General features: G+C 45.7%; 1 protein-coding gene and 1 pseudogene across 1 annotated transcript; both read left to right on the plus strand.

Annotated features, from left to right (window-relative positions):
- Positions 1-5981: 5981 nt before the first annotated feature.
- Positions 5982-16179, plus strand: LOC141270820 (gastrula zinc finger protein XlCGF66.1-like). The gene is made up of 5 exons (XM_073680925.1): positions 5982-7070; positions 15309-15458; positions 15588-15767; positions 15851-15974; positions 16058-16179. The coding sequence occupies exons 2-5, from the start codon at positions 15387-15389 to the stop codon at positions 16177-16179; spliced, it is 498 nt and encodes a 165-aa protein (XP_073537026.1). The 5' UTR covers positions 5982-7070; positions 15309-15386.
- A 103-nt stretch (positions 16180-16282) lies between these two features.
- On the plus strand, positions 16283-96874 carry LOC141270822 (uncharacterized; annotated as a pseudogene).
- The last annotated feature ends 37972 nt before the right edge of the window (positions 96875-134846 follow it).

The following is a 134846-nucleotide window of genomic DNA, read 5'->3' on the forward strand; positions in this document are numbered from 1 at the left end:
CACGACAGACCATGTCCCTGGCTGGAGTGGGGAGGGGGGAGGAAAACCCGGTGATGTAGGAGCAGAAGGGGATGGTTTCTGAGCATAGGTAGGAGCTCATTGGGTGCTGGTCACCTGAGCTCACACTCAGAGGGGAGGTATAAAAGGTGGGCACCATCTTAGGACAGCAGTCAGGCGGTCAGTTCAGAGTGAGAGGAGAAGACAGGGAGTGGAGGCTCTGTAGGAGCTTTGCTCAAAGGCAGGCCTAGGGTGAAGGCCAGAGCCTGGGAGGAGAAGGAGAAGTAGGCCTGGAGAAGAGGCCGAGGGAAGGAGGAGAAGAAGGAACAGGAAAGGAGAAGAAGTGACAAAGAAACAGAAGGGCTCACAAACAAGAAGGCAGAGGAGACCCTAAGGACCAACGTGAAATCGGTTGACGGGTCAGGCAAGAAAAGGGTACCGGATCCCAAATTGGTGGAGGTAAATTATCCCTCAGCTAAGAACAGGAGGTCGTGATCATTACTTGGTGCGACCCCATGCTAAACCTTGCTAGGAAGGCACCATATAGGATAGCGGGAAACGGGGCCCATGTTTACCCGCATAGATCCGCGGCAACTGGACAAAAGCTTGGGTCACTGGTGGGGCTCGAGCCAGAGGAAGGATAGAAGGGAGTCCTGTGCCATACTCCTGAATTGCCAGGGGGTTGACCGAGCCCCTCACCTGGTGGACGCAGCACGGCTTGGGCAGTCACTACCTGTACAGAAGTGACTTGGAGTATACGAACTGTGAGTAAAAGACCCTGGACTTCAACAAGTTGTCTTTGTGCTTCTTACTTCGCCAGCACTAACAGTACTGGGACTCCCTGCACCATCACCCCCACCATCTACACCTCGCTGCCCTGAGGCTACACTGGGGAGTCGTACTATTCCCTGCTGCATCCACAACACCAGCCTCAGCGGTCTGCACTGCAGCGGCGGTTAGCCCTGACCGCAATCCACGGGTGGCGTAGTCGGACATTACAAAGCACATAGTAGGCTACCACTGGTCTGACCACCCTGAGCCACGGGACCGGGTCGCCACTACTACTCCCAGCATTGCCCTGAAGGCCGGTCCCGAGTGCCCCACGGCCCAGGGGGCGAGTCATACACGCGTGGCTCCGCACGCCTCGTACATGCGCGGCTCCGCACGCCTCGTACACGCGCGGCTCCGCACGCCTCGCACACGCGCGGCTCCACTCCGTACGCATCGTACACGGGCGGCTCTGCTCCGTACGCCTCGTACACGGGCGGCTCTGCTCCGTACGCCTCGTACACGCGCGGCTCTGCTCCGTACGCCTCGTACACGCGCGGCTCTGCTCGGTAGTCCTCGTACGCGCGCGGCTCTGCTCCGTACGCCTCGTACACGCGCGGCTCTGCTCCGTACACCTCGTACACGCGCGGCTCTGCTCCGTACACCTCGTACACGCGCGGCTCTGCTCCGTACACCTCGTACACACGCGGCTCCGCTCCGTACACACGCGGCTCTGCTCCGTACACCTCGTACACATGCGGCTCTGCTCCGTACACCTCGTACACATGCGGCTCTGCTCCGTACACCTCGTACACACGCGGCTCCGCTCCGTACACCTCGTACACATGCGGCTCCGCTCCGTACACCTCGTACACACGCGGCTCTGCTCCGTACACCTCGTACACACGCGGCTCCGCTCCGTACAGCTCGTACATGCGCGGCTCTGCTCCGTACACCTCGTACACACGAGGCTCTGCTCCGTACACCTCGTACACACGCGGCTCCGCTCCGTACACCTGAGGCTCTGCTCCGTACACCTTGTACACACACGGCTCTGCTCCATACACCTTGTACACACACGGCTCTGCTCCGTACACCTTGTACACACACGGCTCTGCTCCGTACACCTCGTACACACGCGGCTCTGCTCCGTACGCCTCGTACACACACGGCTCTGCTCCGTACACCTCGTACACGCGCGGCTCTGCTCCGTACACCTCGTACACGCGCGGCTCTGCTCCGTACACCTCGTACACGCGCGGCTCTGCTCCGTACACCTCGTACACGCGCGGCTCTGCTCCGTACACCTCGTACACGCGCGGCTCTGCTCCGTACACCTCGTACACGCGCGGCTCCGCTCCGTACACCTCGTACACGCGCGGCTCCGCTCCGTACACCTCGTACACGCGCGGCTCCGCTCCGTACACCTCGTACACACGCGGCTCCGCTCCGTACACCTCGTACACACGGCTCTGCTCCGTACACCTCGTACACACGGCTCTGCTCCGTACACCTCGTACACACGGCTCCGCTCCGTACACCTCGTACACACGGCTCCGCTCCGTACACCTCGTACACACGGCTCTACTCCGTACACCTCGTACACACGGCTCTGCTCCGTACACCTCGTACACACGGCTCTGCTCCGTACACCTCGTACACACGGCTCTGCTCCGTACACCTCGTACACGCACGGCTCTGCTCCGTACACCTCGTACACACACGGCTCTACTCCGTACACCTCGTACACACGGCTCTGCTCCGTACACCTCGTACACACGGCTCCGCTCCGTACACCTCGTACACACACGGCTCTGCTCCGTACACCTCGTACACACGCGGCTCTGCTCCGTACACCTCGTACACACGCGGCTCTGCTCCGTACACCTCGTACACTCGCGGCTCTGCTACATCCACACTGTAAACCCCTCCTGACCCCACACATAAACTTCAGCTCATCCAGCACCATGACAACCAGCACAGCAGAGTCCTGCATCCACTGAGGCCCCTGATCATGTGACCCCTGACTCCTCCCCTCCTGTGACCTCATCACAGCTCCTGTGCGCACAGAGCAGCCATATATGTGGTGGCGGCTCTGCAGGTGGAGGTATGTGGAGACCCCATTACTGGGCGCAGGGGGCATTAACACCTTCAGCACGGGGACTCTTTGGGGGTCTTGTGTTGCCCCTTTATAAGAATCATAAGGTTTTTGTTCTGTTTCCTGTAATAGATACATACGACCCAACTATGGAGACAGGAAGGGGGGAAACGTATTGTTCTCATAGTACATGACCCCTTTACTGGCCCCACAGTGTAATGCCCCCATTATGCCCCTTATGCAGGATGTATGATGCCCCCACACAGTGTAATGCCCCCATTATGCCCCTTATGCAGGATGTATGATGCCCCCCACAGTGTAATGCCCCCATTATGCCCCTTATGCAGTATGTATGATGCCCCCCACACAGTGTAATGCCCCCATTATGCCCCTTATGCAGGATGTATGATGCCCCCACACAGTGTAATGCCCCCATTATGCCCCTTATCCCGGATGTATGATGCCCCCACACAGTGTAATGCCCCCATTATGCCCCTTATGTAGGATGTATGATGCCCCCACAGTGTGATGCCCCCCTTATGCAGTATGTATGATGCCCCCCACAGTGTAATGCCGCCATTATGCCCCTTATGCAGGATGTATGATGTCCCCACACAGTGTAATGCCCCCATTATACCCCTTATGCAGGATGTATGATGCCCCCCACACAGTGTAATGCCCCCATTATTCCCCTAATGCAGGATGTGTGATGCCCCCCACACAGTGTAATGCCCCCATTATTCCCCTAATGCAGGATGTGTGATGCCCCCCACACAGTGTAATGCCCCCATTATGCCCCTTATGCAGTATGTATGATGCCCCCCACACAGTGTAATGCCCCCATTATGCCCCTTATGCACTATGTATGAAGCCCCCACACAGTATAATGTTCCCCCAGTAGCGCCTGAGGTCCTGTAGTTGCAATAATCCCTCTGGAGTTGGTTTTTCCTTTGCCTGCTCCCCTACATGTATACCCTCGAGCATGTATACAGGCATGTAGGGGAGCAGGCCTTACTAGATATTGAGGTTTTGTACAGTAATATATCGCATGAGGACGGTATCAGAGGGGTAAGACATTTCTTGAAATAGAGATCAGTAGAGTGTAGCAGACATAATGACTTCATGGAGGATCTTCTAAAATTCACTCTTACTCATAACTTCTTTCTTTTTGACAGGAAGTACTTCCACCAGTTCAGGGGTACTGCGATGGGGAGCCTCTGTGCCCCTTTGTATGCTAACCTATTCTTGGGCTCATAGGAGGAAACCACAAAATTCAGGGATAATCATAAGCGGTGGCATCCATATATTGGAGTATGGTATAGATATATTGACAACATTTTTGTCATCTAGTCAGGGACGGCCAGGTGTTATCTGAGCACGCTCAGGTGCTAAGAGTATCTTCTGCGTGCTTGAAAAATATGTTTGCATCGTCAGTTGCATAAATTGCGGCTGCTAGGCATCTGCTACACATGCAGGGATTGTCTGTTATACTAGAGAGGAAGCTATAGTGTCACCAAACTGGGACACAAGTTCTCCTACACAGAGCTGAATATGCAGTGCCACAACCAGTAGTGTGTGGCCCTCATCGAATGGACTTTGAGAGTTGTACCGACAGCCTTGGACTGGCCAGGCGGGGTGCCAGGAAATTTCCCGTTGGGCCCCCTGCAGAGAAGACAGAGGAGAAATTTTTTTTTTGAAAAAAAAAAAAGTGGTCGCGGGCCCTTTAAGGGCGCGCGCACGCACTCTCACCGCCGCGATTCCAAGGACAGTAGCGGGAGGGGCCTGGGAGCAGGAGAGCCGAAGAGCAGAGCAGCGGCTGCACTGCTGCGTCACACTCGGCAGACAGGGCCGCATGTCTGCTAAAAGTGACGTCACAGCGCGCCCTGCCCTGCAGTCTCCCGCCTTAGGAGCGCGTCTGTACTGTACAGGTAGTGTAATATTTGTGTGTTTGTATGAATTTTTATGTATATGCCTGTGTGTGTGTGTGTGTGTATATGCCTGTGTATATGCCTGCCTGTGTGTGTGTGTAAATGCCTGCCTGCATGTGTGTACAGTGTGTGTGTATATTCCTGTGTGTGTGTGTGTGTATGTATATTCCTGTGTGTATGTGTAAATGCCTTCATGCCTGTGTGTGTACAGTGTGTGTGTATATGCCTGCCTGCGTGTGTGTATATGCCTGCATATGTGTGTGTATATGCCTGCATATGTGTGTGTGTGTATAGTGTGTGTATATATACCTGCTTGTGTGTGTGTGTGTGTGTGTGTGTATATATATATATTCCTGTGTGTGTGTATATGCCTGTATGTATTTGAGTGCCAGCATGTCTACGTGTGTATATGTGTCTTCACACATGTATGCGTTCTTCCCTGCGTGTCTGCATTTTTGTGTGTGATTGTCTGAGTGTGTCTGTGCATGACTGCCTGTGCATTTCTGCGTGTGCTTGCTGTGTATGTACGTGTCCCCATTTCTGTGAGTGTGTATCTGCGTGTGGATATTAGGGCTCTTTCACATGTCCTGATATTTACGGGACTGGAGATATCATTGTCCACCTGTGTGTCATCCGTGTGACACGTAGCAGCGCTTGGGAATCAGTGTACAGTTGGCGCTGTTCCCAAGAGCCGGGTGTTGAGCGCTGCCCTCATCATAGATCCCTGCCGGTGCTGCGATCAGCAGAAGCCGGGTCAATGATGAGAGTAGTAGTCTACTCATGCCGTGTCCAACTGTAAAAATAGGAATAAAATAAAAAAAATCCTTATACTCACCTCTCCTAAGTGTCACTCGCTGTAATCCGTGCGAGTGCTCACGCCGAGGGGAATGACTCCTGCAGCGAGCGGGCCCTGGAGCTGCGCTCAGTGATTGACAGGGCACCGCTTGTTGAGCACAGCTCCGGGGCCCACTCGCTGCAGGAGTCATTCCCCTCGGCGTGAGCGCTTGCACGGATTACACTGGGTGGCACTTAGGAGAGGTGAGAATAAGGATTTTTTTATTTTATTCCTATTTTTACAGTTGGACACAGCGGGAGTAGACTAAAATTCATCATTGACCCTGCTGCTGCTGATCGCAGGACCGGCAGGGATCTATGATGAGGGCAGCGTTCAGCACCCGGTGCTTGGGAAGAGCGCTAACTGTCATCAGTGTGCTTGACGTTTTGCTGAAGGTGCAGCAGGTAAAAAACAGACATGTCAGCGTGTTTTGCCCACGGACACCACATGGTCTGTGGAAAGTGGAAAGACACTAACCTGTGCACATTCATTTGAATGGGTCTACATGTACCAATGTCTCTGGTACGTGTGGAAACTGCCACCGCATGTACTGACGTGTGAAAGAGCCCTTAGTATTTGTCTGTGTGCGCTTGTGTTCGTGTGTGTAAGCGTGCTTCTGCATGTCTGTGTGCTCTTCCGAAGATTTATTATATTTAGGGAGAGATGGGAGAGAAATTTTAGGAGACCGAATGGGGAGATGTGTGAAGAAACAGTATGGTGAACTAGGGGAGGGGTGGGAATGAGTGCAGGAACAGAATACGGAAGGTGGATGTGTGAGGAAACAGTATGGAGAGTGGGGGAATAGTGTGAGGAGACAGTATGGAGGGAGAAAAGTGTGAGGTGACACAGCACAGAGACTAGGTAGTGTGGGGGAAGGTACAGAGATGCGGCAGTATGGGGGGAACAGTGTGAGGGCACAGCAAGGAGGGAACAGTATGCTGAGGATGGGGAGTGTGATGAAGGGGCACAGTATAGAGACTGGGCAGTATAGGAGGGACACAGTGTGAGAGAACAGTGTGAAGAGGGGGCCCAGTATGGTAAGGAGAGGACAGTGTGGAGAGGGGGCCCAGTATGGAAAGGAGAGGACAGTGTGGAGAGGGGGCCCAGTATGGTAAGGAGAGGACAGTGAGGAGAGGGGGACCAGTATGGTAAGGAGAGGACAGTGTGGAGAGCAGGTACCATAAGAGGGGTAGAGTGTATGTCATGTTTTGTGCAGGGAGCATTGTAAGAGTTAGGTTTATTCAGGGGCTCAGTGTAGATATTTTTATTCAGGAGCATTATAATGACTCTGCTATCTTTAAGGGCATCGTGTGGGGATGATCTGCAGAAGACCGGAGAAGATGGAAGTCTGCAGAGACGAGCTGTGGATGAGAAAAGTCATCATGGAGTCTGGACAAGAGGAAGAAAAGAAAGAGAACGACTCTAATCAGAGAAGACGTCTCTGGTAAGATACCTGGATGTAAATGTTCATTTGTGATCCTGCCTGTGTCTCATCAGTACTGTGGTTCCTGTATGGTCCGCAGTCTGATGATGACTGATAACTCCCAGTATCTCTATTGTTAATTACATACTGGGAGTTGTAGGTTTATGCGATACAAAGATATATGGGGCTGACCTGACATTACAAATGATGGTGGTTCAGATGATGTATTCATGTACTGATGTGTTTGTGCGCGTCTGCGTATCTGGAATAATATGTATTTTTGTAAGATGCGTGTATGTAACTGTGCATTGTGGTGTGTAATAACATTCATACGCTTGGGGCACCTTTACTAAATCTTTTAGGTCTCTTTCACATGTGTTAGGGAATTCCATTTGTCTTTTCACATTTAGGAACAGACAAGTGAAATTTGCTAACCTTGTCATAACTGTCACCATTGGGATGTGCTTGTATGGAGCGGGTTCAGGAGCTGAGCCTGCTCCATACCGGGCAGATGTCGGCTGTGTTACATAGCCGGCGTCTGCCTGTAACTACAAAGTGAGGGTGCTGCAATAACGTCCGGCACCTTGATTGTGACACTTCCATGGAGCCCAACCTCAGGCTGAGCTTCATTGAATGACTAACATAGCAGCAGCACCTGGCAACTAGTGCTGAGTGAGTATGGTCGGATAAGGTCCCCAGGGTAGCATGTTTTGCAGTGGTAGACAGACGCAACACATGCAGGAATTGCCTGTTTGTAGGTAATCCCTGCATGTGTTGCTTCTGTCTACCGCCGCAAAACATGCTACCCCGGGGACTCGAGCATATTAGCAGAGCACTACAAGATACTCAGATAACACCCAAGCATGCTGGAATCACACCTTATCCGACCACGCTCGCTCAGCACTAGTTGCCAGGTGTTGCTGCCATGTTAGTCATTCAATGTAGCTCAGCCTGAGGTTGGGCTCCATGGAAGTGTCACAATCAAGGTGCCGGACGTTATTGCAGCACCCTCACTTTGTAGTTTGTGGTGACTGTAATGTCTCCCTCCTTGCACCGACCCAATAACAGGAAGCGAGTGGCGACAGGGAGAATAAAATGTAATTTTCTCCCTGTAGCCAATGCTTTTCCATTAAGCCGTCTAACCAGGCTTTAAACCCTATTTACCTGCAGATTACCCCTATATCTGCAGATAAATATCATTTTTCAAGGTGACAAGTTACCATTAAAGGGACTCTGGCAGTGCGGAATGACTGTTCGAACAAAGTCCTGCCGCTTGGTGCTCCACATACAGCCAGTCATGTAATTATAGTAGATTATAGAAAAGCATAACAAGTAATAAAACAGTTTATGGTGGGCTGTAGTGTGGGCCCCTAGAGTCAGTTCCCCTGGTGGGCCCTAGGCACCCCAGTCCGACCCTGCGAACCGATGCACCTCAGCCAGTGAGGTCCTCACAAATGAACTGGGAGCTGAGAGTAGCTGTGAGGGACTGTAGCGACACATCTCAACCCATATGGTCCCCACAGGAGATTATAGGCCTTACCATAATGGTTTGTTGGACTGTTGTAGCTTGTAACAATAGTTATGTACTTCTACATATAACCAGAAAGTACTTGACTCTGCATAATGCAGAAGTACAGTGTCCATTTTTGACAAGTGATTCTGACAAGTGACTTTTACTACTGTAATAATAATAAAAAAATATTCACTGTTCACTTATGGGACTTGAACCCAAAACTCTACGTCTAGAAGAGTACCCCTGTAGTTTGTGTGCTAAATAGGCATAATTACAAAAAAACACAAAACATTCCTGTTGGGATTTGAAGCGAGCCATTGTAGTTTCAGAGGCTGATGCCTTCCCATTGAGCTATCCAGCCATGACATACTGCCTGGGAGCTTTTCTTGTCTTATGAGATCAACCATGAAAATACTCAGGATGACTAAAAGTTATTGTGATTCTGATGTTTGAAGAAAGTCACACATCAAAATCAAACATCATTTGAATTTGGCTTGGAGCAGGTATTTCTGAAAGTCCCAATCAGTTTCAGATACTGTAGGTTTGCACTGAAAATCATATAACCAAACCGAACGCTTAGCTTTCATCAGCTGAGTTTATAGCTCAGTGGTTAGTGTACTGACTTCTGAACAGAATTTTGGGTTCAAGTCCCATCAGCGAACAGTGACTTTCTTTTATTATTATTACAGTTGTAAAAGTTACTTGCCAGGATCAATTGTCAAAATCACTTGTCAGACAGGATATTTAGCCTCAGGCTGACATCATTCTGATGTTTGATTTTGATATCTGATTATGTCCTAAAATGGACACTCTACGGAAGAAGCATTCATAAAGTATTGTGCCTGCTATCTGATATATGTACTTATCGTCAAGTTCTTGTTAGGTAAGAAAAGTTTTTTTTGGACTCAGTGCGATCATAACACATACAGGCCTCTGATTGCTCCGGTGATGCACTGTACTACTGTAGTGCCATGTATTATCACTGCCTGTCAGTGTAATACTAAGGGCCCCATACACATGAGATAAATGTTGACTGATTGGTCATTAGGCAGATGACTATCTCTCCCGACTCTCCCATACACACAAATATTCCAGATTTCCTGTGGTGTGTATGAGAGTCTCCTCCAGACTCCTCTAGCGGAGGATTATCTACAGGAAGAACAAACTTATTAGCCTCTGAAATTCTCTGCCCTGAGATCATCTGACAGGAGATCCCCCAAATACATTATATAGTCAACCAAACCCCCAAAATCAGTGCTTTCATGCAACTTTAGTCTAATATTTATGGAGGCGTTAAAAAGGTAACTTATTGGACGCTGCCTTTGGCCCGTCCTAATAGACTTTCGTACATTGCAGGCCCAGACACCATTATTAGGCATTTAAGTATCATAGTAACTAGTCAGCCCCATACTATTGAGCACTTGGGGGAGGAGGGGCACTGAGCCGGACTCTGTCAAACCTTCTTAGATGCCATGTTTCCTTTGGACAACAAGTGGTTAAACTGCCAGGGTTTTTGTTGTAGCCGCACCTGTGCCATCCCTGCGGTGAACATCTATGTTCTGGTGCTCAAAAGTGTGAATTTTTTTTAAAACAAATGTTTAACGTGTTAAAAAATAACAAAATGTGTCTTATGCTTTTTTTTTTTTTCAAATATCTTTTTATTCAAGATTTTCAAACATTACAATACAGAAAAGATACAACTGAGTAAAACGTTTGACATTCCATGTCAGCATTACATGGTATACATTATAACTTGTATAAGGAAAGGAAAAGAAGAGAAAAAAAGGAGGGGAGAGAGGAGGTAAATGTATTTAGTGGGGAAGTGGTGGAAAGGGTAGAAAAGAGAATATCTCCCACTGCAAACATTTGTACACACTGTTAATATACTTAAACCTTCAACTGGAATATGGGACCTGAAGAATCCCCAGCGTAGCCCCCAGATCCTCCAAACAATACCACTCAGTACAGGGCCACCAACAGGGCATTACTGCCCTTACTGGCGTATGGGGCCCGGTGCTCACCCCCTGGGAACTGAACTTGTGTCCTCACTTGGACACAGGTTCACTTTAAAGCTATTGCCGTGCGGGAGTCTTCCCGCATGTCAATAGTTAAGGGCCACCAGCCAATCATAGGCCGCAGGCTGACGTCACGCGCACGTCGCTGGTGTATGACGTCAGTTCCGGCCTGTGACATGGCAATACTCGTTTTACAATATTACAGTAAGTCCCCCCCCCCCCCCATGGAGACCTTTCTTTCTTTTTTTTTAATTTTATCCCCCCCTTCTTTCCTTTCCTTTTCTTTCCTTCCCCTACTCCCTTTCCTTCTCTTCCCCTTTTCTTCTTTCCTTCTTCCCTCTCCACTCCACCATGCAGTTTTTTTACTCTACAGTAGTATATATAGGTGTTACTCTAATTGATCCTATCCAACCGTGGCTGCCATCATTTATGGAAGTATTCCTGCTTATTCTTCTTGGTGTAAATACTTTTTTCAGGTTGAATTATATAGTTCGTTTGGGCAATGAATTCGCGTCTGGACGGGGGCTCCTCTCTAATCCGATATTTTGCAATCAATTTTCTGGCAATAAACAATAATCTCGCAATTGCTATTTTGGTCATGTTGTCTGTTTTTATTTCTAAACAAAACGCTTTGGTAGATTAGGGACAAACTTTTAATACCCTTTCTTCATTTTAATGGAATAATTAAATAAAAGTGAAATTTTATAGCCTTATAGTGAGGGATATTATATGGGGTTTTCCCCATTTGGTTAATAATCGAGTGTACATCACTCTGGGCTATTGATAGTCCTATTTTGATTTTGGTAATTTTATTAATAGTTATTTTTATTTCTCAGTATAGTAGTGATAGGGAGGACCCAGGGTCAGCCCGCCAGAATGTTACAAGAGGGAAGGGGAGGGGGGGAAGACATCACTACATGGGGGAAACCCCAAACCCTTAACAATTAACCACTTAACTGTTTATGCTCTGCAGTAAGTTGCCCTGCTAATAGTATTTGCACCACTGACCACGCTGTGGACTTCTCTTTTTTTCTGGTGAGTTGGACCTCAGAATTTTAAGCTAAATTAAAAACTAAGAAAGGGAAAAGAAGAGACTCTTCCCGCACCTGGGTCAATCCGTTCACCAACAGGGTGCATGTAACTTCATAGCCTTAATCATTTATGTAGCATTAATGACTCTAAGAACTTTATATACTGTGTCTATAAATGCTACTGTGAATTATTTAGCAGCAATGTTCCTATGATAGAAAAGACAAAGAAAAAATATATAGCATCAACATTGAGACTGTTTTTCAAAGAGAACAATAAACAATATTGGTCCCTCTCATTAAAGTCAGGAAAAAAAATGTAAATCTCTACATGGAGAATTAATATGATGTAAACAAGCAATTCACTTCCTGACATGTAAACCTGTCGGAGACATAACTTTTTCAACATTTACGAATCTTTTGAATAGGCAGAAAAGAATGTCCCACTTGTGGAAAGTAATTACCATTCAAGTAGGTGATCTGCTCCGGTGTCTATGCTGTCCTTGGGCCTTTGGTGTTGAGTAGGGTCCGACTTCTTCTCATTCACTTCTTTCCTAACCTCCATGTCTCGATGATTTGGAGAGTGAAGTGTCCATGTCCCTTTCAGCCTCTTGAGGTGACTTAAAAGTAATAACCTTTCCTGGAAAATTCTTAGTACAGCAGGGTACTGGAGTGTGAACCTCCACTTTTACTGGAATAAAGTTGAACAGATTTTTTTTAAAGGACCTCTTGTGTTTGGTGACATCTTCCGAATAAAAAAGGGCTGGATGATTTCCTCACTACGCGTAACCTTGTGGGTTATAGTTAAATTAGTGACAAAATGTACAATTGGGGGAGGAAGGTTGAACTTCATGGACCTAGGTCTTTATTCTACCTATGTAACTATGTAATCTTCAAACAGTAAGAGCCTCATTACTTTCATTATCAAAGGGCGATAGTCATGTAAGATGTAAGAAAGACTTAGTGAAACTCAAAGGGAAGAGGAAACAGGAGCCCAGACTCTATGGAAAGGGGGAAGTGGAGACCTCCTAGGCTGATCTAGTATCACCCTGTCTCCACTAACATCCCTACATTTGTTCTTCACCAATTGCCGCACGCAAACCTCACCCTGTTTTTCCCTGGCGTTTGGCCCTGGCTAGGGAAGGGAGCGGGATGAGCGCTAGTCAATCCCCACTGACTACTAATGATAACAAGGGGTAACAAACAAGGGAAGATAGCTTAGCTTTTAGTCAACTTCAGAGAGATGAACACCCGTCCTCATAGCTCCAGAGAGGATGAAGTAATGCACTTTGCTCCGAGCCTTCACAAAGGGTAATGTGAGTGTTGCTGACACCTCCCTCTAGCAGACAGCAAGTATTTATACACCGAGGCCAGGGTGTTAATTAGCCAGAGGAAGATAGCCGCCGGGTCCTAGAGAGACAGCCTCTAAGAAGGTGTCTGTAATGCCAAACGTAGAGATCTCCTGCAACCAGCTGTAGGGCGACTGTCTGTCACTTCTGACACACCCGTGACAGTGATACCTTTTTATGTAAGCTCTCATAATGTCTGCTTTGTCGTTGTAATCTAAGAATGTCATTGTTGGTGAGAGCATATATCCAGTCCCACTCTCTGTGCTCTTTCAACTCTGCAGCTATGGCTGAGACCCAGTGATTGAGGCAGATCTCTCTCACAGAGTCGCTGTAATTCTGAGGCAGGAACCGACTCCATTAGCCTTACTAGTCTCAAGTTACTGCGTCTGTATCTATTCTCTAGATCTTACACCTTTTGGACTCGTTGTCACTTGTGATTAATTCGGACGAATGCAATCCAGTAAAACATTGGATTGCATTAGGTCCAGTGTTAATTTTTGAGTGTGTGCTCATATGCGTTTTTTTTTTCCAGCTCCGATCGGATTGCGATTGGACTAAAAAAAAAAAAAAAAAAAAAAAGCATGATGGTGCGATTGCATGCTGCATTCGGATCACACGCACCCATACAAGTCTATGGCTGCGTGTGAAACATCGCACTGCACTCTGATATCACCCTAATGCATTGCGTTTCCCGCCGACACCAGCAAAAGAGGAGATGGAGAAATTAATTTCTCCATCTTCTCCGCAACTGTGCTGCAATCCTCTAATGTGAGAGGATCGGAGCACAGAGCACTGACACATGGCTCTCGCTCTCAGCAGAGCAGGAGCCGAGTGTCATTCGCATATCGCTCTTGCATCGGATGCCACACGCTAATGGGACTCCGGCCTTTCACAGAGGCGGCTGGATTCTGTAGACATTTCTTTAACGCATCATAGTACATCGTAACATAGGTTGACTAAAGACCTAGGTCCATCAAGTTCAACCTTCTTTCCCCAATTGTACCCCCTACACTAACTTACTAACTAACTGGGACTAGGCCTCACAAATGTATTATTATTACCATTTTTATTATTGCTTCTCTTTTACAATTAAAAATAAACCCGTTTATAATTTTTTAATTAGTTTTATATTTTATGTTACTCTAGTGATTTAATAAAAGTATTAATAAAATCCCTAGGTAAGTTTTCATTTAACTATTTGCATCTTTCAAATGCAGGACCCGTTGTTCAAGCTCTGCGATTCTATCTTTGTGGCCACTTAGTTCTCACTGTAAGTGGTTGAGGGAGGTTTGGATGGTTGCTCCAGAATCTTTTGAATATCAGGAGCAATTCTGCTTTCCACAGCCAGTTATTTATAGTCCAGCAAATCGGAGGGTACCTTTGTTAATGATGCATCCTCAGTATATTCACTGTTAGACGGAGGTAAAGCTGTTTGCGTTGCTGAGACGCATTCTGGGGTCAGCGCCATATTGTCCCGCCATCCGTTCGGCAAAGCAGATACTGGTTAATGCAAGAGTAGGGCAGGTTTTTACCCATTGGTAGGCTTGTCTAGGCCATTTATTGGTGCTTATCTCTGGTTTTATTTGTCGGGTGCAGGAGCTTTTCACTTGCATCCTACTTGACTAGCGCCGTAACCTGAAATCCAACTTATGCTTTTTGCATGTTTTTTTTCTATTTACAAAAATTGTTGGTGCCAATTTTCTTTTGAAACATTTTAATATCTGCTTTTTTCTGGTGTTTTTCTTGTAATATGGGAAAGCCTAAGGCCAGAAACAAACCCCATAAAACACTGTACATGGAGATTTTGGTATCTAATAATTTCTGTGCACTGTGCTTGTACAAACAAAAAAGCTTTTAGAAATGCCTCAAACTTCTGTGTGTGAATCAGACATGAGATCTAATTAGATACAAGATAAGAGTCTGGGGAAGACGGGAAACATTTATATAGACGGCCGGTGATGATATAGTCAGTGAAAGACTGTGGCCAAATATGTTTCTAGAGCCGTAGTAGAAGATGAAGATGTCATCCTCATCATGAAGTAGTTATTTCTCATGTCACGTGTAATAAATATCTCCTGTAGTATTGCTAATGCCGATTCCAGTGTCGGTAAATGAGACGAGAATTAGAGTTATGGAAGATGAGTCTATGAGAAACGTATTCAGCTGCAGACTCCGAGGAAGAAACTGCTTGTTTTCTGTGGCCTAAAATATATAGGTTTTATTAGTAGATGTAAAGAAGAAAACTACTGTAAAATAATACATCTCCTCATATGTTTCCACTTATTGTCTCCAGTACTTGTATTATTACATAGGATTTTTATGATGTTACATCTGCTCATCTTTTTCCCATTCAGGTCTCTACAATATCGGACCCTCTCAGTGAAGATCTTCTATAGAAGAGAATTTTCCTCATTTACCGATCAAAGATAGATATGGACAGAGACAAGACGGCGGAGAGGATATTACACCTCACCCTAGAGATCCTCTTCCAGGTTACTGGAGAGGTGAGAGATTCTGATGACGTCACATTACATCATTCTTACCTATGGGAATAACAGATGGACAGAACTGGAGAGGTGAGGACTCTGGAAATGTCTGTAGTGAGATTTATTATTGTGTCTCTCCATAACCAGGATTATACAGTAGTGAAGAAGACCTCTAGTGAGTGCTGTCAGGACCCTGTGTCTGAGGGATGGGGAAGACCCCTGAGCCCAATCACAAGGCCTCCGTCTCACCCCCTAATACATGAGGACATCAGTGACCAGAAGATTCTAGAACTCACCTACAAGATGATTGAGCTGCTGACTGGAGAGGTGACACTGCTGGGAATGCTGGGACATTATACAGTAATGCTATGAAGGGATCAGGGGGATGACTGTATCATTGTATGTGTCAGGTTCCTATAAGGTGTCAGGATCTCGCTGTCTATTTCTCCATGGAGGAGTGGGAGTATTTAAAAGGACACAAAGATCTGTACAAAGACGTCATGATGGAGGTTCCTCAGCCCCTCACATCACCAGGTAATAGACAGGAGTAAATACACACAGCCTATAATTATCTGTATGTAAAGAATGAATTCAGTCCCTGTATGTGTTTTCTCCAGATCTATCCAGTAAGAGGACAACACCAGAGAGATGTCCCCGTCCTCTTCTTCCACATGACTGTAAACAAGAAGACCCCAATGTACCACCGGATCATCAGGTAGATGGAGAGAAGGTGTCATGAGATCTCCCCTATGATGTGTAGACGGCTGTGAAGGTCTTGTGCTCAGTCTTGTTTTATCCACCAGTATTATATATTTTATACTTGTGTAATAAGAACAGTGGAGATGGCAGGATTAGAGCTGATCATAGATGTGACTTCTCCATCTGTCTGTGACTTTTACAATATTTGTTTCAGGGTGAAGATCTGACCCATATTAATACTACAGAGACATATGTGAGGGGTGATGAACGGTGTAAAGAGGAGATTCCTACATATGACTACCCAGGTGAGTACTGAACACTAAATGTAGAGAAGTCACAGATTCTTCTCAATCACCAACTATGGCTGTTTTATCGGTGGTGTAGTCCAGCCGTATCACAATCGTGTGATCACCATTTTGCTTCTAGATCACAACATTCTCCTACTGACCGTTACCTGTCCAGATCTGTAAACTATAAAGCCAAATGACAGTGTACATAGAATGTGCTGACAAGTTAGAAAATCACTTGAAGAATAATATTATGATGGGCCTGTAAGAGAAACAGAGGGTAGTGATGCAGTTGGCTTCCTAGATCCCTGATATCTTATTGGATGAATCTTCCTTCTCTCCCTTCTGTGCTGCTGAATGTGCTCATATGGTCCCTACTAGTGTTGAGCAAGCACAAAAATGCTCGGGTGCTCGAAGCTCGGGCCGAGCTCACCCTGATACTCGGGTGCTCGACCCGATCAACGAGCCCAATGTTAGTCTATGGGAGACCCGAGCATTTTTGCGGCGGCACCCCCGGGAGTCTGTAGAAAGCCTAAAAAGTGGCCAAAACGATAGTGACAGTGCTCAAAAGACATGGGGACAGCATGGGCATCGCACCAGGAAGCATTTCTGACCCCCAGGTCACTGCCTAAAAGTGTGCCCATCAGAAGTGATCCTTGCCGCATCAGAAGATGCACGCTTGCAACTATCCCTGTGCAAGTCCTTGTCCCAGGGCAGTGTTCAATTGTATCTCCCCATTCCTTGCAATGCAAGCGCAAGTATGCAGCCTGCCACCCACCCACCCCCAGGCTGCAATACCATACTGCTAGCTTGCTTGCACTTGAAATTGGGCCTTTTAGGCATGTGGAGGCAGACGCCGGCCACCATGTCATGGCTGCGTCGGCGGCCTGGTATCCATACTCAGTCCCCAGCCGCCCGGTGGCCGGGTGTCCACGCTCGGTCCCCAGCCGCCCCTATTTCTCCTGGGAACTTCCCCCACACTTTTCTTAGCCTGGCCTGCTTTAGGGCAGCATTGGACGAGCCCACCAGAGAACCAGACTTCTCCGGTGGGCCCTGGCTTCTCCATCAGGGGAGTTGAGAGTGCCAAGGTGAGGAGCATGATGATGATGATAGAAGTTAGCATCTGCTTTGTTTTCTTGGAATGCAAGCGTAAGTGTGCAACCTGCCACCCACCCACCCCCAGGCTGCAATACCATACTGCTAGCTTGCTTGCACTTGAAATTGGGCCTTTTAGGCATGTGGAGGCAGACGCCGGCCACCATGTCATGGCTGGGTCGGTGGCCGGGTGTCCACGCTCAGTCCCCAGCCGCCCGGCGGCCGGGTGTCCACGCTCAGTCCCCAGCCGCCAGGGGGCGGCCTGGTGTCCATACTCGGTCCCCAGCGGCCCGGTGTCCACGCTCGGTCTCCAGCCGCAAGGGGGCGGCCGGGTGTCCATACTCGGTCCCCAGCTGCCCTTATTTGAAGGACAGCCTAACCACAAACACGTGGACAAGTGAATGTGGCCAGGGATGGTCCATCTGACTGACGCCTTCACACTGGGTTAATATTGTGGAAGCCGGGACACAGTTGGACACTGGGATGCAACACGTCCTCCAGACATAGAGGATTGCGGGTCCTGGGTCAATCAGGCTTCAACACAAAGTTCAGAAGGTAGACAGAAGCAGTGGTCGGCCTCCTACACAACGAGAAAATTATTCATGATCATGAGGCCATCCATCTCCTTAGCTTTCTGTTCCTTGGAATGCAAGCGCATGTATGTAGTAGCGGCTAGGCCTGAGGTGGTCAGCGTTTTGGCGCATATCCTACCTCCTCCGAGGATTGCTGGATGTTTTCCTGCTACTATCCCAGTTCTATGACTCCCGTTAAAACAAAGCTTCAGGTGATGAATGATGGATGAGGTGGTGGCAAAGGAAAAAGAGCAGGAGGAACAGGGACAATTCACATCAATATCAGGCCAGTCAATCACACATGTCTTGTAGGATATGTTTCTGTACCAAAAGGAGCGGTTCGGCTAAACAGTTATAGGGCATACAGTGAGTGCAATGCCTACCAAAAATTTCGAGGCACTCCAATGCCCCTTGGAAGTGACATGGAGGTCAGAGCGCCTTAACTAAACCGTTTTTTCCATTTATAGCAACTGGGTCTCCTGTACACTGTTGGCCTAAACAGTGAATGGAAGGCTTTCCAAAAATTATGAGGAACTGCAATGCCCCTTGAAACAGACGTGGATTACAGCATACTAAAAACTTTCTACCCATTATTGGGGAGGGGGGTCTCCCTTACTGTTCGCCTATGCATTGAAAAGCAAAAGCTGACTAAAATTAGGAGGAAATGCAATGCCCGTTGGAAGAGTCATGGAGGTTAGGGTTAATTAAAAACAACATTTCAATGCCCCTTGGAAGAGCTGTGGAGTTCAGAGTGTTTTAACTAGACTATTTTAATGCCCCTTGGAAGAGACGTGGAGGTCACAGTAGCTTAGCAAGACGGTTTTAATGCCCCTTGGAAGAATGGTGAAGGTCGCAGTGGAATAAAAAGACAATATCAATGCCCCTTGGAAGAGTGGTGGAGGTCGCAGTAGCTTAACAAGACGGTTTTAATGCCCCTTGGAAAAGTGGTGTAGGTCGCAGTAGCCTACCAAGACGGTTTAAATGCCCCTTGGAAGAGACGTGGAGGTCAAAGTGGAATAGAAAGACAATATCAATGCCCCTTGGAAGAGTGGTGGAGGTCGCAGTAGCTTAACAAGACGGTTTTAATGCCCCTTGGAAGAGTGGCGGAGATCACAGTAGCTTAACAAGACGGTTTTAATGCCCCTTGGAAGAGCCATGCAGTACAGCATATTAAAAACATTATTCCCATTATTGGGGAGTGGGTCTCCCATAGTCTTTGCCTATACTTTCCAAGCAAAAGCTGCCAAAAATTAGGACGAAGGAACTTGCAATGCTGGCAACACGGACCACGGTCACCATGGTGGTATAGTGGTGGTGGAGGCTGAGGATAAGGAGAAGAGCAAAAAACTGCCGAAATGAGGAAGCGTATACCCATGTGTGGGTGTGAAGCGGTGCATGGGAATACACCTCCCGAAATAACACAGTGGATTTGACTTTGATACTCTGCTGTCATTTGATGGTGATGAGAAGTCTGGCCCAATCCAGCCCTTGTTCATTTTGATAAGGGTCAGCTTGTCAGCATTGTCAGTTAATAGGCGAGTGCGCTTATCCGTTATAATTCCCCCAGTGGCACTAAAAACACACTCAGATAACACGCTAGCGGCAGGGCAGGCCAGGACCTCCAAGGCGTACAGAGCGAGTTCATTCCAAGTGTCCAGCTTGGATACCCAATAATTAAAAGGCACAGAGGAATCATGGGGGACTCTGGTACGGTCGGCAAGGTACTCCCTCACCATCTTTTGAAACTTTCCACTCCTTGCGAGAGTACCCCGCGCCTCAGGGCCTGTAAGCTGGGTGGGTCTCAAAAAACTGTCCCAGAACGTTGACAGTGTTCCCCTACCTCTGCTGCATTGGAGTTGCGTCTCTCTCGCCTGTACACCTTGGTTGGTCAACTTGGTTGGTCAACGAACTGTGACCTCTGCCGCTAGCGTGTTCAGATGGGAATTTTTTTAACAGTTCTGCAGCAAGGGCCTTCTGGTACTTCCACATTTTTGTAGACCTCTCCTCCTCAGGAATAAGAGAGTGAAAGTTCTCCTTGTAGCGGGGGTCTAAAAGTGTCACCAACCAGTAATCGCTGTTACCCAACATTTTGACAACACGAGGGTCACGGTTAAGGCAGCGTAACATAAAGTCAGCCATGCGTGCCAGACTGGTAACGGGCAAGACTTCCGTGTCCTCACCAAGATGACGACTGACCATGCTCTCCTCTTCCTCCTCCCCCCTGTCCTCAGGCCACCCACGCTGAACCGACTGTATGACAGTTGTACAGGTACTACCGTCTACAGCGCATGATACCAGCTCCTGTTCCTCCTCCTCCTCTCCCTCATTGTTCCCCAATGCACGTTGGGATGAGATGAGGCTGGGCTGTGTGTAATCGCCCGCTACGGCTTCTTGATCCATCTCATCATACTCTGGCTGCAATGCCTCCTCTTTAATTCTCTTCAGAGAGCGTTGCAAAAGACAGACAAGTGGGATGCTGACGCTAATGATGGCGTCATCGCCACTCACCATCTTGGTGGACTCCTCAAAGTTTGTCAGGATGGTACATATGTCAGACATCCAGGTCCACTCCTGAGGTCTTGTGTGTGGAGTCTGACCTGAATATCGACGGCCTTGTTGCAGCTGGTACTCCACAACTGCTCTCTTCTGCTCACAAATCCTTTGCAACATGTGGAGGGTAGAGTTCCAACGTGTGGGGACATCACACACCAGTCGGTGTGCCGGAAGCTGCAAACGCTGCTGCAACACAGCAAGGGCGGACGAAACTGTAGCCGACTTCCGAAAATGAGCTGACAGGCGGCGTACTTTGACGAGCAGATCTGGCAACTCGGGGTACGTTTTAAGAAACCGCTGAACCACGAGGTTAAGCACATGAGCCAGGCATGGTACGTGTGTGATCTCGCCTCGCCTCAGAGCCGCCACTAGGTTACAGCCATTGTCACACACGACCATGCCTGGATGTAGGTTCAGCGGTCTCAGCCACAGATCTGCCTGCTCTTTCACAGCTGTCCACAACTCACAAGCAGTGTGAGGTTTATCACCTAAGCTTATGAGTTTCAGCACAGCCTGTTGCCGCTTGGCTGAGGCAGTACTGCAGTGCTTCCAGCTTGTAACTGATGTGGTGATATCTGAGATGGAGGCTGAACATGAGGAGGAGGATGATGCGCAGGAGCTGTACACTGTAGGGGGCAACTCTGACTAACATAGGGCCCGCAATCCTTGGTGTGGGGAGGATGGGTTCCGTCCCAAGGTCCGACTGGGTCCCAGCTTCCACTATGTTTACCCAGTGTGCCGTCAGGGAGATGTACCGTCCCTGGCCACAAGCACTTGTCCACGTGTCCATTGTCAGGTGGACTCTCCCAGTAACTGCGTTGTTGAGGGCACGGCAGATGTTTTGGGACACGTCCTTGTGTAGTGCGGGGATGGCACACCGGGCAAAATAGTGTCGGCTAGGGACCGAGTACCGAGGGACAGCCACCGCCATAAGGTTGCGGAAGGATTCCATCTCCACCAGCCTAAAAGGCAGCATTTCCAACGCAAGCAGTCGTGAAATGTGCATATTTAGGACTGTGGCCTGTGGGGCGTTGGCTACGAATTTGCACTTTCGTTCAAAGCTCTGCGATATGGACAATTGAACGCTGCGGTGGGACGTGGACGTTGATGCTGTTTCTTGAGAAACTGCCATAACAAGTGAAGACTGAGAGGAGGGGGCATCTTTACATGCAGTATGGACAGGGGATTGCCTTGCACGCACAACAGGGGGTTCTATTACACGCACAACAGCGGTAGAAGCAGTGGTGACACCTGCTAACGCTGGTTGTGGACCCTAGGGTTCGCCCCACAAAGTCGGGTGCTTTGCTGCCATGTGCCTGATCATGCTGGTGGTGGTCAGGCTGGTAGTTTTGTCACCCCTGCTGATGCTGGCATGGCAGGTGGTACAAATGGCCTTTTTGGGGTTATCAGCAGAGTCTTTAAAAAAATTCCAGACTCTGGAAGACCTACCGCTTGTACTGGCAACGTCCCTCATGTTGGTGTTACGGAGAACTGTTGTTCGCCTTCTTTCTGCGGCCACCACACTGCTTCTTCCTGCCTGTTGGGGTACTCTGCCTCCCCCCCTGTGTGCTGCTGGCCTCGCTCTGCGTGTCCTCCTGCCACGTTGGGTCAGTTACTAGATCATCCATCACCTCCTCCTCTTCCACTTGCGCACCACGACCCTCCTCCTCACTTCATGGCAATTGTGTCTCGTCATCGTCCACCTCTTGTGACAAATTGCCAGCGTCGACTTTCTCTGGCCGTGCCTGTTTAAATATTTGGGCATTGCTACATGGGATCTCCTCTTCCACCACTTCTTCAAGCGGAGCAGGCAAGGGGCACAAATATGGAAATGGACCAGTGAACAGCTCTTCAGAGTGTCCAAGTGTGGGATCAGTTGCTGTCTGACGACACTCTGCATGGTGGGAGGAAGGAACATCAGGGTGAGGAGGAGTATGTGGTCGAGACTACTAAAACTTGACCGTGTGGAAGACAGACCGGAGGTGGTGGTGCCCAGGTAACTGGAAGTATTATCTGCTATCCAATTAATAACCTGTTCACACTGATCAGTTCGCAATACTGGTGTTGTAGTCTGCTTCCCTAGTAATTCGGTCAAGAAGTGGGAGGAGAAGATGTGGCTGTTGGTTGTGGCACATTTTCACCTTGGCCACAGCCCCGTCCTCTACACGCACCATCACCAGAACGTCCAGTTCCACGTCCCTTGCCACGCGCCTTGCCCATTGTAAAGAAAGTAAAATAGCTTACACTTGCACTATCAATGGAAAAAGGGTAACAAAAAGGAGATTAGAACCGTGGAAGAGGAAAACCACAGTCCTATTTCTCTTGCCTACACCAGAATCTTTTAAACAGATATATTTGTGTCTGAACACTGAGCGAGACACTCAATTTTTTTATTTTTTTATGTAAAAAAGGCAAAAAGGTGGATAATACAGAAATTTGAACCGTGGAACTGCGAAACCACTGTTCTAGTTATCTGTCCTACACCAGACTCTTTTAAACAGATACAGTATATTGGTGTCTGAACACTCACAGACACACTCAATTTTTTTTTTTTTGGGGGGGGGGGGGGGGGATACCAAAATGTTAATAAGACGGGTATTTGTACAGTCTGACTGAGGAAAAAAAAATACAGGATTTAGATGAAAAAAGAAAAAAGGATTTTTCCTGGCCCCTGAGACCGGGGGATAAGTCTCGCAATTTGACCACAGGAGCACACAGGACTGTAATGCAGCGTTTGCTGGTATAACCACTGCGTCTCCTATACAGCCTGCCTGCCTGCCTGATATCTGGGATGGATATTAGTCCTGAGAAGGACCGTTTGTTTGATTTGGCAGGCTTTAGAGACACTACATTAACTATTTCGCAGTATAAATCTCTCCCTAGCTCAGCAGCACTCTCCCTACACTGTCTGATCCGGAGCGACTGTGTCCAAGATGGCGGCGCCCAGTTTTAAATACTCGAGGTGACGCTGTGTGGCCAGCCAATCACTGTAATGCCCACAAAGAACATGGCGGCGGCATTACAGTGACTGGCTGGCAATCCCTGCATGTTCATTGGCTCTGTGAAGAGTTCCAAACGTGCAGGGCGGAGACCCGAGCTCCCGCCCGAGTAACCCGGAAATACTCGGTGCTCGTCGAACATCCCGAGTAGTGAGATGCTCGGGTGAGTACCGAGCAGTGTCGAGCATGCTCGCTCAACGCTAGTCCCTACAAGACCAGGTCCAGTCTTTCTGGCCAAACTTCACTTTTATGATCGACATTAAATGTGCAGTGAGGGCCAAGTGTGAATTTCTCTACAATAACAACAGAGTCTCCCTTTATCCTGACTTTTCAATTTCTTTTAAAATGAACTAACTTCAAACAAGATTGCGATAAACTACATAAAAAAACTTTACACCTGTGCCATGATATATCTCTAAGCTGTGTGTGGCTGATGGCTGTAATATACATTTATTCACACCTGCAGGAGATGTGGTGGCATGGCTCCAGCCCTGGTTTCATGGATTCACTCCACATCATAAATTCCATTATGTTTTCATTCCTAAGGAATTTGGATTACTGCACAATCTCTCCTGAAATGGGGGCGCTAATACTTTCTCTACTCTCCTGGTCAGGACTCATAGTAGCTCCAATGGTCCACCATAAATGAGTGCAACTCCATTTAGAAGTGGAAAATGAACTTCGGGACTTCAATAAATGAAATTTTCAAATGCTTTATTGAATAAGAAATATACCCCTCTTGTAAACAGAGCATAAGCCCAGAGCATGGGCCAACGTTTCCACCGTTTTACCGATCTTTTTCAAGGCAAATCCATCACTAAACAAAACAAACCAAAATTAATACAGGTATAACAGATATGGCAGGTTCTGCCTATTATAGGCTACAGAATATTATAGTGACAATTCCTAGAACCCCACCAAAAAGATAAATATAGAGGTAGAGGAGTGGTGTCAGAAGGATAAGCCAGGTGGACAATAGATCCTAGATAAGGTCCAACAGGGCCGCGTGATATAGACAGAAACTATTAGAGTTATATATTGAGTTAATATTACCTATTATGGCCACAAGAAATCCTGAATAAAGCAGGGTTGAAATCAGTGTTCGTGAAGGGAGCTCTGTTGCGTCCTAATTTAGCAAGCATGTATAAATAAGTACAGTGAGAGACTCAAAGCAACATCATCATAATATAATAAAATTCTATAATCGCCAATGGCAAAACTGGAACAATAAACCCCATGTATAATGGAGATCTCATACCTGTGCAGAGTGATAGTGGAAAGACCGTTCTGGTAAGTGGTATAAGGGGGTTGGAGGAGTCCCCTCCTTAAATACCGCGCTGTGCGCTACCTCATTGGTAATTTTAGTGTGGGCGCGCTCCCCAGCATGAGAGTGTAGCCGATTACTGTGTGAAGGACCTGCGGGTCACATGTGCGGGAACTTCCTGTCACATGGTACGGAGCTTCCGATTCGGTGGAACGCATTGTGGTTCACAGCTCTCCAGAAAGGAAGTGTTGTATTAGTATCAAGCTATGAGATGGAGAATGTGTGTTCAGTCACCATTAGGTCCAACAAGGATTATAGGAGAGCGTACTATATTCCCCCAGATGGTAGATATTTCAAATGGAGATAAATAACTATATCATAATCCAATTGTGATAGGGTAGTGATGTTCCATAGGTGAACTACGTTCCTAGAGCACGGTAAAAGAGGATGGTGCTAATGGGTGACCTAAAATAAAAAGGAGAAATAATAAGTGGCACTTCAGAACATGAGAATCAACAAGTAATCTGGACAATGTACCAATAAATAGCTTAATAGACATGGAATATCATATGATCATATGGAATACCTTTGTGGAAAGCTTATAGAAAACAAAACACCAAGGGAGAATTGCTCTAAAACTGTATTTCATACTCCCTGTTAATAAGACCTTTGGGATGTAGGGTCTGAAGCGTGTGTATCCAGAAGGATTCACATTCCTTCAACCTTTTAATGCGATTACCCCCTCTACTGTTTAACGGTACATGGTCTGTGACCTCATACCTCAATTCTGCGACTGTATGGGACATGGCACTGAAATGGGCTTGTATGGGCAACATGGTACTTCCACACCTAATGGTCAATTTATGTTGTGAAATGCGGTCTCTGATATGTTGGGTAGTCTCACCAACATATCAGAGACCGCAAGGACACTTAATCAGGTACACTACATATGTAGAATCGCAAGTGAAATATTCCCGAATGGGGTATCTCTTCCCTGATAGGGGATGTGTAAATGAGTCGCCCTTCATTACATTAGAGCACTGAAGACATCCTTGACATGGGAAGGTACCCCGACGTGGTGTCATCAAAGTGTGTTGTACCAGTCCTCTTTTAGTAGAGCCCACATCGGCTCTAACAAGATGGTCACGAATATTATGTGGGCGTTTGTTGCACAGTAAGGGTTTGTTGGCAAATTCCGGTATAGAGGGATACGATTGCATTAATAGTGACCAGTGTCGTTGAATACATTGGTAGATCGCCCCTCCAAAGGGGTGATGGGTGTTTACGAATGCTATTCTTTTAGTCTGTTCGTGAGATGGGGAACGTGGGGTATTAGATTTCAGAATATGATCAGGATAACCACGCTGAAGAAACTTCTGGTCCATTTCCCTATGTCTGATACTCCTAATCTCGCTATTTGAAACGATACGTTCGACCCTACAGTGTTGTGATTTGGGGAGAGCTCTTTTTATATGACGTGGGTGACAACTGGAATACAACAGCAAGCTGTTTTTGTCAGTGGGCTTGACATAGAGGTCACTCTCGAGTGAGCCAGTCTCGGTCAGGGTGATCAGGGTATTTAGGAAATGGATTGAACATGGATTATGAAGTATTGTGAATGTTAGATTGGGGACACAAGTGTTGAGGTATCCTAAAAAAGTGAAAAGCTCACTGTCAGTGTCTGTCCAAATGAAGAAAATATCGTAGATAAAACGTTTCCAATATTTCTGAAAAAAATCATGTGTGTAGACATAGACATCCTCAAAGTCTGCCATGAAGATGTTAGCATAAGGGGGCGCTGCGTTTGAGCCCATTGCTGTCCCCCTCTTTTGAAAATAAAATTGATCCTCAAAGAGGAAATCATTTTTTGCCAGGATCAGCATAAGAATGTCAACTTAGAAGTGAATTTCTGCCAATGTTAGTTGAGTACGAGTAATAAGAAAATTGGAAGTGGCTGTGATGCCGTCGTGATGGTCAATACTCTTATACAAACCATTTACATCCATGATTACTAGAAAAATACTTCTGGGGATGTGGTCCAATTCCCTAGAGATGTAAGAAAATTACTTGTATCTTTAATATACGAAGGAATTTTTGGGATGTGTGGTGTCAGAATTTTCTTGAGCGTAATGACAAGTGGTGATAAAATAGTCAGTAGAGGCAACGATAGGCCTACCAGGTGGTGTGAGTAAATTCTTATGTATCTTAGGCAACGTATAAAAAAACTGGTGTAGTTGGATGATTGTTGACCAAAAATTCAGAGTTTAGGGGCAATAGTGCCTTTCTTTGCATGGTAGGAAAACAGTCTAGTAATTAGATCTGCTATCTGTGATGTGGGATTGAAAGGAATTGCAGAGTAGGTCTCATTGTCCGTCAACTGGGATTTGATCTCCGAAATATAATAGGCTCGGTCCATAACGACCACTGCGCCCCCTTTGTTGCCCATACCAGCCCATTTCAGTGCCATGTCCCATACAGTCGCACAATTGAGATATCCAATCATAGACCATGTACCGTTAAACCGTAGAGGGGGTAATCGCATTAAAAGGTTGAAGGAGTGTGAATCTCCGATTTAGTTTGTAGTTCTCCCCTCATACATACATTGTTGTTGGGGATGTAGCATAGAATAAAAAAATAAGTTGTTTTTTTTTATAGGTTCATTCTGTATGATGGTTTCATTGTGGTGGGATCGGCCTGTAACTGGCTGGTAGTGTTTTAAAAAAAAAAAAAAAAAAGGTCTCCATTGACTCTCCCAGAAGCCTGGGATATAAATTTAAGACACCTCAGCTCTGCAGTATTATAAATAGTTCTCTTTAAAAATTTATTTTTTCTTGAAACTCCATGTGATAGAAAATATTGGCCCTTACGACAATTTAGATGGCCAAGAGCCACCGAGCCGCATATTCTAATTACTCCAGAGAGGTTTCACCACTAGTTACTCATTTTTTTACTGATGAAGACTGTTGAGTTTCATTATTTCTGTAGATGTGTTATTGTCTTTAGTCACAGTTTTGCTCATCACCATTTATCCCTTCTACATGGATCTGGACTTACACAGAGACCCCTAGGCTTGGGCCACGGTGTTACCTGGTGTTCTGTGGAGTGAGATGAGAAGAAGAATAGTCAGGTATCCGGGTCAGAACCAAGAGGATAGAGAAAATACAAAATCAGAAGACACAAGAGTAGTCAGTAAACGGGCCGGGATCACAACAGAAACAAATACACAAGCCGGGAGCTGAGCACAGAGGACTGAACCAGAGGAGAACAAGGCTGTATATGGCAGCTTCCAGCAATATGCTTCCAGCTTTAGTAGGGTGCAGATTACTCCAGCTGGACAGCACACACCCATACTGCTAGACTGGATAGTACTACTGGTCCCAGCAACCCTAATCTTAGTGGCTGGACAGAGCCTGCGCCACTCAGAGCTTCTGGTTCCGACGTCTTCTCCATCACCAGCGCCGCCTGCAGAATGAATAATTAACAGATAAAGTAGCACTCTGTAACGCCAAGCATGCAAACATGAAATATATGAAATATGAATAGCATTACTGCTGTAGAAAATAAAAATAAATGAGAAATCTTAGGGCATAAATAGGCCAATTCATGTGTACCTGGTAGCTGCAATAAGGCGTTTCTCAAAAATAAGTGGTGGTGCCGTCCGGACCGGAAGATTCCAAATAATCAAATAAGAGATAATCAGCCGCACTCATGGAGATATCCCTGCAAATAGATTTATTGTGACAGTCATTCATCACAGTGTTTGGAAATATAATACTTGATGATGAAAAAAGGGATAGGGTTGGTAACGTAACCCAGCATATCAGGGTCTTTCTCAAACATCGCTAGAAGAAGAGAGAGATACAAAATTAGCCGTGCTGTACAAATATACCTGTGGTCCTAAAAATTGGCTATACAGGAATAATATGTACAGAAATCATGGGGAACAAAAACAAAAACCATATTGCCCAAACATATATTCTATGCAACTACATGACACGAAGACAACAAAACAACCAAAAAGAAAACAAAAAAATGAAGTAATAATAGATTCATATAGGGGTAAGAACAATAGGAAGACTAAAAGCAAGAATTTGAGGGCTAAGGACTAGAGCCAAACATATGTGCACATATATATGTACCCAGGGAGGGTTTAGTTAATAGGTGAGACGGATATGTTCTGGAAGGGGGAGGGGGAAAGAAGACATTGAAATGGTACAAACCTAGGTATGGTAATGTCCGAAGTATAAGGAAGTTGTATGCTTGTTAGCAAAAATGTACTGTCCAACCGTGGTACGGTGGAGGCTGTTGGAAAAGACATAAAAGTAGCTGAGATGTAATCAGTAGTATAAAGGAAAAGTGGACACCGGGAGTAATACTGACCATATGGAGCATTGTCCAGGGGAGTTGGTGTGGAGCGCTGTGTGCACTTGCGGTGGTGCTCTGGCGCCATTGGTGTCAGTGGGAACGTGTATATACGCGCTTAGCTCGGTACTTCCGGTGTCAAAGCACCGGAAGTGACCCAGGACTGAGAGCCAGAGCGAGGCTTCAGACGCAGTGTGTACCGAGCTAAGCGCATATATACACTCCCCCACTGACACCAATGGCACCACAGCAAACGCACACAGCGCTCCACACTAACTCCCCTGGACAACGCTCCATATGGTCAGTATTATTATACAATATGGTTTTTGTTTTGTTTTTGTTCCCCATGATTTCCGTATATATCATTCATGTATAGTCAGTTTTTAGGACCTCGTGTATATTTGTACAGCACAGCTAATTTTGTATATATCTCTTATTCTAGCGATGTTTCAGAAAGACCCTGATAGGGCTGAAACGTAACCCAGCATATGGCTTTCTTCTGTCACAATAAATCTATTACCAAGGCTATCTCCATGAGTGCGCCTGATTATCTCTTATTTGGTGACTGAAGCAGACATCGCAGGTGCAGATCCCAGAGGAGATGGGACACAATATTTGTAGAAGCCCTAATATAATAAAACTAGATGGTGGCCCGATTCTAACGCATCGGGTATTCTAGAATATGTATGCGGCCGACCGGGCGCAATTAGCAGAGCGTTGTTTAAATTTGGCGCCAAAATCGCTGATTGGTCGCGTTCGGCAACCGCGACCAATCAGCAAAGCGGTGTTTAAATTTGGCGGCAATATCAGTGATTGGTCGCGGGCAGGGGCCACGACCAATCAGCGAACCGTGTTAGTGAGGAGTGGAGAGTGTGTTTAAATTTGGCAACAAAATCGCTGATTAGTCGCGACCAATCAGCAGAACGGTGTTTAAATTGCGATTTAAACGGTGTTTAAATCGCTCTGCTGATTGGTCGCAGCCGCGACCAATCAGCAGAGCGATGCAGAGCGGGGTTTAAATTTGGCGCAAAATTTAAACAACGCTCTGCTGATTGGTCGCGGCCGTCAGCCGCGACTAATCAGCGATTTTGGGGCCAAATTTAAACATCGCTCTGCTGATTGGTCGCGGCCTCGACCAATCAGCAGAGCGGTGTTTAAATTTGGCGCCAATCTCGGTGATTGGTCGCGGGCGGCGGCCGCGACCAATCAGCAAACCGTGTTAGTGAGGACTGGAGAGCGTGTTTAAATTTGGCACCAAAATCGTTGATTAGTCTCGACCGCGACCAATCAGCAAAGAGGTGTTTAAATTTGGCGACAATACTGCTGATTGGTCGCGGCCGGCGACCGCGACCAATCAGCAGAGCGATGCAGAGCGGGGTTTAAATTTGGCGCCAAAATCGCTGATTGGTCGCGGCCGGCGGCCTCAACCAATCAGCAAAGCGGTGTTTAAATTTGTCGCCAATCTCGCTGATTGTTCGCAGCTGGCGGCTGCGACCAATCAGCAGAGCGGGGTTTAAATTTGGCGCCAATAATGCTGATGGGTCGCGACCGCGACCAATCAGCAGAGCGGGGTTTAAATTTGGCGCCAATAATGCTGATGGGTCGCGACCGCGACCAATCAGCAGAGCGGGGTTTAAATTTGGCGCCAATAATGCTGATGGGTCGAGGCCGGCGACCGCGACCAATCAGCAGAGCGGTGTTTAAATTTGGCGCCAATCTCGCTGATTGGTCGCGGCTGGCGGCCGCGACAAATCAGCAAAGCGGTGTTTGAATTTTGCGCCAAAATCGCTGATTGGTCGCGGGCGGCGGCCGCGACCAATCAGCAAACCGTGTTAGTGAGGAATGGAGAGCGTGTTTAAATTTGGCACAAAAAACGCAGATTGGTTGCGGCCGGTGGTTGCGACCAATCAGCAGAGTGAGGTTTAAATTTTGCGCCAATACTGCTGATTGATCTCGGCCTGCGACCGCGATCAATCAGCAGAGCGGTGTTTAAATTTGGCGCCAAAATCGCTGATTGGTCGCAGCTGGAGTCCGCGACCAATCAGCAGAGCGTTGTTTAAATTTGGCGCCAATCTCGCTGATTGGACGCATCTGGCGTCCGCAACCAATTAGCGGAGCGTTGTTTAAATTTGGCGCCAAGCTCGCTGATTGGTCGCGGCTGGCATCCGCGACCAATTAGCACAGCAGTGTTTAAATGTGGCGGTAAGATCGGTGATTGGTATTGGCCGCTATTTAAATGTGGCGCCCAAATTGGTGTTTAACTTTAGCACCAAGATCACTGATTGGTCGCGCTCTCCGCACTCGACCAATCAGCGAATCGTATTGGTGAGGAGCGGGGAGCGGAATCGTATTAGTGAGGACCGGGGTGCGCCGCTGCCTGTGCAGGTACTTCCGCTGCGAGAACCCGGGACATGAGCGGGCGCTCGCAGCAGAAGTATCCCCTCCCGCAGCGCCGCTCCCCGGTCCTCCCTTCACACCCTAGACACTGATGTCCCCACAGTATCCGCATGGTGTTACAAAGGTCCGGACATTTGTGTTAAAAATCGCTGATTGTTCGCTGACGCTGCCAGCGACCAATCACCGATTTGGGCGCCAAATTTAAATATCGGCCACGACCAATCACCGATCTTGGCTCCACATTTAAACACCGCTGTGCTGATTGGTCGCCGACGCTATGCGCGACCAATCACCGATTTTGGCGGCACATTTAAATAGCGTCCGCGACCAATCAGTACAGCGGTGTTTAAATGTGGAGCCAAGATCGGTGATTGGTCGCGGCCGATATTTAAATTTGGCGCCCAAATCGGTGATTGGTCGCGGGCAGCGCCTGCGACCAATCAGCGATTTTTAACACAAATGTCCGGACCTTTGTAACACCATGCGGATACTGTGGGGACATCAGCGTCTAGGGTATGAAGGGAGGACCGGGGAGCGGCGCTGCGGGTCGGGATACTTCTGCTGCGAGCGCCCGCTCATGTCCCGGGTTCTCAGAGCGGAAGTATCCGCACAGGCAGTTCCGCTGACATCCATGTGGCTAGGATGTGAAGGGAGGACCGGGGAGCGGCGCTGACATCCAATTGGTCACGGCAGCTATTTAAATCTGCCGCACAAATCGGTGATTGGTCGCGGTCTTGGCCCACGACCAATCACTGATCTTGCGGCCAAAGTTAAACACTACTGTGCTGATTGGTCACGGGCGCTGCCTGCGACCAATCACCGATTTGGGCGCCAAATTTAAATATCGGCCGCGACCAATCACCAATCTTGGCTCCACATTTAAACACCGCTGTGCTGATTGGTCGCGGACGATATTTAAATTTGGCACCCAAATCGGTGATTGGTCGCGGGCAGCGCCAGCGACCAATCAGCGATTTTTAACACAAATGTCCGGACCTTTGTAACACCAGGCGGATACTGTGGGGACATCAGCGGCTAGGGAGTCAAGGGAGGACCGGGGAGCGGCGCTGCGGGTCGGGATACTTCTGCTGCGAGCGCCCGCTCATGTCCCTGGTTCTCGCAGTAGAAGTATCCGCACAGGCAGCGCCGCTGACATCCATGAGGCTAGGGTGTAAAGGGGGAACCGGGGAGCGGCGCTGACATCCATGCGGCTAGGGTGTGAAGGGAGGACCGGGGAGCGGCGCTGACATCCAATTGGTCGCGGCCGCTATTTAAATCTGCCGCACAAATCGGTGATTGGTCGCTGTCTTGGCCCGCGACCAATCACTGATCTTGTCGCCAAAGTTAAACACTACTGTGCTGATTGCTCGCGGTCAGCGTCCGCGACCAATCACCGATTTGGGCGCCAAATTTAAATATTGGCCGCGACCAATCACCGATCTTGGCTCCACATTTAAACACCGCTGTGCTGATTGGTCGCGGCCGATATTTAAATGTGGCGCCCAAATCGGTGATTGGTCACGGGCAGCGTCCGCGACCAATCAGCACAGCGGTGTTTAACTTTTGCGGTAAGATGAGTGATTGGTCGGGTCCGAAGACCGCAACCAATCATCGAATCGTCTTGGTGAGGACCGAGGAGCGGCGCTGCCTGTGCGGGTACTTCCGCTGCGAGAACCCGGGACATGAGCGGGCGCTCGCAGCAGAAGTATCCCCACCCGCAGCACCGGTCCTCCCTTCCGCATGGAGGTCAGCGGCGCCGGCGGTCCTTCCGCTGCTACCGGCCGGGAGATGAGCACCTCGCGCCGCTCATCTTCCGGCTGCATCTCCGTCCCGCAGATGGGTCCGGCGGTCGAGGTCCTTCTGCTGCTAGCGGCCGGGAGATGAGCGCCTCGCGCCGGTCATCTCCCGGCTGCATCGCCGCTGAGCTCCGTCCCGCAGATGAGCCGCTAACGGCCGCCATCTTTTTTCAGAAATCCCGCGGCTCTGATTGGCCGCTGCCGGACCAATGAGCGACGCGGGATTTCCTGGACAGATAGACAGACAGACAGACAGACAGACGGGATAAGTCAATTATATATATAGATGTCAGAAAATCAGCAGTAGAAATCCCCATATAATGACTACATTTTGGAAATGATAACCCTCATTGAATCAATCTTTAGAAGTTGTTACTATTTTGACTCCACAGGCGCTTTCCAGAAATTAACACTCAGTGGATGTTGGAGAGTGAAAATTGCAAATATACCATTTTATTACCCAACACATAGTGCCCAGATTGTGCTCCAGGAGACACACACCGTAAATTAAGTGGGTTCTTCTCACTATAGTAATGCCAAATACATGGATGGTACATGTGGTTTGGACACACACAAGGCTCAGAAGCAAGGGGGAGATTTGACTTTGGGAGAGTGGATATTGCTGGATTAGTTTATGGAAGCCATGTTGCTTTTCAAGAGCCTTTGAGCCACTAGTGATGTGGAAACCCCTGTTTTTTTCCATTAACAGATGATGGATTTGAGTGGTATTATTTTCGCCTACATAACATTGGTGGCTTTTTATTGCATATTTGGGAGGCAGACTGAACAAAAAGTTGCACACCGTGCTCTACTGGGTCATCCTATGAGGTTTTCTTGGTGAATAATTCAATATGTTTTCATAACTTACCATTTTAAAGTTTAAGTAGAAATGTTAAAAAATATAAAATTCAAATATATTTTATTCTAAAATAATAATTGGTTTTATTCTTGGCAGATGTCTGTACCAGGAGATCAGAGGGACAGCTGACATCTTCAATTTTTAAATCTGATAATCGTGTGATCCCACAACAGACAACTGAAGTGAATGCCATTACTCCAGATATACCATCATCCCGTCACAGCAAAGATCTGTCATCTGATCCTTTGAAACAGGTCCTGTCTTCTGATTCATTACCGACCACTAAGGAAAATCAAAGTCGCAAAATAAGCATTAAAAAACGAACTGCTCCTAATTCAAAGAAGCCATTTTCACGTTCAGAATATGGAAATGGTTTTCTCCTCGAAAAGTCTTCTCTTAAACATCAAAAAATTCATGCAGAGAACAGATTTTCTTGTCACAAGTATGGGAAATGTTTTAACCAGAAATCAGATCTTGTTAGACACCAGAGAACTCACACAGGGGAGAAGCCTTTTTCATGTTCAGAATGTGGGAAATGTTTTACACAGAAATCAGATTTGGTTAAGCACCAGAGAATTCACACAGGGGAGAAACCTTTTTCATGTTCAGAATGTGGGAAAAGTTTTAACCGGAAAGCTCATCTTGAAAGACACCAGAGAACCCACACAGGAGAGAAGCCTTTTTCCTGTTCAGAATGTGGGAAATGTTTTACACTGAAAGGGAATCTTGTTATACACCAAAGAACTCACACAGGAGAGAAGCCTTTTTCATGTTCAGAATGTGGGAAATGTTTTAACCTGAAATCAGATTTGGTTAGGCACCAAAAAATTCACACAGGGGAGAAGCCTTTTTCCTGTTCAGAATGTGGGAAATGTTTTAACCGGAAAGCGCATCTTGAAATACACCAGAGAATCCACACAGGAGAGAAGCCTTTTTCATGTTCAGAATGTGAGAAATGTTGTAACCTGAAATCAGATTTGGTTAAGCACCAGAGAATTCACACAGGGGAGAAACCTTTTTCCTGTTCAGAATGTGGGAAATGTTTTAACCGTAAATGCAGTCTTTTTATACACCAGGGAACTCACACAGGAGAGAAGCCCTTTTCATGTTCAGAATGTGGGAAAAGTTTTAACCGGAAAGCGCATCTTGAAATACACCAGAGAACGCACACAGGAGAGAAGCCTTTTTCATGTTCAGAATGTGGGAAATGTTGTAACCTGAAATCAGATTTGGTTAAGCACCAGAGAATTCACACAGGGGAGAAACCTTTTTCCTGTTCAGAATGTGGGAAATGTTTTAACCGTAAATGCAGTCTTTTTATACACCAGGGAACTCACACAGGAGAGAAGCCTTTTTCATGTTCAGAATGTGGGAAATTTTTTATAAGAAAATCAATTTTTCTTAATCACCAGAGAACTCACACTGGGGAGAAGCCTTTTTCCTGTTCAGAATGTGGGAAATGATTTACACTGAAAGGGAATCTTGTTATACACCAGGGAACTCACACAGGAGAGAAGCCTTTTTCATGTTCAGAATGTGGGAAATGTTTTAGCCATCAATCAGCTTTTGTTAAGCACCAGAGAACCCACACAGGGGTTGTCCACTAGTAAGGCAACCCCTTCTCATTCCTCATGTTTGGTCCTGTTAAAATAAAAACACTTAAACAAACCTCCCATGACGGCACCATTCCAGCGGTGTCAGGATTCGCATTCCCGAGGCTCATGTGAGGTTGTTACATCACATGGGCCCTGTGCCCAATCAGCCCTGGCTTCACTGTCCCCGCCTTCAGACGTATTGAACATCAACAGGAAGCCAGGGCTGCAGCTTCTCTCTGACTTCGGCTCATTGTTCGCCTAAACATTGGAGCTCCCCCACTTCTGACCCCATTTTGGAAACTAGACCCTCAAAGGCACCTATCTAGATGCATAGTGAGCACTTGGAACCCCCAGGTGCTTCACAAATTGATTCGTAAAAATGAAAAAGTGGAAAAGGAAATACTTTTTCATTTTTACGGATTAGTTTGTGAAGCACCTGGGGGTTCAAAATGCTCACCACCCATCTAGATAAGTTCCCAAGGGGGTCTAGTTTCCAAAATGGGGTCACTTGTGTGGGGTTTCCACTGTTTAGGCACATCAGGAGCTCTCCAAACGCAACATTTCGTCCGCTAATTATTCAAGCAAATTTTACAATCGAAAATTCAAATGGCGCTCCTTCCCTTCCGAGTTCTGCCGTGCGCCCAAACAGTGGTTTTTCCCCACATATGGGGTATCTGCGTGCCCAGGGTGAAATTGCACAACAAATTTTGGGGTCCATTTCTTCCTGTTACCCCTGCGAAAATAAAAAAAATTGGGTCTAAAGTAACATTTTTGTGAAAAAAAGTTAAATGTTCATTTTTTTTCTTCCACATTCCAAAAATTCCTGTGAAGCACCTGAAGGGTTAATTAAGTTCTTGAATGTGGGTTTGAGCACCTTGAGGGGTGCAGTTTTTAGAATGGTGTCACTTTTGGGTATTTTCTGTCATAAAGACCTCTCAAAGTGACTTCAAATGGGATGTGGTCCCTAGAAAAATGGTTTTGTAAATTTTGTTGGAAAAATGAGAAATCACTGGTCAACTTTTAACCCTTATAGCTCCATAAAACAAAAAAATTTTGGTTCCAAAATTGTGCTGATGTAAAGTAGACATGTGGGAAATGTTATTTATTAACTCTTTTGTGTGACATATCTCTCTGATTTAAGGGCATAAAAATGAAAATTTTGAAAATTGCAAAATTTTCAAAATTTTCGCCAAATTTCCGTTTTTTTCACAAATAAACGCAAGTGATATAGAAGAAATTGTACCACAAACATGAAGTACAATATGTCATGGAAAAACAGTCTCAGAATCAGGGGGATCCGTTGAAGCGTTCCAGAGTAATTACCTCATAAAGTGACAGTGGTCAGAATTGTAAAAATTGGCCTGGTCATTAACGTGCAAACCACCTTGGGTTGTAAAGGGGTTAAAGTACACTCTGCCCCCCATCTTGACTGAAAAAAACAGAAATGTAGAAATTTTTGAAAATTTATTAAAAAAGAAAAACTGAAATATCACATGGTCATACAGTACAGACCAAAAGTTTGGACACACTTTCTCATTTAAAGATTTTTCTGTATTTTCATGACTATGAAAATTGTACATTCACACTGAAGGCATCAAAACTATGAATTAACACATGTGGAATTATATACTTAACAAAAAAGTGTGAAACAACTGAAAATATGTCTTATATTCTAGGTTCTTCAAAGTAGCCACCTTTAGCTTTGATGACTGCTTTGCACACTCTTGGCATTCTCTTGATGAGCTTCAAGAGGTAGTCACCGGAAATGGTTTTCACTTCACAGGTGTGCCCTGTCAGGTTTAATAAGTGGGATATCTTGCCTTATAAATGGGGTTGGGACCATCAGTTGTGTTGTGCAGAAGTCAGGTGGATACACAGCTGATAGTCCTACTAAATAGACTGTTAGAATTTGTATTATGGCAAGAAAAAAGCAGCTAAGTAAAGAAAAACGAGTGGCCATCATTACCTTAAGAAAAAATTGGGCAAACTTTGAATGTTTCCCCAAGTGCAGTTGCAAAAACCATCAAGCGCTACAAAGAAACTGGCCCTTTGCTCAGTATTGAGTAGAAGCCCCCTTTTGAGCTAGTACAGCCATGAGTTTTCTTGGGAATGATGCAACAAGTTTTTCACACCTGGATTTGGGGATCCTCTGCCATTCTCCCTTGCAGAACCTCTCCAGTTCCGTCAGGTTGGATGGTGAACGTTGGTGGACAGCCATTTTCAGGTCTCTCCAGAGATGCTCAATTGGGTCTAGGTCAGGGCTCTGGCTGGGCCAGTCAAAAATGGTCGCAGATTTGTTCTGAAGCCACTCCTTTGTTATTTTAACTGTGTGCTTAGGGTCATTGTCTTGTTGGAAGGTGAACCTTAGGCCAAGTCTGAGGTCCAGAGCACTCTGGAAGAAGTTTTCATCCAGGATATCTCTGTACTTGGCCGCATTCGTGTTTCCTTCAATTGCAACCAGTCGTCCTGTCCCTGCAGTTGAAAAGCACCCCCATAGCATGATGCTGTCACCACCATGTTTCCCTGTTGGGATTGTATTGGGCAGGTGATGAGCAGTGCCTGGTTTTATCCACACATACCGCTTAGGATGATCATAAAAAAGTTCTATCTTCGTCTCATCAGACCAGAGAATCTTATTTCTCTTAGTCTGGGAGTCCTTCATGTGTTTTTGAGCAAACTCTATGTGGGCTTTCATATGTCTTGCACTGAGGAGAAGCTTCCGTCGGGCCACTCTGCCATAAAGGCCCGACTGGTGGAGGGCTGCAGTGATAGTTGACTTTGTGGAACTTTCTCCCATCTCCCTACTGCATCTCTGGAGCTCAGCCACAGTGATCCTGTGGTTCTTCTTTACCTCTCTCAATAAGGCTCTTTTCCCACAATTGCACAGTTTGGCTGGATGGCCAGGTCTAGGAAAGCTTCTGGTGGTCCCAAACTTTTTCCATTTAAGGATTATGGAGGCCACTGTGCTCTTAGGAACCTTGAGTAATGCAGAAATTCTTTTGTAACCTTGGTCAGGTCTGTGCCTTGCCACAATTCTGTCTCTGAGCTCCTTGGGCAGTTCCTTTGAGCTCATGATTCTCATCTGGTCTGACATGCACTGTGAGCTGTGAGGTCTTATATAGACAGGTGTGTGCCTTTCCAAATCAAGTCCTATCAGTTTAATTAAACACAGCTGGACCCAATGAAGGAGTAGAACCATCTCAAGGAGGATCACAAGGAAATGGACAGCATGTGACTTAAATATGAGTGTCTGAGCAAAGGGTCTGAATACTTATGACCATGTGATATTTCAGTTTTCCTTTTTTAATACATTTTCAAAAATGTCTACATTTCTGTTTTTTTTTCAGTCAAGATGGGGGTGCAGATTGTACTTTAACCCCTTAACAACATCTGACGTACTAATACGCGTCTGTGCCCTGGGACTTAACACCCAGACCCGTATTAGTACGTCATCGCGATCGCGCCCGCACACAGGCTGTGCGGGCGCGATCGCCGCCGGGTGTCAGCTGATTGTCACAGCTGACACCCGGTACTATGTGGAGGGAGCGGTCCTGCACTGCTCCCAGCACATTAACCCCCGCTATGCTGCGATCGAAGTCGATCGAAATCGATCGCGGCATTGCGGGGGCAAGGGGAGGTGATCGGCGATACTCACCTCCTCTTCCGGCTTCCAGCGCAGTCTGCAGCGGCTTCCCGGGTGTTGCCATGACGACCCGATGTCGTCATGACAACATCCGGGTCACCAGAGAGCAGGAAGATTGCTTGGACATGCGCAGTGCATCTCCAAGCAATCTTCACACTGTGCACTTCTGACAGCCTTCATGGCATAGGGATGGTGCTCCATTCCTGTGCCATGCAGGCGATCAGAAAAAAAAAAGTAAAAGTCCCAGAGTGGGACAAAGTAATAAAGTGTACAAACTGTCTGAAAGTGGAAAGAAAAAAAAAAATGTGCAAAAATATTATAAAAAAATTAAAAAAATAATACACCAAAAATAAAAATATAATGTACCCATCAATAAATATTATTATAAAAAAAATTTAAAAAAAACAATAAAAGTACACATATTTGGTATCGCCGCGTCCGGAACAACCTGACCTATAAAACTGTCCCACTAGTTAACCCCTTCAGTGAACACGGTAAAAAAAAAAACAAAAAAAAAAAAACAATGCTTTATCACCATACCGCCAAACAAAAAGTGGAATAACACGCGATCAAAAAGACGCATATAAATAAAAATGATACCACTGAAAACGTCATCTCGTCCCGCAAAAAACAAGCCGCCATACAGCTCCATCAGCCGAAAAATAAAAAAGTTATAGCTCTCAGAATAAAGCAATGGTAAAAAATATTTTTTTCTATAAAATAGCTTTTATTGTGTATAAGCGCCAAAACATAGAAAAATTATACAAATGTGGTACCGCTGTAAACGTACTGACCCGAAGAATAAAGCTACCTCATCAATTTTACCACACGCGGAACAGAATAATAAAAAAAAAAAAAACAATTCCTGAATTGTTGGTTTTTGTTTATTCTGCCTCCCAAAAATCGGAATAGAAAGCGATCAAAAAATGTCACGTGCCTGAAAATGGCACCAATAACAACGTCAAGTCATCCCGCAAAAAACGAGCCGTCACATGACTGTCTGCCAAAATCTGGAAAAATTATAGCTCTCAAAATATGGCGATGCAAAAACTAGATTTTACAAAAAATGCGTCTTTTAGTGTGTGACAGCTGTCAGTCATAAAAACCCCATATGATTCTGGCATTGCTGTAATCACACCGACCCGAAGAATAAAGTCGTCTAATCACTTATACCGCACAAGGAACGGCGTCAAAAATAAACTCTTGGGTTAGGATTGGGCTAGGGTTAGGGCTGGTTTTGGGGCTAGGGTTGTGCTGGGGCTAGGGTTGTGCTGGGGCTAGGGTTGTGCTAGGGCTAGGCTTGTGCTAGGGTTAGGGCTGGGGTTGGGATTTTTTTCAAAAGTAAGAAAAAAAGATGACGATATGGCGACTAGTGTTGAGAGCAAGTGCTCGCTACTTGAGTTTGCATCGGGTGCTCTGGTATGCATTGAGTATCGTGGGTATTTGTGTGACATGCTCGAGTCTCTGCCCCATATGCTTCGCGGCCAAAAAACTTTACGGGGATTGCCTGCCATGCACGAGCGATCCCCGCATGTTTTTTTTTGGGTGTCTAATAACCGTGAAACATGCGGAGCAGGGACTCAAGCATGTCACTCGAGCACATGCTGTACATGGTGCATACCTGAGTACCCGATGCAAACTCAAGTAGCGAGCACTTGCGCTCAAGAATAATGACAACTTATTCAATATGATGACCTAATGTAAACAAATTCTGTGCCGTACCTCTGGGTTCAAAATGTTCAATATACACCTTAATAAAATCCTTGAGGGGTATAGTTTCCAAAATGGGGACACTTGTGGGGGAGCTCCACTGTTTAGGCACATCACGGGCTCTCCAAACGCGACATGGTGTCCGCTAACAAATTGAATGGAAAATCGGCTCAATTTGTTAGCGGATATCATGTTGCATTTGGAGAGTCCCTGTGTGCCCAAACATTGGAGCTCCCCCACAAGTGACCCCATTTTGGAAACTAGACCCCCCAAGGCACCTATCTAGATTCATAGTGAGCACTTAGAACCCCAGGTGCTTCACAAATTGATTCATAAAGATGAAAAAGTGTTTTTTTTTTCACTTTTTCATTTTTACGAATCAATTTGTGAAGCACCTGGGGGTTCCAAGTGCTCACTATGCATCTAGAAAGATGTCTTGGGGGGTCTAGTTTCCAAAATGGGGTCACTTGTGGGGGAGCTCCAATGTTTGGGCACACAGGGACTCTCTAAATGCAACATGGTATCCGCTAACAAATTAAATGGAAAATCGGCTCAAATTGTTAGTGGACACCACATTGCGTTTGGAGAGCCCCTCTGTGCCCAAACTTTGGAGCTCCCCCACAAGTGACCCCATTTTGGAAACTAGACCCCCCAAGGCACCTATCTAGATTCATAGTGAGCACTTGGAACCCCAGGTGCTTCACAAATTGATTCATAAAAATTAAAAAGTGTTTTTTTTTTCACTTTTTCATTTTTACGAATCAATTTGTGAAGCACCTGGGGGTTCCAAGTGCTCACTATGCATCTAGAAAGGTGCCTTGGGGGGTCTAGTTTCCAAAATGGGGTCACTTGTGGGGGAGCTCCAATGTTTGGGCACACAGGGACTCTCCAAATGCAACATGATATCCGCTAACAAATTGTCGGCTCAAATTGTTAGCGGATATCATGTTGCATTTGGAGAGTCCCTGTGTGCCCAAACATTGGAGCTCCCCCACAAGAGACCCCATTTTGGAAACTAGACCACCCAAGGCACCTATCTAGATGCATAGTGAGCACTTGGAACCCCAGGTGCTTCACAAATTGATTCATAAAAATGAAAAAGTGTTTTTTTTTTTCACTTTTTCATTATTACGAATCAGTTTGTGAAGCACCTGGGGGTTCCAAGTGCTCACTATGCATCTAGAAAGGTGCCTTGGGGGGTCTAGTTTCCAAAATGGGGTCACTTATGGGGGAGCTCCAATGTTTGGGCACATAGGGACTCTCTAAATGCAACATGGTATCCGCTAACAAATTAAATGGAAAATCGGCTCAAATTGTTAGCGGACACCACATTGCGTTTGGAGAGCCCCTCTGTGCCCAAACTTTGGAGCTCCCCCACAAGTGACCCCATTTTGGAAACTAGACCCCCCAAGGCACCTTTCTAGATGCATAGTGAGCACTTGGAACCCCCAGGTGCTTCACAAATTGATTCGTAATAATGAAAAAGTGAAAAAAAAAACACTTTTTCATTTTTATGAATCAATTTGTGAAGCACCTGGGGGTTCCAAGTGCTCACTATGCATCTAGAAAGGTGCCTTGGGGGGTCTAGTTTCCAAAATGGGGTCACTTGTGGGGGAGCTCCAAAGTTTGGGCACAGAGGGGCTCTCCAAACGCAATGTGGTGTCCGCTAACAATTTGAGCCGATTTTCCATTCAATTTGTTAGCGGATACCATGTTGCATTTAGAGAGTCCCTGTGTGCCCAAACATTGGAGCTCCCCCACAAGTGACCCCATTTTGGAAACGAGACCCCCCAAGGCACCTATCTAGATGCATAGTGAGCACTTGGAACCCCTAGGTGCTTCACAAATTGATTCGTAAAAATGAAAAAGTGTTTTTTTTTTCACTTTTTCATTTTTACGAATCAATTTGTGAAGCACCTGGGGGTTCCAAGTGCTCACTATGCATCTATAAAGGTGCCTTGGGGGGTCTAGTTTCCATAATGGGGTCACTTGTGGGGGAGCTCCAAAGTTTGGGCACACAGGGGCTCTCCAAACACAACATGGCATCCGCTAATTATTCAAGCAAATTTTACAATCAAAAAGTCAAATGGCGCTCCTTCCCTTCCGAGCCCTGCCGTGCGCCCAAACAGTGTTTCTTCCCCAAATATTGGGTATCTGCGTGCCCAGGGGAAATTGCACAACAAATTTTGGGGTCCATTTTTTCTTGTTACCCCTGTGAAAATAAAAAAAATTGGGTCTAAAGTAACATTTTTGTGAAAAAAGTTAAAAAAGTTAAATGTTCATTTTTTTCTTCCACATTCAAAAAATTCCTGTGAAGCACCTGAAGGGTTAATAAAGTTCTTGAATGTGGTTTTGAGCACCTTGAGGGGTGCAGTTTTTAGAATGGTGTCACTTTTGGGTATTTTCTGTCATAAAGACCTCTCCAAGTGACTTCAAATGTGATGTGGTCCCTAAAAAAATGGTTTTATAAATTTTGTTGGAAAAATGAGAAATCGCTGGTCAACTTTTAACCCTTATAGCTCCCTAACAAAAAAAAATTTTGGTTCCAAAATTGTGCTGATGTAAAGTAGACATGTGGGAAATGTTATTTATTAACTCTTTTGTGTGACATATCGCTCTGATTTCAGGGCTTAAAAATTCAAATTTTCAAAATTTTCGCCAAATTTCCGTTTTTTTCACAAATAAACGCAAGTGCTATCGAAGAAATTTTTCCACAATCATGAAGTACAATATGCCACGAAAAAACAGTCTCAGAATCAGGGGGATCCGTTGAAGCGTTTCAGAGTAATTACCTCATAAAGTGACAGTGGTCAGAATTGTAAAAATTGGCCCGGTTATTAACGTGCAAACCACCCGCGGGGCTTAAGGGGTTAATGAGAAAAAAAATGAACTTTTTAGAATTTGCCAAATGGCTGCAATGAAACAGAGTGAAAAATGTAAAGGGGTCTGAATACTTTCCGTACCCACTGTATATATCAAATTCTTCTCTCAGACTTTTGACAAAGTCTAACAAAGACTGAAGTAAAACTACAGCAGTATTTACATGCCTCTTGAAGGGACAGATTGGTTTTATGAAACCGATCCAAAATCTCATGCCACACTAGAAGAATGAAGGGAGAATCAGGTTCAGTGAATTTCTCACCCAAAGCCTCAGACTTTACATGAACTGAAGTCAGGGTCTGTAGCCATGCTGTCTATAAGATTACATATTGGCTGTATCCTTTGTACAAAGCTAAACCTGCTTCATATCTTGCTGACCACCTTGTGGTAGAAAGCGATTTCACGACTGGTAACCAGAGGGGGTTTCGTTTTTCTACCAGCAGATGTTGAAAAAACTACGGATTTTTTAACACTTTGGAACAACTTTATGTCTCTTGAATAGTTTCATCACTATTTTTTCCTGCCAGGTTAAGGGAATGGACCGCACAGGGAATGAATTCCTAACATGTGCTTGGACCCCATTGTACTTCCCACTCATATTGGCAGCATTATCATAAGACTGACCCCTACAATCTTTAATATTAATACCATTTTTACAAGGCATACCACCAATCACCTCGGCTGTTGGTTTGCCAGCGTGACCAATAACAGGAATGAATTGTAGAAATCTTTCAAGGAGTCCAGTGGGCAAAACATATCGGACAATAAATGTTAGCTGGTCACAGCTGGAAACATCTGGTGTAGAGGGATCTTTTTAAGACTTCTCGCCAATATAATTTTTCACTTTCCATTTGCACAGCCCAATATCTGATGGAAACTCTGAAGCAGCTTCCACCCCTTCCCGAGCACCCGCCATTTCGTCAGTGACATTTTCTGGCTCTGCGTCAGATGTTTGGGGCACTACAATGAAATAATCCGCGTGCTCAGAGCAGTGAGATGGAGATGGACATTTTCTGGCTCTGCGTCAGATGTTTGGGGCACTACAATGAAATAATCCGCGTGCTCAGAGCAGTGAGATGGAGATGGACATTTTCTGGCTCTGCGTCAGATGTTTGGGGCGCTACAATGAAATAATCCGCGTGCTCAGAGCAGTGAGATGGAGATGGACATTTTCTGGCTCTGCGTCAGATGTTTGGGGCACTACAATGAAATAATCCGCGTGCTCAGAGCAGTGAGATGGAGATGGACATTTTCTGGCTCTGCGTCAGATGTTTGGGGCACTACAATGAAATAATCCGCGTGTTCGGAGCAGTGAGATGGAGATGGACATTTTCTGGCTCTGCGTCAGATGTTTGGGGCACTACAATGAAATAATCCGCGTGCTCAGAGCAGTGAGATGGAGATGAACATTTTCTGGCTCTGCGTCAGATGTTTGGGGCACTACAATGAAATAATCCGCGTGCTCAGAGCAGTGAGATGGAGATGGACATTTTCTGGCTCTGCGTCAGATGTTTGGGGCACTACAATGAAATAATCCGCGTGCTCAGAGCAGTCAGATGGAGATGGACATTTTCTGGCTCTGCGTCAGATGTTTGGTGCACTACAATGAAATAATCCGCGTGCTCGGAGCAGTGAGATGGAGATGGACATTTTCACAGCTGTTGTTATTGACCTCACATTCAGTCGGTCGATCAGATTCTGTAGATTTTCTTTTAAAGAAAGTCTAACTTTAGGCATTTTACAAATCTCTTCATTTATTTGTGGAGCTTTCTGTCGCTGTTCTCTTCTTTTCTGAGCACCCGATTTTAGTGACGAATGCATCTACAGACATAGGATGATAAAGTATAAGACTAGTTATAACAACTAAATATGGCTGCCGTCAGTCCGTGGGTTTTGTGAGTAACTTACATTTTGTCTGGTACTTTGAGGATGAAGAGGATAAAAGATATGATGCAAAAATTAAGTTTTCTATAACATCATCAGCTTACACCTAGTGAACCTGATGGTGCGTCGTGTGTGTACTTGTGAAACACTTACTAGAAAGTCACTGGGTCTCTGTTCCTCTCTAGTTTTGTCTTTCTCCGAGCTTCTTGCTCCTGACACCTGTTCCATTGGTCAAAGCATGAGAGAAGTTCCTGTAGACCAGGGGTCTCAAACTCAGCTGGGCATATGGGCCGCACACGGAAAAACATTTAATTTGGGGGCTGTATTATTTGCATGACAAAGTGACATTTTTAGTGATACCATTTTAATTTCTATACACCTTTTGAACTGGTCCTCATCTTGCAGACATGGTCTCCCATCCAGGTTCCCCATATTGCAGACATGGTCTCCCATCCAGGTCCTTCATATTGCAGACATGGTCCCCCATCCAGGTCCTTCATATTGCAGACATGGTCTCCCATCCAGGTCCTCCATATTGCAGACATGGTCTCCCATCCAGGTCCCCCATATTGGAGACATGGTTCCCCATATTGCAGAAATGTCCCCCATATTGCAGACATGGTCCCCCATCCAGGTCCCCCATATTGCAGACATGGTCCACCATCCTGGTCCTTATCTTGTAGACATGTCCCCCATCCAGATCTCCCCCATACTGCGCACAGGGTCCGCCCCCCCCATAATTTGTGACATGTACCGGCACCTGGGAATCAGCGGTACAGTTAATGCTGTTCCCAAGTGCCGGGTGCTGAAGGAATCACTCATCATTGTCCCATGCTTGCACTGCGATCAGCTCTAGTAAGGGACAATGGGCAGAGTAGTATTCACCTCCCAATGTCTCCAAAACCTGTAATAATAAGAATAAAATGTAAAAAATCATTATACTTACCTGGCCTGAGGAGACTGCACATGCTGAGGAGCAGAGAAGAATGACTAACTCCAGCGAGCGGGCCTCTGACCTGCACTGAGCTCAGTGAGAGGTGTCCTATCTCTCAGTGAGCTCAGCGCAGTTCAGGGGCATTCTCTTCTGCTCCGCAGCGTGTGCGGTCACTTCAAGCCAGGTGAGTATAATGATTTTTTTTTATTTTATTCTTATTTTTACAGGTTTTGGAGACATTGGGAGCTGAATACTACTCTCAACATTGTCCCTTGCTAGCACTGATAATACGCAAGCAGGGGACAATGATGACAGATGTCTTCAGCACCTGGCACTTGGGAACAGCGCTAACTGTACCGCTGATCCCCAGGCGCCGGTACGTGTGATCTTGATGCGGCACACATTTGCCACACAGGTACATGGATATCTCTGGCATTGGTTTTTGCACGTAATATCCAGACGTGTGAAAGAGCCCTTAGTGCCAGCTTTAAGTCAGTGTAGGGGCGAAGTTACAGCTGCCGCTCACTATACACTGAGCGGTTACTGAAGCCTCACAGCAGCACCTCTATGACTGAAATCTTGAGGCTACTGGGAGGATTAAAGTTCATTTCCTCCTGGTAGCGGGGCTCTATGTGTGGTGGTTGCATGGCTTCAGAACGCTATTAGCCTGCAGATTAACCCTGTATCTGCAGGTTAAATAGTGTTTATTTTACTAGACAGGCTCCCTTTAATGGGCTTGTCTGGGTCCTAACATTAGTCTGCAGTCACTCTATGTCACTGGAGACCGTGAAATAATGACAGTAGTATAAGGCTGCGTGCACACGACCAGGAATAGTCGCGTTCTGGAGGTAGCTCACCTCCAAAACGCTGCATTCTACATTATAAGCATAGTGGATGGATTTATAGAAATCCCATGCCACTATGCTTCTATTTGGCACTGTTGTCACGGTTGTGCCAGGTGTGACAGACAGTCGCCCTGCATTTGGTTGCAGAAGATCTCTTCGTTTGGCATTACAGACACCTTCTTAGGTGTTTCACTCTAGGACCTAGCGGCTACCTCCTTCCTGCTAATTGACACCCTGGCCTGGGTGTTTAAATAGTTTAACTTTGCAGCAGGAAGGTACCAGTGATATTCAAATGGTACCTTGAGAAAGCTTGGAGCTCTCAGACTGCTATCTTCCTCTGTGGTGCTAGGAGGATGCTTGGAGTTCTCTCTGAAGTCGGCTAAGGCTAAGCTACTTTCCCCCATGTTTGTCTACCTTTTTGTGTTTAGTCGTTAGTGGGGATTGACTAGTGCTCTTCCCCCCGTTCCCTATACAGGGCTAAGCGCTAGAGAAATAAAGAGTTTAGGTGCGCGTGCGGCAATTGGTGAGGAATAGTGTTGAGCGAGTATGTTCTATCAACCCTTTCGGCGAGTATGCTCGGTCCGAGCTCCGAGTATTTATAGCTGCTCGGTGGTATGTTTGAATCTCTCCCGTGTGCATGATTTGCAACTGTTTGACAGTTTTATTACATGTGAGGAATGTCTATTTCTTACACATTCCTCACATGTAATAAAGCTGTCAAACAGTTGCAAATCATGCACACGGGAGCGATTCAAGCATATCACCGAGCAGCTGTAAATACTCGGAGCTCGGCCCGAACATACTCTGAACAGAACATACTCGCTCAACACTAGTGAGGAACCAATATAGGGTCTATAGGGGGACAGGGTGATTGTAGATCAGCCTAGGAGGTCTCCACCCCCCTTTTGGCTCCCTTCTCCCATCCCTTCATGTTACATTAGTCTTTCCCACACCTTGCGTGACAGCTGTGTAATCTCACTTGTGGTGCGGGGTTACGAGCTGCAGCATGTCAATTTCTGTACCGGAGGCGCAAGTCTTGATGTGGAAACCTGGATAGAAAGTTTTAGGAGAAACACAAAGGGTTTCCCACGTTTGCCAGTTTTGATCAAATCAAGGAGTCGGAGACAAGAGAAACACGACCAAATCTGTCTGTGTCTCAGGCTCATCTGCTCTCAGATGCCTGGTCACATATCTTTAGTACAAGCAAAGAGATAAGGAAAAAGGGGAAGGTGTTTACAGGCTTTACCTAAAAAGGAATATTTAAGTTTGGGAAAAACAAGGTCGTAAATCATGGAAACTGTTAAATTCCTAGAAAACTGGTTCTACGCAGCTTTCTATGCCTTCTGTAACAAAGAAACTTAATACAAAGACATCTCTATATCAGAGACAACACCCTTTTATTTATGAATAATACTTATAAAGCTAATATTAAAATACAAAATTATCAAAGATATATGAATTGTCTAAATAATAAAACTAAGCATAAATATTTACCATAACAGTCTTCACTCGTATTGTGACCAATAGCATTTCATTAGATGCGGTAAATCCGCATGTAACTAAACACAAGTGCGGTAATTAGAACGCAGCGTTTTGGATGCAGTGAAAATACGCTGCGTCCATAACATTACCATTCCTGAATGTGGGCACATACAAGCAGAATTTCCAATGGCGCTCTGTATCTAAGAGCAAGGAGCCTTTTTAGTGTAAAAAATGTGGGGGATGGGAGTAGACTGAAACTACATGGGGCAAATGACCCGACACACTGTGCCCCTCCACCTTGGAAATTTTACCAACATCATGTCAAATGCCCCTGCACACTGTGCCCATGTATCATGTATTTATATGAATACATGAGGCAAGCAAAAATTCTAAGATGAGGGGAGGCACACAGTGTGCAGGGGCATTTGTCTTTATGTAGTTTCAGTCCACTCCCATCCCCCACATTATATACAATTTTTACAAATGACAATGGCCCCCTGCCCTTTTATACAGATCGCCGCTGGCTGCCTACTAGTAGGAAAGAGCAGGGGGCCAGTATCATTTTGTTGATATATATAACATAGTTTTTAGGAAATTAAGACAGAATAATACAGGCAGGTGAGAGCAGGGCTCAGTCAGGACTCCACTCAGGAGACCAGGCAACTTTGATGTAACGTCCTTAAAACAAGTCAAAATGAGGTTCAGTATTGTGTGCGGCCTCCACATACCTGTATGATCTCCCTACAATGCCTGGGCATGTTCCTGATGAGGTTGCGGATGGTCTCCTGTGAGATCTCCCAGACCTGGACTAAAGCATCCGCCAACTCCTGGACAGTCTGTGGTGCAACGTGACGTTGGTGGATGGAGCGAGACATGGTGTCCCAGATGTGCTCAATCGGATTCAGGTCTGGGGAACGGGCGGGCCAGTCCATAGCTTCAATGCCTTCATCTTGCAGGAACTGCTGACACACTCCAGCCACATGAGGTCTGGCATTGTCCTGCATTAGGAGGAACTCAGGGCCAACCGCACCAGCATATGGTCTCACAAGGGGTCTGAGGATCTCATCTCGGTAGCTAAGGGCAGTCAGGCTACCTCTGGCGATTACATGGAGGGCTGTGCGGCCCTCCGAAGAAATGCCACCCCACGCAATTACTGACCCACTGCGAAACCGGTCATGCTGAAGGATGTTGCAGGCAGCAGGTCTCTCCATGGCGTCTCCAGACCCTATCACGTCTGTCACATATGCTCAGTGTGAACCTGCTTTCATCTGTGAAGAGCACAGGGTGCCAGTGGCGACTTTGCCAATCCTAGTGTTCTGTGGCAAATGCCAAGCGTCCTGCATGGTGTTGGGCTGTGAGCACAACCCCCATCTGTGGACGTCGGGCCCTCATACCACCCTCATAGAGTCGGTTTCTCATTTGTGGCCTGCTGGAGGTCATTTTGCAGGGCTCTGGCAGTGCTCCTCCTGTCCTCCTTGCACAAAGGCGGAGGTAGCGGTCCTGCTGCTGGGTTGTTACCCTCCTACGGCCCCCTCCACGTCTCCTGGTGTACTGGCCTGTCTCCGGGTAGCGCCTCCAGCCTCTGGACACTACGCTGATAGACACAGCAAACCTTCTTGCCACAGCTCGCATTGATGTGCCATCCTGGATGAGCTGCACTACCTGAGCAACTTCTGTGGGTTGTAGAGTCCGTCTCATGCTACCACGAGTGTGAAAGCACAACCAACATTCAAAAGTGACCAAAACATCAGCCAGAAAGCATTGGTACTGAGATGTGGTCTGTGATCCCCACCTGCAGAACCACTCCTTTATTGAGGGTGTCTTGATAATTACCAATAATTTTCATCTATTTTCTATTCCATTTGCACAACAGCATGTGAAATTGATTGTCAATCAGTGTTGCTTTAAGTGGACAGTTTGATTTCACAGAAGTTTGATTTACTTGGAGTTATAGTCTGTTGTTTAAGTGTTCCCTTTATTTTTTTGAGCAGTGTATATTGTGAGGCAGTGACGGGGATCATATACGAGGGACGTTATATATCCCCCAGAATGTGTACAGAGACCTATTAAATCCATTGGAGTGCATTGCAGTCACAGACACAGCTGCGGCTGCAATGCAGGAATGAAGGTGAGCAATCACCTGGTCAGACTACCTGGCCAAGGCAGATTAAGTAAAACCCGGCAGGGCCTTCATTTCTTGGAGGAGATCTCAGGAGGCAGTGGGGCGGCCTCCTCCCCCCAACCCGGATTTTCCAGTGGCTCTTGCCACAGGTCCTTTAAAACTCCTTCACTAAGGTTTAGTGTTGTTCTATGTTGCAACCTGCTGGGAGCACAGCAGGATAGCTCAGCAGGACTGAGTGTGGCTGAACCACCGCCTAGGAAGGCTCTGCACCTGTCAGGTTCTGCGCGGCCGGCGTGGCCGTTGTCCCCAGCAACCGTTGTTTATGGACTCATGTTAACCCGGCTGCGAACCGGAGGACTTTCTGTTTAAACCATGAGTTGCTGAATAAAAGCGGTTTAAGTTGGACTTGCTTGGGTCACTGCCTCAGTTACTGCATGGTGTGAGCACCGCCGCCTTACAATATATATATATATATATATATATATATATATAACAGTACAGACCAAAAGTTTGGATGCACCTTCTCATTTAAAGATTTTTCTGTATTTTCGTGACTTTGAAAATTGTACATTCACACTGAAGGCATCAAAACTATGAATTAACACATGTGGAATTATATACTTAACAAAAAAGTGTGAAACAACTGAAAATATATCTTCTATTCTAGGTTCTTCAAAGTAGCCAACTTTTGCTTTGATGACTGCTTTGCACACTCTTGGCATTCTCCTGATGAGCTTCAAGAGGTAGTCACCGGAAATGGTTTTCACTTCACAGGTGTGCTCTGTCAGGTTTAGTAAGTGGGATTTCTAGCCTTATAATGGGGTTGGGACCATCAGTTGTGTTGTGCAGAAGTCTTGTATTATGGCAAGAAAAAAGCAGATAAGTAAAGAAAAACGAGTGGCCATCATTACTTTAAGAAATGAAGGTCAGCCAGTGCGAAAAATTGGGAAAACTTTGAAAGTGTCCCCAAGTGCAGTTGCAAAAACCATCAAGCACTACAAAGAAACTGGCTCACATGAGGACCGCCCCAGAAAAGAAAGACCAAGAGTCACCTCTGCTTCTGAGGATAAGTTTATCCGAGTCACCAGCCTCAGAAATCGCAGGTGAACAGCAGATCAGATTAGAGACCAAGTCAATGCCACACCGAGTTCTAGCAGCAGACACCTCTCTTGAACAACTGTTACGAGGAGACTTTGTGCAGCAGGCCTTCATGGTAAAATAGCTGCTAGGAAACCACTGATAAGGACAGGCAACAAGCAGAAGAGACTTGTTTGGGCTAAAGAACACAAGGAATGGACATTAGACCAGTGGAAATCTGTGCTTTGGTCTGATGAGTCCAAATTTGAGATCTTTGGTTCCAACCACCGTGTCTTTGTGAGATGCAGAAAAGGTGAACAGATGGACTCTACATGCCTGGTTCCCACCGTGAAGCATGGAGGAGGAGGTGTGATGGTGTGGGGGTGCTTTGCTGGTAACACTGTTGGGGATTTATTCAAAATTGAAGGCATACTGAACCAGCATGGCTACCACAGCATCTTGCAGCGGCATGCTATTCCATCCGGTTTGCGTTTAGTTGGACCATCATTTATTTTTCAACAGGACAATGACCCCAAACACACCTCCAGGGTGTGTAAGGGCTATTTGACCAAGAAGGAGAGTGATGGGGTGCTACGCCAGATGACCAGGCCTCCACAGTCACCAGACCTGAACCCGATCGAGGTGGTTTGGGGTGAGCTGAACCGCAGAGTGAAGGCAAAAGGGCCAACAAGTGCTAAGCATCTCTGGGAACTCCTTCAAGATTGTTGGAAGACCATTTCCGGTGACTACCTCTTGAAGCTCATCAAGAGAATGCCAAGAGTGTGCAAAGCAGTCATCAAAGCAAAAAGTGGCTACTTTGAAGAACCTAGAATATAAGGCTATGTGCCCACGATGCAGAAATGAAGCAGAAAATTTCTGCAGCATTTCTGCATCTCCCTGGCAGAAAAAACGCATGCAGATTGTGCATGCTTTTTTCCTGCAGAATACATGCGGATTCACATGCGTTTCTGCATGCAGATTGACAAGCGCTTTCCAGGCGATAGCATCACTTGGAAAGTGCTTGACAACTAGGTCACACTGTATAAATCCATGCAAACAGCATGGATTTATACAGTGTGAACCGTAAAAATAAAATAAAATAAAGCTATACTCACCCCCGATGCCCCGGCGTGTGCTGCAGCGCTCCTTCCTGTCTGGTTCCCGGCTGCCGGCATATTGCGAGACAGAGCGGTGAAGTGCCTGCGGTCACATGACTGTGACGTCACCGCAGGTCCTTCAGCGATGCCGGCATGCAGAGAAGCCTTCGGAAAGGTGAGTATAAACTTTATTTGTTATTTTATTCTTTTTTTACAGGTACAATGGTACCCAGGTCTGGATGAGAGTCTCCTCTCCTCCAGAACTGGGTACCATCCGCACATAGAGACGCATAGAATTCGCTTGTAGAAATGTACAGACGCGCATTCTATGCGTCTCAATGCAAGTCAATGGCGGGGCTTCCGCTGCGCTTCCGCAAAATTAAATGACATGCTACGGATATTTGTACGCAGCATAAACGCTGCGGAAAAATCTGCAGCATGTGCATAGAACATGCGGAATCCCCTTAGGGACCATGGGGTGCGGATTACCTAGCGTTTCACAAGCGTTTACGCTGCGGAAATTCCGCAGCATAAACGCTTGAAAAACGCTACGTGGGCACCCAGCCTTAGACATATTTTCAGTTGTTTCAGACGTTTTTGTTAAGTATATAATTCCACATGTGTTAATTCATAGTTTTGATGCCTTCAGTGTGAATGTACAATTTTCATAGTCATGAAAATACAGAAAAATCTTTAAATGAGAAGGTGTGTCCAAACTTTTAGTCTGTACTGTGTGTGTATATATATATATATATATATATATATATATATATATATATATATATATATATATATATATATATATATATATATATATATATATATATATATATATATATATATATATATATATATACACATATATAATATACACAATTACTTGATTAGGTGCCGCTCAGATGTTTCACCCCCTTAGCTGAACCATGCGCTGTGGGACAGAGCAAGTGTAAAATTATTTTCACACAACCAAATGGTAAAGAAATCAGTGAATCACCTGTGGGATAAGAATGTAATAACGCCCATTACACCCTCAGATGACTTCCCTGATAGGTACAGTGTCCAAAATGGGGTCACTTTAGGGGGTTGTATGTTGTTCACACCTCGGGGGCTTTGCTATTGGCCCCCACAAGCGAGGACCAGGGCTGTGGAGTCGGTAAGCCAAACCATCGACTCCGACTCCTCAATTTCCATGACACTGACTCCATGACTCCCTCATACATGGCTCATGTTTAAGTGATACATTTACGGTAGGACACATTTTTTTCAGCTAAAAGTCTATACCCTTAGAACAGGAATAGGACAGACATTTATAGGACATTTCATAACTTTCCCAAATTCTTATGAAAAAATATTCAGCACATTCTGCATTGAGCTACTGTACCCAATTTATTATATATTTTAGGCGTCGGAGTCGGTCCATTTTATACCAACTTCAACTCCGACTCCACCAAAATGGGCTCCAACTCTGACTCCACAGCCCTGGCGAGAACAGCCAAACACACACAGCTCTGCTCCATACGCCTCTTATACACGCGGCTCCGCTCCGTACGCCTTGTACACACGCGGCTCAGCTCGGTACACCTCGTACACACGCTGCTCTGCTTGGTACTCCTCGTACACGCATGGCTCTGCACGCCACGTACACGCTCGGTTTCACTCCGTACACCTCGTACACACAAGGCACCGCTCCGTACACCTCGTACACACGCGGCTCCGTACACCTCGTACACACGCGGCTCTGCTCCGTACACCTCGTACACACGTGGCTCCGCTCCGCACTCCTCGTACACACGCGGCTCCGCTCCGTATACCTCGTACACACACTGCTCTGCTCCGTACACCTCGTACACACGCGGCTCCGCTCCGTACACCTCGTACACACGTGGCTCCGCTCCGCACTCCTCGTACACACGCAGCTCCGCTCCGTATACCTCGTACACACACGGCTCCGCTCCGTATACCTCGTACACACACGGCTCTGCTCCGTACACCTCGTACACACGCGGCTCCGCTCCGTACGCCTCGTACACATGCGGCTCTGCTCCATACACCTCGTACACACGCGGCTCCGCTCCGTACACACGTGGCTCTGCTCCGCACGCCTCGTACACACGCGGTTTCGCTCCGCACGCCTCGTACACACGCGGCTCCGCTCCGTACATCTCGTACACACACGTGGCTCTGCTCCGTACACCTCGTACACACACGTGGCTCCGCACACATCGTACACACGCGGCTCTACTCCGTACACCTCATACACGCGCGGCTCTGCTCCGTACATATCGTACGCGCGCGGCTCTACTCCGTACACCTCGTACGCGCGCGGCTCCGCTCCGTACGCCTCGTACACACGCGCCTCCGCTCCGTACACCTCGTACACACGCGGCTCTGCTCCATACACCTCGTACACACGGCTCTGCTACATCCACACTGTAAACCCCTCCTGACCCCACACATAAACTTCAGCTCATCCAGCACCATGACAACCAGCACAGCAGAGTCCTGCATCCACTGAGGCCCCTGATCATGTGACCCCTGACTCCTCCCCTCCTGTGACCTCATCACAGCTCCTGTGCGCACAGAGCAGGGTTGCGTCTAGTTTGGAGTTGGTTATTTGTGCTCCTCCATTCTAGCTGATTCACCAGTGAGCCATCTAGATCGGAGTTGATTTTTTGAGACCTCATTTTATCAGCTCCCCTCTAGACGGCTCAGCACTGAAGTGACTGGATCGGAGCGGATATTTTGTGGTCCTCATTCCAGCAACTCCACTCTAGACAGTTCACTGCTGAGGTGAGTAGATCGGAGTTGAATTTTTGAGGCCTCACTGTAGTCGCATGTTTTTGAGGATCTCATTCCAGCATCTCCCTCTAGCTGATTCACTAGTGAGCCGTCTAGATCGGAGTGGATTTTTTGAGGATCTCCCTGTAGCCTTCACTCTGTACAGTTTGGTGCTGAGGTGACTGGAATTCAGTTTTCAAAGAGTAGGTGTAGCCTCGCGGGGAAAAACATAACAGAGTGCAGCCGACAGTCCTCATAATTTACAACATTGGATTGGAGTGGATTTTTTGAGGTCGTCATTTGAGCAACTCAATTCTAGCTGATTCACTAGTGAGCCGTCTAGATCGGAGTGGGTATTTTGAGGATCTCCCTGTAGCTTCCAAACTGTACAGTTTGGTGCTGAGGTGACTGGAATTGAGTCTTTCGAGAGTGGGCGGAGCCTCGCAGGGGATAAACGTAACAGCGCAGCGACGGAGTCCTCATAATGAACAGTAATGGATTGGAGTGGATTTTTTGAGGACCTCATTTTAGCAACTCTATTCTAGCTGATTCTTCATTGAGCCGTCTAGATCTTAGTGGATTTTTTGTGGACCTCCCTGTAGCCTCCAAACTGTACAGTTTGGTGCTGAGGTGACTGAAATCAATTTTTTTTAAAGAGAGCGGAACCTCGCGGGGAAAAGCGTAACACAGCGCAGCAACAGAGTCTTCATAATTTACAACATTGTATTGGAGTGGATTTTTTGAGGACCTCATTTTAGCAACTCCATTCTAGCTGATTCACTAGTGAGCTGTCTAGGTCGGAGTGGATTTTTGGAGGATCTCTCTGCAGCCTCCATTCTGTAAAGTTTGGTGCTGAGGTGACTGGAATTCAGTTTTTCAAAAAGTGGCGGAGCCTCGCAGGGATAAACGTAACAGAGCGCAGCCGAGAGAGTCCTCATAATTTACCACATTGGATTGGAGAGGATTTTTTGAGGTCGTCATTTGAGCAACTCCATTCTAGCTGATTCACTAGTGAGCCGTCTAGATCGGAGTGGATTTTTTGAGAATCTCCCTGTAGCTTCGAAACTGTACAGTTTGGGGCTGAGGTGACTGGAATTGAGTCTTTCGAGAGTGGGCGGAGCCTCGCGGGGATAAACGTAACAGCACAGCGACGGAGTCCTCATAATGAACAGTAATGGATTGGAGTGGATTTTTTGAGGACCTCATTTTAGCAACTCTATTCTAGCTGATTCTTCATTGAGCCGTCTAGATCTTAGTGGATTTTTTGTGGACCTCCCTGTAGCCTCCAAACTGTACAGTTTGGTGCTGAGGTGACTGAAATCAATTTTTTTTAAAGAGAGCGGAACCTCGCGGGGAAAAGCGTAACACAGCGCAGCAACAGAGTCCTCATAATTTACAACATTGTATTGGAGTGGATTTTTTGAGGACCTCATTTTAGCGACTCCATTCTAGCTGATTCACTAGTGAGCTGTCTAGGTCGGAGTGGATTTTTGGAGGATCTCTCTGCAGCCTCCATTCTGTACAGTTTTGTGCTGAGGTGACTGGAATTCAGTTTTTCAAAAAGTGGCGGAGCCTCGCAGGGATAAACGTAACAGAGCGCAGCCGAGAGAGTCCTCATAATTTATCACATTGGATTGGAGAGGATTTTTTGAGGACCTCAAGCAGCCTCTGTGGCCAAATGTTTGAGACCCCCACTCGAGTCTATAAAGCTACAGCTGCCAATCAAAATACAGGGTGCCATGATATACTGAGGGGCTGCCATTGGTTTGATTAGTTATTCTGTGATGACGGAGTCTTTACACCCTGAGTGATTTCAGACCAATCACTTATTCTGTGGAGAAGTGATAAAGATTTACAAGACAGTGACTTGAAGGGTCAACTTGATATTTGAAATTTTTTCTCAACATTTTATTTGTTATATTTTCAAGCAGATCAGGGGGTGTTCATATCCTGAGACGACCATAAGCTGCCCCAAAAAAACTCACTGTCTTCACCGAGGGGTGCGCAGTTCAGGCATAAGAAACGTATACACAGTCCATAATATGGATATCCATCGAAAACAGAGGGCTTGTAGTGATCGATGGGTTATTGCATTGTGAGGTTTCTAGGTTCTGCTTGAAAGTATAAGGACATTCACAAATGAAAAAGATATCATACAAGGTTTACTTAAATCTTACAAATCAGAAAACAGGTGTACTGGTGTGATAATTCTAATAATACAGGTGCATCTCACTAAATTAGAATATGATCAAAAAGTTAATTTATTTCAGTTCTTCAATACAAAAAGTGAAACTCCTATATTATATAGAGTCATTACAGACAGAGTCATCTATTTCAAGTGTTTATTTCTGTTAATGTTGATGATTATGGCTAATAGCCAATGAAAACACAAAAGTCATTATCTCAGTAAATTAGAATAATTAACAAAATACACCTGCAAAGGCTTCCTAAGCATTTAACAAGGTCCCTTAGTCTGTTTCAGTAGGCTCCACAATCATGGGGAAGACTGCTGACTTGACAGATGTCCAGAAGGCAGTCATTGACACCATCCACAAGGTCTCAGAGTCTGGAGGAAGAGTGGAAAGGCCACAATCCAAGCGGCTGGAGGTCTAGTGTGAAGTCTCCACAATCAGTGATGGTTTGAGGAGCCATGTCATCTGCTGGTGTAAGTCCACTGTGCTTTACCAAGACCAAAGTCAGCGCAGCCGTCTACCAGGACATTTTACAGCAATTCATGCTTCCCTCTGCCGACAAGCTTTTTGGAGATGGAAATGTCATTCTCCAGCAGGACTTGGCACCTGTCCACACTGCCAAAAGTACCAGTACCTGGTTTACACACAACAGTATCACTGTGCTTGATTGGCAGCAAACTCGTCTGACCTTAACCCCATAGAGAATCTATTTATTATAGAGAATCTATGAGGTATTGTCAAGAGGAAGATGAGAGACCAGAGCCAACAATGCAGACGAGCTGAAGGCTGCTATCAAAGCAACCTGGGCTTCCATAACACCTCAGCAGGGCCACAGGCTGATCACCTCCATGCCACATTGATGCAGTAATTGATGCACAAGGAGCCCGACCAAGTACTGAGTGCATTTACTGAACAGACATTTTAGGAGGATAACATTTCGGATTTAAAATAATTTTTCAAGCTGTTTTAAAAGTATTCTAATTTACTGAGATAATGACTTTAGTGTTTTCATTGGCTGTAAGCCATAATCAACATTAACAAAAATAAACACTTGAAATAGATCACTGTTTGTAATGACTCTATATAATATGAGTTTCACTTTTTGTATTGAAGAACTGACAAAGTAACTTTTTAATGATATTCTAATTTAGTGAGATGCACCTGTAGATAAAAGAGTTTCTTAACTTGAATTGACGTCGTAGCACAGACCTGCATCAACTCAGCTTAAACAGAACAAAACCCATAGGACCCTATTCATCATAGTTTTTACTCCAGAATTCTGTTATAAAATGCTCAATGGTATAATTTGGATGCTACTGAAGACTATGTAAAAATGTTGCAACTTTTTGCTTTCTAATGCCATTTTTATCGGTAAGTGGGCCGGGTTGTGATGACTGCTGTTTGGCAACTTGATCATGAGCAACGGTGGTCGGTACAAATCCTGCTCCAGTAAGTGGCATAGCATGGAGGCGCTGTCCAGTCATCAGACGCTTCTGATGAATATGCCTCTTAATGAATCAGGAGCTGCGTCCTTCACCCCCGCCCTCTCATCAAGACCGGCATGAACATTAATCAGGTGCATAGTTCTTTTAGGCTATGTGCCCACGTTGCGGACCTGAAGCATATTTTTTACGCTTCTCCCTGGCGGGAAAATCGCATGCGGATATTACATGCGGTTTTCCCGCCAGGTAGAAGCGTTTGTGAGGCGTCTTTGCATGCTTTTCCGCATGCGGGTTATCAAGCACTTCTCCAAGTGATTTAAGCATCACTTGGAAAAGTGCTTGACAACTTGTTCACACTATATAAATCCATGCAACCGGCATGGATTTATATAGTGTGACCAAGTAATAGTTAAAAAGAATCAGAATGGTAAAAAATAAAAAAATAAAGTTTATACTCACCTACCGATGCATTCTCTGCCCCGTCCGGAGTCTTGAGCGGCTCTCGCTGTTGTGTGCAGGACCTGCGGTGACGTCATTGAGTCATGTGATAGGTCACAGCGCGACGGAGGGAAAACATCAGAAGATAAGTATAAACTTTATTTTATTCTTTTTTTTTAACAGGTTCTTTGGTACCCAGGTCTGGATGAGAGTCTCCTCTCATCCAGACTTGGGTACCATCCGCACATTGATCCCGCAGCGCTTCCGCAAAATTAATGAACATGCTGCGGATTTTTGACTGCAGCATATACGCTGCGGAAAAATCCGCAGCATGGGCATTGACATTGCGGAATGCCATTGGGGACCATGGGGTGCGGATATACATGCGTTTTACAAGCGTTTACGCTGCGGAAATTCCGCAGCATATACGCTTGAAAAACGCTACGTGGGCACACAGCCTTAAGGTGACAATGCAGCAATTTAGCTCAAGTAGTTAATATTTTGTATGCATTTATGTACATAAGTGACAGCCGAGTGTTGTGATGGCCTATTTTTATTAGTCCCATACAGAATCCATGAATGGACGGACAGACCTGTGCTATGCATATGTGAATTTTTTTTTTATAAAACATGGACATAGTCTTTCCTAAGTAACATTGGGGTCCCTGGTGGTCCTAATCTCAGCAACTTGTTTTATCCAATATGACTAACAGTGCGTTCTTCACTTGCATTTCCGCATGCGGGTTGACAAGCGCTTTCCAAGCGATTTTAGCATCACTTGGAAAGTGCTTGTCAACTTAGTCACACTATATAAATCCATGCAACCGGCATGGATTTATATAGTGTGACCGTAAAAGAATGGTTAAAAATAAATCTATACTTACCCTCTGATGGCCCCCGGTGTCTTGCTTTGCTCCGTTCTGGCTGCCGGCAGATCGTGGTACACTGAAGGACCTGCCGATGTCAGCGTCACTTGACCCGTCACATGACTATGACCCATCACCGCAGGTCCTTCAGTCCATCGCGATCTGCCGGCATGGGAGGACGAGCGCAGCGGGGACCGCCAGAAGCTAAATATAACATTTATTTTTTATTTTATTCTTTTTTTCACAGTGTCTATGGTAACCGGGTCCGGAGGAGAGTCTTCTCTCCTCTAGACCTGGGTACCAGCCGCACATTGAACGCTTGTATTCCGCATGTGCTTATCTAGTGAAGCGGAATGCATGCGTTCTAATGCAAGTCACTGGCGGCGAAAACGCAGCGCTTCCGCAAAATAATTGGTAGTGCTGCGTTTTTTTCCGCAGCTCGCGATACACTGAAGGACCTGCCGTCACATGACTAAATGACGTCAGCGCAGGTCCTTCAGTCCACAGCACGCTGCCGGCAAGTGAAGACAAGGAGAGCGGGGGCCATCAGAAGGTAAGTATAATATTTATTTTTTATTTTATTCTTTTTTTTCACAGGTTCTATGGTACCCAGGTCCGGAGGAGAGTCTCCTGTCCTCCACACCCGGGCACCATCCGCACATAGAAACGCATATTATCCGTGTGTGCAAATATGCTGACACGGATAATATGCGTTTCAATGCAAGTCAATTACAGCAATTACGCTGCATGTCCGCAATATTAATGGACATGCTGCGTATTTTTCCGCAATGATAATGCGCAGCGGAAATTTTCGCAGCATGTGCACAGCATGGATTATCATTGGGGAACATGGCAGGTCTTCTACCATGCGTTTAAGCGTTTCTGCAGCGTTTTTGCCGCTATGGAAACGTTTAAATGCATCGTGGGCACACAGCCTAACAGCGTGTTCCTTCCCCTGGCCTGTGTTCATGGACTGCAATGTAATCAGGCCTAGGTCAACATCTCTTGTTGCATCTAGCGGGTGTGAACCCTTTCCCCATCCAGGGGCTGATCCCAGTAGACAGAACAATAGACTCATGTTTGGCCCAGTCAGTTGCGTGGTTCCTCCCGATGCTGGAGGGTCTCCGGCTGCGGCCAGATCCTCGTGGCGTGTGTGGATTGATAGAAGCTGCCACGTGGGATTGTGTTGTGTCCCTCATCTGCTGGATCCATTGAACTCATCCAAGGACTATTGCTATATTTTCCCTGGCGGGAGGCGCCCCCGGACTTGTTTCTGCTGTTATATAGCAAAAACGAACCAAATACGGAGTATATGGCAGAGAATCAAAAAACTTTATTGTAAACAATATACAGAAAAGACAAACATGATTAAAAAGGACGACACACAGACAACCAAACTGGGTGACACATATACAACATAATAATAGATGTTAAATATCTATTGGGACAAAGTGCAAGAAGTGCTCGTATTCAAGTCATTTATGCACTGGTACAAAATTATGGCATATTTCATCACTATGGATATGTACCACGTGCCATATGGCCTATAGTGCCCTATGAAAAAATGCTGAAGAATTATATTGCACTCTTAGCCATATTAGATCAGCACCCAGAATAAGCAAGGACCCCAATGCGTGTTTCGCGTGGTATATCCTATGGCTTCCTCAGGGGGATTGTTTAATAGGACCTTCCATGTCTGTTTAAATATACTTTAGGGCCTGCGGTCACGTGACCACAACGGACCAATCATCTCCTGGACCATCAGCGCATGCGCGCTGAACTGCCCGAGCCAGATGCGTCATGCACGGCCATCAAGGTGAACCACGCATGACAGGGAACCAGGACTCGTTGCCATGGCCCCCCAACATGCGCAGACACCATGCAGATGCTGTGCATGACGCAGAGGCAAAGGGAGGCACAGCACCCACACGCTCGCCAAAGAGAACACAGCAATGCATTAAGACAAGTATAGTAACGCAACTACTTAATAATGCAAAAATGTGTTAGAGTAAGCAGTATCATTTTCCTATAATTGCAACACGATTCTGTCAGTACGAAAATCTATTTTCTTGGTCCAATTTAATTGTTGCTCGTAGTATCCTCATATTGATTAACCATATGTAGGTGATCCATACAGATGGTGCATATAGACTATGGAGGGAGAAAGTTACAAATGACAGAGAAAACAAATTAAAATCAACACATACAATTGTATAAAAATACCACAAAGATTATATCTATTAAAGAAATGGGGTGAAGCTCAGGGCCTCATTAAGGCCATTTGGCGTCATTGTTCCCAGTTCCACTATCCATTTGGTTTCCCTTTGAGCCAAAGTTTTTTTTACATTTCCATCCCTAATGCCACTATGGATGACATCGATACCACGTACCATAAATGTTTTAGGATTTCTCCCATGACAGATTTTAAAATGGTGTGCTATCGTCTTTAAGGAGGTTGTGTCGGCCACTGTCCTCCTACCCCATGCCCCCTCACACCAGCCCCCTGGATGCCCCTCTACATACCCCAAGCCCCTCACACCAGCCACACAGCTCCCTATGCCCTTCTACATTTCCCATGCCCCCTCACACCAGCCACGCAGTCTCCTGGATACCCTTCTACATACCTCATGCACCCTCACACCAGCCCTCTGGATGCCCCTCTACACACCTCATGCCTCCTCACACCAGTCACACAGCCCCCTGGATGCCCCTCTACATATCCCATGCCCCCTCACAGCCCCCTGGATGCCCCTCTACATATCCCATGCCCCCTCACAGCCCCCTGGATGCCCCTCTACATATCCCATGCCCCCTCACACCACCCACACAGCCCCCTGGATGCCCCTCTACATACCCTATGCCTCCTCACACCAGCCACACAGCCCCCTGGATGCCCCTCTCCATACCCTATGCCTGCTCACACCAGCCACACAACCCCCTGGATGCCCCTCTCCATACTCCATGCCCCTCACACCAGCCACACAACCCCCTGGATGCCCCTCTACATAGCCCATGCCTCCTCACACCAGCCACACAACCCCCTGGATGCCCCTCTACATACCCCATGCCTCCTCACACCACCCATACAACCCCCTGGATGCCCCTCTACATACCCCATGCCTCCTCACACCAGCCACGCAGCCCCCTGGATGCCCCTCTACATACCCCATGCCCCATCACACCACCCAAACAGCCCCCTGGATGCCCCTCTACATACCCCATGCCCCTCACACCAGCCAGACAGACCCCTGGATGCCCCTCTACATACCCCATGCCTCCTCACACCAGCCACACAGCCCCCTGGATGCCCCTCTACGTACCTCATGCCCCCTCACACCAGCCAGACAGCCCCTCTACATACCCCATGCCTCCTCACACCAGCCACACAGCCCCCTGGATGCCCCTCTACATACCCCATGCCCCCTCACACCAGCCACGTAGCCCCCTGGATCCCCCTCTACATACCCCATGCCCCTCACACTAGCCACGTAGCCCCCTGGATGCCCCTCTACACACTTCATGCCCCCTCACACCAGCCCCCTGGATGCCCCTCTACATATCCCATGCCCCCTCACACCACCCACACCGCCCTCTGGATGCCCCTCTACATATCCCATGCCCCCTCACACCACCCACACAGCCCCCTGGATGCCCCTCTACATACCCCATGCCTCCTCACACCAGTCACACAGCCCCCTGGATGCCCCTCTACATACCCTATGCCTCCTCACACCAGCCACACAGCCCCCTGGATGCCCCTCTACATACCCCATGCCTCCTCACACCAGCCACACAGCCCCCTGGATGCCCCTCTATATACCCTATGCCTCCTCACACCAGCCAGACAGCCCCCTGGATGCCCCTCTACATACCCCATGCCTCCTCACACCAGCCACACAGCCCCCTGGATGCCCCTCTATATACCCTATGCCTCCTCACACCAGCCAGACAGCCCCCTGGATGCCCCTCTACATACCCCATGCCTCCTCACACCAGCCACACAGCCCCCTGGATGCCCCTCTACATGCCCCATGCCTCCTCACACCAGCCACACAGCGCCCTGGATGCCCCTCTACATGCCCCATGCCTCCTCACACCAGCCACACAGCCCCCTGGATGCCCCTCTACATGCCCCATGCCTCCTCACACCACCCATACAACCCCCTGGATGCCCCTCTTTATACCCCATGCCCCCTCACACCACCCAAACAGCCCCCTGGATGCCCCTCTACATACCCCATGCCCCCTCACACCACCCAAACAGCCCCCTGGATGCCCCTCTACATACCCCATGCCCTCACACCAGCCAGACAGCCCCCTGGATGCCCCTCTACATACCCCATGCCTCCTCACACCAGCCACAGAGCCCCCTGGATGCCCCTCTACATACCCCATGCCTCCTCACACTAGCCACACAGCCCCCTGGATCCCCCTCTACATACCCCATGCCCCTCACACCAGCCACACAGCCCCCTGGATCCCCCTCTACATACCCCATGCCCCTCACACCAGCCACACAGCCCCCTGGATCCCCCTCTACATACCCCATGCCCCTCACACTAGCCACGTAGCCCCCTGGATGCCCCTTTACACACCTCATGCCCCCTCACACCAGTCCCCTTTATGCCTCCACAGCATTTATTCACAAGGTCCGTTTTCCCCGCCTCAGTCCTCACAGCACAACGCTGAACACAAGCTCCTCATCACCATCCTGTCCCGGCACAATGTGCGCACTGCTGCAGGTGGAATAGAGTCCACTGGATTGGGAAGGCCCCGCCCCTTCCGGTGACGTCATGCTAGAATGAGATCACTCCTCCCCCTCCAGAAATCAACTCCAATCTAGACGCTCCCCTGCCGTCATTCCAGGTGTCTCCGTCTGTCCCGGGGTGCGGCTCTGCAGCTGGAGGACTGTGCAGACTCCTCGTTATTCTCTATGTGAATTATTTCTTCCTCATCCTTCTATATCGCCGCAGCACTGTACACATTATCGCACTCACTATAGTCCTTATTCACACCTGCGATTCCTATCTGTGTCTGTCCAGTGATTGCTGTTTCCTCTTTGCCTCCAGACAGTAATGTCCTACCCTCTGTACCGGCCACTGTAATAATTCTCCCTTCTCCCCCTGTGACCCCACAAGATAATATTCCCCTATTCACCTGCAGCGGCCACAACTCCTTCTATGTGCCAGAAATAGTATTACTGCCCCCTGTGTGCCCCCATATATTACTAATGTCACCTGTGTGCCCCCATATATTAGTAATGTCGCCTGTGTGCCCCCATATATTAGTAGTGCCCCCCATATATTCGTACTGTCCCCTGTGTGCCCCCATATATTAGTAGTGCCCCCCATATATTAGTAATGTCCCCTGTGTGCCCCCATATATTACTAATGTCACCTGTGTGCCCCCATATATTAGTAATGTCCCCTGTGTGCCCCCATATATTACTAATGTCACCTGTGTGCCCCCATATATTAGTAATGTCGCCTGTGTGCCCCCATATATTAGTAGTGCCCCCCATATATTCGTACTGTCCCCTGTGTGCCCCCATATATTAGTAATGTCCCCTGTGTGCCCCCATATATTACTAATGTCACCTGTGTGCCCCCATATATTAGTAATGTCCCCTGTGTGCCCCCATATATTACTAATGTCACCTGTGTGCCCCCATATATTAGTAATGTCGCCTGTGTGCCCCCATATATTAGTAATGCCCCCTGTGTGCCCCCCATATATTCGTACTGTCCCCTGTGTGCCCCATATATTAGTAATGTCCCCTGTGTGCCCCCATATATTACTAATGTCACCTGTGTGCCCCCATATATTAGTAATGTCCCCTGTGTGCCCCCATATATTAGTAATGTCACCTGTGTGCCACCATATATTCGTACTGTCCCCTGTGTGCCCCCATATATTCGTACTGTCCCCTGTGTGCCCCCATATATTAGTAATGTGCCCTGTGTGCCCCATATCTTAGTAATGTGCCCTGTGTGCCCCCCCATATATTAGTAAGTCCCCTGTGTGCCCCCATATATTAGTAATGTCCCCTGTGTGCCCCATATATTAGTAATGCCCCCTGTGTGCCCCCATATATTAGTAATGTCCCCTGTGTGCCCCCATATATTATTAATGCCCCCTGTGTGCCCCATATATTATTAATGCCCCCTGTGTGCCCCATATAAGATAAGATAAGATATACTTTATTTATCCCGGAGGAAATTGCGGTATCACAGCAGCAGAACACAGATCTCGAACATGACACATATGATAACAAAACATTTGGAATGCTTTAGACATTGCTTTTCAGACATTTGTTAAACACCCCCATAGCTGTTGGAACAAACGATCTCCTGTATTTTTCCTTTTTACACCTTAGTTGTATTAGGCGATTGCTGAATGTGCTCTTCTGTTTCGCAAACAGTTCATAAAGCGGGTGTGTGTTGTTGCCCATTATAGCTCTGCACTTCTTCTTAATCCTATCCTCTACCACCTCTTCAAAAGTCCCAAGCTGTAGGCCCACCGTCGCGCTAGCCTTCTTTATAAGTTTGTTGAGCTTGTTGGCGTCAGCAACACGCACACTGTTACCCCAGCAAATTATTGCCGCAAAGGTGGCACTAGCCACAATGGATTGGTAGAACACCTCAAGCATTTTGCCACACACATTAAAAGACCTTAACTTCCTTAGGAAGTACAATCTACTCATCCCCTTCTTGTAGACCTTCTCCATGTGGCACTTCCAGTCTAGCTTGCTATCCAGGTAAACCCCCAAATATTTGAAACTGTCCACCATCTCCACATCCTGACCGTCAATGGTAACAGGTAGGCATACCTTCTTGCACCTTCCATAGCTCATCACCAACTCCCTGGTTTTCTTAACATTTAGTTCTAGATGGTTAGCCTGGCACCATACTACAAAGTCCGCAACCACCCTTCTATATTCCTCTTCGTCCTGGTCCTTCCCAATACCGCCAACTATCACAGAGTCATCCGAGTACTTCTGGAGGTGACAACGGTCTGATTTATACTGAAAGTCAGCTGTGTACAATGTAAAGAGGAATGGCGACAGCACTGTTCCCTGCGGGGCTCCGACACTGCTCAGTACACTATCTGATGTAGCCGTCCCCCACCTAACAAACTGTGGCCTATCCGACAGGTAGTCAATTATCCAATTCACAAGTCCCTCATCCACCGCCATTTTAATCAACTTTCCTCGCAGTAAGAGTGGCTGTAATGTGTTGAACGCACTAGAGAAATCAAAGAACAAAGCACGCACTGTGGTTCCATCATTGTCCAAAAAGGAATGTACTGTTTGTAGCAGAGACGCTACAGCATCGTCCACACCCAGTCCCTGCCGGTACGCAAACTAAAGAGCATCAGTATGCGCCATCACCCTCGGACACAAGTGAGCAAGTACTATTCTCTCCAAGGACTTCATCGCATGCGATGTTAAGGCCACCGGTCTATAGTCCCCCGGGGAAGCCGGGAAGGTAGTCTTGGGAATCGGCACCAGGCAGGAAGTCTTCCATAGCACTGGTACTCTCTTTGATTGTAAGCTCTGGTTAAAGAGATGCTGGAAGACAGTACATAACTCATTTGCACACACTCTGAGGACACGTGGACTGAGACCGTCAGGCCCTGCTGCTTTGCCAATGGCCAGCTTACTAAACTGGTCCCTCACGTCATTTTTGGAGACCGAGAAATGATCTATTTCACCCCCTGTTAATTTAGCTAGTTGTTCCCCGGCCTCCTCCCCCTTCCCTGCTGCTACCGCACCTTTATTGCTGAATCTATTGAAGAACTGATTCATTTCATTAGCCATTGTAAGTCCACCACCCCCCTGCTCCGACCTTGCCTTAAACCCAGTCACTAGCTTCATTCCAGCCCACACCTCTCTGGAGCTTTTTTGTGCAAATTGATTTTCTAATTTAACTCTGAATGCCTCACGGGCAATCTTAATTTTCCCCTTTAGGTCTCGCTGTATAATTTTCAATGCCTCCTTGTCCTTCCTTTTAAAAGCCAGTTTTTTCATGTTTAGTAAATGTTTCAACTCTTTTGTAATCCATGGCTTATTGTTTGCATAACACCGAATCTCTTGAACAGGTACTACAATGTCCATACAGAAGTTGATGTAATCAGTAACTCTGCCAGTAATCTCATTAACATTACATTTCTCTTTCATGGTACACAACACCTCCCAGTCTGTACAGTCAAAGCAGTCTTGTAACGCCTCCTCTGCTGCTGGACACCACTTCCTTATCTTTTTAATTGTCACTGGTTGTTTGCGGACGTCTGGTTGGTAAGCAGGAGACAATAGTATGAGGTTGTGGTCAGATTTCCCCAGGGGGGGTAATGCAGCCGATGAATAAGCATTCTTAACATTAGCAAAGAGGAGATCCAGTGTGTTGTTGTCCCGTGTAGGACATTTGACATATTGATAGAACTTTGGTATTGCAGATGAGATCTTTACTCGATTGAAATCCCCAGAAATTACAGTTAGAGAGTTTGGGTGTTTAGTCTGAAGCCAGGCCATCACCCCTGACAACACATCCCCAGCAGCCTCTGGGTTCGCAGATGGTGGTATATACATCACAACTACAATAACAAGAGTGAATTCTCTAGGCAGATAGTAAGGCCTGAGGCCCATATATTATTAATGCCCCCTGTGTGCCCCATATATTAGTAATGTCACCTGTGTGCCCCATATATTAGTAATGTCACCTGTGTGCCCCTTATATTAGTAATGTCCCCTGTGTGTCCCCATATATTAGTAATGTCCCCTGTGTGCCCCCATATATTAGTAATGTCCCCTGTGTGCCCCATATATTAGTAATGTCCCCTGTGTGTCCCCATATATTAGTAATGTCCCCTGTGTGCCCCCATATATTAGTAATGTACCCTGTGTGCCCACATATGTTAGTAATGTCCCCTGTGTGCCCCCATATGTTAGTAATGTCCCCTGTGTGCCCCCATATGTTAGTAATGTCCCCTGTGTGCCCCCATATGTTAGTAATGTCTCCTGTGTGCCCCCATATGTTAGTAATGTCCCATGTATGCCCCCATATGTTAGTAATGTCCCCTGTGTGCCCCCATATATTAGTAATATCCCGTGTGCCCCCCATATATTAATGTCCCCTGTGTGCCCCATATATTAGTAATGTCCCCTGTGTGCCTTCATATATTAGCAATGTCCCCTGTGTGCCCCCATATATTAGTAATGTCCCCTGTGTGCCCCCCATATATTAATGTCCCCTGTGTGCCCCATATATTAGTAATGTCCCCTGTGTGCCTTCATATATTAGCAATGTCCCCTGTGTGCCCCCATATATTAGTAATGTCCCCTGTGTGCCCCCCATGTATTAATGTCCCCTGTGTGCCCCATATATTAATAATGTCCCCTGTGTGCCCCCATATATTAGTAATGTCCCCTGTGTGCCCCATATATTAGTAATGTCCCCTGTGTGCCCCCCCATATATTAGTAATTTCCCCTGTGTGCCCCCATATATTCGTAATCTCCCCTGTGTGCCCCCATATATTCGTAATGTCCCCTGTGTGCCCCATATATTCGTAATGTCCCCTGTGTGCCCCATATATTCGTAATGTCCCCTGTGTGCCCCATATATTCGTAATGTCCCCTGTGTGCCCCCATATATTAGTAATATCCCCTGTGTGCCCCTTATATTAGTAATGTCCCCTGTGTGCCCCCATATATTAGTAATGTCCCCTGTGTGCCCCCATATATTAATAATGTCCCCTGTGTGTCCCCATATATTAGTAAGGTCCCCTGTGTGTCCCCATATATTAGTAAGGTCCCCTGTGTGCCCCATATATTAGTAATGTCCCCTGTGTGCCCCATATATTAGTAATGTCCCCTGTGTGCCCCCATATATTAGTAATGTCCCCTGTGTGCCCCCATATATTAGTAATGTCCCCTGTGTGCCCCCATATGTTAGTAATGTCCTCTTTGTGCCCCCATATGTTAGTAATGTCCCCTGTGTGCCCCCATATATTAGTAATGTGCCCTGTATGCCCCATATATTAGTAATGTCCCCTGTGTGCCCCCCCATATATTCGTAATGTCCCCTGTGTGCCCCATATATTAGTAATGCCCCTTGTGTGCCCCCATATATTAGTAATGTCACCTGTGTGCCCCATATATTAGTAATGTCACCTGTGTGCCCCCATATATTAGTAATGTCCCCTGTGTGCCCCCATATGTTAGTAATGTCCCCTGTGTGCCCCCATATATTAGTAATTTCCCCTGTGTGCCCCCATATATTCGTAATCTCCCCTGTGTGCCCCCATATATTCGTAATGTCCCCTGTGTGCCCCATATATTCGTAATGTCCCCTGTGTGCCCCATATATTCGTAATGTCCCCTGTGTGCCCCCATATATTAGTAATGTCCCGTGTGCCCCCATATATTAGTAATATCCCCTGTGTGCCCCTTATATTAGTAATGTCCCCTGTGTGCCCCCATATATTAGTAATGTCCCCTGTGTGCCCCCATATATTAGTAATATCCCCTGTGTGTCCCCATATATTAGTAAGGTCCCTTGTGTGCCCCATATATTAGTAATGTCCCCTGTGTGCCCCCATATATTAGTAATGTCCCCTGTGTGCCCCCATATGTTAGTAATGTCCTCTTTGTGCCCCCATATGTTAGTAATGTCCCCTGTGTGCCCCCATATATTAGTAATGTGCCCTGTGTGCCCCATATATTAGTAATGTCCCCTGTGTGCCCCCCCATATATTCGTAATGTCCCCTGTGTGCCCCATATATTAGTAATGCCCCTTGTGTGCCCCCATATATTAGTAATGTCACCTGTGTGCCCCATATATTAGTAATGTCACCTGTGTGCCCCCATATGTTAGTAATGTCCCCTGTGTGCCCCCATATGTTAGTAATGTCCCCTGTGTGCCCCCATATGTTAGTAATGTCCCCTGTGTGCCCCCATATGTTAGTAATGTCTCCTGTGTGCCCCCATATGTTAGTAATGTCCCCTGTATGCCCCCATGTGTTAGTAATGTCCCCTGTGTGCCCCCATATGTTAGTAATGTCCCCTGTGTGCCCCCATATGTTAGTAATGTCCCCTGTGTGCCCCCATATGTTAGTAATGTCCCCTGTGTGCCCCCATATATTAGTAATGTCCCCTGTGTGCCCCCCATATATTAGTAATGTCCCCTGTGTGCCCCATATATTAGTAATGTCCCCTGTGTGCCTTCATATATTAGCAATGTCCCCTGTGTGCCCCCATATATTAGTAATGTCCCCTGTGTGCCCCCCATATATTAATGTCCCCTGTGTGCCCCATATATTAGTAATGTCCCCTGTGTGCCTTCATATATTAGCAATGTCCCCTGTGTGCCCCCATATATTAGTAATGTCCCCTGTGTGCCCCCATATATTAGTAATGTGCCCTGTGTGCCCCCATACATTAGTAATGTCCCCTGTGTGCTCCATATATTAGTAATGTCCCCTGTGTGCCCCCATATATTAGTAATGTCCCCTGTGTGCCCCCATATATTAGTAATGTCCCCTGTGTGCCCCCATATATTAGTAATGTCCCCTGTGTACCCCCATATGTTAGTAATGTCCTCTTTGTGCCCCCATATGTTAGTTATGTCCCCTGTGTGCCCCAATATATTAGTAATGTGCCCTGTGTGCCCCATATATTAGTAATGTGCCCTGTGTGCCCCATATATTAGTAATGTCCCCTGTGTGCCACCATATATTAGTAATGTCCCCTGTGTGCCCCATATATTCGTAATGTCCCCTGTGTGCCCCATATATTAGTAATGTCCCCTGTGTGCCCCATATATTCGTAATGTCCCCAGTGTGCCCCCATATATTAGTAATGTCCCCTGTGTGCACCCATATATTAGTAATGTCCCCTGTGTGCCCCCATATATTAGTAATGTCCCCTGTGTGCCCCCATATATTCATGTCCCCTGTGTGCCCCCATAACTTAGTAATGTGCCCTGTGTGCCCCATATCTTAGTAATGTGCCCTGTGTGCCCCATATATTAGTAATGTGCCTTGTGTGCCCCCCCATATATTAGTAAGTCCCCTGTGTGCCCCCATATATTAGTAATGTCCCCTGTGTGCCCCCATATGTTAGTAATGTCCCCTGTGTGCCCCCATATATTAGTAATGTCCCCTGTGTGCCCCATATATTAGTAATGCCCCCTGTGTGCCCCCATATATTAGTAATGTCCCTTGTGTGCCCCCCATATATTAGTAAGTCCCCTGTGTGCCCCCATATATTAGTAATGTCCCCTGTGTGCCCCCATATGTTAGTAATGTCCCCTGTGTGCCCCATATATTCGTAATGTCCCCTGTGTGCCCCATATATTAGTAATGCCTCCTGTGTGCCCCCATATATTACTAATGTCCCCTGTGTGCCCCCATATGTTAGTAATGTCCCCTGTGTGCCCCATATATTCGTAATGTCCCCTGTGTGCCCCATATATTCGTAATGTCCCCTGTGTGCCCCATATATTCGTAATGTCCCCTGTGTGCCCCCATATGTTAGTAATGTCCCCTGTGTGCCCCCATATGTTAGTAATGTCCCATGTGTGCCCCCATATGTTAGTAATGTCCCCTGTGTGCCCCCATATGTTAGTAATGTCCCCTGTGTGCCCCCATATGTTAGTAATGTCCCCTGTATGCCCCCATATGTTAGTAATGTCCCCTGTGTGCCCCCATATATTAGTAATGTCCCCTGTGTGCCCCCCATATATTAATGTCCCCTGTGTGCCCCATATATTAGTAATGTCCCCTGTGTGCCTTCATATATTAGCAATGTCCCCTGTGTGCCCCCATATATTAGTAATGTCCCCTGTGTGCCCCCCATATATTAATGTCCCCTGTGTGCCCCATATATTAGTAATGTCCCCTGTGTGCCTTCATATATTAGCAATGTCCCCTGTGTGCCCCCATATATTAGTAATGTGCCCTGTGTGCCCCCATACATTAGTAATGTGCCCTGTGTGCCCCATATATTAGTAATGTCCCCTGTGTGCTCCATATATTAGTAATGTCCCCTGTGTGCTCCATATATTAGTAATGTCCCCTGTGTGCTCCATATATTAGTAATGTCCCCTGTGTGCTCCATATATTAGTAATGTCCCCTGTGTGCTCCATATACTAGTAATGTCCCCTGTGTGCCCCCATTTATTAGTAATGTCCCCTGTGTGCCCCCATATATTAGTAATGTGCCCTGTGTGCCCCCCCCATATATTAGTAAGTCCCCTGTGTGCCCCCCCCATATATTAGTAAGTCCCCTGTGTGCCCCCATATATTAGTAAGTCCCCTGTGTGCCCCCATATATTACTAATGTCCCCTGTGTGCCCCCATATATTCGTAATGTCCCCTGTGTGCCCCATATATTCGTAATGTCCCCTGTGTGCCCCATATATTCGTAATGCCCCCTGTGTGCCCCCATATATTAGTAATGTCCCCTGTGTGCCCCCCATGTATTAATGTCCCCTGTGTGCCCCATATATTAATAATGTCACCTGTGTGCCCCCATATATTAGTAATGTCCCCTGTGTGCCCCATATATTAGTAATGTCCCCTGTGTGCCCCCCCATATATTCGTAATCTCCCCTGTGTGCCCCCATATATTCGTAATCTCCCCTGTGTGCCCCCATATATTCGTAATGTCCCCTGTGTGCCCCATATATTCGTAATGTCCCCTGTGTGCCCCATATATTCGTAATGTCCCCTGTGTGCCCCCATATATTAGTAATGTCCCGTGTGCCCCCATATATTAGTAATGTCCCCTGTGTGCCCCCATATATTAGTAATGTCCCCTGTGTGCCCCCATATATTAGTAATGTCCCCTGTGTGCCCCCATATATTAGTAATGTCCCCTGTGTGTCCCCATATATTAGTAAGGTCCCCTGTGTGCCCCATATATTAGTAATGTCCCCTGTGTGCCCCATATATTAGTAATGTCCCCTGTGTGCCCCCATATATTAGTAATGTCCCCTGTGTGCCCCCATATATTAGTAATGTCCCCTGTGTGCCCCCATATGTTAGTAATGTCCTCTTTGTGCCCCCATATGTTAGTAATGTCCCCTGTGTGCCCCCATATATTAGTAATGTGCCCTGTGTGCCCCATATATTAGTAATGTCCCCTGTGTGCCCCCCCATATATTCGTAATGTCCCCTGTGTGCCCCATATATTAGTAATGCCCCTTGTGTGCCCCCATATATTAGTAATGTCACCTGTGTGCCCCATATATTAGTAATGTCACCTGTGTGCCCCCATATATTAGTAATGTCCCCTGTGTGCCCCCATATGTTAGTAATGTCCCCTGTGTGCCCCCATATGTTAGTAATGTCCCCTGTGTGCCCCCATGTGTTAGTAATGTCCCCTGTGTGCCCCCATATGTTAGTAATGTCCCCTGTGTGCCCCCATATGTTAGTAATGTCCCCTGTGTGCCCCCATATGTTAGTAATGTCCCCTGTGTGCCCCCATATGTTAGTAATGTCCCCTGTATGCCCCCATATGTTAGTAATGTCCCCTGTGTGCCCCCATATATTAGTAATGTCCCCTGTGTGCCCCCCATATATTAATGTCCCCTGTGTGCCCCATATATTAGTAATGTCCCCTGTGTGCCTTCATATATTAGCAATGTCCCGTGTGCCCCCATATATTAGTAATGTCCCCTGTGTGCCCCCCATATATTAATGTCCCCTGTGTGCCCCATATATTAGTAATGTCCCCGGTGTGCCTTCATATATTAGCAATGTCCCCTGTGTGCCCCCATATATTAGTAATGTGCCCTGTGTGCCCCCATATATTAGTAATGTGCCCTGTGTGCCCCCATACATTAGTAATGTGCCCTGTGTGCCCCATATATTAGTAATGTCCCCTGTGTGCTCCATATATTAGTAATGTCCCCTGTGTGCCCCCATATATTAGTAATGTCCCCTGTGTGCCCCCATATATTAGTAATGTCCCCTGTGTGCCCCCATATATTAGTAATGTCCCCTGTGTGCCCCCATATGTTAGTAATGTCCTCTTTGTGCCCCCATATGTTAGTTATGTCCCCTGTGTGCCCCCATATATTAGTAATGTGCCCCATATATTAGTAATGTGCCATGTGTGCCCCATATATTAGTAATGTGCCCTGTGTGCCCCATATATTAGTAATGTCCCCTGTGTGCCCCCATATATTAGTAATGTCCCCTGTGTGCCCCATATATTCGTAATGTCCCCTGTGTGCCCCATATATTCGTAATGTCCCCTGTGTGCCCCATATATTAGTAATGTCCCCTGTGTGCCCCCATATATTAGTAATGTCCCCTGTGTGTCCCCATATATTAGTAATGTCCCCTGTGTGCCCCCATATATTAGTAATGTCCCCTGTGTGCCCCCATATCTTAGTAATGTGCCCTGTGTGCCCCATATATTAGTAATGTCCCCTGTGTGCCCCCCCCATATATTAGTAAGTCCCCTGTGTGCCCCCATATATTAGTAAGTCCCCTGTGTGCCCCCATATATTAGTAATGTCCCCTGTGTGCCCCCATATGTTAGTAATGTCCCCTGTGTGCCCCATATATTCGTAATGTCCCCTGTGTGCCCCATATATTTGTAATGCCCCGTGTGCCCCCATATATTAGTAATGTCCCCTGTGTGCCCCCATGTATTAATGTCCCCTGTGTGCCCCATATATTAATAATGTCCCCTGTGTGCCCCCATATATTAGTAATGTCCCCTGTGTGCCCCATATATTAGTAATGTCCCCTGTGTGCCCCCCCATATATTCGTAATCTCCCCTGTGTGCCCCCATATATTCGTAATCTCCCCTGTGTGCCCCCATATATTCGTAATGTCCCCTGTGTGCCCCATATATTCGTAATGTCCCCTGTGTGCCCCATATATTCGTAATGTCCCCTGTGTGCCCCCATATATTAGTAATGTCCCGTGTGCCCCCATATATTAGTAATATCCCCTGTGTGCCCCTTATATTAGTAATGTCCCCTGTGTGCCTTCATATATTAGCAATGTCCCCTGTGTGCCCCCATATATTAGTAATGTGCCCTGTGTGCCCCCATATATTAGTAATGTGCCCTGTGTGCCCCCATACATTAGTAATGTGCCCTGTGTGCCCCATATATTAGTAATGTCCCCTGTGTGCTCCATATATTAGTAATGTCCCCTGTGTGCCCCCATATATTAGTAATTTCCCCTGTGTGCCCCCATATATTAGTAATGTCCCCTGTGTGCCCCCATATGTTAGTAATGTCCTCTTTGTGCCCCCATATGTTAGTTATGTCCCCTGTGTGCCCCCATATATTAGTAATGTGCCCTGTGTGCCCCATATATTAGTAATGTGCCATGTGTGCCCCATATATTAGTAATGTGCCCTGTGTGCCCCATATATTAGTAATGTCCCCTGTGTGCCCCCATATATTAGTAATGTCCCCTGTGTGCCCCATATATTCGTAATGTCCCCTGTGTGCCCCATATATTCGTAATGTCCCCTGTGTGCCCCATATATTAGTAATGTCCCCTGTGTGCCCCCATATATTAGTAATGTCCCCTGTGTGCCCCCATATATTAGTAATGTCCCCTGTGTGCCCCCATATATTAGTAATGTCCCCTGTGTGCCCCCATATCTTAGTAATGTGCCCTGTGTGCCCCATATATTAGTAATGTCCCCTGTGTGCCCCCCCATATATTAGTAAGTCCCCTGTGTGCCCCCATATATTAGTAAGTCCCCTGTGTGCCCCCATATATTAGTAATGTCCCCTGTGTGCCCCCATATGTTAGTAATGTCCCCTGTGTGCCCCATATATTCGTAATGTCCCCTGTGTGCCCCATATATTTGTAATGCCCCCTGTGTGCCCCCATATATTAGTAATGTCCCCTGTGTGCCCCCATGTATTAATGTCCCCTGTGTGCCCCATATATTAATAATGTCCCCTGTGTGCCCCCATATATTAGTAATGTCCCCTGTGTGCCCCATATATTAGTAATGTCCCCTGTGTGCCCCCCCATATATTCGTAATCTCCCCTGTGTGCCCCCATATATTCGTAATCTCCCCTGTGTGCCCCCATATATTCGTAATGTCCCCTGTGTGCCCCATATATTCGTAATGTCCCCTGTGTGCCCCATATATTCGTAATGTCCCCTGTGTGCCCCCATATATTAGTAATGTCCCGTGTGCCCCCATATATTAGTAATATCCCCTGTGTGCCCCTTATATTAGTAATGTCCCCTGTGTGCCCCCATATATTAGTAATGTCCCCTGTGTGCCCCCATATATTAGTAATGTCCCCTGTGTGTCCCCATATATTAGTAAGGTCCCCTGTGTGCCCCATATATTAGTAATGTCCCCTGTGTGCCCCATATATTAGTAATGTCCCCTGTGTGCCCCCATATATTAGTAATGTCCCCTGTGTGCCCCCATATATTAGTAATGTCCCCTGTGTGCCCCCATATGTTAGTAATGTCCTCTTTGTGCCCCCATATGTTAGTAATGTCCCCTGTGTGCCCCCATATGTTAGTAATGTCCCCTGTGTGCCCCATATATTAGTAATGTCCCCTGTGTGCCCCCCCATATATTCGTAATGTCCCCTGTGTGCCCCATATATTAGTAATGCCCCTTGTGTGCCCCCATATATTAGTAATGTCACCTGTGTGCCCCATATATTAGTAATGTCACCTGTGTGCCCCCATATATTAGTAATGTCCCCTGTGTGCCCCCATATGTTAGTAATGTCCCCTGTGTGCCCCCATATGTTAGTAATGTCCCCTGTGTGCCCCCATATGTTAGTAATGTCTCCTGTGTGCCCCCATATGTTAGTAATGTCCCCTGTATGCCCCCATATGTTAGTAATGTCCCCTGTGTGCCCCCATATGTTAGTAATGTCCCCTGTGTGCCCCCATATGTTAGTAATGTCCCCTGTGTGCCCCCATATATTAGTAATGTCCCCTGTGTGCCCCCGATATATTAGTAATGTCCCCTGTGTGCCCCATATATTAGCAATGTCCCCTGTGTGCCTTCATATATTAGCAATGTCCCCTGTGTGCCCCCATATATTAGTAATGTCCCCTGTGTGCCCCCCATATATTAATGTCCCCTGTGTGCCCCATATATTAGTAATGTCCCCTGTGTGCCTTCATATATTAGCAATGTCCCCTGTGTGCCCCCATATATTAGTAATGTCCCCTGTGTGCCCCCATATATTAGTAATGTGCCCTGTGTGCCCCCATACATTAGTAATGTCCCCTGTGTGCTCCATATATTAGTAATGTCCCCTGTGTGCCCCCATATATTAGTAATGTCCCTTGTGTGCCCCCATATATTAGTAATGTCCCCTGTGTACCCCCATATGTTAGTAATGTCCTCTTTGTGCCCCCATATGTTAGTTATGTCCCCTGTGTGCCCCCATATATTAGTAATGTGCCCTGTGTGCCCCATATATTAGTAATGTGCCCTGTGTGCCCCATATATTAGTAATGTCCCCTGTGTGCCACCATATATTCGTAATGTCCCCTGTGTGCCCCATATATTCGTAATGTCCCCTGTGTGCCCCATATATTAGTAATGTCCCTTGTGTGCCCCATATATTCGTAATGTCCCCAGTGTGCCCCCATATATTAGTAATGTCCCCTGTGTGCCCCCATATATTAGTAATGTCCCCTGTGTGCCCCCATATATTAGTAATGTCCCCTGTGTGCCCCCATATATTCATGTCCCCTGTGTGCCCCCATATCTTAGTAATGTGCCCAGTGTGCCCCATATATTAGTAATGTCCCCTGTGTGCCCCCCCATATATTAGTAAGTCCCCTGTGTGCCCCCATATATTAGTAATGTCCCCTGTGTGCCCCCATATGTTAGTAATGTCCCCTGTGTGCCCCATATATTCGTAATGTCCCCTGTGTGCCCCATATATTAGTAATGCCCCCTGTGTGCCCCCATATATTAGTAATGCCTCCTGTGTGCCCCATATATTAGTAATGCCTCCTGTGTGCCCCCATATATTAGTAATGTCTCCTGTGTGCCCCCATATATTAGTAATGTCTCCTGTGTGCCCCCATATATTAGTAATGTCTCCTGTGTGCCCCCATATATTAGTAATGTCCCCTGTGTGCCCCCATATATTAGTAATGTCCCCTGTGTGCCCCCATATGTTAGTAATGTCCCCTGTGTGCCCCATATGTTAGTAATGTCCCCTGTGTGCCCCCATATGTTAGTAATGTCCCCTGTGTGCCCCCATATATTCGTACTGTCCCCTGTGTGCCCCCATATATTAGTAATATCACCTGTGTGCTCCCATATATTAGTAATGTGCCCTGTGTGCCCCATATCTTAGTAATGTGCCCTGTGTGCCCCATATATTAGTAATGTGCCTTGTGTGCCCCCCATATATTAGTAAGTGCCCTGTGTGCCCCCATATATTAGTAATGTCCCCTGTGTGCCCCCATATGTTAGTAATGTCCCCTGTGTGCCCCCATATATTAGTAATGTCCCCTGTGTGCCCCATATATTAGTAATGCCCCCTGTGTGCCCCCATATATTAGTAATGTCCCTTGTGTGCCCCCCCATATATTAGTAAGTCCCCTGTGTGCCCCCATATATTAGTAATGTCCCCTGTGTGCCCCCATATGTTAGTAATGTCCCCTGTGTGCCCCATATATTCGTAATGTCCCCTGTGTGCCCCATATATTAGTAATGCCCCCTGTGTGCCCCCATATATTAGTAATGTCCCCTGTGTGCCCCCATATGTTAGTAATGTCCCCTGTGTGCCCCATATATTCGTAATGTCCCCTGTGTGCCCCATATATTCGTAATGTCCCCTGTGTGCCCCCATATATTCGTAATGTCCCCTGTGTGCCCCATATATTCGTAATGTCCCCTGTGTGCCCCCATATATTAGTAATGTCCCCTGTGTGCCCCCATATGTTAGTAATGTCCCCTGTGTGCCCCCATATGTTAGTAATGTCCCCTGTGTGCCCCCATATGTTAGTAATGTCCCCTGTGTGCCCCATATATTAGTAATGTCCCCTGTGTGCCCCATATATTAGTAATGCCCCCTTTGTGCCCCCATATATTAGTAATGTCCCTTGTGTGCCCCCCCATATATTCGTAATGTCCCCTGTGTGCCCCATATATTAGTAATGCCCCTTGTGTGCCCCCATATATTAGTAATGTCACCTGTGTGCCCCATATATTAGTAATGTCCCCTGTGTGCCCCCATATGTTAGTAATGTCTCCTGTGTGCCCCCATATGTTAGTAATGTCCCCTGTGTGCCCCCATATGTTAGTAATGTCCCCTGTGTGCCCCCATATGTTAGTAATGTCCCCTGTGTGCCCCCATATGTTAGTAATGTCCCCTGTATGCCCCCATATGTTAGTAATGTCCCCTGTGTGCCCCCATATATTAGTAATGTCCCCTGTGTGCCCCCCATATATTAATGTCCCCTGTGTGCCCCATATATTAGTAATGTCCCCTGTGTGCCTTCATATATTAGCAATGTCCCCTGTGTGCCCCCATATATTAGCAATGTGCCCTGTGTGCCCCCATATATTAGTAATGTGCCCTGTGTGCCCCCATACATTAGTAATGTGCCCTGTGTGCCCCATATATTAGTAATGTCCCCTGTGTGCTCCATATATTAGTAATGTCCCGTGTGCCCCCATATATTAGTAATGTCCACTGTGTGCCCCCATATATTAGTAATGTCCCCTGTGTGCCCCCATATGTTAGTAATGTCCTCTTTGTGCCCCCATATGTTAGTTATGTCCCCTGTGTGCCCCCATATATTAGTAATGTGCCCTGTGTGCCCCATATATTAGTAATGTCCCCTGTGCGCCCCCATATATTAGTAATGTCCCCTGTGTGCCCCATATATTCGTAATGTCCCCTGTGTGCCCCATATATTCGTAATGTCCCTTGTGTGCCCCATATATTCGTAATGTCCCCTGTGTGCCCCCATATATTAGTAATGTCCCCTGTGTGCCCCCATATATTAGTAATGTCCCCTGTGTGCCCCCATATATTAGTAATGTCCCCTGTGTGCCCCCATATATTAGTAATGTCCCCTGTGTGCCCCCATATCTTAGTAATGTGCCCTGTGTGCCCCATATATTAGTAATGTCCCCTGTGTGCCCCCCCCATATATTAGTAAGTCCCCTGTGTGCCCCCATATATTAGTAAGTCCCCTGTGTGCCCCCATATATTAGTAATGTCCCCTGTGTGCCCCCATATGTTAGTAATGTCCCCTGTGTGCCCCATATATTCGTAATGTCCCCTGTGTGCCCCATATATTCGTAATGCCCCCTGTGTGCCCCCATATATTCGTAATGTCACCTGTGTGCCCCACATATTAGTAATGCCTCCTGTGTGCCCCATATATTAGTAATGCCTCCTGTGTGCCCCCATATATTAGTAATGCCTCCTGTGTGCCCCCATATATTAGTAATGTCTCCTGTGTGCCCCCATATATTAGTAATGTCTCCTATGTGCCCCCATATATTAGTAATGTCCCCTGTGTGCCCCCATATGTTAGTAATGTCCCCTGTGTGCCCCCATGTGTTAGTAATGTCCCCTGTGTGCCCCCATATGTTAGTAATGTCCCCTGTGTGCCCCCATATGTTAGTAATGTCCCCTGTGTGCCCCCATATGTTAGTAATGTCCCCTGTATGCCCCCATGTGTTAGTAATGTCCCCTGTGTGCCCCCATATATTAGTAATGTCCCCTGTGTGCCCCCATATATTAGTAATGTCCCCTGTGTGCCCCCATATATTAGTAATGTCCCCTGTGTGCCCCATATATTAGTAATGTCCCCTGTGTGCCTTCATATATTAGCAATGTCCCCTGTGTGCCCCATATATTAGTAATGTCCCCTGTGTGCCTTCATATATTAGCAATGTCCCCTGTGTGCCCCCATATATTAGCAATGTCCCCTGTGTGCCCCCATATATTAGTATTGTGCCCTGTGTGCCCCCATACATTAATGTGCCCTGTGTGCCCCATATATTAGTAATGTCCCCTGTGTGCTCCATATATTAGTAATGTCCCCTGTGTGCCCCCCCATATATTAGTAATGTCCCCTGTGTGTCCCCATATATTAGTAAGGTCCCCTGTGTGCCCCCATATGTTAGTAAGGTCCCCTGTGTGCCCCCATATGTTAGTAAGGTCCCCTGTGTGCCCCCATATGTTAGTAATGTACCCTGTGTGCCCCCATATGTTAGTAATGTCCTCTTTGTGCCCCCATATGTTAGTAATGTCCCCTGTGTGCCCCCATATACTAGTAATGTGCCCTGTGTGCCCCATATATTAGTAATGTGCCCTGTGTGCCCCCCTATATATTAGTAATGTCCCCTGTGCGCCCCCATATATTAGTAATGTCCCCTGTGTGCCCCCATATGTTAGTAATGTCCCCTTTGTGCCCCATATATTAGTAATGCCCCCTGTGTGCCCCATATATTAGTAATGCCCCCTGTGTGCCCCCATATATTAGTAATGTCCCCTGTGTGCCCCATATATTAGTACTTCCCCCTGTGTGCCCCCATATATTAGTAATGTCTACTGTGTGCCTCCATGTATTAGTAATGTCCCCTGTGTGTCCCCATATATTATTAATGTCCCCTGTGTGCCCCCATATATTAGTAATCTCCCCTGTGTGCCCCCATATGTTAGTAATGTCCCCTATGTGCCCCCATATATTAGTAATGTCCCCTGTGTGCCCCCATATACAGTCATATGAAAAAGTTTGGGCACCCCTATTAATCTTAAGCTTAATGTTTTATAAAAATTGGTGTTTTTGCAACTGCTATTTCAGTTTGATATATGTAATAACTGTTGGCACAGTAATGTTTCTGCCTTGAAATGAGGTTTATTGTACTAACAGAAAATGTGCAATCTGCATTCAAACAAAATTTGACAGGTGCATAAGTATGGGCACCCTTATCATTTTCTTGTTTTAAATACTCCTACCTACTTTTTACTGACTTACTAAAGCACTTTTTTTGGTTTTGTAATCTCATTGAGCTTTGAACTTCACAGCCAGGTGTATGCAATCATGAGAAAAGCTACTTAAAGTGGCCACTTGCAAGTTGTTCTCCTGTTTGAATCGCCTCTGAAGAGTGGCATCATGGACTCCTCAAAACAACTGTCAAATGATCTGAAAACAAAGATTATTCAACATAGTTGTTCAGGGGAAGGATACAAAAAGCTGTCTCAGAGATTTAACCTGTCAGTTTCCACTGTGAGGAACATAGTAAGGAAATGGAAGAACACAGGGACAGTTCTTGTTAAGGCCAGAAGTGGCAGGCCAAGAAAAACATCAGAAAGGCAGAGTAGAAGAATGGTGAGATCAGTCAAGGACAATCCTCAGACCACCTCCAGAGAGCTGCAGCATCAACTTGCTGCAGATGGTGTCACTGTGCATCGGTCAACTATACAACGCACTTTGCACAAGGAGAAGCTGTATGGGAGAGTGATGCGAAAGAAGCCGTTTCTGCAAGCACGCCACAAACAGAGTCGGCTGAGATATGCAAAAGCACATTTGGAGAAGCCAATTTCTTTTTGGAAGAAGGTCCTGTGGACTGATGAAACCAAAATTGAGTTGTTTGGTCATACAAAAAGGCGTTATGCATGGTGGCAAAAAAACACAGCATTCCAAAAAAAACACTTGCTACCCACAGTAAAATTTGGTGGAGGTTCCATCATGCTTTGGGGCTGTGTGGCCAATGCCAGCACTGGGAATCTTGTTAAAGTTGAGGGACGCATGGATTCCACTCAGTATCAGCAGATTCTTGACAATAATGTTCAAGAATCAGTGATAAAGTTGAAGTTACGCAGGGGATGGATCTTTCAGCAAGACAATGATCCAAAACACCGCTCCAAATCTACTCAGGCATTCATGCAGAGGAACAATTACAATGTTCTGGAAAGGCCATCCCAGTCCCCAGACCTGAATATCATTGAACATCTGTGGGATCATTTGAAGAGGGCTGTCCATGCTCGGCGACCATCAAACTTAACTCTACTGGAATTGTTTTGTAAAGAGGAATGGTCAAAAATACCTTCATCCAGGATCCAGGAACTCATTAAAAGCTACAGGAAGCGACTAGAGGCTGTTATTTTTGCAAAAGGAGGATCTACTAAATATTAATGTCACTTTTCTGGTGAGGTGCCCATACTTATGCACCTGTGAAATTTTGTTTGAATGCAGATTGCACATTTTCTGTTAGTACAATAAACCTCATTTCAAGGCAGAAACATTACTGTGTCCAACAGTTATTACATATATCAAACTGAAATAGCAGTTGCAAAAACACCAATTTTTATAAAACATTAAGCTTAAGATTAATAGGGGTGCCCAAACTTTTTCATATGACTGTATTAGTAATGTCCCCTCTGTGCCCCCATATATTAGTAATGTCACCTGTGTGCCCCCATATATTAGTAATGTCCCCTGTGTGCCCCCATATATTAGTAATTTCACCTGTGCCCTCATATATTAGTAATGTCCCCTGTGTGCCCCATATATTAGTAACGTCCCCTGTGTGCCCCCATATGTTAGTAATATCCCGTGTGCCCCCATATGTTAGTAATGTCCTCTGTGTGCACCCATATTTTAGTAATGTCCCCTGTGTGTCCCCATATATTAGTAATGTCACCTGTGTGCCCCCATATATTAGTAATGTCCCCTGTCTGCCCCATATATTAGTAATGTCCCCTGTGTGCCCCCATATATTAATAATGTCCCGTGTGCCCCCATGTATTAGTAATGTCACCTGTGTGCCCCCATATATTAGTAACGTCACCTGTGTGCCCGAAATAGTATTACTGTCCCCTGTGTGCCCCCATATATTAGTAATGTCCTCTGTGTGTCCCCATATATTAGTAATGTCCTCTGTGTGCCCCCATATATTAGTAATGTCCCCTGTGTGCCCCCATATATTAGTAATGTCCCCTGTGTGCCCCCATATGTTAGTAATGTCCCCTGTGTGCCCCCATATGTTAGTAATGTCCCCTGTGTGCCCCCATATGTTAGTAATGTCTCCTGTGTGCCCCCATATGTTAGTAATGTCCCCTGTATGCCCCCATATGTTAGTAATGTCCCCTGTGTGCCCCCATATATTAGTAATGTCCCCTGTGTGCCCCCCATATATTAATGTCCCCTGGGTGCCCCATATATTAGTAATGTCCCCTGTGTGCCCCCATATATTAGTAATGTCCCCTGTGTGCCCCCATATATTAGTAATGTCCCCTGTGTGCCCCCATATATTAATGTCCCCTGTGTGCCCCATATATTAGTAATGTCCCCTGTGTGCTCCATATATTAGTAATGTCCCCTGTGTGCCCCCCCATATATTAGTAATGTCCCCTGTGTGCCCCCATATATTCGTAATGTCCCCTGTGTGCCCCCATATATTCGTAATGTCCCCTGTGTGCCCCATATATTAGTAATGTCCCCTGTGTGCCCCCATATATTAGTAATGTCCCCTGTGTGCCCTCATATATTAGTAATGTCCCCTGTGTGCCCTCATATATTAGTAATGTCCCCTGTGTGCCCCCATATATTAGTAATGTCCCCTGTGTGCCCCCATATATTAGTAATGTCCCCTGTGTGCCCCCATATATTAATAATGTCTCCTGTGTGCCCCCATATAATAGTAATGTCTCCTGTGTGCCCCCATATAAGAGTAATGTCTCCTGTGTGCCCCTATATAAGAGTAATGTCTCCTGTGTGCCCCCATATATTAATAATGTCTCCTGTGTGCCCCCATATAAGAGTAATGTCTCCTGTGTGCCCCCATATAAGAGTAATGTCTCCTGTGTGCCCCCATATAATAGTAATGTCTCCTGTGTGCCCCCATATATTAGTAATGTCCGCTGCGTGCCCCCATATGTTAGTAATGTCCCCTGCGTGCCCCCCATATGTTACTAATGTCCCCTGTGTGCCCCCCATATGTTACTAATGTCCCCTGTGTGCCCCCCATATGTTAGTAATGTCCCCTGTGTGCCCCCCATATGTTAGTAATGTCCCCTGTGTGCACACATATATTAGTAATCTCCCCTGTGTGCCCCCATGTATTAGTAATGTCCTCTGTGTGCCCCCATATATTAGTAATGTCCCCTGTGCGCCCTCATATATTAGTAATGTCCCCTGTGCGCCCTCATATATTAGTAATGTCCCCTGTGCGCCCTCATATATTAGTAATGTCCCCTGTGTGCCCCCATATATTAGTAATGTCGCCTGTGTGCCCCCATATAATAGTAATGTCCCCTGTGTGCCCCCCATATATTAATGTCCCCTGTGTGCCCCATATATTAGTAATGTCCCCTGTGTGCCCCATATATTAGTAATGTCCCCTGTGTGCCTTCATATATTAGCAATGTCCCCTGTGTGCCTCCATATATTAGTAATGTCCCCTGTGTGCCCCCATACATTAGTAATGTGCCCTGTGTGCCCCATATATTAGTAATGTCCCCTGTGTGCCCCCATATATTAGTAATGTCCCCTGTGTGCCCCCATATATTAGTAATGTCCCCTGTGTGCCCCCATATATTAATAATGTCTCCTGTGTGCCCCCATATATTAATAATGTCTCCTGTGTGCCCCCATATAAGAGTAATGTCTCCTGTGTGCCCCCATATATTAATAATGTCTCCTGTGTGCCCCCATATAATAGTAATGTCTCCTGTGTGCCCCCATATAAGAGTAATGTCTCCTGTGTGCCCCCATATAATAGTAATGTCTCCTGTGTGCCCCCATATATTAGTAATGTCCGCTGTGTGCCCCCATATGTTAGTAATGTCCCCTGTGTGCCCCCCATATGTTAGTAATGTCCCCTGTGTGCCCCCCATATGTTACTAATGTCCCCTGTGTGCCCCCCATATGTTACTAATGTCCCCTGTGTGCCCCCCATATGTTACTAATGTCCCCTGTGTGCCCCCCATATGTTAGTAATGTCCCCTGTGTGCCCACATATATTAGTAATGTCCCCTGTGTGCCCCCATATATTAGTAGTGTCCCCTGTGTGCCCTCATATATTAGTAATGTCCTCTGTGTGCCCCCATATATTAGTAATGTCCCCTGTGTGCCCTCATATATTAGTAATGTCCCCTGTGTGCCCTCATATATTAGTAATGTCCCCTGTGTGCCCCCATATATTTGTAATGTCCCCTGTGTGCCCCCCATATGTTAGTAATGTCCCCTGTGTGCCCCCCATATGTTAGTAATGTCCCCTGTGTGCCCCCCATATGTTAGTAATGTCCCCTGTGTGCCCACATATATTAACTAACAGACCAAAAAGTGGAAAAAATACCCATTAAAAAATAACTTTTAATGTATCATTTAAAAATGTGTGCTCTATAGTACAGTTAGGACAAACTACACATAATGAGGAGAGATACCTTATATTATAGGGATGGTGGGGATAAGCATATAGCAATCAGAAATTAGCCCTAAATAGCCCTGGTAGAGGAGCTCTCGCTACCTGACAGCGGAGTGTTTTCACCCTAGGGGTTCAAGTGGTGCCCCCGCTCCGCGACGGCTGTCCCTCACCTATCCCTGAATATCCCTACTCAACCACACAATAAAACACACATTTATTGACCAGTAACGTCCTAATGACGTACTAGATATATATCAGACACACAATAGTTATGTCAATAAATACACAAAAATAGAAAGAAGGATCGCTTGAAAAATAAGGGCAATCCTAAGAAGACAATAGCCAATTGCAACATATACTGGTCAAAGATATGATATCAAAAATATATAGCAATGTACTTATCTTATTAAATCCTTCTGAGGTTCCGGCTGGTGTTCAGACAGGTATCCCCTTCAGGCTCAACGAACATGTGGCTGTATGAACCAGGTCCAGGAAGTGATCCCAGCAAAGGACGTGCACTTCTATCCTCTAATACAGCTTGTCCCCTGATTTACCAGGATGCACTACATTGGACCATTATACTGTGGTACACTATATGGGACCATTATACTGGGTGGCACTATATGGGGAAGACATTATACTATAGTTCACTATATGGGGCCATGATACTGTGGGGCACATTCTGTGGGGCACGATATGGGGCCATTAGACTGTGGGGCACTACATGGGGCCATTATACAGAGGACTTGGTGACTCTTATGAGCGGTATAGTTACTGAGGTCACTGCTCATCAGAGCCGCCAGGTCTTGTGGAACGCAGTGGGTCCCGGAGTGGCTTCTGCTACGACCTATAGAGCGTCGTTCTCTGAACAGGGCTCCATAGCCTTTGGATGTTGGATTCAGGGATCGTTGTGGGAACGCCATGGACTACGTCGGACCTGCATGGTTTTTTTTCAAAAATAAATTGGTGAACCAGGAAGAGTGTCGGGGAGTCTTTCTTCAAATAATTTTTTTTTTCTGTCTGGGTATTTTTTTCTCCATTACTAACCCCAGGGCTTGATGCCAAATGTGTTTTTTGACAATTCACAGCTGACATCAACCTCAACTATCATTACCCCGATTGCCACCGCACCAGGGCAATAGAGAAGAGGTGGGCAAAGCGCGTATTTTCAGGCTGGAAAGGGTCAATAACCAGGATCATTCTGAGCCTGATATCAGCCCGCAGCTGTCTGCTTCACCTTGCCTGGTTACGAAAAATAGTGGGGGACCCCAAGTGTTTTTTTTTTCATTTATTTATTAGGGTAAACACCCTTTAGTGCCACATGAAAGGCACTAAAGGGTGCAAGTTTATTATATGTAGGGGCTTGTGAAATTATATATAAAAGCCTCAAACTTCTGTGTGTGAATCAGACATGAGAACTAACATGATAGAAGATTACAGTCCGGGGAAGACGGGAAACATTCATATAGACGACCAGTGGAGATGTAGTCAGTGACTCTCTCTGGCCAAATATGTTTCTAGAGCCGTAGTATAAGATGAAGATGTCGTCCTCCTCATGAAGTAGTTATTTCTCATGTCGCGTGTAATGAAGATCTCCTGCAGTATTGCTAATGCCGATTCCAGTGTCCGTAAATGAGACGAGAATTAGCTTTATGGAAGATGAGTCTATGAGAAACGTATTCAGCTGCAGACTCCGAGGAAGAAACTACTTGTTGTCTGTGACCTAAAATATAGAGGTTTTATTACTAGATGTAAAGAAGAAAACTAAATACTGTAAAATAATAAATTTCATATGTTTCCCTTATTATCTCCAGTAATTGTATTATTACACAGGATTTTTATGATGCTACATCGGCTCATCTTCTCATTCAGGTCTCTACAATATCAGATCCTCTCAGTGAAGATCTTCTATATTAGAGAATTTTCCTGTTTCTCCCATCAAAGATGGATATGGACAGAGACAAGATGGCGGAGAGGATATTACACCTCACCCTAGAGATCCTCTTCCGGCTTACTGGAGAGGTGAGAGATTCTGATGACGTCACATTACATCATTCTTATCTATGGGAATAACAGATGGACAGAACTGGAGAGGTGAGGACTCTGGAAATGTCTGTAGTGAGATTTATGAATGTGTCTCTCCATAACCAGGATTACACAGTAGTGAAGAAGACCTCTAGTGAGCGCTGCCAGGACCCTGTGTCTGAGGGATGGGTAAGACCCCTGAGCCCAATCACAGGGCCTCCACCTCACCCCCTGATACATAAGGACATCAATGACCAGAAGATCCTAGAACTCACCTACAAGATGATTGAGCTGCTGACTGGAGAGGTGACACTGCTGGGAATGCTGGTACATTATACAGTAACACTATGAAGGGATTGGGGGATGACGGTATCATTGTATGTGTCAGGTTCCTATAAGGTGTCAGGATGTCGCTGTTTATTTCTCCATGGAGGAGTGGAAGTATATAGAAGAACACAAATATCTGTACAAGGACGTCAAGATGGAGGTTCCCCAGCCCCTCACATCACCAGGTAATAGACAGGACTAAATACACACGGCCTATAATTATCTGTATGTAAAGAATGAATTCAGTCCCTGTATGTGTTTCCTCCAGATCTATCCAGTAAGAGGACAACACCAGAGAGATGTTCCCATCCTCTTCTTTCACAGGACTGTAAACAAGAAGATCCCAATGTTCCTCAGGATCATCAGGTAGATGGAGAGAAGGTGTCATGAGATCTCCCCTATGATGTGTAGGCGGCTGTGAAGGTCTTGTGCTCAGTCTTGTTTTATCCACCAGTATTATATGTTTTATACTTGTGTAATGAGAACGGTGGAGATGGCAGGATTAGAGCTGATCATAGATGGGACTTCTCATCTGTCTGTGACTTTTACAATATTTGTTTCAGGGTGAAGATCTGACCCATATTAATACTACAGAAACATATGTAAGGGGTGATGAGCGGTGTAAAGAGGAGATTCCTACATATGACTACCCAGGTGAGTAGTAACCACTAAATGCAGAGAAGTCACAGATTCTTCTCAGTCACCGGCTGTGGCTGCTTTATCGGTGGTGTAGTCCGGCCGTATTACAATCATGTGATCACCATTTTACCTCTTGACCACAACATTCTCCTTCACCCACAACTGTTCAAATGACTTTGGGCATTGAAAGCCCTTTTCTATAGAATTTACAACCTGCAGGATCCACCTACCCCCTGTTGGCTTCCTAGAATCCTGATATCTTATTGGATGAATCTACCTTCTCTCCCTTCTGTGCTGCTGAATGTCCTCATATGGTCCCTACAAGACCAGGTCCAGTCTTTCTGACCAAACTTTACTTTTATGATCGACAACATTAAATGTGTAGTGAGGCCAAGTGTGAATTTCTGTACAATAACAGCAGAGTTTCCTTTTATACTTTTCAAATTCTTTTCAAACCAACTAACTTCAAACAGGATTGTGATAAACTATACAGAAAACATTACACCTGTGCCATGATATATCTCTAAGCTGTGCGTGGCTGATGGCTGTAATATGCATTTATTCCCGCCTGCAGGAGATGTGTTGGCATGGCTCCAGCCTTGGTTTCATGGATTCACTCCACGTCATAAATTCCATTATGTTTTCAATCCTCAGGAATTCAGATTACTGCACAATCTCTCCTGAAATGGGGGCACTAATACTTTCTCTACTCTTCTGGTCAGGACTCATAGTAGCTCCAATGGTCCACCATAAATCAATAAAGTCCGGTTTAGTGTTGGTGTTCTCCCCCCATACATAAAATTTTGTTGGAGATGTAACTTTTTTTTATTCCATATCTTTTTTTTACAGGTTAATTCTGTGTAATAGTTTGATTGTGGTTGGATCAGCCTGCCTCACTTATGTGAGTCTGTAACTCCCTGGTAGTCTTTAAAAAAAAAAAAAAAAAGGTCTCCATTGCCTCTTCCAACTGTCCTTACGATACTTTAGATTGCTAAGAGCCACCGAGCCCCATACTCTAATTACCCCAGAGAGGTTTCTCCACTAGTTACTATTTACTGATGAAGACTGTTGAGTTTGATCATTTCAATAGATGTGTTATTGTCTATAGTCACAGTTTTTGACTGCACTAGTTAGTGTCCAAAATAGGGCTTGCCTTGCCCATCACCCTTTTACCCCTCTACATGGATCTGGACTTGCACCCCTAGGCTTGGGTCATGGTGTTACCTGCTGTTCTTTGGTGTGAGATGGGAAGAAGAATAGTCATGTAGCCGGGTCAGAGCCAAGGGCTGGACAGAACCTGCATCACCGAGAGCTTCTGGTTCTGATGTCTCCTCCATTACCAGCGCCGCCTGCAGGATGAATAAGGTGACAGAGGCAGATGTCGCAGGAGCAGATCCCAGAGAAAATGGGAGATGCCTTTTGCAGAAGCCCTAAAATAACAAAATTGCTGAAAACCAGAGCAGTAGAAATCCCCATAAAGTGACTCTATTTTAGAAATTATAACCCTCAGTGAAATAATCTATAGGAGTAGCGACTATTTTGATTCCACAGACACTTTCTGGAAATTAGCACACGGTGGATGTTGGAGAAAGAAAATTGCAAATATGCCATTTTATTACCCAACACATAGTGTCCAGATTGTGCTCCAGGAGACACATAACGTAAATTAAGTGGGTTCTTCTCACTATAGTAATGCCAAATACATGGATGCTAAATGTGGTTTGGGTACACTGCAAGGCTCAGAAGTGAGGGGGAGATTTCAATTTGGGCGAGTGGATATTGCTGGATTAGGTTATGGAAGCCATGTTACTTTTCAAGAGCCTTTGAGCCAATAATGGTGTAGAAACCTTTGTTTTCCATTGACAGATGATGGACCTGAGTCGGGACTTGGTTTTTGTGAGATGAGTAGAAGTTTTCATTGATATTATTTTCGCCGACATAACATTGTTTGGTGGCTTTTTATTCCATATTTGGGAGGGAGAATGAAAAAACAGTTGAACATCACGCTCCACTGGTTCATCCTACGAGGTTTTCTATTAGACTGTGATCTGTCATTGTCTTGATGAATAATTCAGTATTTTACATAACTTACCATTTTTACAGACAGTTTAAGTAGAAATGTTCAAAAATATAAAATTCAAGGATATTTTATTCTAAAATAATAATTAGTTTTATTCTTGGCAGATGACTGTACCAGGAGATCAGAGGGACAGCTGACATCTTCAATTTTTAAATCAGATGATCTTGAGATCCCACAGGATACAATTGAAGTGAATGCCATTACTCCAGATATCCCATCATCCCTTCACAGCAAAGATCTGTCATCTGATCCTGTGAAACGGGTCCTGTCTGCTGACTCATTATCGACTACTATGGAAAATCAAAGTCACAAAATAAGCATTAAAAAACAAACTGCTCCTAAAGGAAAGAAGCCATTTTCACATACAGAATATGGAAATAGTTTTCCCCTCAAAAAGTCTATTCTTAAACATCAAAAAATTAACACGACAGAGAATAGGTTTGTATTTTCCAAGTGTGGGAGATGTTTTAACCAGAAATCAGATTTGGTTAAGCACCAGAGAACTCACACAGGGGAGAAGCCTTTTTCCTGTTCAGAATGTGAGAAATATTTTAACCATAAATCAAGTCTTGTTACACACCAGAGAACCCACACAGGGGAGAAGCCTTTTTTCTGTTCAGAATGTGGGAAATGTTTTAACCAGAAAACACAGCTTGATTACCACCAGAGAACCCACACAGGGGTGAAGCCTTTTTCCTGTTCAGAATGTGGGAAATATTTTAACCATAAATCAAGCCTTGTTACACACCAAAGAACTCACACAGGGGAGAAACCATTTTTCTGTTCAGAATGTGGGAAATGTTTTAACCAGAAAACACAGCTTGATTACCACCAGAGAATTCACACAGGGGTGAAGCCTTTTTCCTGTTCAGATTGTGGAAAATGTTTTAACCTGAAAGCGCATCTTAATAGACACCAAATAACTCACACAGGGGAGAAACCATTTTCCTGTTTAGAATGTGGAAAAAGTTTTGTGAACAAATCATATCTTTTAAGTCACCAAATAATTCACACAGGGGAGAAGCCATTTTCATGTTCAGAATGTGGTAAATGTTTTAACCATAAATCAAATCTTGTTAGGCACCAGATAAGTCACACAGGGGAGAAAGCATTTTCCTGTTCAGAATGTGGAAAATGTTTTAAACTGAAAGCGCATCTTAATAGACATCAGAGAATTCACACAGGGGAGAAGCCATTTTCATGTTCATAATGTGGAAAATGTTTTGTGAAGAAAACATGCCTTCTTAGTCACCAGAGAACCCACACAGTGGAGAAGCCTTTTTCATGTAATTAATGTGGGAAATTTTTTACAAGGAATCAACTTTTAATAAACATCAGAGAAGTCACACAGTGGAGAAGCCTTTTTCATGTTCAGAATGTTGGAAATGTTTTAACTGAAAATTGTATCTTCTTAAAGGAGTTGTCCACTACTACTGCCAACTCCAGAACCAGGCAGTAAGAACTAACACTGGCATTACCTAAGTGTCAGAGGTGAGCTTATATAGCAGAGGGGAGTGGCCAACACTGAACAGCTGAGACAATCCAGGTAGGAAAGCTCCAGCAGCTTCAACTAAACAGATTAACCCTTGCACTGCTAGCAAGGAAAAAACCTGCACTTTTGAATATGGTGGTGAAGTACTTTTAACCAGTGCAGAAGTACATGAAACCAGACACCGCAGTCTTCTGGCCCCTCTCTGTCATGGTAACCCAGTGACTCTAACTCTGAAATTGCAATCACTATTAAGCCTCAGCCCTAAAGCACACCACATATTTAATTTCTGCTGGTATTTTTGGGGGAAAAAGGTAACAATTTTAATGGAAGTGGTCATCAGAACGTGATACCTGACCAACCTAGGCGGGGGGATGTGTTAGGGGTCCTATTAATTACTCTCTGACCCATTCCTTTACTCGGGTTGGGGTGCCATTGGCCTTATTTAATGCATCCAACAAAATTGAAGAAAAGCAGCACTCACCAGGTATGCAATTCAAGAGTCCTTTATTTCCAGTACATTGGAGCAGGATCTAACTGAGTGGAGGACAGGGAGTGTGCAGGGGAATGAGGGAGAATCACAGCCATTTCACGCAGCTGCGCTTCAATGGGTTCAGCTAACAATGCCGTAGCCACTGATTCCTTTTGTAAAAAAACAGGTGCAGAATAGTTGTCATTATCAGTGCATGCAAAACATTGTGCAATTTAAAAACATGTCCGTGTTTTTTGTAATTATCTTTTAACATTTATTTTTATTTATTTCACTCACTTATATACCACTATTAATTCCACTGGGGCTGTCAATCTAAATTCCCTGTCAGTATGTCTCTGGAGTGTGGGAGGAAACCCACCCAAACACAGGGAGAGCATACAAACTCCTTGCAGATGTTGTCCTTGGTGGGATTTGAACCCAGGACCCCAGCTCTGCAAGTCTGCAGTGCTAACCACTGAGTCACCTTGTTGCCCATCCAATCTGTCATTTAGTCCCAAAGGACCCTGGGCTGCAGAATTAAGAATCCACCTTGCTTCTTGTTTTAATAATAACACATGAAGATTTCCAAATTGTGGAGGGACCTTGACCTTTTCTATTCCTGCAAAACACTTCAGATCAGCATTATGATAATCATGCATGTGTCTTCTAAGTGGAGAAGCTCCCTTTCCAGTGATTATAGAGCGATAATGTTCTCTAAATCGGAAAAAGGTCATATAGTTTTACCTTTGTTATAGAATTTACATGGGGAGATGACGTATACCACATGCTTAGTTCTACATGACACAAAGTCCTTCACATGTCAGGTCAATGGTCCTAAGCGGAAGCTTTTATCTGTGATCTGCAGGTGGCAGAACGAGCAGCTGCCACATCTGAAGTGTCCCTAGCCAGTTAACTGTATTGTGTTCAGTTCTGTTTCTGACTATTAAATCTCCCAATTTACTACTTCTACATGAAGATAGGGGTTTATTATTGGCTTTCTCATTTAGCTCTTTGTCACTTTCTATCAGGTGTCCGTTTTGTCTTATAGCTGTATGGATCATCTTATCCATTGCTTTGTGTTTGACAGTTAAAGTTAACCTCTCTACGGTACTCTGCTTTTTCTTATCTTTCTGTTTTAATAAATCTTTTTGAGATTTTTTACAGACTCTGTCTGTTCATTTAGTAGGGGTAATGGATAACCTCGACTAAGAAAATTATTTTTGAGTTCATTTGCTTGTCTGGAAAATGTGTCATCATTGTTATTGATCTTTCTTAATCTCAGGAATTGACTGTAAGGAGCCATCTCTTTGTGTGCTGTGGATGTGCACTGTTATAATGTAACAGCAAATTTGTTGCAGTGTTTTTTTATACATTTCTGTAACTATTTTTCCTTCCTGTATGTTTATTTTGACATTGAAATATTCTGAGTTCCCCCACTATTTGCAGTAAATTTCATATTTTGAACATTAATTCAGATAAGGAACAAAAGAAAAAAAAACTGCGCACTAGTGCCCGCCCATCCAATAAACACATCATCTACATACTGGAGATACGCACGGATGGGTCTAATATATGGGTTTGAGGTAGTGGTGACATATTTATCTTCAAAAAAAGCCAAGAATAAGTTGGCAAAAACACATGCCACAGGGGTACCCATTGCGGTTCCAACCTGCTGAAGGAACCACTTGTCCTGAAATTTAAACGTGTTATGGGATAAAAGAAAACCCAAAGCTTCACTTACAAAGTCATTATAGTCCTTATTTTCACCTGCATTGTTTAGCCCCTTTACCCCCGAGGGCGGTTTGCATGTTAATGACTAGGCCAATTTTTACAATTCTGACCACTGTCACTTTATGAGGTAATTACTCTGGAACGCTTCAACGGATCCCCCTGATTCTGAGATTGTTTTTTCATGACATATTGTACTTCATGATTGTGGTAAAATTTCTTCGATATCACTTTCGTTTATTTGTGAAAAAAACAGAAATTTGGCGAAAATTTTGAAATTTTGCAATTTTCAAAATTTGAATTTTTATGCCCTTAAATCAGAGAGAGATACAGTACAGACTAAAAGTTTGGACACACCTCATTTAAAGATTTTTCTGTATTTTCATGACTATGAAAATTGTACATTCACACTGAAGGCATCAAAACTATGAATTAAAACATGTGGAATTATATACTTAATTCATAGTTTTGATGCCTTCAGTGTGAATGTACAATTTTCAAAGTCATGAAAATACAGAAAAATCTTTCAATGAAAAGGTGTGTCCAAACTTTTGGTCTGTACTGTATGTCAAACAAAATAGTTAATAAATAACATTTCCCACATGTCTGCTTTATACTGTCTACTTTTTTTTGTTAAGAAGTTATAAGGGTTAAAATTTCACCAGTGATTTCTCATTTTTGCAACAAAATTTACAAAACCATTTTTTTTAGGGACCACATCACATTTGAAGCGACTTTAAGGGGCTTTTATGACAGAAAATACCCAAAAGTGCCACCATTCTAAAAACTGCACCCCTCAAGGTGCTCGAAACCACATTCAAGAAGTTTATTAACCCTTCAGGTGCCTCACAGGAGTTTTTGGAATGTGAAAGAAATATGAACATATAACTTTTTTCACAAAAATGTTACTTTATACTCCAATTTTTTTTTTATTTTCACAACGGTAACAGGAAAAAATGGACCCCAAAGTTTGTTGTGCAATTTCTCCTGAGCACGCAGATACCCCATATGTGGGGAAAAAACACTGTTTGGGCACACAGCAGGGTTCGGTAGGGAAGAAGCGCCATTTGACTTTTTGAATGTAAAATTTGTTTGAATAATTAGCAGACGCCATGTCGCGTTCTGGGAGCCACTGATGTGCCTAAACAACTGACCCCATTTTGGAAACTAGACACCTCAGGGAACTTCTCTAGATGTGTGGTGAGCACCCTGAACCCCCAGGTGCTTCACAGACGTTTATAACGTAAAGCCATGAAAATAAAAAAATCTAACTTTTTCCACAAAAATGATCTATTAGCCCCAAATTTTTTATTTTTACAAGGGTAAGAGGAGAAAATGGACCCCAAACAATGTTATGCAATTTCTCCTGAGTATGCCGATACTCCATATGTGGGGAAAATACACTGTTTGGGCACTCGGCAGGGTTCTGTATGGAAGGAACACTGTTACTTTTTGAATGCAAAATTGGCTGAAATCAAGAGCGGGCGCCATGTCGTGTTTGGGGAGCCACTGATGCGCCTAAACAGTGGAAACCCCCCAAAAGTGACCCCATTTTGGAAACTACACCCCTCATGAATTTTATTCATTTTGAACCCAGAGGTACAACACAGAATTTGATAACATTAGGTCATCATATTGAATTAGTTGTCATTAGTCTTGAGTGCAAGTGCTCGCTACTTGAGTTTGCATCGGGTACTCGGGTACACCGCTCCTGGCACATAGCACCGGCGGCGATCGCCCTGCACAGCTTGTGTGCGGGCGTGATCACATTGTGCATAATAGTAGTAGTCCAATAGGCTCAGGACACAGGGACGTACTATTGCTGACAATGTCAGAGAGGGGTTTTAATATACATTCAATTGCCGTTTTTTTGGGAATTCTTGTACAAAGGCTTTCTACATCTATCGATGTTAAAATAAAATTCTCCTGTCATTCAATGTCATAGAAAGTCTTCAGGAATTCACCAGATTCTTTTAGATATGATGGAACATTTTTTAACAATGGTCTCAGCAGCCAGTCGAGATATTTTGACAGTGGTTCCATTACAGAACCAATCTCCGAAAATATCGGATTGCCAGGAGGTGAGGTTAAGGATTTGTGCACTTTGAGTACATAGTGCCAGTATTTTTCAACCTTTTTCTCAAAAATGTACTGAGTTGATTTTTATATTTATTACTAGAATCATCCGGCAAAGGAACATATGTGGAGTCATCCATTAATTGTCTGTGTGCCTCTGAGATATACCATATGATGCCCTGTTATGGGGGAGGTCTGCTGCTGACACTGTTATAGGGTTAATGTACCCCAAGTCTATACTAATATCCCCCATCCTGATATATATATGTCCCCATCCAGACATATAGGATTCCCATGTTGGTATATATGGCCCCCCATCCTGGTATACACACACAGCTCCGCTCCACAGCTCCTCTTGCACACGCGGCTCTGCTCCGTACACCTCGTACACGCGCGGCTCTGCTCCGTACGCCTCGTACACGCGCGGCTCCGCTCCGTACGCCTCGTACACGCGCAGCTCCACTCCGTACGCCTCGTACACGCGCGGCTCCGCTCCGTACGCCTTGTACACGCGCGGCGTGGCTCCGCTCCGTACACCCCGTACACGGGCGGCTCCGCTCCGTACACCCCGTACACGCGCGGCTCCGCATACCTCATACACACACGGCTCCGCTCCGTATACCTCGTACACACGTGGCTCTGCTCCATACACCTCGTACACATGTGGCTCTGCTCCGTACACCTCGTACACACGCGGCTCCGCTCCGTACACCTCGTACACGCGCGGCTCTGCTCCGTACACCTCGCCGCTCCTCTCCGTACACCTCGTACACACGCGGCTCCGCTCCGTACACCTCGTACACACGCGGCTCCGCTCCGTACACCTCGTACACACGCGGCTCTGCTCCGTACATCTCGTACACACACGGCTCTGCTGCATCCACACTGTAAACCCCTCCTGACCCCACACATAAACTTCAGCTCATCCAGCACCATGACAACCAGCACAGCAGAGTCCTGCATCCACTGAGGCTCCTGATCATGTGACCCCTGACTCCTCCCCTCCTGTGACCTCATCACAGCTCCTGTGCACACAGAGCAGCCATATATGTGGTGGCGGCTCTGCAGGTGGAGGTATGTGGAGATTCCCCGTTATTCTCTATTATTTCTTCCTCTTCCTTCTATATCGCCTCCATACTCGGCAGCGCTGTACACACATTATTATCACCGTCCCCATCGGGCCTCACTCTCGCCTTAGTCTTTCTTCACACCTGTTCACATTCACCATTTGCCGCCTTCTCCATCTGTGTAATGATGTTTTTCATCCATTTTTAGGAATGTTTAACCCCTTGGCATCGGGTGATAGAAAATTTTTGTGCTTTAGAACTAAATTCACTTTAAAATGTACTAAAAAATAAAATTCTGCAATTTTTTTAACACTTCTTTAAATGTCCAGTGTGAATGAGAGATGTGAAGACACGGGGATCAGTGGGTGCTCTTGTCTGCCGGCCCGGCTGTCTTTAGAAAGACCGCATGGACCAGGGCTCAAGACATCTCTGAGGGTTCAGCAATGGTCAATGGAGCCGATCTGTATTCCTCTAGCCGGTGCTGTAGTCTCCTAAGCTGACATGCTGTAGAATGACACCGAATAGAGGCAGAGACCCCCTTTTTATAGATCACAATTGTCCTTGCAGCCATCATTCACAGGTCAAGGGGCAGGGTTGAAGGTGGAAAGAGCTCATGACTCATTGTTTGACCATTTAATCATCTTGCATAGTTTGTCCTCCATTGCTCAGCAAATCAACAAATCCCTGGACTAGTATAATACGTAATCAGCATGTTATCAAACAGTATAACCATGCTCCATGACCCTATCTTTTTAAGATTTGCAGACAATAAGTTGCAGTACATCTTAACTCAATTGTTAACATTCAGGATTATTCAAACAATAGTCTGTGTTAATCAACCAAAGAAGAACACAGGTTAAAAAGTCAACATAAAAATAAAGGTATATTGCTCTTGATCATCAGAAAGTATGTCTAGCATAATTAAGAAGAAAAGCTGTGTCGTCACCTGCGGCGATTCTCCCGGTTGGTGTGATACCAAATTTAAGAAGAATTTATTATTATTTAGTGGTTAACCCCTTAAGCCCCGAGAGTGGTTTGCACGTTAATGACCAGGCCAATTTTTACAATTCTGACCACTGTCACTTTATGAGGTAATTACTCTGGAACGCTTCAACGGATCCCCCCTGATTTTGAGATTGTTTTTTCGTGACATATTGTACTTCATGATTGTGGAAAAATTTCTTCGATATCACTTGCGTTTATTTGTGAAAAAAACGGAAATTTGGCAAAAATTTTGCAATTTTCAAAATTTGAATTTTTAAGCCCTGAAATCAGAGCGATATGTCACACAAAATAGTTAATAAATAACATTTCCCACATGTCTACTTTACATCAGCACAATTTTGGAACCAAAATTGTTTTGGGTTAGGGAGCTATAAGGGTTAAAAGTTGACCAGCGATTTCTCATTTTTCCAACAAAATTTACAAAACCATTTTTTTAGGGACCACATCACATTTGAAGTCACTTTGAGAGGTCTTTATGACAGAAAATACCCAAAAGTGACACCATTCTAAAAACTGCACTCCTCAAGGTGCTCAAAACCACATTCAAGAACTTTATTAACCCTTCAGGTGCTTCACAGGAATTTTTTGAATGTGGAAAAAAAAAATGAACATTTAACTTTTTTCACAAAAATGATACTTTAGACCCAATTTTTTTATTTTCACAGGGGTAGCAAGAAAAAATGGACCCCAAAATTTGTTGTGCAATTTCCCCTGGGCACACAGATACCCAATATTTGGGGAAAAAACACTGTTTGGGCGCACGGCAGGGCTCGGAAGGGAAGGAGCACCATTTGACTTTTTGATTGTAAAATTTGCTTGAATAATTAGTGGACGCCATGTTGTGTTTGGAGAGCCCCTGTGTGCCCAAACTTTGGAGCTCCCCCACAAGTGACCCCATTTTGGAAACTAGACCCCCCAAGGCACCTATCTAGATTCATAGTGAGCACTTGGAACCCCCAGGTGCTTCACAAATTGATTCGTAAAAATGAAAAAGTGTTTTTTTTTTTCACTTTTTCATTTTTACAAATCAATTTGTGAAGCACCTGGGGGTTCCAAGTGCTCACTATGCACCTAGATAGGTGCCTTGGGGGGTCTAGTTTCCAAAATGGGGTCACTTGTGGGGGAGCTCCAATGTTTGGGCACACAGGGGCTCTCCAAATGCAACATGGCGTCCGCTAACAATTTGAGCCGATTTTCCATTCAACTTGTTAGCGGACACCATGTCGCGTTTGGAGAGCCCGTGATGTGCCTAAACAGTGGAGCTCCCCCACAAGTGTCCCCATTTTGGAAACTATACCCCTCAAGGATTTTATTAAGGTGTATATTGAACATTTTGAACCCAGAGGTACGGCACAGAATTTGTTTACATTAGGTCATCATATTGAATAAGTTGTCATTATTCTTGAGCGCAAGTGCTCGCTACTTGAGTTTGCATCGGGTACTCAGGTATGCACCATGTACAGCATGTGCTCGAGTGACATGCTCGAGTCCCTGCTCCGCACGTTTCACGGTTATTAGACACCCAAAAAAAAACATGCGGTGATCGCTCGTGCATGGCAGGCAATCCCCTTAAACTTTTTTTGGCCGCGAAGCATATGGGGCAGAGACTCGAGCATGTCACACAAATACCCACGATACTCAATGCATACCAGAGCACCCGATGCAAACTCAAGTAGCGAGCACTTGCGCTCAACACTAGTCGCCATATCGTCATCTTTTTTTCTTACTTTTGAAAAAAATCCCAACCCCAGCCCTAACCCTAGCACAACCCTAGCCCTAGCACAACCCTAGCCCTAGCACAACCCTAGCCCCAGCACAACCCTAGCCCCAGCACAACCCTAGCCCCAGCACAACCCTAGCCCCAGCACAACCCTAGCCCCAGCACAACCCTAGCCCCAGCACAACCCTAGCCCCAAACCCAGCCCTAACCCTAGCCCAATCCTAACCCAAGAGTTTATTTTTGACGCCGTTTCTTGTGCGGTATAAGTGATTAGACGACTTTATTCTTCGGGTCGGTGTGATTACAGCAATGCTAGAATCATATGGGGATTTTATGACTGACAGCTGTCACACACTAAAAGACGCATTTTTTGTAAAATCTAGTTTTTGCATCGCCATATTTTGAGAGCTATAATTTTTCCAGATTTTGGCAGACAGTCATGTGACGGCTCGTTTTTTGCGGGATGACTTAACGTTGTTATTGGTGCCATTTTCAGGCACGTGACATTTTTTTGATCGCTTTCTATTCCGATTTTTGGGAGGCAGAATAAACAAAAACCAACAATTCAGGAATTGTTTTTTTTTTTTTTTTTTTTATTCTGTTCCGCGTGTGGTAAAATTGATGAGGTAGCTTTATTCTTCGGGTCAGTACGTTTACAGCGGTAACACATTTGTATCATTTTTCTATGTTTTTGGCGCTTATACACAATAAAAGCTATTTTATAGAAAAAAATATTTTTTAGCATCGCTTTATTCTGAGAGCTATAACTTTTTTATTTTTCGGCTGATGGAGCTGTATGGCAGCTTGTTTTTTGCGGGACGAGATGACGTTTTCAGCGGTACCATTTTTATTTATATGCGTCTTTTTGTTCGCGTGTTATTCCACTTTTTGTTTGGCGGTATGGTGATAAAGCATTGTTTTTTGCTTCGCTTTTTTTTTTTTTTACCGTGTTCACTGAAGGGGTTAACTAGTGGGACAGTTTTATAGGTCAGGTTGTTCCGGACGCGGCGATACCAAATATGTGTACTTTTATTGTTTTGTTATTGTTTTTTTTATAATAATATTTATTGATGGGTACATTATATTTTTATTTTTGGTGGATTATTTTTTTTATTTTTTTTTATATTTTTGCAAATTTTTTTTTTTTTTTCCACTTTCAGACAGTTTATACACTTTATTACTTTGTCCCACTCTGGGACTTTCACTTTTTTTTCTCTGATCGCCTGCATGGCACAGGAATGCAGCACCATCCCTATGCCATGCAGGCTGTCAGCAATGCACAGTGTGAAGATTGCTTGGAGATGCACTGCGCATGTCCAAGCAATCTTCCTGCTCTCTGGTGACCCGGATGTTGTCATGACGACATCGGGTCGTCATGGCAACTGTAACGGGTCTGGGAGGCGGAACCTCTGAGCTACTATACAAGGGGGCGGTCCTTGTAAGGGAGCGGGTGGCGACCAGGCAGGCAGTCACAGCAGGTGACCGGGACAGTCTCTGGGTGTACGGGCAAGAGGTCACGGCAAGTGACCGGGACAGTCTCTGGGTGAATGGGCTGGAGATCACGGCAAGTGACCGGGGCAGTCTCTGGGTGAACGGGCTGGAGGTCACGGCAAGTGACCGGGGCAGTCTCTGGGAGAACGGGCTGGAGGTCACGGCAAGTGACCGGGGCAGTCTCTAGGTAAAGGGTAGGTACGACCTGTGATGGCTGAACCTCCAGGTAGGCTAGCAAGGCAGATGGAGGATGTGTGCTCCCAGGTGAGCAAGCGAGAGTCTCTGGAATAGCAGGTGGTCACAGCACGTGACGGCGAAGCCTCCAGGTAGGCAAGCAGGCAGGTAGTGGAGAAGCGCTCCCAGGTGAGCGGGCAAGAGTCTCTGGAATAGCTGGTGGTCACAGCACGTGACGGCGGAGCCTCCGGGCAGCAAGCAGGCAGGTAGCGGAGAAGCGCTCCCAGGTGAGCGGGCAAGAGTCTCTGGAATAGCTGGTGGTCACAGCACGTGACGGCGGAGCCTCCGGGCAGGCAAGCAGGCAGGTAGCGGAGAAGCGCTCCCAGGTGAGCGGGCAAGAGTCTATGGAATAGCTGGTGGTCACAGCACGTGACGGCGGAGCCTCCGGGCAGCCAAGCAGGCAGGTAGCGGAGGAGCGCTCCCAGGTGAGCGGGCAAGCTGGTCCATAGACAGACTGACAGGAGTAGAAAGGCAGACCGTCGGACCTCTGGCTAGCAAGCAGGTAGCAGGAATAACTGGCAGGAAACAGACAGCAAACTGGCAGGACTCTGGCAGGAATCAGGCAGGTAACTGGCAGGTAACTGGCAACGGGACCTGAGGGCTGAAGCAGAGTAGAACAGTGCAACAACATTGCTCGGGCACCTCCATTTTGGAGGAGGTGCCTTAAATATGGTGAAGTCCTCTGGCCATTGGCCGGGGACTCCTTAGGACGGCGCGCGCGGCCCCTTTAAGAGGGAGGGAGAGCACGCGCGCGCGCGCCCTAAGCACAGTGGCCGGAAAGGAGCGCGCGCTGCCAGCAGAGCGGGAGGAGGACGCCGGGCACGGAGCAGGGAGGTGAGGGGAACAGCGTCCCTGCCTAGCAGAGGGCAGGGACGCCGGCGCTACAGTACCCCCCCCCTTTAGGCCCCCCCCTTTTTAGGCCAGACAGAAATTTAGCAAGGATAAGAGGGGCATGGATGTTCTCCCGGGGCTCCCACGTTCTCTCCTCAGGACCAAACCCCTTCCAATCTACTAGAAAAAAGGTCTTTCCTCTTACCCTTTTGGTGGCAAGAATGTTCTCTACCTCAAACTCGTCCTCAGCAGAAACCGGAGCAGGAGGCGTACCTGTAGACTTGGAAAAAGAGTTAAGTACCACAGGTTTGAGGAGAGATACATGGAAGGAGTTAGGGATCCGTAAGTTGGCCGGGAGTTTCAATTTATAGGCCACCGGGTTGATCTGACTGATGACCTCCAGGGGGCCGATGAACCGAGGCCCTAACTTGTAAGAAGGTATCTTGAGTCGGACATATTTAGATGAGAGCCAGACTTTATCTCCGGGACGAAATTGTGGAGGATCCAGGCGTTTTTTGTCAGCGTGTCTTTTCATCCGTTCGGACGACTGAAGGAGTGCGGATCGGGTACTCTCCCAAATGGAGGAAAATTTGCCAACGAGAGATTCCGCAGCCGGGTTGTCCACAGAGGTGGAGACAGGAAAAGGAATCCGAGGATGCTGACCGAAGACTACAAAAAACGGGGATTTGGAGGAGGATTCGCTCTCGTGATTGTTATAAGAGAACTCGGCCCAAGGTAGGAGATCCACCCAGTCTGAATGATGGGCATTAACGAAGTGCCGGAGGTAACTGGTCAGGTTCTGATTGATCCGCTCCACTTGACCATTGGACTGTGGGTGGTAAGCGGAAGAGAAGTCCAGGGTGACGTCTAGCAGTTTACAAGTGGCTCTCCAGAAGCGTGAGGTGAACTGTACCCCACGATCCGACACGATGTGGAGGGGCAGGCCATGAAGACGGAAGATGTGACGAATAAAGTCTTTAGCTAGCTCTGGTGCAGACGGGAGGCCTGGCAGGGGAACGAAATGAGCCATCTTGGAGAAGCGGTCAGCGACCACCCAAATGACCGTACAACCGGCAGAGACTGGGAGGTCTGTTATAAAGTCCATTGCTATATGCTGCCAGGGGGCAGCAGGTACTGGGAGCGGAAGGAGGCGACCGGCTGGCAGATGTCTCGGAACCTTGTTGCGGGCGCAGGACACACAGGCAGAAACAAAGTCTATTACGTCCTTGTGCAGGGTAGGCCACCAGTAGTGCCGGGTAATAAGCTGGAGGGTCTTTTTTTGACCGGCATGGCCAGCCAGTTTAGACGAGTGACCCCAGTGAAGGATCTTCTCCCGATCAGGTACTGATACGAACGTCTTTCTGGGAGGGAGACGATTTAGACTCACGGGAGCCACCTGCATTACTCTGGCGGGATCGATGATGTGTTTCGGATCTTCCTCGAGATCAGACACCAGAAAGGATCGAGACAAGGCGTCCGCCTTGACGTTTTTGTCAGCCGGGCGAAAATGAAGAACAAAATCAAAGCGAGCAAAAAACAAGGACCACCGGGCTTGGCGCGGGTTAAGTCTCTGGGCATGCTGGAGGTAAGCCAAGTTCTTGTGGTCCGTGTAAATTATTACCGGGTGGAGAGCCCCCTCGAGCAGGTAACGCCACTCCTCCAATGCCAGTTTGATGGCCAATAACTCTCGGTCTCCTATGGAATAATTGCGCTCTGAGGAGGAGAAGAGTATAGAGAAGAAGCCGCAAGTTACCATCCTCCCGGAAGATGATTTTTGAGTAAGTACCGCTCCGGCTCCAGAGGAGGAGGTGTCAACTTCCAGGAAGAACTGCTTGTTGCCGTCCGGGCGATGCAGCACCGGGGCGGAAGAGAAGGCCTGTTTTAAGGAAAGAAAGGCCTCCTCTGCTTCGGGCGGCCACTCTTTGGGATTAGTACCCTTACGGGTGAGCGTGGAAATTGGGGCAGTCCGGGAAGAGAAGTGTGGTATGAAGAGGCGGTAGTAGTTGGCGAAGCCCAGGAACCGCTGAATGGCCTTCAACCCCTCCGGTCGAGGCCATTTCTCGATGGCAGACAGTTTCTCTGGATCCATTCGTAGGCCGGTCTGAGAAATAATGTAGCCCAAAAACGGAAGCGAGGTCTGCTCAAAGAGGCACTTCTCGTATTTAGCGAAGAGGTGATTCTGCCTGAGCCTGAGCAGGACCTGACGAACGTCCCTCCGGTGAGTCTGGAGATCCGGAGAGAAGACCAAGATGTCGTCCAGGTACACCACTACGCAGGAGTAGAGAAGGTCCCGGAAGATGTCATTGACCAACTCTTGAAAGACGGCAGGAGCGTTACAGAGACCAAAGGGCATTACCAGATATTCATAGTGGCCGTCCCGGGTGTTGAATGCCGTCTTCCATTCATCCCCCTGACGGATACGAACCAGGTTGTACGCCCCACGGAGGTCCAGTTTGGTGAAGATTCTAGCCCCTCTCAGACGATCAAATAACTCCGGAATGAGCGGAAGGGGGTACTTATTCTTCACCGTGATTTGGTTAAGGCCTCTATAGTCTATACAGGGACGGAGAGAGCCGTCCTTCTTTTTTACGAAGAAGAAGCCTGCTCCCGCCGGGGAGGTAGATTTCCGGATGAATCCCCTGGCCAGATTCTCCTCAATATATTCGGACATCGACCGGGTCTCAGCAGCGGATAATGGATAAATACGCCCACGGGGAGGAGTAGTACCGGGTAACAGGTCGATAGGGCAGTCGTATGGTCTATGAGGGGGTAGTGTCTCTGCTTCCTTTTTATTAAAGACATCAGCATAAGACCAATAAGGAATCGGAAGTCCAGGTAGATTAGCTGGGGTAGGAGAAGGACGGACGGGATGGACGGGAACCAGACAGGTCTTATGGCAGTCCTGTCCCCAGCGAAGGACTTCTCCGGTCTGCCAGTCAAGCACGGGTGCATGTCTCTGGAGCCAAGGTAGACCTAGCAAGAGGGCGTGAGAGAGTCCAGGCAGAACATGAAAGGAGATACTCTCAGAATGCAGCATTCCCACCTGTAGAGTAATGGATTCGGTGATGAGTTGGATGGGGCGTGGTAAGAGACCCCCATCCACGGCAGCAACAGACAAGGGTACAGCCAGAGGTTTGGTGGGGATGCGGTATTTCTCTACCAGGGACTGTGAAATAAGATTCCCGGCTGCTCCAGAGTCCAGTTGGGCTAGTTCGAAATAACGGTTCTCCCCGCAGACGATTGAAACTGACAGCAGCAGAGATGGAGAGGATTTATTCTTGTCTAGGTCGACCTCTCTGAGCGAACCTAGACACAGGCGTTTCCCGACGTCTCTGGGCAGGCACGGATCCGGTGTTCCTTACTGCCACAGTAGAAGCAGCTCCCCTCGGCACGGCGTAAGTCCTGACGGGTTTTGACCATCTTGGTCTGGTCGACCTGCATAGACTCAGGAGAGTGTACCTGGGGAGAGATGGAGGGAGTGACGGGTTTCTGAAAGGTAGGAGCTAGACGTGGAAACCTCCTCTCACGGGTGACCTCTTTGGCACGCTCCTGGAACCGTAGGTCAATCCGGGTGGCAAGAGTTATTCGGTCATCGAGAGTGGTAGGAATGTCCCGACCGGCAAGTTCATCTTTAATACGGCCGGACAGACCCTCCCAGAAGACGGATACCAGAGCGTCGTTATCCCAGGCCAGCTCCGAGGCAAGGGTACGGAACCGTATGGCATATTGGCCCACGGTGAGACTTCCCTGACGGAGGCGTAGCAGAGATGATGCGGATGAGGTCTTCCGTCCGGGTTCGTCGAAGACTTTCCGGAAAGCCGTGAGGAAGGCAGGCAAGTCGGACACCAGGGGGTCTCCTCTCTCCCATAGAGGATTTAGCCAGGCCAGGGCCTCCCCGGTGAGATGGGACATGATGAAGGCAATTTTGGCCCGGTCGGAGTTAAACTGGTGGGACAATAGTTCAAAGTGCAGGGTGCACTGATTTATGAAGCCCCGAGCCTGGGCGGAGTCGCCTCCGAAGCGAGGAGGTGCAGAAAGCCGGGGTCCGGGGTAGGATACCATGGTATTGGTGGGCAGCGGAGCTGCCGGGTTGCGAGTCATGGCACTGGCGGTGGTTGCTGGTGGAGCAGTCAGAGTATCCAGGCGAGAATTGACATTCCGCAGGTGACCCAGGATGGACTCCTGTTGGGACCTCTGACGAGACAGTTCATGACAGAGGTCCGAGAGCGAGGGAGCTTGGGTGCCACCGGGTTCCATGGCCCGAGCAAACTGTAACGGGTCTGGGAGGCGGAACCTCTGAGCTACTATACAAGGGGGCGGTCCTTGTAAGGGAGCGGGTGGCGACCAGGCAGGCAGTCACAGCAGGTGACCGGGACAGTCTCTGGGTGTACGGGCAGGAGGTCACGGCAAGTGACCGGGACAGTCTCTGGGTGAACGGGCTGGAGATCACGGCAAGTGACCGGGGCAGTCTCTGGGTGAACGGGCTGGAGGTCACGGCAAGTGACCGGGGCAGTCTCTGGGAGAACGGGCTGGAGGTCACGGCAAGTGACCGGGGCAGTCTCTAGGTAAAGGGTAGGTACGACCTGTGATGGCTGAACCTCCAGGTAGGCTAGCAAGGCAGATGGAGGATGTGTGCTCCCAGGTGAGCAAGCGAGAGTCTCTGGAATAGCAGGTGGTCACAGCACGTGACGGCGAAGCCTCCAGGTAGGCAAACAGGCAGGTAGTGGAGAAGCGCTCCCAGGTGAGCGGACAAGAGTCTCTGGAATAGCTGGTGGTCACAGCACGTGACGGCGGAGCCTCCGGGCAGGCAAGCAGGCAGGTAGCGGAGAAGCGCTCCCAGGTGAGCGGGCAAGAGTCTCTGGAATAGCTGGTGGTCACAGCACGTGACGGCGGAGCCTCCGGGCAGGCAAGCAGGCAGGTAGCGGAGAAGCGCTCCCAGGTGAGCGGGCAAGAGTCTCTGGAATAGCTGGTGGTCACAGCACGTGACGGCGGAGCCTCCGGGCAGGCAAGCAGGCAGGTAGCGGAGGAGCGCTCCCAGGTGAGCGGGCAAGCTGGCCCATAGACAGACTGACAGGAGTAGAAAGGCAGACCGTCGGACCTCTGGCTAGCAAGCAGGTAGCAGGAATAACTGGCAGGAAACAGACAGCAAACTGGCAGGACTCTGGCAGGAATCAGGCAGGTAACTGGCAGGTAACTGGCAACGGGACCTGAGGGCTGAAGCAGAGTAGAACAGTGCAACAACATTGCTCGGGCACCTCCATTTTGGAGGAGGTGCCTTAAATATGGTGAAGTCCTCCGGCCATTGGCCGGGGACTCCTTAGGACGGCGCGCGCGGCCCCTTTAAGAGGGAGGGAGAGCGCGCGCGCCCTAAGCACAGTGGCCGGGAAGGAGCGCGCGCTGCCAGCAGAGCGGGAGGAGGACGCCGGGCACGGAGCAGGGAGGTGAGGGGAACAGCGTCCCTGCCTAGCAGAGGGCAGGGACGCCGGCGCTACAGCAACACCCGGGAAGCCTTTGCAGACTGCGCTGGAAGCCGGAAGAGGAGGTGAGTATCGCCGATCACCTCCCCTTGCCCCCGCAATGCTGCGATCGACTTCGATCGCAGCATTGCGGGGGTTAATGTGCTGGGAGCGGTGCAGGACCGCTCCCTGCACATAGTACCTGGTGTCAGCTGTGACAATCAGCTGACACCCGGCGGCGATCGCGCCTGCACAGCCTGTGTGCGCACGCGATCGCCATGACGTACTAATACGGGTCTGGCTCTTAAGTCCCAGGGCACAGACGCGTATTAGTACGTCAGATGTTGTTAAGGTGTTAACATAAAAGGGGAAGGATTTAAAATGTTTATTGTTTATTACATATATTTTTATATTTTCAATTATTCTCCATTCAGCACCTTGCACATTCCCCTCCCCCCTCCCACTTCCATAGTGCCATAACCATCCATTGTGGCTTAGATTCAGGGGCTAGCTGGCACGTTATATCCTGGGGTTACAAGCCCTAGCCCATGAGAAGCGGCCCATCGCTAAAGGCCACCATCCACATTGGATACACAGTCTAATGTGTATGGGCGCTTTCCTATTCTTATGAATAAGATGAGAGAAAAGAATCCGAAGCTTTGGATTTCCGGAGGCCGATTCTTTTGTTCACAGGGAGATAAGCGAATGCCGGAGCAGCTCTCTCATAGAGAACACAGAAGCTTGAGGCAGAGATGAATGTTCTAGTGTATGCGATCTGGGCTGCTTTGGTGGCTTCCTTTTCCTCCCGGTCCAGCACAAACTGTCGCACTTCCACAGGGCAAAGATGAAGAAACTGGTCCTTCACCATCAGATCTTTTAGGTCCTCAAAAGTGATCGGACTCAAAGAGTGGTCGTAAATGGCTTCACATCCAGTTGGATGAATGTCTCAAGTGGGGTACCACAGGGCTCTGTCCTGGGACCTGTATTGTTAAACATCTTTATCAATGATTTAGATGAAGGAATTGAGGGTAAACTGATTAAATTTGCTGATGACACAAAGCTAGGAGGGATAGCTAACACTAGAGAAGAGAGAGAGAGGCTTCAGAAAGACCTAAATAAACTGGAGCAGTGGGCAGCGACTAACAGAATGTTTCTTAACAGGGAAAAATGCAAAGTCCTACATCTGGGCAATAAAAATGAAAAAAGCATATACAGAATGGGAGGAATAGAGCTAAGCAACAGTACATGTGAAAAAGACTTAGGTATACTAATAGATCATAGACTGAACATGAGTCAACAGTGTGATGCAGCAGCAAAAAAGGCAAATACAATTCTGGGATGTATTAACAGAAGCATACAGTCTAGATCACGTGAAGTCATTATCGCACTTTACTCCTCTTTGGTCAGACCTCATCTGGAATACTGTGTCCAGTTTTGGGCACCACATTTTAAAAAAGACATTGACAAACTGGAGCAAGTTCAGAGAAGAGCGACCAGAATGGTGACCGGTCTGCAAACCATGTCCTATGAGGAACGGTTACAGGATTTGGGAATATTTAGCTTGCAAAAAAGAAGACTGAGAGGAGACTTAATAGCTGTCTACAAATATCTCAAGGGCTGTCACATTGTAGAAGGATCATTTTTATTCTCATTTGCACAAGGAAAGACTAGAAGCAATGGGATGAAACTGAATGGGAGGAGACACAGATTAGATATTAGAAAAAAACTTTTTGACATTTAGGGTGATCAATGAGTGGAACAGGCTGCCACAAGAGGTGGTGAGTTCTCCTTCAATGGACGTCTTCAAACAGAGGCTGGACAAACATCTGTCTGAGATGATTTAGTGAATCCTGCTTTGAGCAGGGGGTTGGAACAGATGACCCAGGAGGTCCCTTCCAACTCTACCATTCTATGATTCTATGGAACGGGACCACTACTTACACAAATATGTATCTCCCGACATGAGGATAGATCAATATGCAGCTTGGTCTTTTAAGCTGAAGGGGGCACTGCCCACACACTTCCCTGTGATGACCTCACGTGGGCTGGTCTCCGTCCTTCATGGTTTTTATAAAATTTCTAACTTCTGCAATAACTCCTCGCTGGTTGATCGCAGAAGTTAGAAAGTGATGCCATCTTTTTTATTTTGATTTTACCTTTACTTAGAGACCACAGACATGACTGCTGTCCGTTATTTTTGTGTTCTTGCGTTACAGCTCACCAGGAGGGCGCACAGATCCGGAAAAATATGCATATTGTTCCTTAGCTGGCGCCGCCGCTAAAAATATGTCCCATATACCAATCAGAATTATAGAACTCCTGATATTCCATATTTTATTTTGGTGCCTACGAGTCTGCAGATTCAACACATGTGCAAATGAGAATGCCCCGGCTATTGTGAGAAGTGTGGTAGATTCCCTTTGAAGCCTTAACGAAATATTCCTATTTACTCAGGTGTCTATTCATCACCCATGTCTCTCCATTTGGTATGGTAATTAGCCTGGATAATTGAGTTTGCCACCTCTTGTGTGTACTGCCATTTGCGTAGAGACAGCTCTCTAGATTGTGAGCTCTTCTGCTTTGACATGTGGTATAGGGGAGGGGGAAGAGTGAGAGGGATTTCAGGGGGGAGAGAGGTTCTTAATATTTTCTATGACAATGGAGGATTCAAGGAAGATAGATTTTGGATGTATCTGATGTCTATGGGGGCTTTATCTATTTTCCTTTGGCTGCCTTATAAAGGTAACTGAGTTATTAGGCTTTAAAGTAGACACTTTTAACCCCCTAACGAAATATGATGCACTAGGTATGTCAAATGCTAGCTCCCTGACTTTAATGCAGGCTCGTAAAAAAAGCCCGTGTCTTTGTCAGCAGATGATGGCTGTGATCATCTGACTTGCTGTTAAATGCCGCTGTTAGTCTGTGACAGCGGCATTTACAATGCATCAGCAGGGGGCGCGCTGTTCTAACTGCTCATCGGAGCTCCCCCAATGTGTGGGACACTGATGGGTCTTCGTGACAGCTAGGGATTTGTTGAAAACCCTGTGCCTGTCATAAGCCAACCCATGCCTGGCATTGATAGACTATGTTTTTTGCTATACACAGCAATATTGTGGCACTGCTGTATATAGCACAAGCGATCAGATGATCTCAGGTTCAAGTCCCCTAAAGGGACTAAAAAGTCTGAAATATACAAAAAAAATATATATATATATTCAAATCACACCCCTTTTTGCCTATTGAAAATTAGGAAATAAAAAAATACACATATTTGCTTGATATCGCTAAGTTCTTAAAATATGATCAAGATATGTCATAGAAAATATTAAGAATTTCTCTCTCCCCCCCCCCCCCCAAGCCCCTCTTCCCCCTCTCCTATACCATTTGTCAAATGAAACGGAGCTTGCAATCTAGACAGCTGCCTTTATGCAAAAGGCAGGGGACAAAAGAAACCTCAAACTCAATAATCTAGGCTAATTATCATACCAAACAGAGACACATGGGTGATGATAGGCACCTGGGTAAAGAGGAAACTGCTTGTTTAAGCTTCAAAGAAATTCTATCACACTCCGTATAATAGCAAGGTCATCCTCATTTGCAAACTCCTTTTGCTCACCAGTCTCGTAGGCACTGTCACAAAATATGGAATATTGGAAGTTCTATAATTCCGATAATGATAGGACCCACATTTTTAGCAGAGGGTCTAGCTAAGGAACAATATGCACATTTTTCCAGATCTATAAGCCCTTCCTGGGAGCTATAACGCAAAAAGTACAAAAATAATGGACAGAAGCCATGTTATGTCTGGTCTCTACAGAAAAGTATATTTGCAATAAAAAATATGGCATCGCTTGCTAACTTCTGCGATCAACCAGCGAGAAGTTATCGCACAAGTTAGAGATTTTAATAAAAACATGAAGGGTGGAGCCGAGACCACGTGAGGTCATCCCTGGGGAGTGTGTGGGCAGGGCCCCCATTTAGCATAAAAGATCCGGCTCAAGATGGGTCCATACTCATGCCGGGAGGTACAGTATATATTCTATAAACAGGGGTCCCGTTCGATAATGGTCCATTGGAGCGCCTCCTCTCCAGCTAAACTGAATCGTCTAGTAAGTTCTTCTATTAATCCCATTTATTTTGTGTAACTATATATTCTATATTGTATTGCCCCCTTGGTAAAATCTTTGTATATTTTTCATAAACACTGCCTCCCTTTTAGATTAAATATAAAATTTAATAGTTCTGTTTCTTGTGCTCTGTAATTGTCCCTCCCCCGAAGGCATATACGCTACTAGAAAGCAGGCACCCAATCATGCCTGTATTTGATCGGTGGTGGCAGCGAATAATCTTAATTGGGCTATCGTGAAGCTGGCAGTGATCATATGGAGGCATATACACATATTCCATGCATTGGAATTCGGAAGTGTGTACGCCATACGCTCACTTGCCGCTAATTACGGAATGAGTAATCGGGATAGTGCGTGTGCCGAATCCCTGACAAATTGGTGGAAGCGGTGGAATATTGTATAGTCCCACTGGTGTCGTTCCTGACAATATAAAATAAATTAATCAGCTCGGTAAACTATGTAACGAGGAAAAAAATTCAAACCGCAAGAATTGCATTTTTTTGGCCACTACAACAACTCAAAAATTTAATAATGGGAGATTAAAACATAGTATCTACCCAAAATTCTATCAATAAAAAAATTGGCTAGGGGTGCAAAAAAATAAGCCCTCGCACAGCTCCATATCCCGAAAATTGAAAACGTTATGACTCTTGGAAAATGACATCACAAGCTAATTTTTTTTACAAATTTCTGATTTTGTTTTCACCACTTAAATACAACAAAAACGATGCATGTTTGGTATCTGCATAATCGTACTGACCTGGAAAATCATGCTGTCAGGTAATTTTCACCATAAAATTAACACTCTAAGTAAAAAACAATTACAGAATTGTGCTCTTTTGCTATTTCCCCACACTTGGAATTTTTTTCCCACTATCCAGTATCACATGATTAATTGGATGATGTCATTCAAAAGTACAACGCGTCCCATAAAAAACAAGCCCTCACATGCTTATGTGGATGGAAAATAAAATAGTTCTGGGTCTTGGAATAAGGGGAGGAAAAAACAGAAAGGTAAAAACGAAATGTCATCTGGCCCTTAAAGGATTAAAGGAGGAGCAGGGGTTGTGTGTTCATGTTGGGATTGTATTTGTAATGTAGTCACAAACCCATGATTGAACAGACTACACAGACATGGTTAAAAAACGTCTACTGAATAAATATATGACAGCCAAGCGTACTAAATAGATCCGGTACCAGGACCAAGCATAGTGTCTAGATCCGGTACCAGGACCAAGCATACTACTTTGATACAGTACCAGAACCAAGCTTACTACACATCTACAGGAACAGAACCTAGGTTACTACATAGCTACAGGAACAGAACCATGCCTATTAGAAGCAGACTGTAACAGAACCTAGATTACTGCTGATATACATTTACAAAAAAAAGGTTACTGTATATATATGGGATCAGCGAAAACTTACTGCATAGAAATAATAACAGATCCATACTCGTTATGTAGATACAGTAACACAATCAAGCTTGCTACATTGGTACCACAACAATTATATAATAAAAAGAGTGTGGTTTGGAAACTGCCGTCCTAATTGTGCTGCATTCAAGCAGCATTGTGATAACAATAGTGAACATTACACGAGGGTCTTAGTAAAGTCCCCACACACCAATTGTTTATTTAATTCACCTAAAAAAACTGATAGGTAATGTGTACATAAGTCTCTGAATCATAACTGTGGTAGTTTAGGAAGCCTGGGGAACCTGACATGATGGAGAGGAGATGAGTTTAATGACAAACCTGAAAACATTATGTCTGCATAACCTGCATTTTCTTACATCATAAGACACAATACGTATATCCACATCATTGGTTTTTTCCTTTAAAAAAAAGTTCCATATAAACAGCACGTAATTGGCAAAGTTATATCCTTTTTTTCGTAGTGTATATACAGTACAGACCCAAAGTTTGGACACACCTTCTCATTTAAAGATTTTTCTGTATTTTCATGACTATGAAAATTGTACAATCACACTGAAGGCATCAAAACTATGAATTAACACATGTGGAATTCTATACTTAACAGAAAAGTGTGAAGCAACTGAAAATATGTCTTATATTCTAGGTTCTTCAAAGTAGCCACCTTTTGCTTGTAGCATCGGCGTTTCTGCACCGTACTAGGCAGAGACGCCGTCCCTCTCACCTCCCCACTCCTGGCGCGGCGTCCTCCAGCGCTTCTCTCCCCGCTGCTTCCGGCAAGCGCTCCTTCCCCGGCAGTGTGCTTAGAGCGCGCGCGCGCGCTCCCCCTCTCTTAAAGGGACCGCGCGCGCCGTCCTAAGGAGTCCCCGGCCAATTGCCGGAGGACCTCCCATATTTAAGGCACCTCCTCCAAAATGGAGGTGCCCGAGCAATGTTTGCACTGTGTCTCACCTGTGCTTCAGCCCTCAGGTCCCGCTGCTAGCCTGACTTCTCATCCTGCCTGCCAGCCTGTTACTTGCCTTGTCCGTCAGATCGCTCACCTGGGAGCGTCTCCTACTTACCTGCCTTGCCTGCCAGTCCGCTCACCTGGGAGCGTCCTTCAGTCATCTGCCTGTCTCCTGCCTCGTCTGTCAGACTGCTCACCTGGGAGCGTCCACCAGTCACCTGCCTGTCTCCTGCCTCGTCTGTCAGACTGCTCACCTGGGAGCGTCCACCAGTTACCTGCCTGTTATCTGCCTTGTCTGCTGACTGCTCACCTGGGAGCGTCCACCAGTTACCTGCCTGTTACCTGCTGTCTCCGTCAGCCCGCTCACCTGGGAGCGCCCGCCAGCTACCTGTCAGGTACCCGCCTCGCCTGTCTACCCAGAGACTGCCCCGGTCACTTGCCGTGACCACCTGCCTATCTACCCAGAGACTGCCCGGTCACTTGCCGTGACCACCTGCCCATCTACCCAGAGACTGCCCCGGTCACTTGCCGTGACCACCTGCCCATCTACCCAGAGACTGTCCCGGTCACTTGCCGTGACCACCTGCCTATCTTCCCAGAGACTGTCCCCGTCACCTGCCGTGACCACTTGCCCGCTTACCCAGAGACTGTCCCCGTCACTAGCCGTGACTACCTGCCCACCTTCCCTGGGAGCCACCCGCTTCCTTACAAGGACTGCCCCCTTGTATAGTTGCTCAGAGGTTCCACCTCCCAGACCCGTTACAGTGCTTTGATGACTGCTTTGCACACGCTTGGCATTCTCTTGATGAGCTTCAAGAGTTAGTCATCGGAAATGGTTTTCACTTCACAGGTTTAATAAGTGGTATTTCTTGCCTTATAAATGGGGTTGGGACCATCAGTTGTGTTGTGCAGTAGTCTGGTGGATACACAGCTGATAGTGCTACTGAATAGACTGTTAGAATTTGTATTATGGCAAGAAAAAAGCAGCTAAGTAAACAAAAAGGAGTGGCCATCATTACTTTAAGAAATGAAGGTCAGTCAGTGCGAAAAATTGGGCAAACTTTGAAAGAGTCCCCAAGTGCAGTTGCAAAAACCATCAAGCGCTACAAAGAAACTGTCTCACATGAGGACCGCCCCAGGAAAGGAAGACCAAGAGTCACCTCTGCTTCTGAGGATAAGTTTATCCAAGTCACCAGCCTCAGAAATCACAGGTTAACAGCAGCTCAGATTAGAGACCAGGTCAATGCCACACAGAGTTCTAGCAGCAGTCACATCTCTACAACAACATTTAAGAGGAGACTTTGTGCAGCAGGCCTTCATGGTAAAATAGCTGCTAGGAAACCACTGCTAACGACAGGCAACAAGCAGAAGAGACTTGTTTGGGCTAAAGAACACAAGGAATGGACATTAGACCAGTGGAAATCTGTGCTTTGGTCTGATGAGTCCAAATTTGAGATCTTTTGTTCCAACCACCGTGTCTTTGTGCGACGCAGAAAAGGTGAACGGATGGACTCTACATGCCTGGTTCTCACCGTGAAGCATGGAGGAGGAGATGTGATGGTGTGGAGGTGTTTTGCTGGTGACACTGTTGGGGATTTATTCAAAATTGAAGGCATACTGAACCAACATGGCTACCACACCATCTTGCAGCGGCATGCTATTCCATCCGGTTTGCGTTTAGTTGGACCATCATTTCTTTTTCAACAGGACAATGACCCCAAACACACCTCCAGACTGTGTAAGGGCTATTTGACCAAGAAGGAGAGTGATAGGGTGCTACGCCAGATGACCTGGCCTCCACAGTCACCAGACCTGAACCCAATCGAGATGGTTTGGGGTGAGCTGGACCGCAGAGTGAAGGCAAAAGGGCCAACAAGTGCTAAGCATCTCTGGGAACTCCTTCAAGATTGTTGGAAGACCATTTCTGGTGACTACCTCTTGAAGCTCATCAAGAGAATGCCAAGAGTGTGCAAAGCAGTCATCAAAGCAAAAGGTGGCTACTTTGAAGAACCTAGAATATAAGACATATTTTCAGCAACTGTTGAGAGGAGACTTTGTGCAACAGGCCTTCATGGTAAAATAGCTGCTAAGAAACCACTGCTAAGGACAGGCAACAAGCAGAAGAGACTTGTTTGGGCTAAAGAATGCAAGGAATGGACATTAGACCAGTGGAAATCTGTGCTTTGGTTTGATGAGTCCAAAATTTCCGGTGACTACCTCTTGAAACTCATCAAGAGAATGCCAAGAGTGTGCAAAGCAGTCATCAAAGTAAAAGGTGGCTACTTTGAAGAACCTAGAATATAAGACATATTTTCAGTTGTTTCACACTTTCGTGTTAAGTATATAATTCCACATGTGTTAATTCATAGTTTTGATGCCTTCAGTGTGAATGTACAATTTTCAGTCATGAAAATACAGAAAAATCTTTAAATGAGGTGTGTCCAAACTTTTGGTCTGTACTGTGTGTGTATATATATATATATATATATATATATAGCATACTTATGTAGTAGATATATATATATATATATATGTATATACAGTACAGACCAAAAGTTTGGACACACATTTTTCTGTATTTTCATGACTATGAAAATTGTACATTCACACTGAAGGCATCAAAACTATGAATTAACACATGTGGAATTATATACTTAACAAAAAAGTGTGAAACAACTGAAAATATGTCATATATTCTAGGTTCTTCAAAGTAGCCACCTTTTGCTTTGATGACTGCTTTGCACACTCTTGGCATTCTCTTGATGAGCTTTAAGAGGTAGTCACCGGAAATAGTTTTCACTTCACAGGTGTGCCCTGTCAGGTTTAATAAGTGGGATTTCTTGCCTTATAAATGGAGTTGGGACCATCAGTTGTGTTGTGCAGAAGTCAAGTGGATACACAGCTGATAGTCCTACTGAATAGACTGTTAGCAGCTTTTTTCTTGACATAATACAAATTCTAAGTAAAGAAAAACGAGTGGCCATCATTACTTTAAGAAATGAAGGTCAGTCAGTCCGAAAAATTGGGCACACTTTGAAAGTGTCCCCAAGTGCAGTTGCAGAAACCATCAAGAGCTACAAAAAAAGTGGCTCACATGAGGACCGCCCCAGGAAAGGAAGACCAAGAGTCACCTCTGCTTCTGAGGATAAGTTTCTCCGAGTCACCAGCCTCAGAAATCGCAGGTTAACAGCAGCTCAGATTAGAGACCAGGTCAATGCCACAGAGTTCTAGCAGCAGACACATCTCTTCAACAACTGTTAAGAGGAGACTTTGTGCAGCAGGCCTTCATGGTAAAATAGCTGCTAGGAAATCACTGCTAAGGACAGGCAACAAGCAGAAGAGACTTGTTTGTGTTAGAACCCTCCTGTTTGTTTTTTCCATCTTGTGTTTTGCGGTCACGTGACCATCTGCATTTATATTCCAGCTCCGCCCTTATGGCTGTGCTGGACTTCAGTGTTTGACTGTTTCTCTAGCCAGGTGCTTCTGTGCCTTTCTCTGTCAGTTCGCTTGGTCCTTCTGGGATCTCTAGTACATTTTTGTCAGTTTGTATTTTTGTGTTTCTGCAACTACTACTCTGTTTAGGAGGTGTCCCACTTTTGTCCCAGTCCTTAGTTCTTTTAGGGACCTTTCTTAATGCTATAGGTCTTCGTTCAGACTAGCAGAGGACTAAAGCGGGTCTGTTCGCTAGGCACAGGCAGCCCGCTACATCGTAGGGATTCAGCTTAGTCTTACTGTAGGGACAGCTTTCCCCTATCTTTCCTTAGTACATGTTGCAGATCATAACAGTATACACAACCACATTCTTACCAATCAAAGGACTCAGGATGTCATTAATAAAGTTCTTAAAAAAATGCAGGAGCATTGGTGAGACCAAAAGGCATCACCAGATTCTCAAAATGACCTACCGGGGTGTAAAAAGCAGTTTTCCATTCGTCACCCTTTTTCACTCGTAACAACTTGTATGTCCCCCGGAGATCAATTTTGAAGAACCTCTTGGCCCCCAATTAACTGGTTAAACAAGTCAGGAATTAACGGCAATGGGTAGGAATTGCGTACGGTAATCTTATTAATTTCACGAAAATCCAGACATAGATGTAAACCCCCATCCTTTTTTTAACAAAGAAAAATCCGACTGCCACAGGCGACTTAGAAGGTCTAATGTGACCAGCAGCCAGGCTAGTGTGTATGTACTCCTCCAAGGCCTTTCTTTCAGGGATAGTCAGATTAAACAAAACGACCTTAATGGCGCAATCATAATCCCTATGAGGAGGTAAAATTTGTGACTCCTCCTCTTAAAAAACCCTCCAAAAATCTTGAATAGGTACAGGTAATTCCCCTTTTTCCACAGACGCAATGCGACCATTACAACATTTATCATAGCACTTCGGACTCCAAGACTTAATCACATTAGTAGACCAGTCCAATAAAGGATTGTGCCTTTTTAACCAAGGCAATCCTAGAACAACCCGAGAGGGTAAATTATCTAAAACAACCAAGTCCAAAATTTCTTTGTGAACTCCATTGATAGTGAGGGGAAATGCAGCAATCTTGTGAGTAATATACAGTATTTCAAGGGAGTGTTATCAATAGCAACCACAGAAATAGGTGATGACAAAGGTTTGGATTTCAATTTAAGTTTTTCCAAAAACCCTTTATCAATCACACTAAGTGTTGAACCACAATCCACAAATACCTGAAATTCAATTAAATCTTCCTGCAAAGTAGTACTCCCATAAAGAAATACTCCTGCAGAGTGTAAACAAGCTATACGGGCCTAACTGACCTTTTTATTTCTTTACTTAAACGACGCTCACAATACTTAATCAAATGGTCAGCTTTACCACAATAAAGACACAATCCTTCGGAAAACTTCCGGTCTCTTTCCTGAGAGCGGAGTGGCATCGCCCCAACCTCCATCGGTTCTCCGTCGTCAGAGCAGATTTTCTGGGGACTAGGAACAGACATTACAGGAGTCTTTCCCTCATTAAGCCTGCACCTCAATCTCCTGTCTACACAAACAGCTAACTGCATGGCATCCTGCAGAGTCTCAGGTGCAGGGAATGCAATTAGAAAATCCTTAACTCTTTCACTCAGACCAGCAAGAAATAGACATCTCAGCGCAGGATCATTCCATTTAACTTCTGAAGCCCATCTCCTGAAGTGTGTGCAATAATTTTCAACATCATCTGACTCCTGATTCAAACGCCTGAGCTCTGCTTCAGCAGATCAGATTCGATCAGGATCATCATATAATAGCCCCATAGCAGAAAAAAAAATCTTCAACAGACCTTAAACACGGACCATTAGGTTGGAGAGAAAAGGCACACCCCTGTGGTTCATTGCGCAAAAGTGACATAATAAAACCAATGCGCTGTGATTCATTCCCAGAGGACCTTGGTCTCAAACGAAAATATAACCAATAAGCATTTTTAAAGGAAAAAAAATCTTGCTGTTTACCATAAAAAACATCAGGCAGTCCTACCTTGGGTTTGACAAAATGCGCTCCAGAACAGCTACTCCCGTGTTGCTGAAGCTCGGCCACCTCCAGAGACAATCCCTGCAGGCGTTGAGCCAAATCCTGGACGGAAACCATACTGATCCCCGAATTTCTTTCCTTTTAGTTTTGTGGGCTGGACTTACTGTTATGATCTGCAACATGTACTAAGGAAAGATAGGGGAAAGCTGTCACTACAGTAAGACTAAGCTGAATCCCTACGATGTAGCGGGCTGCCTGTTCCTAGCGAACAGATCCGCCTTAGTCCTCGGCTAGTCTGAACGAAGACCTATAGCATTAAGGGAGGGGTCCCTAAAAGAACTATGAACTGGGACAAAAATGGGACACCTCCTAAACAGAGAAGTTGTTACAGAACACAAAAAGACAAACTGACAAAAGGTACTAGAGGTCCCAGAAGGACTAAGTGAACTGACAGAGAAAGGCACCGAAGCACCAGGCTAGAGAAACAGTCAAACACTGAAGTCCAGCACAGCCAGAAGGGCGGAACAGGAATATAAAGGCAGATGGTCACGTGACCGCAAAACACAAGATGGAAAAAACAAACAGGAGGGTTCTAACATGGTCGAGTCGCCAGAAGAAAGCCATTACTGCGCAAAGGCCACAACGTATCTCGCCTACAATACGCCAAACAGCACAGAGACAAGCCTCAAAACTTCTGGTACAAGGTAATTTGGAGTGATGAGACCAAAATTGAACTTTTTGGCCACAACCATAAACTTTAAATTTGAAGAGAGGTCAACAAGGCCTATGATGAAAGGAACACCATTCCTACAGTAAAGCACGGAGGTGGATCGCTGATGTTTTAGGGATGTGTGAGCTACAAAGGCCCAGAAAACTTTGTAAGGGTTGAAGGAAAGATGAATGCAGCACGGTGGCTCAGTGGTTAGCACTGTAGCCTTGCAGCGCTGGGGTCCTGGGTTCAAATTCCACCAAGGACAACATCTGCAAGTAGTTTGTATGTTCTCCTTGTGTTTGTGTGTTTTCCTACGGGTTCTCCGGTTTCCTCCCACACTCCAAAGACATACTGATAGGGAATCTAGATTGTGAGCCCCGATGGGGACAGTGCCGATATTGTCTGTGAAGCCCTGTGGAATTAATGGCGCTATATACAGTTATATGAAAAAGTTTGGGCACCCCTATTAATCTTAAGCTTAATGTTTTATAAAAATTGGTGTTTTTGCAACAGCTATTTCAGTTTGATATATGTAATAACTGTTGGACACAGTAATGTTTCTGCCTTGAAATGAGGTTTATTGTACTAACAGAAAATGTGCAATCTGCATTCAAACAAAATTTGACAGGTGCATAAGTATGGGCACCCTTATCAATTTCTTGTTTTAAATACTCCTACCTACTTTTTACTGACTTACTAAAGCACTTATTTTGGTTTTGTAACCTCATTGAGCTTTGAACTTCATAGCCAGGTGTATGCAATCATGAGAAAAGCTACTTAAAGTGGCCACTTGCAAGTTGTTCTCCTGTTTGAATCTCCTCTGAAGAGTGGCATCATGGGCTCCTCAAAACAACTGTCAAATGATCTGAAAACAAAGATTATTCAACATAGTTGTTCAGGGGAAGGATACAAAAAGCTGTCTCAGAGATTTAACCTGTCAGTTTCCACTGTGAGGAACATAGTAAGGAAATGGAAGAACACAGGGACAGTTCTTGTTAAGGCCAGAAGTGGCTGGCCAAGAAAAACATCAGAAAGGCAGAGAACAAGAATGGTGAGATCAGTCAAGGACAATCCTCAGACCACCTCCAGAGAGCTGCAACATCAACTTGCTGCAGATGGTGTCACTGTGCATCGGTCAACTATACAACGCACTTTGCACAAGGAGAAGCTGTACGGGAGAGTGATGCGAAAGAAGCCGTTTCTGCAAGCACGCCACAAACAGAGTCGGCTGAGGTATGCAAAAGCACATTTGGAGAAGCCAATTTCCTTTTGGAAGAAGGTCCTGTGGACTGATGAAACCAAGATTGAGTTGTTTGGTCATACAAAAAGGCGTTATGCATGGCGGCAAAAAAACACCGCATTCCAAAAAAAACACTTGCTACCCACAGTAAAATTTGGTGGAGGTTCCATCATGCTTTGGGGCTGTGTGGCCAATGCCGGCACCGGGAATCTTGTTAAAGTTGAGGGACGCATGGATTCCACTCAGTATCAGCAGATTCTTGACAATAATGTTCAAGAATCAGTGACAAAGTTGAAGTTACGCAGGGGATGGATCTTTCAGCAAGACAATGATCCAAAACACCGCTCCAAATCTACTCAGGCATTCATGCAGAGGAACAATTACAATGTTCCGGAATGGCCATCCCAGTCCCCAGACCTGAATATCATTGAACATCTGTGGGATCATTTGAAGAGGGCTGTCCATGCTCAGCGACCATCAAACTTAACTGAACTGGAGTTGTTTTGTAAAGAGGAATGGTCAAAAATACCTTCATCCAGGATCCAGGAAATCATTAAAAGCTAAAGGAAGCGACTAGAGGCTGTTATTTTTGCAAAAGGAGGATCTACTAAATATTAATGTCACTTTTCTGGTGAGGTGTCCATACTTATGCACCTGTCAAATTTTGTTTGAATGCAGATTGCACATTTTCTGTTAGTACAATAAACCTCATTTCAAGGCAGAAACATTACTGTGTCCAACAGTTATTACATATATTAAACTGAAATGGCTGTTGCAAAAACACCAATTTTTATAAAACATTAAGCTTAAGATTAATAGGGGTGCCCAAACTTTTTCATATAACTGTAAGTGAGTAAAATAAAGAAATAAATAAATAAATAAATAAAGCAGCACGTTTTCAGCAAATACTGGAGGCAAATTTGCACTCATCAGCCCGGAAGCGGCACATGGGACGTACTTGGACGTTCCAACATGACCACGATCCAAAACTAAAAGCCAAGTCGACCTGTCATTGGCTACAGCACAACAAAGTGAAGGTTCTGGAGTGCCAATCTCAGTCTCCTGACCTCAATGTCATTGAGCCACTTTGGGGAGATCTCAAGCGCACAGTTCATGCTAGACAGCCCAGGAATTTACAGGAACTGAAGACTTTTTGCCAAGAAAAATGGGCAGCTTTACCATCTGAGAAATTAAAGAACCTCATCCACAACTACCACAAAAGACTTCAAGCTGTCATTGATGCTAGAGGGGGCCATACACGGTATTAAGAAATGGGGTATGTAAACTTTTGATTAGGGTCATTTGGATGTTTTTGGTTGTCATTAAGATTTAAAAAGAGAAAACACAGTAGTTTGACAATAAATGGCTTCACCCAACCAATAACCATGAGTGGAGAAACAGTTTTTTTGTTATCATTCATATTCTCTGAAACAAGGCCGAGAAAGGAAAAATTCTTCCGGGGTATGTAAACTTTTGAGCAAAACTGTATATATACACTGCTCAAAAAAGTAAAGGGAACACTCAAATAACACATCCTAGATCTGAATGAATGAAATATTCTCATTGAATACTTTGTTCTGTAAAAGTTGAATGTGCTGACAACAAAATCACACAAAAATCATCAATCGAAATCAAATTTATTAACCAATGGAGGCCTGGATTTGGAGTCACCACCAAAATTAACGTGGAAAAACACACTACAGGCTGATGTAAATTTGATGTAATGTCCTTAAAACAAATCAAAATGAGGCTCAGTATTGTGTGTGGCCTCCACGTGCCTGTATGACCTCCCTACAACGCCTGGGCATGCTCCTGACGAGGTTGCGGGTGGTCTCCTGTGGGATCTCCTCCTAGACCTGGACTAAAGCATCCGCCAACTCCTGGATAGTCTGTGGGGCAACGTGACGTTGGTGGATGGAGCGAGACATGATGTCCCAGATGTGCTCAATCGGATTCAGGTCTGGGGAATGGGCGGGCCAGTCTATAGCTTCAATGCCTTCATCTTGCAGGAACTGCTGACACACTCCAGCCACATGAGGTCTGGCATTGTACTGCATTAGGAAGAACCCAGGGCCAACCGCACCAGCATATGGTCTCACAAAGGGTCTGATGATCTTATTTCGGTACCTAATGGTAGTCAGGCTACCTCTGGCGAACACATGGAGGGTTGTGCGGCCCTCCAAAGAAATGCCACCCCACACCATTACTGACCCACTGCCAAACCGGTCATGCTGAAGGATGTTGCAGGCAGATCGCTCTCAACGGCGTCTCCAGACTCTGTCACGTCTGTCACATGTGCTCAGTGTGAACCTGCTTTCATCTGTGAAGAGCACAGGGCGCCAGTGGCGACTTTGCCAATCCTGGTGTTCTGTGGCAAATGCCAAGCCTCCTGCATGGTGTTGGGCTGTGAGCACAACCCCCATCTGTGGATGTCGGGCCCTCATACCACCCTCATGGAGTCAGTCTCTAACCATTTGTGCAGACACATGCACATTTGTGGCCTGCTGGAGGTCATTTTGCAGGGCTCTGGCAGTGCTTGTCCTGTTCCTCCTTGCACAAAGGCCGAGGTAGCGGTCCTGCTGCTGGAGTTGTTGCCCTCCTACAGCCCCCTCCACGTCTCCTGGTGTACTGGCCTGTCTCCTGGTAGCGCCTCCAGCCTCTGGACACTACGCTGACAGACACAGCAAACCTTCTTGCCACAGCTCGCATTGATGTGCCATCCTGGATGAGCTGCACAACCTGAGCAACTTCTGTGGGTTGTAGAGTCCGTCTCATTCTACCACGAGTGTGAAAGCACAACCAACATTCAAAAGTGACCAAAACATCAGCCAGAAAGCATTGGTACTGAGATGTGGTCTGTGGTCCCCACCTGCAGAACCACTTCTTTATTGAGGGTGTCTTGATAGTTGCCAATAATTTCCATCTATTGTCTATTCGATTTGCACAACAGCATGTGAAATTGATTGTCAATCAGTGTTGCTTCCTAAGTGGACAGTTTGATTTCACAGAAGTTTGATTTACTTGGAGTTATATTCTGTTGTTTAAGTGTTCCCTTTATTTTTTTGAGTAGTGTATGTATGTATATATATATATACACACACACACATATATATATATATATATATATATATATATATATATATATATATATATATATATATATATATATATATATATATATATATACAGTACAGACCAAAAGTTTGGACACACCTTCTCATTTAAATATTTTTCTGTATTTTCATGACTATGAAAATTGTACATTCACATTGAAGGCATCAAAACTATGAATTAACACATGTCGAATTATATACTTAACAAAAAAGTGTGAAACAACTGAAAATATGTCTTATATTCTAGGTTCTTCAAAGTAGCCACCTTTTGCTTTGATGACTGCTTTGCACACTCTTGGCATTCTCTTGCTGAGCTTCAAGAGGTAGTCACCGGAAATGGTTTTCACTTCACAGGTGTGCCCTGTCAGGTTTAAAAAGTGGGATTTATAGACTTATAAATGGGGTTGGGACCATCAGTTGCGTTGTGCAGAAGTCTGGTGGATACACAGCTGATAGTCCTACTGAATCAGCTAAGTAAATAAAAACGAGTGGCCATCATTACTTTAAGAAATGAAGGTCAGTCAGTCCGAAAAATTGGGCAAACTTTGAAAGTTTCCCCAAGTGCAGTTGCAAAAACCATGAAGCGCTACAAAGAAACTGGGTCACATAAGGACCACCCCAGGAAAGGAAGACCAAGAGTCACCTCTGCTTCTGAGGATAAGTTTATCTGAGTCACCAGCCTCAGAAATCGCAGGTTAACAGCAGCTCAGATTAGAGACCAAGTCAATGCCACACAGAGTTCTAGCAGCAGACACATCTCTACAACAACATTTAAGAGGAGACTTTGTGCAGCAGGCCTTCATGGTAAAAAAGCTGCTAGGAAACCACTGCTAACGACAGGCAACAAGCAGAAGAGACTTGTTTGGGCTAAATAACACAAGGAATGGACATTAGACCAGTGGAAATCTGTGCTTTGGTCTGATGAGTCCAAATTTGAGATCTTTGGTTCCAACCACCGTGTCTTTGTGCAACGCAGAAAAGGTGAACGGATGGACTCTACATGCCTGGTTCCCACCGTGAAGCATGGAGGAGGTGTGATGGTGTGGGGGTACTTTGCTGGTGACACTGTTGGGGATTTATTAAAAATTGAAGGCATACTGAACCAGCATGGCTACCACAGCATCTTGCAGCGGCATGATATTCCATCTGGTTTGCATTTAGTTGAACCATCATTTATTTTTCAACAGGAAAATGACCCCAAACACACCTCCAGGCTGTGTAAGGGCTATTTGACCAAGAAGGAGAGTGATGGGGTGCTACGCCAGATGACCTGGCCTCCATAGTCACCAGACCTGAACCCAATCGAGATGGTTTGGGGTGAACTGCAGTGAAGTGAAGGCAAAAGGGCCATCAAGTGCTAAGCATCTCTGGGAACTCCTTCAAGATTGTTGGAAGACCAGTTCTGGTGCCTCCTCTTGAAGCTCATCAAGAGAATGCCAAGAGTGTGCAAAGCAGTCATCAAAGCAAAAGGTGGCTACTTTGAAGAACCTAGAATATAACACATATTTTCAGTCGTCTCACACTTTTTTGTTAAGTATATAATTCCACATATGTTAATTCATAGTTTTGATGCCTTCAGTGTGAATGTACAATTTTCATAGTCAAGAAAATGCAGAAAAATCTTTAAATGAGAAGGTGTGTCCAAACTTTTGATCTGTACTGTATATATATTTTTTTAAAAATTAAAAAATAAGTTAATTTTTTTCTATATAAAATGGTAAATAAGGTTCACGGCGCTGAATTTACTGTTTGCATTCGTCACAAGTATAATTTACAAGTCTTTTGCATAAGTACTTTGCACAACTGCAACATATCACATTTGTTTTGTGATTACTTGATGTTGGTCAGAAGGCGCATTGTTTCAGTTTTAGGCTGGTTGAGGCCGTGGGTATCGTAGCAGTGCCAGTGGAAGCTGTTGGTTCACTTTTCTTAGCATGCTGTTGGATCCTGTGGACAATGGCTACTGCTCCATCATTTCTCGGTGTTACTTTTCTTTCTTCGATATATGGGCTAACCAGTGATTCTCCCAACTCCTCTATAAAAATTCTTCTTTTATATAGTCTATTTTTGTTCCAATTTGGGTGTATTTCACGCCATAACACGAATGCATTGTATGCTGACACATCAAGAATGTTGTAAAAGACAACTCTTGGCCACCTATTTGTTTTGCGTTTACAGGTGTAAGTGCCTATGAGTTGATCTAGAGCAGGGGTCTCAAACTCGGCTAAGTATATGAGCCGCACATAGAAAGAATGCAAATTTGAAGGGCCACATTCTTTGCAGGATATGATATTTTTAATGATACCATATTGTTTTTTTCTATACACATTTTGGATAATTTTTTCAACATTTTTGGCTGTTTTATTTTATTCTTTACAATGGCACTCATTTTATGGGCTATGGTACAGTTTTGAATTTTTTTTACAATTTTTATTTCCTTTTTGTGTCCACTAATTGGCGACATACAGTGATTTTTTTTCTTCTTACAATTAGCACCATATAGTAATTCTGATCAACTTCTTAGAGTAATGTTCCCATCTTGTAGTAATGTTCTCCATCCTGGTCCGCCTCTTGTAGTAATTTTATCCATCCTGGTCCCCATCTTTCAGTAATGTTCTCCATCCTGGTCCCCATCTTGTAGTAATGTGCCCTTCAGGGCCCCATCTTGTAGTAATGTGCCCATCCTGGTCCCCATCTTGTAGTAATGTGCCCATCCTTGTCCTCATCTTGTAGTAATGTGCCCATCCTGGTCCACATCTTGTAGTAATGTCCCCCCATCCTGATCCCCATCTTGTAGTAATGTCCCCATCTTGTAATAATGTTCTCCATCCTGGTCCCCATCTTGTAGTAATGTTCCCCATCCTGGTCCCCATATAGTAGTAATGTCCTCTATCCTGGTAACCCATCTTGTAGTAGTGGTCAATGCTGGTCCCTAACTTGCAGAACATTCAACTGAAAAGAATCACTGACTTCGGCTGCCCTCAGGACTAGGCCGCAGTCATTACTGGTGCTCCAATGCTTGCGGGCCCTCGGGCTGCGTGTTTGAGACCCCTGATCTAGAGTATCAACTGCCCCTTTTGTGGCATTGTAATGTAAAATCATGTCCGGCTTTCTGTCCTCTCGATTACTGATTGCACTATCATGGTGCATCGTGCTCATCAGAATGACTGTTTGTGTTTTTTGGGAACGTAAGAATCTACTGTGGTATCCTTAGTAAAAATAACACATAGAACTATAAATGTCTCTCTTACTGAGGATACCTTGTGGCAGTTCTGGCTTATTTTTTCTAACAGTACCCAGCATGGTCATTTTTCTGTTCAGCAACATCTCCCCCAGTTGGTATGATGTGAAAAAATATAACATTTTGTCCTATGAGTCCGTGTGTCAAATCCAAAACTACTCGCATGCCTTGATTTTTTTCAGCTCTTTCTCCAGTGTTTTTCCCTATGTATACCTGAGAGTTTAGAGCGTATGAACTTTTGCTGTCGCACAGAGTCCATATTTTGATGCCGTACTTTGCAGGCTTACTTGGAATATACTGTGTGAATGGGCACCTACCTCTGAATGACACCAGTTGTTCATCTACAGTCACATTTTCACCAGTATTATAAAATGTTGGTAGAATCTCTACCCATAAATAAGATACAGCAAAAATTTTGCACATAACTATACTGGAAGCGAATCCATCTGCTGTATCGTAATTTGAAAATGTATGTACGTGTAAATCAGCATGGACCAAAAGGACCTAGATAAGTCGATAAACAGTAGTAGATGCAATATACATATAGTCCAAAATGAGATTATAACTCCTTTATTTTACTCAAAAAATGGCTGAAGATTAGTATAAAAGGCTATCGGCCATTTTTGACCAAACAGTACAAGTGTAAAAAAAAACCTGGAGCAAGAAGTAAAAAAAAAAAAAAAAAACACCTACTACCCACAGTAAGAACCCCTCAAATGAGGAAACGTCAATTAACCACAAGTTTCAGAACCGCATAATGAATATTTTAAAAAATATCAAATTTCAACTTTGGTCATTTTTGACCGAACAGAACAGCAGGGTTAAATAAAGATTCTTATTGTGAAGCAATAACTCGAGATGCTGGATTTAAGAATTTGAATTTTTGTACAAAATTTGTTAGCATTTGTTGTCATTTTCCATTTTTGATGAGTATTGTACAACCATTTAAATATGGACATGAATGTAAACTTACATTCTTTCCTACCAATCCTTAATTTTTGAAGATCATCTATGTCTGGGAAACTCTTGGTTGAACAGTAAATCAAATATTTTAATCTGTCCGAATCATTTATCCATTGATTAGGAGAGTCATGTTCACAGAACATTAACACCAGACGTCTGGAAAATGTCACAGGAATCCACATTTTAAATAATTGATTCCTCTCCTCATTAGTTAAATTAAACTTATCACCAAAGCTCTCAAATATCTCGGAATTTCTACAGACATGGATTTTTGGAATGATTTTTTATCATTTTAACAAATTTTTCCAAACTTTAATGTGTAGCTTTTAAGTTTTCTTCTAATTTTAATGGTCTTTGTACATAAGCTCCTCCTACATTACTTAAGTCAATGATCATGTCTCCTACATCACTTATTATGTCAGTTTCTCGTTCATCCGTTCCCATGTCAGTCTCTTTGTCAATAGACACAAGGTCACCTTCAGTAGCTGTCATCTTGTTCAATTTCCACATTACAGTCAGAATCCGTAACATAATTAGTATCCTCTGACACTATTACACAGTCATGCTTAGACTTTTCTGACACTATTACACAGTCATGCTTAGACTTTTCTGACACTATTACAGTCATGCTTAGACTTTTCTGACACAAGTTTGTGAAATACGTCAATGAATTGTAAAATATTTTTCAACTTCTTTGTCTCTATAAAAGGACACCAGCTTAGAATCTATTTTTAAATTCTCCATTTCACATTCTGCGCATAAGCTAAGCCACAAAAACGTCTAAGTCAGTCTCGTCAGTAGCCTTAAATTTTAGTTTACTTTGCTTAGAAAAGAAGAAATAATATCCATATTTTTCCTTAACTTCAGATTTCTCAGATTCTCCTTAACACTGGGGTTTGGTCATCAGTGTACGTCTGATCCTTGTAGTACTTCTGGTGCCTGTCAATCCATCTTGAGAATATATCAGTCCTCAATCTTCTGTAGGTTCTTTCTGATTCTTGTGACAAAGTTAGTGGATTTCCCGACACTTGGACAACAGGTGTTCAGGTGCCTATATAGGCAGTATAGGTACCGTCCCAATTTAGGGTCACCTTGCCGTTGGTGGGATGGCTTGTATACCTTTTTTTGATCAAAAATAGTTCACTAAGTACCCTATATTTATTATGCAACTTTGCTTTACATTTATATATAATGATGGTAGGGTATGAGATATATTTTTGTCTTTTGTAGGTTTTGCTTCTTTTTGCTAGTGTGAACATGCTCCTATTTCTTGCATGTCTACCATCTTAGACCTCAGTTCACATTGCTTGTTTTTTTGTCTTGTTTGCATTCTGTGCAATTTAAGGGTGTGGCATCCCCTTTGTTGAGCTGACTGGTATATATGTAGCTTACCACGGGCCTGGGTGGTCTGGAGTTGGGACCCGGTCCTATTTGTCTACCCTTTTATATGCATTACTTCAACTTTGATATACAGTAAGGTTTTTAATATAGGCAGTATAGGTACCGTCCCAATTTAGGGTCACCTTGCCGCTGGTGGGATGGCTTGTATACTTTTTTTGATCAAAAATAGTTCACTAAGTACCCTATATTTATTATGCAACTTTGCTTTACATTTATATATAATGATGGTAGGGTATGAGATATATTTTTGTCTTTTGTAGGTTTTGCTTCTTTTTGCTAGTGTGAATATGCTCCTATTTCTTGCATGTCTACCATCTTAGACCTCAGTTCACATTGCTTGTTTTTTTGTCTTGTTTGCATTCTGTGCAATTTAAGGGTGTGGCATCCCCTTTGTTGAGCTGACTGGTATATATGTAGCTTACCACGGGCCTGGGTGGTCTGGAGTTGGGACCCGGTCCTATTTGTCTACCCTTTTATATGCATTACTTCAACTTTGATATACAGTAAGGTTTTTAATATAGGCAGTATAGGTACCGTCCCAATTTAGGGTCACCTTGCCGCTGGTGGGATGGCTTGTATACTTTTTTTGATCAAAAATAGTTCACTAAGTACCCTATATTTATTATGCAACTTTGCTTTACATTTATATATAATGATGGTAGGGTATGAGATATATTTTTGTCTTTTGTCTTTTGTAGGTTTTGCTTCTTTTTGCTAGTGTGAACATGCTCCTATTTCTTGCATGTCTACCATCTTAGACCTCAGTTCACATTGCTTGTTTTTTTGTCTTGTTTGCATTCTGTGCAATTTAAGGGTGTGGCATCCCCTTTGTTGAGCTGACTGGTATATATGTAGCTTACCACGGG

This window comes from Phyllobates terribilis, unplaced genomic scaffold (genome assembly GCF_046119375.1).
Source record: "Phyllobates terribilis strain yellow unplaced genomic scaffold, ASM4611937v1 Scaffold_5__5_contigs__length_657084704, whole genome shotgun sequence".
NCBI lineage: Eukaryota > Metazoa > Chordata > Amphibia > Anura > Dendrobatidae > Phyllobates > Phyllobates terribilis.

What these genes read in the sequence shown, in the direction of transcription:
- LOC141270820 (XM_073680925.1), top strand. Translation starts at nt 15,387, where the DNA reads ATGGACAGAGACAAGACGGCGGAGAGGATATTACACCTCACCCTAGAG. An exon ending in TTGAGCTGCTGACTGGAGAG is followed by an intron (nt 15,768 to 15,850) that starts GTGACACTGCTG and finishes TGTATGTGTCAG; the next exon opens with GTTCCTATAAGGTGTCAGGA. An exon ending in TCAGCCCCTCACATCACCAG is followed by an intron (nt 15,975 to 16,057) that starts GTAATAGACAGG and finishes TGTTTTCTCCAG; the next exon opens with ATCTATCCAGTAAGAGGACA.